This window comes from Strigops habroptila, chromosome 11 (genome assembly GCF_004027225.2).
Source record: "Strigops habroptila isolate Jane chromosome 11, bStrHab1.2.pri, whole genome shotgun sequence".
Classification (NCBI taxonomy): domain Eukaryota; kingdom Metazoa; phylum Chordata; class Aves; order Psittaciformes; family Psittacidae; genus Strigops; species Strigops habroptila.
In genome coordinates, this window is record NC_046360.1 from 23196709 (window position 1) to 23325665 (window position 128957).

Genomic DNA, 128957 nt, shown 5'->3' on the forward strand with positions numbered 1-128957 from the left:
GCTTTACGTGTTTGGCATAAACTGTACTGACCCCATGCTCCAGGCACTACCACGTACTGATAAAACTGCTTCAGGCCAGCATTTAAAGATTTGGGAACAAGGACTCCTCATATGCCCCAAGATCTGTCCTTGAACTGGAAAAGCTCCCTGCTCGCACACTAACCTTTCAAAGGGGTTATGAATACTTCTGCCAAGCAAGGGGAAAGGGTTTCCCTTGTTCAAACACACTGCAGCAAGCCTTTGTGTGGCATAAATCCTCCTCATGCCAGCAGGATCGATGCAAAGAATCCATCTATGGTACCCAGTGTCTGAGCTCCTGCTTCTCTCTCTCGCAGCGCAGTGTGAGGCAGGTTGGCTGCAGTTTGTGAGCTCTGTAACAAGGGAGACTATTTCAAAGGTGACAGAGGCCCAGCAGGTAGCTGAGAGCCCAGAACAACCCCTGAGCTCACCTTGTTAGAGTCCCACGTTACTGTTCTCTAACGATCTGTTCTAAGCCTTGACTAAGTTTGGAAACAGTGCTAAAAGGAGGCTTGCTGCTATGATGCCAATGAATGAAGAGCTTGTCAACGGAGGGAGATTCACCAGCAGCACAAGAAGGGAGCAGCACAAACCTTACTGTACAGTATTTCCTCTATAGAGTGGTTTATATCTAAACATGCGTCCTTCAAAATGCTGTAATAGAGCTTTAACGCTGCGTTAAGTGCTGGGAAATGGAAGGAGCAGAGGGGATTTCACTGTCTAGCTTCAGACTTCTGCAAATGGATGTGAATTCCCCACCCAAAACACAGATTCAACTAATAAGTCAGTTCCTAACACATTCTGACCCTTGAAAAATGTCCATATTCAGCTTTGGCTTACACTTATCTCTGGAAAAGCCTCAGTAATTTAGGCTTGCTCCAAGGGTGAAGCTCACCAGGCATTAACACAAGCCAAGGAATGACAAGCTATGTGCGGTTGCTGGAAGCACGGCAAACCCTTTGGGATGGAAAGCCAGGACGCAGTGATCACAGCCACCTCTCAACACTCTACCTCCAGGAAGTGACTCCTTTCATTCTCTCTTGCAAAAGCAGAAAGGGAAAGAAAGGAGCTGGTCCAGGAAGATGGACAAGTCAAAAAAGGAGAGGTGCTGCAGCTGCAGTGGGTTTGAGATGTGCTGCTTTGAGCTATCCTGAAGTGTAGGGGAAGCTGCTGCAGTATCTCAGGCATTCTCAGAAGAATCTATTTCCCACCACAAATCACCCAGCCCTGCATTTCTTGATCAGGTTTACTCCCTCTCGGAAAACAGACACATTCCTCTGCCTATGCCTTTCAGCACAATGCCAGGTCTGCAATGCACCTGGTAGATAAACCAAGTCCTGTCAAGAACAAAAGCATTCTTGTCTATCACTGTACCTTGACCCATTACAGGAGATCTTTTTTATCAACTCCTGGAGATGTGAGGAGCAGCTGGAACCCAGGATCTGTGGGAGGAAGGGACAGGATATCCAGTGTCTCAAAAATAGAAAGATCAGAAAGGTTAGGCTTGAATCAAGTGAGACAGACAAAGCCCATAACCCCTGCCAGGAAGATGAGCAATGCAAACAGTGGATGCCTGTATCTGAAGTAGAGATTTTTTCCCAGTCACAGCAGAGGAATGTGTTCTACGTAGCTGGCTTTTGGTCTTCTGATTTGTTTACACTTCCAAAGACAAAAACAAAAGTGACGCCATATCCCACTTTATTGAAGCACAGAAGGAAGCATCTGGGAAGGGGAGGCAGAACATGACGAAGTCTTGACCAGCTTAAAGAGAGACACAAACCCTCCTACTCAGCCTGCTGAATACAGAGATATTTAATCTACACAGCCTAATACCACAGCTGAATGGACACTACCTGCTGTGCTTTGGGGTGCTCCAAGCAGCCATGAGGAGAAAGGGGAAAATCACACTCTACTGCTCCTCAGGGGTTGCTTAGTTTCTTGAATATCCACCGCAGCACAGAAGGAACAGACCCTCAGCTGATGTGAGCAGGCTCCACAGCCTCCACCATAGCTGCATTTGTACTTACACCGGTTCCAAGAGCCACATGGCTGCTGCTCAGTTTTCAAGCTCGTGGTAACTTTTAGCCTGTGCAAGTAGAAGCAGGGGAGCAGAATAAGGAAGTGATGCACTGAAACTTGTCCTGTGTGAGGGACTTCCCTGAAGAACCAGCACGAGAAAGGCGCTGCCTGCCCAGAGAAGTGGCACACTGAACCAGGCATTGGAGAACGAGCACTGATTCAAGCTGGGCGCTTCATCCACAGAAGACAGTACCTCTGCAAAGTACAGACTTTGCAGTGGCTGAACGCTGTTCTAATGAGAGCTGAGATGCCAGGCCAGCTGTTTCCAACTCCCGTTATTTTTATTACACCTTTTTCAGTATTTTGTATTCACCTGAAGAGAGACTGTGTCTGATTTCAGGGGGTAGGAGAACTTCATGCTAAGAGCACCCAGTGTTTTGTTTCCCTCGTTAAGCAGGACAGTCCTCAACACAAACCAAGGTGCACCCAAAGGCTCGTAACTAGAAGGCAGAGGGGAAGGACCTCACTTGCTAAGTCAACTTCTTGGACAGTCCAGGTTGGCAGCATTTAGTTCTGGCAATTCCTCCAGAGGTAGTTTTTCTAATCAGCACAGGGAGGGATGGGCTGTTTCATCTGCAACTGCCCTGACCTTCAGAGAAAAAACCCTCCAGCATAATATAGTTGCCATAAATACTTACACCATGACAAAAGATGTCGGAAATGCAGGCTGTTGACATTACAGGATACTTAGCCAAAATGAAACCTTATGCTTTTCAAGCTGTGAGCTGTAAAGACTAGCAAGTTTTATGACAGTGTGATATGCTATCCTAAAGTTTAGAGGGCAGGCAAGTGCAGCTGACATTGAACAAACAATACTGATTTCTTGGAAGGAAGTTCATTGCCAAATGATACAGAACAGTCTACCTCATTGCCAAGTTCTGGATCTAAACCAAGCAAGTTCATAAATGCACAATGGGTTCACCAGCACTTTTATGTCCTGGGCTGTATCCTCTGGCTCAGGGGATTGCCAAGAACATAGCACACACCAGGATTTTCCCTTAGTGTCTGCTGCTAGCTGCATGGATGCTTGGTCTGACTTCTTGTCACATACAGTCAGCCAAGACTTGGGCATTTGAGGCTCAGTTTTGTTTGCACAAAACAAAGCCTCCTCACCTGGTGGTGTGGGGTTTTACAGGCTTGTTCCTCAAAGCATCTCATGTGTTTAGTTCTTCCTTCTGTCTCTTGTGAGCCTGAGCAGCAGAGAGGCCACCATCTCCAAAGAGGGCAGACACCTCCACACAAGGCTGCTCTGCTGCTTGTTTGTAATTACAACAAGTATTACAACACACTGTGCAAACAGTCTAACCTCGGATGAAACAGACGCCTCAGATAAATCCCATGCATGGCATTAGTCACACTGATGTTGCAATCATTGGTGTCATGGCGAAAAATGACCCAAAGAAGAGGAATCTGAGACTCTTCCCTCATGGGTTATTTATATTGATTATAAACAAAGACTCCCAGCTCTCTTGTGCTAGCCCAACAACCACTTATACCTCCCTGTTGTCTGTTATCTTAGCTCAGGACTATGCTAGAGCAAATTTTCTGCAACGCCTCTGGAGTGGGATACCTTGTTCTTCTAACTTCAATCAAACAGCAAAAGCATGATTTTACTGTAACTGCTTTATACAAGTTTCTTGCACAGTTACAGGAACGATTCCTTGCTGCTATGAAGATGTACCCTCATCTCATCTCCAGATGACATAATTACAAGCTAAAGGTTCCCAGTGCCAACCATACCATAAGCTCTTGCATAGGTGAACGTCCTTGGCCAGTGTGATACAGGACCAAACACTGCCCCTGGGCTGAGCTGTGGTTGCTGCTTTGCTGGTGATATAAGCACTCACAGGGGTTGCTCTGGGCTTAGACTGTAGGGAGGAGGCTTTAGCATAAAAAAAAAAAATCATTAGTAAACTCATTAAATTGGTTTAAGTTAAACATCTCTTTTATATTATCCCTTCCCAAGTGAAATACAGCCGTGCAGATGTGATGCTCTTACAGCTTTTGTCTTAATGCTTTTATGCAGTAGAGGAGGTGGAAAGATGATACCAAGGCCATGGATGCTAAACAACCTTTGCAGTAGGAAAATCAAATCCTCTACATAGTAAAAGCAAGTGAGGTCATTGGGCTAAAGCGATAGGTTAGGTGGACAGATTGAGATATCTGGTTTTCTTAGGAGCAGGTGACTACTTACACAGATTGTGCAACTACTCTGTCTCTGCGCTGCAAACACAGCCCGATGTCCAAACATCTGCGTGTAACAGCATTACTCAGTATTGATACCGTGTGTTTTGCGTGCGTTTGGTAAATAAATAAACGGTGACTCAGATTGATGGGCTTGGAGAAGCCCAGGGCCGGGGTTATAACACTGCCTGCGCCCTCATCTTCTCATCTGTCTGACACTGCCTGAGCCCTCATCATCTCATCTGTCTGAAGATACCATCGTACATAATGGCACTGACTGCAGCAGGGTAACTCCAGACAGGAAGCAGCTGTGGCTGCCAAGGCCAAATCCTCCTGCCCGTGCTTGCCACGAGTAGCGCCTTCCCTGAGGCAGTCCTGCAGCAGCACACGCTCAGTGGCATTGGCTCTAACTGGCAACAGCAGCCCTGGCCTGGCAGGATATCCCTCCACAAAGGTGGATGTTCACACTACATCCTCACCCTAAAGCACCTTTTCCCTCAGCGCTCTCTGTGCTGTCTCACCTTCTAGATAGTACATTGAACTAGCACTGGGCAGGTGAAAACAAGGACAGAAGATACTAGATAGAAATTAATGTTTAACCTTTGTCCACCTGACACTGCTGGCAAAATAGATGTGGGCAATCCAGAAATTGTTTTCACTCCCTTGGTTTCTAATTTGTGAGCAATTTTGTTTCCTATGCCATGCAGGGAACTCCATCAACAACAGACCTAAGGAAACCTGCTCCAACATGGATTTAGTATTTGGAGAATTAGTTTCTCCATGTTTGGGATAATTTTTTCCTCATGGCTACTATAGTTTGAGTCTGCTACAGCCTCCTCCTTGATCACTGTATTGTAAGGACTCTGTCTACTGGCTATGTGGTTTCAGAGATTCCCAGGGACCTTTAAAAGCTTTACTGTCCTTTGAGCTTTTCATTGAACTGAAGCATGGCCACCACATTCGAAGCCTCTGGCAGGCAACAGCACAACCAAAGCACAACTGTATGCCATCATGAAATTCATGATGGAACACAAAGAAATGGAACACAAAGCCAGCAGTCAATCATATAATAGCTTACCAAAAAATCCTTTACAAGGCAAGAGAATTGCAATACCAAATATGAAAAGGCACCAAATCAGGAAATTGTTATTTGTAGCCCAGTCTCCTCAATTCCCAGAGATATAGCCTGAACCTCCAAACCAAGAAACTTGAATAGCCATGATCTTCAGCCCTGAATGTCCACAGCAGGGAAGCTCTTCAGTCCAAATCTGGAGTCTTGTTCTTCTCTCACAAACAGCAGCCAGCCACAACTGCCCAGCATAAACCCTCCTGTCACAAGAGGAGAGTCAGTCCTTTATCCTTGCACCCATCACCCTGCAGGACTGCCTGGTACCACTGGAGAAGCTCTATATAAATGGATGGCTGATTCATGCTGGGACACTGGTCTATTTTCTTGTACCCCCAACATGATCTCACCCAGCACAAGAGAGCTGTAAACCCAGTTCCCTGCATGGTCCCACTCCAAGCTGCAGTGGCCACAACTGTGCTCCTCTCTCCTGCCCTGGGCAGCCCAGGTCTGGGCTGGGGCTGCTGCACCGTCCCAGGTGGAAGCCAGGACCCGAGCAGTGGCTTGGAGGGGTGCACGCAGGAAAGAGCAACCCCAAGTTGCAGTGAGCTATTTCTTGCCACCAATCGTGCTGGGAACAGCACTGTGCCCTGTGACACAGTGGATCCAATTTATAATAAAACCAAAGAGATACAAAATAGGGCAGCCTTGACAAGATGTGCCTGACTCATCCTTGCTGCTGTGTTTAAAATTGCTGCAGAATTGCTCCATGCAGGGAGAAATTTAGAAAAAGCTTGATGAGGAAAAACTTGTGATGAGCAGCTGTGTGCATGCCCAGGACACATGCACTTGGCACGTACATGGAGATGGCTCATACATACTGAAGGAGCAACTTATTAAATAACCACACATTTATGTGACAGCTTCTAATCAAACCCTTCCTCCAAGCAAAGAGGACAGGCTATCCTCGACCTTCTTACCACAAGTACATGACAGCTCCAGCACTCTGCTGTCTGCAGCACGCAGCAGCCTCATTGTGCAGGGATCCATCAAGCCAACGTGACAAGCCCAGCCTCAGGGCACTGTCCCCTGTCTAACACAGAAAATCTTGTGCTAGGAACTTACCCTAATCCTACATCTTGAACAAGACTTCGAAGCTGTCTGTGGTATGCTGGCAGATTGCATGGCAGTGCCTCCAGCTAAGATACATGCCTGCTTTCCTAACACTCTGCTCCATGTGGGTTCACAAAGCATGGGAGACATCTTTTTATTGTCAGTGAAAAAGTGTCATTCTGTTCAAAATGTCATTGCTGTATTGCTTCCTGCACTGCCTTCTCTCTAGACTGCTGTGGTGTGATGAGACAAGGACTGCTGACCCTGGGGATAGGCAGCAGGAGAACTGGGATCTGCAGACAGATCTTTATATATGAAATAGAAACCACCAAGACCAAGATGCTGAAGAGGGCAAACAGCCCAGTCACAGACAGTTGTGCTTTATCTAGACAGCACAGCAGATGCTGGTATAGGGTGAAGAGCAAAGGCTACAAGAGATGAGCACAAAGCAAGCAGCTCTGCAAGAACTGGGAAAATATTCTGGGAAAAGGCCAGATGCACCTTCAAGCACAAGAGTCTGTGCCACTAGCCTCCTGGAACTGGAGCAGCTTCAGACACTCAGCTTTAGCACAGGTGAATGCTGCAACGGCACAAGTGCCCAGCGAGAGGATGCTCCATTGAGCAGCAAAGTAGCTGTGATGGGGACCTAGGGAGGGGGCCCAGCAAACAGCAAGGCAGAGGGGGGCAGAGCCCTCTGCTCACTGCACAACACACCTCCCCATACACCTTTTCATCACTAAAAATGCAGCATATTGTAACCTCATTTTGTAAGGTAACAATTACAAGATCGTGTTGCCTCACCTCAAGAACAGCATTTCTGCATGTTTTGAAAGGAAAGAGAAACCCTTCAGTGAGCAGGTAGAGAGGGGAGCCACGTGCAAAGGAGAAGCTGCAGCTCTCTACCTGCCTGCTGGCTGGCCAGCAAACACACACACACACACATACACAACCCCAGGTGGGAAGTAGCCAGGACACAGGGTGCCTCTGTCCCAGCTGATATTTAGGGGATCTGGGAGAGAAGTGAGGATAGTGAGGGATATTAAGAGTTACTGCATGAGAGGCAAGTATGAGTGAAGTTGGACTTCACCCAGCCTCTTCTTCACAAGGCAATCTGTCCCTTGCTTAGGTTCCAGCCAGGAGTTTATGCTAAAGGCTTTCTCTTTCCTCAGTGGGTATCAGAAGGTATCAGCCCTGCTATGAGCAAAGTGGAACAGCCCCAGGGTAATGGCACTGGCACACCAGTGAGAGGAATTTCGGTTCAAGTCCCAGTTTTACTTTTGGCATCCAGAGGCATTTGCTTTGCTGTGTCCCCTTTTTACCCCTGGAGGGACAGTCTTGTCTCCCAGCAGGGACTGCTCCTCCAGCACACATGGCACAGGTCTCCACAGCCACACAACCAAGGCAAGCGCAGCAGAAACAACCTCCTAATTACCAAAACCAAGCCCAAGAAAGTCATTAAAGAACAAACAACCCCTGACGACTCAAGTTTCTATTGTCCACCTTAATGCACTGTTCCCCCATCACGGGGCACACTGCTCTGTTTGCTTTCAGGGTATCACACATCTCTCCAGCTGCAGAGTTTCCCCTCTCCAACAGCTCTGCCCAGGGTGGATGGAAGAGGAAAGGCCATGCTGCCTGCCACCTCCCCCAGGGCAGCTTCTCCTGTTTTTCCAGAAGGAGCTGCTCAGTGGAGGAACCCTGCGGATTTCTCCTACTTTTGAAATTGTTTTTTCTTTCCAGCTGATGATGACCTACATAATAAGCAGGTCACTGGAACACGAGAGATGTTTTCTGAGGCAGAGGAGAAAAGCCAAGCAGTTCCCCCACTGCGCGTGCTTCTGAGGACAGAGAGAAGTGCTGTTTCCCAGGAGTCCCACTCAACAGCCTCCTTTATGCTCTTCCTGTCTGAAATCAGCAGGAGCTGCTGGGATCCTGCTGGGGACATGATCAGACCCTGAGCAGAACATCAGGCTAGTTAAGGACCAGCTCCATGGAGGACCAAGGGGAGCTTTGGGAACACAAACCCTCCTCATGTGAGCAGCAAACACGCCACATGCACAACGCTGTGAGCCGGTGCAATGGCCCAGCTGTGTGAGATTCAATCCACCAGGCAAGGCGAGTTCTCATCAAACAAGCAGCAAAGGGAAGGAAGGAGAGAGCAGGAAGATGGGAAGGGGAGAAGTTCCCATCATGATCCCTGTGATGCAACCGCTCCCAGCCAAAGGATCTGCTTGTAGCAGGTCTGCAGACCACAGGAATACGACACTAAGTCGTGCCCATCTGGAACAGTGCTCTATCTGAAAACGTGGCAGGCAAGGAGCAGGGTTAGAAAAGCTTGAACTCAATTTCTTTCTCAAGCTCTAGTTATTTCTGCTCCTTTATGGGGAGCATTCCTAAAGGCTTGCTACAATAAAGTAGAAATTGGAAATGAGAAGGATTTGAGTAGCCAAGAGAAGTACTCTGGGATAGCTCCTCAGCATCAGTATGGTTTAAGGCATGGAGGCACAGAACTGGACTATCTCAAGATGTTGTCTCCAGCACCATCCTCTCTAATCTTGCAGCTGATCTCTCCCGATCTCCAGCCCCCTCTCCCAAGCAGGAGAGAACCCTGTGAAAGATGTATGCCAGCATACCTAATCCCCACAGCTCCTGGTGGGCTGCAAGAAGGAAGCAGCTAGCTGCCAACCCAGGGGTAAAGCAAGACTCTATTACCATCTGACGGTAACGCGATCCTGCCTGGGGCTCACAGTCAGTCCCAGAGGGATATACGGAGTGAGTAACCAGAGTAGACATGGGTAAGAAGCTCTCTCAAACAGCCTTGTGGCTCAGAGAGCTCCAGTAACAATAGTGCAAGCCTGGTAACTAGGTCACAGTTATGATCCTTACTTAATCCAGAAGAGACCCCATCTGCCATGGCAAACATGACAGATAAGGTAGCTCAGTAAGCCCAGAAGCAGGCCAGGGGTAATGCCAGATCCCAGCCTAGCCCAGCCTGCTCTCTGTCAAGCTTTTAGTCAGCAAACACACCAGTTTCTCCCCACCTTCTCCTCCGAGGTGTCCACAGCCTGTTGACTAGCCACTGCCCAGACTGACATAAACCATGAAACAGGAGAGAGCAACACCCCAAGGGTAGACAGACATGAGGCTCCAGCAGAGCAGTGGCACCAAATCCTGCTGGCAGCTGAGCCCCAGCTCCCTGCACTGTGCTTCACCTGCAACCCTGCTCTTCTGCCCCACAGCCCTCTGTGTTGGGGTGTGCTACCCAACTCACTTCTTCCCCTGACACCTCTGGGAGAAGCTACCAGCTCCTCCTCATGCACTGCCTCAGCTTGCACAGAGGGTACATTAACGTCCTGGGCTGACAGTCACAGCCCTGAGACACGGTGCTGCAAAGGGGCATCAAGGCCAGTGGAGAAAAGGGCCTGACACTGCAGCTGAAGTCAGGAGACGTTGTGTGCCAGCAGGACCAGGTTGGTCACTTGGCAAAGACCTGTCCCTGACCATGGCACCAGAGAGCCCATCTTGTCAGCAGGGTGGCAGAGACCGGCTGAGGGCAAGGATGCCTGGGAGAAGAGTCTAGGTGCATATGATCTGCCCTGGTCTTTACAGCTAGCTGTGGTTTGCATCTACACATGATCCCTATGAATGTCTTCAGCTGCTTAAATCCACTGGTGACAGGGAGATAAGCTGAGATAATGCTGATTGAGTTTTCTAGCCCCACTTCTGCCACCTGAGCAATTAAAAAGCAGCCACCATCAGCAAAGATGGCAAAACCTAACAGGGCTTCACGCAACAGGAGCATTAAAAATAGCTGTTTTGAAGGAGGGAGGTGTGACTAATAAGCCCTAAACTGACAATTCTTGGGAGATGGGGGCAGCTTTGTACTAAAGCCATGTCTCCAGGGACCCTGATTAAAATGTCACTTGTGCTCACTACCACCCCCAAAGGCATTGTGTTCAGCAACATGCACAACTGACAGCACACCAGGGAACAGACAAGACTCCACACAATTAAACCAGAATAAGTAGCAAGGAGAAAAGCTGCCAAGTAAACATAAACCAGTATTTCTACCTGAGGAAGCTTTGAATAGCAGAGCAATCAAATTCCAGGCACCATCAGCACACCCATCCAAGTGCAGCTGGGTGAGGAACTGCACTAGTACAAGATCACTCCATGAAAACTAGGTCACTGGCTATCAAGCCCAAGAGACAGGGCAAGGACTTTGGAAAGGATGTACTGAAATCACTTCTTCAAATCAAAACACAAGCTTAGGAAGCAGCTCTAGTTTATTTGCTCTTGTAACTGGAGCTTTAAATCTCAATTACTTGCTCAAAATCTCATTGTCCTTCATGGTAAATAATCTTGACAGGTTTTTTGCTGAGGAGGAGACATGAAGGTTTGGGAATCAAACTGAAGCAAACACAGGAGAAGTTATCACCTTCCTCAGACAGTAGTACAGAGAGCACAGGTAGTGCACAGCAATCTGTGGTCCCAAAGGCTCATGAGGGAAACCAGAGCTTCACTTGCCCACAGAAGAGCAGCACACTTGTTTGCTGTGCCAAGCACCAGCCTCCTCTCTCCCTCCTCCAACCAAAGTGCAAGACCAGGCACCACAAGCCATCAAGATCCTTCTGGATTTCAGCACGAGCTGGCACAAGGATCCAGAGGGTTTGCACACCTTCACATCCTAGAGTTGCTGGCTCCTGTTTTGTGGCTGACGAGGTGGTTCCTCCCCTCTCAGGTGTGCCACCCTCCACCACAGGCTCTTATTCTTGCTGCAGGTTGGACAGAATGAATATCTGCTTCCTATCTTAGAGCCTGGCCTGTAAGCTTGTGTTGCTCAGCATGACATCTCTTCCCAAAACTGCTTCTTCTAAGAGATTGCTCAGCACACTCTATGAGAGGCAGAAGAATTAACCTTTAAGCAGCCAGTGGGCTGGGGAAAAGGCTGAAGGGCAACCCAACCACCTCTCTACTTGTTAAACACTGAAATGATCCATGCCAGCTCTAAGTGCAGACTTCAAAGTGCCAAACAACTGAAACACAAAACTGCCATCAAGGCTTTTGGGGAAACAGTTCAGCCGTTGCTTGAACCTGAGCATCCCAGCAATAGCCTTGTGCAGTGGAGTTAATCTGGAAGCTTGCTGCTACTATTGATGGCTGGAGAGAAACAGTTCCACTTCACTCCAAATTACTTCTTTACCTCCCCATGTAGAGCCACCACCCCTCCACACCATATTCTCACACGGCTTGGTACTTTCTCCCTATGTGATCAATCATCCCTTACCAGTGCTAAGAGGGGTTGGCTCAGGAGAGGGCTCCTGTCCTAATGTTGATTTTTTAAGGGTTTTTTTAATGAACACATTATCAAATTTCACACTGGAAACAAGATGCAACTTTGGGAGAACAAGAAATATGAATTGCTTTTTCACATTAGAACTTTGAAGCAGAGACTTGTCATTAGAGGTCTTTAAAATCAATATTGGAAGTATTTAAAAGAACCCCAACCATCACAACTGCACTCTAGTTCTCCTCGGAGTTTGGGGGATGGCTGCAGGAAGTTTGGGGCAAGTCTGAAGAGACTAGATTTTCTAATGTATATAAATGTTCCATAACATGAGCAGAGCTCTACATAAAACCGCAACACACAGGTCAATCCCATGAGCCATCTCTAATACTAAGCCAGCAACAACCCTCTATTCCCCTTTGGTTTGCTCTTACAATCAATTCAGCATGAGAAACTAGGCACGGAAGAGGATGACTTGACCTCAAGTTTGTACTTTTGCCATTTCAGTCTTAATTTCTCAGCTGATCCCTTTCAACTTTTTTGTTATGCAATGTTTGCACTTTCATCTCTTTCTAGGACATTCCTTAGAATCAGCTTTTATCACCTTTGCCCTGGGCTGGGCCAATGCGCATTTCCAGAAGCAAGCACATGCATCTTGCCTCATTAAGTGGAGGAATTCCTGATTAAGTGGAGGAATTCCTGAAAAGAAGACTCCAGGTTAGAGACTCCAGGTTCTTTACCACATTTCCTGGTGATACAAGAGCAACACGTCTTCCAACCATTACCATCACCCCAAGACAGCACCTGATAAGACTAGGTTTGCTCAGCACACCCAGTCAGAGACAACTTGCTCCTTTGAGCCCCCTAACCCTGCAGTTCTCAGCTGGAATGGTGTTCAAAGCAGCTGCAGCACCACCAGATCAAATAAACTATGTGCAGAAAAGGGTGCCAGCGGGGTCACAGCACCCCAAGAAACCTCCCATCCCAGCTGCCCTGCCTGATACTCACTAGTTCTCCTCCTGGTACCGCCTGTGCTGCTTGGCAGGCAGAGTGGCCCAGGAGCCTTGAAAGTAGAGCCCAGAGCTTTGCGTGACTTGGGCTGTTTGTAAGGCAGAGCAAACAGAGCCCTTGCCAGGGTTTTGAAGAGTTCAGTACAAACGCAAACAGGGAATGGAAGCCCTGTACACTCCAATAACTATAACATGTCACAAAGTTTCTCTGGGCTGCAGCTCCCAAGTTCAGATTTGGAGATACGACGTGCTAATTTCCGCCCTTAATGTTTCAGCACTGGCCCCTTCTTCCCTATTGCTGACACTCTGACTTTAACACCTTATCACCACCCTCTAACTTTATCTATAATCTTTAGAGCATGGGCAGGAATAATACATCTTGCACCTCAAAGGTTAAGCAACAAGAACTATTGCAAAACAGCACAGCAACCCCCATGGGCAGAACACACCAACTTACACTGGGAGATGGAAAGATGTGTGGAGGAAGGAGCTGGACACCAAAGAGCTGTAGCTCATCCTTCCAGCTTTCTCCTGCGGCACACAGGCTGGGTGTTACACAGACTCTCCTCCCACAGACAGGAGTGGGTTTGGCTCTGTGATGTTTCATATCCCCTGTTACCACACGCTTTCCTGCTATTTTCATGCCTGGAACATCTCCACTTGCAACGTGAGGCATCCTTCTGCTCTCTACTGCTTGCCTGCTTCCCTCTCAACCCTTTGGATTGTTTCTTTCAAAGAGGTAATTCTAACTGACTGTACAACTATAGCAGCATAATATTAACTATAACAACTAATTCTTTAACTATAGTTTCCCTGACCATTGATGGAAACAATAAAAGGTGAAAACTGCTTTACACTTCCTTCTGTTGCTTGCTTTCTCCAAGAAAGTCCTTAAGACTGTCTCAAGAACAGCAATATCTAATACTATAGAATAGCTGGATAAGAAGAAAAGCCACTCAGGTAAAAGAAGAGTTCTGTTGCCTCACTGGGTACTCGTTCATGGGATAACACCCACACAGGAACTCCCAGCTTAGGTCTAGTCAGGAAGGGGATTTTCCTCCACCTTCTTATGTCATCAGCAGGTATTTCATTCTGAAATGCTTCTGCTTCTCCTTACTTCACTGGAACATCTTGCAATCCTTGCAGAGGAAATTAAAATACTGGATGCATAAAAGAATAAGCCTTTGCTGAAACAAACCACAACAACCAGCTTTGCTTGTAGGGGTACTGTACCTGTGACAGACATTTTAAGGTGACAGCCTTTTGAAATCCCATCATTTTCACCTGCCCAAAATAGATCAGAGACTATTAGGACTTCACAGGATGCCTTTATCCCTATCTCCAGGCTGAAAAGGCAATCTTATTTGTATTGCTACACCTGGGAAAAGAAAGGTAGCACGTACATCTGCAGGGAATACTGATTAAAAACCTGTCTAGTGAGGGAATGTCCATTTGACAAACAAAACTACATCAATTTATACAAAGGATTTAACTTACTGTGTCACATTGAGGCTGGGGTGACTGGGGAGGAGTGAGGGCACTTGAATATGCTACTGACTTGTACACTGTCTGAGATGGGCCACGTATTCCTGGCCCAAGGACAGGTATTCAAGTCAGAGAGACGATTTTTTTGTCATGGTTTAACCCCAGTAGGCAGCTAATCCCCACAGAGCCACTCTCTCGCTCCGCCCCAGTAGGATGGGGGAAAGAATCAGAAGGGTAAAAGTGAGAAAACTTGCGGCTTGAGATAGAGATATTTAATCATTTAAAAAAAGGGGGGGGGGAACACACAACAAAGAGATGAAAAACAAACCACCAAACCCAAGAAAAACAAGTGATGTAAAAGAAAACAATTGCTCACCACCAGCTGACAAATGCCCAACCAGTCCCTGAGTATCAGCAGCCCCAGCCAACTTCCACCCTCCAGTTTTGTCGCTGAGTTTGATGTCACTTGGTGGGGGATATCCCTTTCGTCACTCAGGGTTGTCCCCCCCCAAATTCTCATGCACCCCCTGCTTGCTGGCAGGGCAGTGTGAGAAACAGCAAAGCCCCTGACACTATGCAAGCACTGCTCAGCAATGACTAAAGCATCCCTGTGTCATCAACACTATTTTCATCCCAAATCCAAAACACAGCCCCATACAAGCGCCTCTGAAGAAAATTAACTCCACCTCAACCAAAACCAGAACATTTTTACAGTGTAAGAGGGAGAGAACATGGTGTGCCCTTAATTTCTGCTTGACATGTCCTAACATTGACATACCTTTAAAAGCCCATAGGAGCCCATAGGCTCCAGTTCAGCACTTTTCACCCCTGTGTGCCTATTTCTTGTTTTCAAGGACTTTTACAATCCTGCCTCTGCTCTGACTTCCACCTTCCTGCTAATGCCCATGCTAATGCAGCATTAAGTGCTCACTAGAGCTACCTTGTGTAGCAAAGATGCTTTACTATATGCATGTGACTTGGGTGTCTCTATCTGGGCCTGGAAGATTTACATTCAGATGAAGAAGAGACACCCACTTCTTTCTCTCCTCTGTCAGCTGTCTTGCCTATACAGAGAGGAGCAGGCTATCTATTTAATTCCTTTCTGGCAACTCCAGTTTACAGAGAGCTATAGAGAGCTTTGACCAGAGCTGCGTCCTTTCCTCACCCTCTCTCACCTTCATACAGGAAGTGCTCAGATTTACTTTTTCTAAGGTACTTCTGCTCTCTGCTGACTATGTAGAGAGTTTAAGCTCCTAAATTGGGCATAGAAGATGGTGTCTTTGCGTGAGTAGCTAATGAGAAGAAATGAAGGCTGACATACGCAAGCAAAATGACAGTCTGAAGCTCAGCAATAATCCTAACTAAAAATATACTGGTTCCAGTCTACTGGTTCTTTGTAAGAGGAGGAGGAGAACTGTGTGAGAGAGGAGCAAACAAGGGTGTGAATGCAAATCACTGCAAGTGCAGCAAAGCGCACAGTAGCTGGAAGGATTCGTGTATCATTTCCTGCCATGTGCTACACAAAGCAAAACAAACTCGAGGACGCAAGATGAAAAAAAGACTATTGTGTGATTTTCCACATCTGAAGCAACTGGAAGGATGTCAGGGAGATATTCTGGAATTAAGGTAAACCACTCCTGGATGTGTTAATCAGATGGGCTGTAAGACCACAGCAGCCCCAGTGTGGGACTGGTGCCTTTCAGCAGAAGGGCAGGGTACCTTGTATGAGGGTGGCAACAGCTTCTGCTGTCCGGACTAAGCATGAGTCATGCCCCTGTAATGGGACTTTGCCAAGAGACCAAATTCCTCTGCATCAACGAGCAGCACCTGAGGTCTTGCAGAGGGGCAAAAGTGTCCTGACCTAACACCCTTGTGGGGACCCCCACCAGCAGGTCTTGGATTTGAAAGGATATCCATTACACTGGGGAGAAAAAACAACTCGGTGCTTGTTTGTATGAGATGAGTAAGAAGCTTGCCTTGCCTGAGCCTGTGGAACAGGGGAGCTGCTCGGTCACTCTGCAGCAGGTCACCTATGCCTCAGCATTCAGCAGCTCTTCCAGATTGGTCAACTCTGTGTCGATTAGAGGGTCCTATAAAGAAATGAGATTTCCTGTTCTGTCATGTAAAGAGAACACTGGCTCCAAATGAGGAAAATCTGCTAAAGAAATTCAGCATGGGAAGAATTCTCACTATGCAGCTACTATCACATGCCTTGAATTTTGCCTTAAAAGGTAAACTAAGTTCTCTCTAAGAAGACCGGAGGTGGAAGTTCTCAGATCTAAGCCTGGAATTTGAGTCTGGATTAAATCCAGATGTCAGGATCACATCCACTCCCTTGGAAAATTCAGATCTCAATATAGACAATGGCTTGTGCATGGGGAGGGGGAACTGTTTTTCTGGCTCGTCCTCTCATGACATTGACTGTGTGTGGGAAAATACGTGCAGTTCTGACTTCAGAAGTGGGCAAAAGGGACTAAATATTGCTAATGGCATGGTTATATATGTTAATTTTTGACTCTTGCTTTTCTGCTGAAGAAAATGCTCTCTTAAAAGCATAAAATTCATTAAAATTCCATGAAAGGAGCTAACTGCTGATGGACATGAGGCTAAATAAAGGCTACAAACCTGTGAATCAAGTTCTGTTTCAAGGAATATTGGGCAAAACATTCTTGAAAGAAGAGGGATGAGAGGGAAGCATTAAAGGTAACTTACATCTGAGCCTATATGGTGAACTGGTAAAATGGGAAGAGACCATCTTCACCAGCAACCCTTCAGAGACATATGCAGAAATCAGTATGGCCCTGGGGCAGGACATTTTTTTCCCCCCTGTTTCCATTGCTATATGGCACTTTCTATGGCTTCTCATCCACCTCCCAAATGGCTGGAATGTAACCTTTTTTTCCCCTTTCTACTTACTTAGCAAAGACTTGGACAAATCTTCAGAATGGAATGGGCTTTAGAAAACTAAAATCAGCAGAGGCTCCCAGGGTAGTTGAGTCTTCCCTTCCCTTCAGTGGCCCTGAAAGGCCACCACAACACACAGGCCTTTCAGGCAGCTCAAGCTTCCTCTGCTGAGTCTATCTGGCACACAGCATCTCAGGTACCAGTCTCCAAACACTGTTCCAAAACACAGTGACAGTTAGGAACTACCCACCATCCAAGCTAAACTTGGATGATCCAGCTGAGTAAATCTGTTCTCACACAATGCTATCCCCTCAGCTTAAATCTTCTTTATTACATGCTACTCTGCCCTTACCATACTGCCAGGCAGTCATTGCTTCTCCGTTGCCCACTGTACCTGCCATCTCTCTCCAGACAAGGCAAGCCTGGTCTCTCTCAGGACAGGCTCCCTCCTCCCCCTTGGGCTGCTAAAGTGCTGTCCCTGGTCACAGTCTGAAGTCCTCCTTCTGCACAGTGTGGCAAACAGCATTTGCATGGCACTTCATGCCACTTTCTCCTGAGCCCTGCAGGATGATGGTAATACATTGCCACAATTAACATCCTTAAATACCATTTAATTAACCCACTGAAGCCCTAAGAAATTTTAATTAATGGCAGCTTTATTAGTATTTACTTCACCTTCAGCATGTAAACTGTGGCAGTATTTCCAAAGGGAGGAAAATGGCAGAGCAGACAAGACACCCTTTTCCCCTGACTTTTCCCCCGCTCTGTTGGTCCCAGAGCTCAGAGCTATCTCAGTGCACTGACAAGGACATGTTCCTCCGGCAGCATTCCAAGATGAGGGTCAAGTTAATGTCACTCCGTTGCTCTTTAGCTCTGCGCAATTCCTGTCTTGTACAAGGTTAAATAAATTCACCCAAATCAAGCTCTGAAGAAGTGTTACTGCAGTGTCCGATTGACAGCACAGATTGTAGGGAAGTCTGACAGGAAAGCTGAGAGTTAGCTCCACTTGGGAGATCTCCTTATCGTAGCCAAGGTCGCTGTGTCTCAGCTGCCAACCTTGAATGACGTTTGTGCAGAAAGCAGATGCTCCTCAGGCTTTAGACTCCACATGCACTTCTGAATACAGAACCAGGAGTTTCTGAATTCCAGCACCAGAGTAGACTAATGTACCTCATCCCTCACCCTTGCAATGTGGTGAAATGCTGATGTTATCAGGATAAAAAAGGATTATCAGATTTTTGTGGGATGGAACCTGCTGTGGCAGGTGTCAATGCAGATAAACTCTGCAGCTTGTTGCAGTGCAAATAATGCTGGCAGAGCACAGCAGCTTTCTCTGGTGCCTCTTGCCACAAAACATGTATTCCCTCTGTCTCTCTCCAGTTAAGTACCATGGCCAATTAATAGGAGAAGAACAGGAGAAAGAAAAAATACTATCAACATACTATAAATCAAACATACGAGACTTGATTTCTGTTGTTAAAACTGAGCTTAATCAGCACTGGAGTGATCTCTTAGGTTCAGACACATTAACTCTCTGCTCTAAGGACACTTGTCAGGTATCCGCATGGTAGAATGTCACAGTGTTTCCTCATTTTTTAAACTAACTGATGCGATACAAAGCTTCAGGGTAGGGAGTCAAATGCTGATAGTCAGGGGAAGAGGGACAGCAGTAACCTGAAGCATCATGGATTTTTTAACATCAAGTGCTAATTAAGCATTATATAAGTATGTAAATACTTGAGGCATGTAACACTAACTGAAAGCCAGTGGTAAAACCAGCACTTTTCCGGAGCTAACTGAACCAATAATTTGAAGCACTGCCCTGGTTTTGTCAAATGACCAAGACTCTTCCTATCCTAACTGCTCTACAGGCTCAGGGCAAATACCACAGCCTTAGTTTAATCATTTATTTACAGAACAAACTGAAATTTAGTGGAAGGTGTCCCTGCCTGTGGTAGGGGCTTGGAACTACATGATCTTTAAGATCCCTTCCAACCCAAACCACTCTGTGATTCTATATCCAGTTTAATGATGCCCACGGATGAAAGGCTGTTTCTTAATGGTAACTTCTGCATTACATTGCTGGAATAATGAGTTGAATTGTTTAAGATCTAAGCATCAAGACTTCTTATACAATGCTGTCTTTAATTCCTAATAAGCAAGTAGCAAACTGTGTTTAAAAACCACCTAGCCCTAGTAACCCCCAAATCCCACACCCTACCTTGTAAAGCTCTGCTACTTCTTCAGGGCCCCATGAGGAGTACGTGAGGGCAGAACTCTGTCCCATTTCCTACCTCAGAGCTTAGTAACACACCGGAGGTGACAGTGAGTCTGCCATGTGGCTCTGGTTTAAGATTGCCTCCTCTTGAGCTACTCAGATCACGAAGTTTACAAACTGCAACCAGCATTCTCAAAGTGAGCGATGGAGAAAGGAGGGTCAGGCAAACATCCTGCTAGTGTCACCCCTGCCCTCCCACAGAAGTAACCTAAAGATTAATTTGCAACATGTAAATACTGACCAACACTTTCAAAGTGGCTTTGATATCCAAGCTCAAGTTCAGCAGCCACAAACCTACGTAGGTTTTGTACTTCCCCACTCACTCATTCACCCTAGTGAGCACCTTCTAGTAACTACATGTTGTGACTATGTGCAAGACATGAGTCAAGCAAGAGCGAGCTGTAAAAGAGCTCTCCTCAAAACTCTGTACTTGTTACAAAAACCGCTCTTGCCATGAAGTGCCCAAGCTGGCTCTCGGCTGGCTGAGGGATGTGAGGCTGAGAGGCAGTACTCTGCCAAATCCTGTCTGCTGTGAAATCATTGTTTCGCAAGCTGAGGAAGAAAATGCGTTGTCATGTTTCTTCTCCTTTCTTTCCACACCTCAGCAGTTAGTATATGCTTACAGGAATTAGCACTCCTGCAGCTCGGATGGCCAGGTTCATAAGGAGCTCCTTTTATCATAACCCACCTGCAAATATTCCTTTAAACAAATTAACTGCCATGTCCATTGTAAGCCAGAGGATGCAGGATACAATTTTACTTGCTGCTGTTATTCACACAGGAGTCTTGTTTATCTTCAAAACCCAGGCAATGGCACCACGCTTCAAAAGCGCAGTGGTGAAAGTCTGAGCATCACCGACAGCGAAACTGTTACGTTCATAACAGCTGCAGGCAAAGTGAGAGGGGTTCAGGACCCCACCACCCCCAGTGAGACTAGCGCTGCTTTCTGAGCCCCTGTGTGGACTCCATGGGGAAGTAGAGGTGCACGTTTAGGAAGAAAATACACAAGATGTGTTTGAGCAGCACTGGGTTTCCCCACTCAGCTGACTCAGAGCTTTGTTATTTTCCCACAAACAGGCGCACCGGGGCCCCCCAAACCCACGGTCCTGGGGTACGGAACGCCAGTACTTCTGGGAAACAAGCATTGCATTGCCTGGGGCAAAGAGGGAACCCAGAGCAGGAAAACTACCGCCTCTTCTTCCCATGTGGGCCATGCCCCCCTTGTGGGATATCGCCTCGCAGCCCCTGGGCCGGCTGCCCCCTCTATCCACAGCAGCCGTTCGGGCTCCCTCACAGCACCTCTGTCTCCTCACATCTGCCCGGGAGCCGCCCGGAGACCCTCCATCTCCTCAGGGCGCTCCAAAAGCAGCCCAAGGCCCCACCATCTCCTCAGGGCGCCCCGAGGGCAGCCCAAGGCCCCTACGCCTCCTCACGGCGCCCCGAGGGCAGCCCAAGGCCCCTCCATCTCCTCACGGCGCGCCGGGGGCAGCCCCTTCCCCACGCACCCCCGCGGAGCGCCCCCCTCCCGTCCAGACCCGCCTGCGCTCCCTCACGGTCCGTCACGCGCCTGCGCCGTGCGGCGCCAGCACCGCGGCAATGCGCATGCGCGGCGCCGGGCGGGGCTATATAAGCGGCGGCGGCGCGGGCCGGCTCCAGGAGTGCTGACCGGGTTCGGTCTGTCCCTTACCGATAGCGGTTGACGTCACGTCCGGTGTCCCGTACAGCGGCAGCGATGGAGGCGGTGGTGCGGCGCTGCCCGTTCCTGGCCCGCGTCTCTCAGGCCTTCCTGCAGAAAGCCGGGCCCTCCCTGCTCCTGTACGCACAGCACTGCCCCCGCATGATGGAGGCGGCCCCCCGCGCCCTGGCCACGTCCGCCGCCCGCGGGCAGCAGGCGGAGGAGGAGACCCCCGCGGCCCGCAGGGGTGAGTATGGCTCCGGGACGGGGAGCAGCAGCGCCGGGAGCCGGGCCGCTCCTCAGGGCGCGCAGCGGGTCACCGGGCAGGGTCACGGTAGCTGTAGCAGGGAGCTCCCCAGGGGACACAGTAGTCACCTCTAAGGCAAAATAAATATAGACAGTGTGTGTCGTAGGAGAGAGGTTCTGGAATGGGCAGCTTCGGGATAAGGGCTGGTTAAGCCTGTGAATGACTGTGATAATTAAGCATGGACATGGTATAAATCGGAGACTTGCCCGTTAGTATGCCCTGTGGTGAGCTGTGGTTAGGGATCTGTGATCCTGGATCACTGAGCTGGGGTTTCTCATGCTCAAGCAGCTCTTTATCCCACCCGCTAACATTCCTTGTGGGATTCTTCCTCTAGCACTCGGAAGAAGCAGGGGCTTGCAGCAGAGGAAGGACTGGTGGCTGAAAATGGCTGAATTCCTCAAAAGAAGGTCTTCCTTCTGGGAAGGAAGGAGAGAGGATTTTTTCCCCTCAAAGGGTACAGTGCTACATCTAGCATCTTAACTCAGGTGCCCTCAGGTGTTACTGGGATTTTGTGCTTGTATAAATAAAATTACATGCTTGGTTAAGTAGTTCTGAATGGCTTGGGCCAAGTTAATTACAAAGGTAATGGGTAAAAAAGCTTAAGTCAGTGTATTAAAATGATGACACTAAACTGCTTTCCTTCCTCCACCCCACTTCAGAGGCCAAAAACACCAAAGAGGTGGCCCAGCAGAATACAGATGGAGCCCAGCCACCCACTGGCCACCCTGCTGCTGGTACTAGCCAGGGCTCTGCTACCAAATGCCCATTCCTGGCAGCTCAGATGAATCACAAGAACAGTAATGTTTTCTGCAAAGCCAGCCTCGAGCTCCAGGAGGATGTGCAGGACATGCAGGTGGACAGGAAAGGTATGTATTCTGTGCACCGAAGCATTGGTTCCTTGTGAGCTTTCTGCGCCTGACTTTACTCTGGGGTATGCCAAGTCTGACAGTCACCACTTAAATTATGCAGGTAGGATTATGGGAGACTGCACTGAAAAGCTGTTGGAGAATGTAGGTGTTAATGTCATACCTGCAACATTGTGCAGTGTTTCCCTGGGTGGTTTTGGTGCGGGAGTACCATATGCTGCATTTTGACATGCTGGCTCTAAATGTGTGAATCAAACTGTTACTCTTGCACCCAAAGCTCATGGCTTTGGAACTTACAATCTTGGGTTACAGCCTAATAGAAACAGAAGCATTCACCCAAAGCAGGTGCTTAGAACTGAAGAGAGCTTTACCAGTGTGCTGGTATAGACAAAGATGGTATATCCAGAGACAGAAGAAACTGGGTTGAGGTACTAGGCAAGCACCAGCACAGATCCAAGCTGGAGACTAAGTACATGGGTTGGGGTGTTTTGTTTATGGAACTAAAGGGTGTTGGCTGGCTTGCAGTCCTGACATGGAAGGGCTGTCCTTCAAAGGAAGGAACTTCTCACTGGTGTCTGTAAAGCCTTGCCATCTGTCTCAGGAAGCTTATTTTACTTTTCTGTTTGTTTTCTGTGGCATAGTTTTAAAAAAATCTGTGCTAATTGAATACTAGGAACAAAAAGGAAGACAAGAACTGTGCCTTTGGTTAGGTGTATACCAACTCTTTCAGATAAATGCTGTAGCTGTATAAAGTGGTTTTCTGAGTCATGATGATCCAAATGTGTTGGTTCAACACAAGGAAATTGCATCTTGTGTTGTCATTGATCAGCAAAGCTTTCCTTTTGTCTTGTACAATGCAAAATTGTAAGCAAATAAAATAGTTGATCCTAAGAAGGGCATGTGGATTCAAGCACATGCTTCCTAAAGAAATTAAGAGTTAGTTAAAATATTTGCTTTGCTGAACTCCCTTCACTTTGTTTCAAACTCAATAAGCTCACCAGAACTTATTATAATGTCTGTAGGTACAGAATTTGCCAAAATACCAACTGCTTCCACAGTGAGGAACACCAAGACTGAGGGAGAAGAGCAGAGTGGCTTGCTCAAGAAGTTTAAGGATATTGTCTTGAAACAAAGACCTGAAAGCGTGTCTCATCTGCTTCAGGATAACTTGCCAAAATGTAAGATTGTCTAGCAAAGCCCCCGCAGGCCTGGTCTCCTGTGATTATTTCCTGTGTGCTTAAGCCTCTGTCTTATTTCAGCCGTATCCACCTTCCAGTATGATCAGTTCTTTGAGAAAAAGATAGATGAAAAGAAGAAGGATCACACCTACCGAGTGTTCAAAACAGTGAACCGAAAGGCACAGATCTTTCCCATGGCAGATGACTACACTGATTCTCTGATCACCAAAAAAGAGGTGTCTGTCTGGTGCAGCAATGATTACCTGGGGATGAGTCGTCACCCTCGTGTGTGTGGCGCAGTTATGTGAGTAGTGCCGTGTTCCAAGAGGCAGTTTCAAGCTATGTTGTCCTGCAGAATTGATTAGTGTGCTACATAAGCTACTTCTGATAAAATTCTTGGTATAAAATTCAGCTTGCCCTCTTCTTTTGAGCTGGGGTAGGTAACTTGGTAACTAGCTCAAGGGCTGCAGTGTACCTGTCAGTCACCTAGCTCCGTGGATTTTCCTTAAAGCCCCCAAATGTTACCAGATACAGTGGGTGGTATATTGCAGTTGTATATCAATCAGTGGTAATTGGTTGCTTAGCTTATTGGATTGCTGAGTTGTGCAGGTTGCTCAAACCCAACAGCTGCTTTTTGCAATCAGTTCGTTTTAGAACAATACCTCATTACTAGAATGTTTTCAGCAATGATCCTTGATTCATCTGTGTGTCACACAGTAACACTAATGCCTTTCTTTGGGCCCTCTGCAGGGATACACTGAAACAACATGGTGCTGGAGCAGGAGGCACAAGAAATATTTCAGGAACGAGTAAATTTCATGTTGATTTGGAAAAAGAACTAGCTGATCTTCATGGAAAAGATGCAGCACTGTTATTCTCGTCATGCTTTGTAGCCAATGACTCCACTCTCTTCACTCTAGCTAAAATGCTGCCAGGTGAGATCTCAGACTGCACCCCCTATTTACCACAAACACAACCTTACCCTAAGCAGTTGGGAGTACATTTTAGAAAAGGCTACTCAAAGTAAGGGTTCATCCTACTTGATCAGCAAAGTTTTGTTTTTTTAATGCTATATTCAAATTGTTCAACTTCTGCAAATCGTAGTTGCAGCCTATTGAGACTGAGAGCTAGGAACTGCAGGAGGAATTAGACAAAAAGCAGGGGTTTCTGCTCTTACATTTAAAATCCACCTGAAAGTGAGGCACCAGGAACTTGGTGTCCTCACACCTGTGGGTGTGAACCTCCCTCTCTAACTTCAGAAGTTAGGAGAGTTAGGTAAAAATATTAAGAACTTGGAAAAACCCTTCTGTAATTACTTCAACTCAAGTTTGTGTTAGTTTAAATACCTAAAATAATATTCTTGCTTCATGATCTGTAACTTGCTTTCTTTATCAGGAGCATTACTTTCTAGAACATGCGACCCTTGCTGCCTGAACACTCCCCATACATAAAGCAATGCTGGGAATCAGATAATGCTTTCTATAGTTAAAGTGTAACTGGGCTGTTTCCTCAGGCTGTGAGATCTACTCTGATGCTGGAAACCATGCCTCCATGATCCAGGGGATCCGGAACAGCAGGGTGCCAAAACACATATTTCGCCATAATGATGTTGACCATCTCCAAGAACTATTGAAGAAGTCTGATCCATCTACCCCAAAAATTGTTGCATTCGAAACTGTTCACTCAATGGATGGTAAGTTGACATCAAACCCTTCTTTCCCCTTCCAGCGCAGTTAGTGCTCAAATCATCTGTATTCTATGTCTAAAAGTGTGTAGTGCTTTAAGGGTTTCCATGAAGATAGTCTTCTGAAATGCCTCATGTTTGGGGGTACTTCTGGTATTTATCCAAGCTGAGTACAGGGAATCCTAAACTGCCAGTCACTGCTTTGGCTCCTAGGTGCAGTCTGTCCTCTGGAAGAGCTGTGTGATGTGGCCCATGAGCATGGAGCAATCACTTTTGTGGATGAAGTGCATGCTGTGGGGTTGTATGGATCTCGAGGCGGTGGTATAGGAGACCGGGACGGAATCATGCACAAGATGGACATCATCTCTGGAACGCTTGGTATGGCACTTTTACAGAAGCTAAGGCAGCAAAGCTTCTGAGCAGCTAAATTAAGTGGATTAATTCAAAATCAGCCTATTCAAATCAACTTGCTAAGGGCTGTTGGGGGCTAGAATTTTTCAAGCCCAAAACGGATTTAAGTGTGCCCCGCAGTTTGAAAAGCTTGTGTTAAGCTACTTACACTGCCTTACAGATCAGTTAAGGTAGCATTGTCTTTTTTTTACTTCAAACTAGCAAAAAGTCCTTTGGTGGCATGTTATACAACTCAAGAATAAATTCAGGTGAGAATGCTAGTAGGGTAGTACTCTATATTTAGTAATACATAGTTCTTTTATGTGAAATGGAGTGCTCCTAATCTAGAAACCCGAGATGGGGAGTTATGTAAAGAGATTTGGCAGGAACTGAAGCAACTGCCATTATCCGAGTATAATGCAGGCTTAGGAGTAAGTTTACTGCTGCAAACAGGAAAGTTGTTGAAACAACTTTCAAAACACAAATAAAATTTACTAGGAAAGTTCAGGGCTTTAAAACCTACAGTCTTGGGTTACAGTCCAAAAGAAATGGAAGCACTGACCAGATACCCTAGTTCTATCTGTGGCTCTGTTCTGGTGTCTGAACATTTGGAAAAGGGGGCTGGTGTTGACCACACAATCACAGTAACAACCTTGAGTACTCCTTAGGAGCATAGGCTATTTCTAGGATCTCTGGAGCAGATTATTTTAAATCTGCTGAGAGACTTAGTGTTGATCACTTAGGGTCACTATTGAAGTCTACTCTTGATGATTTGGCTTATAAAGTCTTCCCCAAAATCAAAACTTGAGTATGAGAAAGTCTTGAACTCTCCTTGGTAATAACTAGATTTCTGTGTAATAACTAATCCCTGCGATCAGGATTGGCTTAAAACCAAAGCTGTAACATGTGCTAAGTAAATACAAGATTAGCAAGGGGGGGCTAGAATTGTGGCCTTCCATGACTACATTAAGTACATAGTCAACATAACTCTTCAAGTGAAAGGCTATAATACTTGAAGCTATTCTAATGGGTGGAAGGAATAAGCTTGGTTGCCCTCTTTTTTTTCCCCCTCAGGCAAAGCATTTGGTTGTGTAGGAGGCTACATCTCTAGTACAAGTTCTCTGATAGACACTGTTCGTTCATATGCTGCTGGCTTTATCTTCACAACGTCCCTGCCACCCATGCTCTTAGCTGGTGCCCTAGAATCTGTCCGAACCCTAAAGAGTGCAGAAGGACAAGTTCTGAGGCGCCAGCACCAACGCAACGTGAAGCTTATGAGGCAGATGCTGATGGATGCGGGGCTTCCTGTGGTGCACTGCCCCAGCCACATCATTCCAGTGAGGGTAAGTACTGTGGATGCTGTTGGCACAGGACTGTGCTGCCTGTTTTCCTGTCCATGATCACATTACCCTTTCAGGTATTAGTTACTATCATCACAAAGTTCAGACCTGTCCTAGTATTCAGCGGTGATGTGCTAGGAATCTGGCTTAAGTCGACCTCAGCCTGCTATAAATGTTGTAAAGCAGATAAAGTGTATGAAACCCACCATCAGACAGTATACAGAAAGCAAAGAAATGGGTAACAAGCTAGTAAAAATAAGCTAGTGAAAAGAAGACCATTTGATTCTTGTGGCTAGCTAAGTTGAGCTAACAGTTGTACTACCTTGTACATTTTTGGTTGATCTTGTAACCTAAAATTTCAAACTTTAGGTTGCAGATGCTGCTAAAAATACAGAGATCTGTGACAAGCTGATGAGCCAGCATAGCATCTATGTCCAAGCAATCAACTACCCGACAGTTCCCCGTGGAGAAGAGCTACTGCGTATTGCCCCTACGCCTCACCACACCCCTCAGATGATGAATTATTTTCTTGGTGAGTGGATTCGTGCTTTGCACTGCACAATGTCTTCCCACTGCTGTGGCATGCAAGTGCATACTTCTACACTTAGCCTACTTTGAGCATGATGTGTGAAGGGCAGTGCATTGCAACCTGGAGTAGAGTGTGTAAGGCCAGTGCCTGCCTGTACCCAGTTGGTTCTGTCACAGCTGCCTCTGCTGAGGCTCTGCTCATGTGTTCAAACCAACCTTTGTTTATTATGTGGGGTCTAAAGAAACCTGATGTCCTTGGCCAAGCCATGGAGCTGTCCAGGGAGAGTAGCTACTTGATCCTGTCAGAAGTGGTATGAGGATAGCTTGAGACTTATTTGCAGCCCAGTCACCTCAATTCAAGAGGTAAATTATGCCACAGTGAATTCCTGTTATCCCTCCTCACTTGCTAGGAGACTAAGTACAGACACTTCTCTTTTGCTGCTTCTCTATAAGAATTCACTGGCTTAAGCCTTGATCTTAATGAACATTTCTGTTCTGAACAGAAAAACTGCTGGCTACATGGAAAGACGTTGGTCTGGAGCTGAAGCCACATTCATCAGCTGAATGCAACTTCTGTAGAAGACCCCTACATTTTGAAGTGATGAGTGAACGGGAAAGATCCTATTTCAGTGGCATGAGCAAACTAGTATCTGTCAGTGCATGAGAGTAATGGTGTTAGTTGTACTCTTGTCTAGTTCTAGTACCCAGTCAGTAGCATTTTTTTATTTGCTTATAAGTATTTTAATCATAGTTGAAGCACTAAGCTCTGAAAATAAATTTCTAGAGCCATTATGCCAGCAGTTGTGGTTTTGTTTGCTTCTCTACTTCTGTAGGAGGAACTGAAGTGTAAATGGGTGGAAGGGCATCTGAGGAAATAAAACAGTCTACAGCTTAATGTCCTTCAGCTAAACTACTACCTTTTCAATGACTGTAAGCCAAAAGAACATCAGTAGTGTTTCCTGGTGTAATATAAGGCATGGGTTTACTTATAAAAAAAAAAAAAAAAAGAGAAAATGGGTAGTTATAGCCCCTCCTGAGCTTTTACCTGAAAGCTTTTGAAAACATGCAAGTGTAGTATTACATACACATTAAAACTTCAGCAAGGGTACGCTGCTCAAGAAATGCTGTACAGTAAGTTCACACCTATGTTTAAGAGACAGGCATTTAGAAATGGTTCCACTAGATGCATTCCCCTTTGGTGTTCAGCATGGTGCTCTCTCCTAGGAGGAAAAAATGGCTAATGTAATTTAATAAGTGGTATTTTGTGACTGCTTGAAAACTAAGGGTGGTATAGTGGCTGAGACAGGAAGGCATAGCTGCCACTGCACATGGTAGATGTACACTGCCTCTGACTGCCTGTCTCTTAATTCTGCCTGCTCTGCTCTCCAGTGCCCTTAGAGCTAAATTTCAGCGTAAAAACTGATTATCACTAAGCAGTTTAGTAATTCAGGTCTCTGATAGAAGTCATTGTAAGAGAATATCAGTAGTACTGATGGTCTGAAAACACAGGCCTCTTGCCTCATTACTGTGCTACTTAATGCGTCCAAGAACAGCAAGGGCCTGCTTTGGGCGGGGGGAGTTAATTTTGTGGGCATACATGTGTACTCAGAGGTCAGCATTAACATGAAGTCTAGAGCAAAGCTGCTTCCTTCACATACAGGCATGTCCAGTAACTGCTACAGTCTGGCTTCTACAAGTCACTCAGCTGCTACTTTTCAGGTGCTCTTGCTTTCTGGATGTAACAAGCCAACCTCCTGCCACTGCCTACTGCTGTGACACCCATGGGTATGCTGTGAAGCTCCCATTAGGGATCCATTATAGTACGACAAATAGCCACATGTTAGAGAGATAGAAACCCAAAAGTTAAAGCAAAATCAACTTTACCAAGCGAAAGCCACCAGTCATTTAAGCACAGACTGAAACATGCTGCTATACCAGGAAGACTTCTTAGAAAGGTATTTGACTTTACAAGCACTCAAACTACTCTTTAAAAGCCCTGTGCCAGTCAGTCATGTGGTTGCTGCCCCTGACACATGCAGGGGCTCTGTAGGAGGGAGGAAGCAACCCATTATCAGTCTATAGGATTAACATAAATTTAGCTCTGCTGCTAACATGGCAGTGTATGAACTGGTGTACCCAAACCCACCCCACCAGGTTATCATACGTGTGAGTAGCTGCATTGCTGAGGAGGTGGGTTAGCTTTCACATGCTGGAACATTATCCTGGTCTTACTGAGGCTAGTTCAGTGCTACTCAAGGAAAAGCACAAAGCCACACCTTGACTTCCTCGCCTTGCCACAGGCAGTTTGTGGCCTAAGACTGTGTTAATATGCATCTCTATTACAGAGCTTTTCTCATTATAGGTTATATTATTATATTATTTCTCATTATTTAGGTTACATTACTACATGAACTTGTGATATCAAGTAAAAAGCCACAGATCCTACATCAATCTCTCCTAGAACAGTGCCCCTAACACCATAATGCACCTTCAATGCCACTCCGAACTGCTGGCATAAGCAATCAATGCTGGGGGGGGACAGCACATGATATGTTGACTGTAACATATAGCCATAATCTGACAGTACAAGGTTACTTGCATTTCTAGTTTCTTCACTGGAAGCATTCAGAATTGGCCCAGTGCATTTTACATACCAGTTAATAAGCCAAAAGTTTCTTATTAGTCTTTACAGCAGCTAGTCTACATTCCGTACTGCAGAGAAGAAATAAGACACACAAAGGGTACCAGCTACCAGAAATCTCAAACATTATTCCAGATTAGTCTCAGGAGGCAACCAAATTGCAAGATTCAAAGCTAGCAACCTTTGAAATGACAGGAACACAGCTAACCTCAGCACATGGCAATCGGTACCTCCACACCCATTAACATTGAATGTGACAAGTTACCTTAAGCTCTGGTGCTGGCAAGCAAGGGTATGAAAGCAGAGCCAGCACACACCAAGAGACCAGGAGTCCATCACTTAACTGCAAAAGAAAGACAAATCCAATGACACATAGAAAGGATAATTTTTCCCTCATGAAAAGGACAAAGGATGAAAAACAAACACATATTGTCTCCCAGCGAACAAAACCTGAATGGTGGGTTGCATAACCACCATAGTTATGTAAGTTTTAGCTTGGTTTCTGGAAAAATAATACAGGATGTAATCAGGAAAAGATGTTTAAAGTCTGAGACAAATGGCCCATGGCAGTGGCAGAGTAAGCAAGAACACAGCTGTAAAGCCACTGCCAATATTTGTCTGGGGAAAAAGAATTCATCTAGTTGAACATTGTATAGCCCTAAACTCATACTCTTCTCCCTTCCTCAACCTATTGACATCAGGGAGAAACCCCAGACATAGAGCGGCAGAGAAAACATTCTAAGTGCAGACAGAGCATGTGTGCTCCATCGCTGGAAGGAGGCATCAGGAGGTGTTCTTTCTACCACGGCCAGGACTGGGTGCCAGGCTAGGAGGGCTGTGGTACCTTTCACCCCTTGCTCCCTCCTTCATGGCCAGGCAGAGATTCCTGACTTGAAGAGCTGCTAATGGTCATGAACCTTTTGGGGGCCTTGGTTTCCTGCCCAGGCAACAACTCCTCCCGCCAGCAGGACTTTGCTGCAGACAAGGGAGGATGCTGTCACTGCTGCACGCTACCTCTGCCCCATGCTACATGAGGTGTTCAGCTGCCTCATCCAGCCCCAGCTATCCCCTGCCTAAACACACTCCTGCAGGGAAATAAGTGCTCTGGAAAACATTCCAAGCACCGGCTCTTGCTGCTGCTGCTCTCACCCATTAAGTCTATACTGTTTCCTAGCCAGGAACAGTAGTAATAATAACAATCACAATAACAGGAGCATTATTGGCATCACCAGATTAATGGCTCTAGTATCTCTTGTGCCTTGCACCCACTTACTTTGGGGCACATCTTTCATGCTGCCCTGCTTGGTCTCCCAGCACCCATGTTTACCCAGCACAGAGAGGACCATACAGCTCATCTCTGCCCACCACACCAGAGCTCCCCAATATCTGCAGCTCAGGGGAGGGGCTCCAGCCTGGTAATGGGAATCTTATAGCACATGCTGGTGGCTCACAACATTAATTTCTCACAGGGTGTGTTCAGCCCCCAAAAGACCTTTCCTCTCCTGCTCCCATGCTTTACTCCTCTGAAAACTCCAGGCTAAAGCTTTGCTCCCTGTGGGACTCACTGCCTCCCGTAGGCTCCAGATGTATGCACACAGCAGGTCTCACTCTGAACACAAGCAGCACAACCAAATAACCACATCATAGGCCCAAATCTGCTTTTCTTTTATTCAAACAGGCCACCTAGCCACACACCAGTCTAGGATTATGCCTTGAACTGCTACTTGCTTTTAGATAATGTTTATCATTAGCTAAGCTTTAAATCATTAGAAACAACTGCTGATACCCCTGCCTGGAGGGACAGACGGCAATGGGACAGACAGGGTATTTTAGGCAGAAACAAGCTGTTAATGCAGGGAAACATCCAACGGGGGAGAGATCTTAAGCCCTGCCCTTCTCCCATGACTTTCACATGGAGCAGAAGGTTGTAACCAAGCCCCATTGCTTGGGGTTTTCCCCTGACCCCCAGCAGAGCCTGATGAGCTGCTGATGCTCCCCAGGGAGGTGCCAGGCGTTAAGGGATGAGGAAAAGCCACCGTTCCTGACAGCATCCCTTCTTCCTTCTCCAGGAAGAGCCATTGGCCTGGGTCTCCATCCCAGCAAGAGGTTGCAAAGGGATGCTGCAGCTACAGACCTCCCCCCCACCCAGCCCCAGCACAGCAGCCCTCCTCTCACCTGCGTGGTTTGGCCACCTCAGCACACAGAAGATCCAGCTTCTTGGCAGGCATGGGGTAAGGCATGCAGGGGGGAGAGAGGGAGCAATGCTCACACTTGCTGCTCCCCAGGGAACAGCAGCAGAGAGCTCCCTGCAAAGAGGGTTGTAAAAAGGTCTCCTGCCCTGCTGCCAGTGGCTGAGATGGGGGATGCATCTGAGGACTCGCTGCAAACTGCTGTAGTTTGGGCAGATAGCACCTGGGCCACAGCCAATGCTGGCATAGGGCACCAAAGCCTACTGCAAGGGTAGCCTCTGGCCCAGAACTACTAGCCCAGCATAGCTGGGCTTCCAGTTATTTCGGGTGCTCTGTGCTGCAGCCACCCTCCAGCCTGACCCTAAACCCTCATCATCTCCAGGCTGGGTCATGCTCCACCCACATCCCAAGCTTGAATAGTCCTGTGGGAGCTGTTCCTGGATAAACTTACCCCCTTGGGAAAACAGCCTTTCACTCCTTACTGCTCCTACATCCTCCTTCCTGACAGCCACCATCCCTCGATTAGGGCTTTGGGCAGGATGTGGAGCTTTTAAGAGTGCAAGGGCTCGTCTCCCTTTCCCACGGGCACCTGTGGCTCCATAGCCCAGATGCCAGGTGGCTCTTCCAATTCACACATTCAGCTTACAACCAGGTGTAACTCCTTTGCAGCTCCTCTGCTTCAGCTCCCAGGGGAGCAGAAACCAAAGGAGTTATCTCCTCTGAGATTTTGCACTTTTTCAACTGGGAATCCTGTAGGTAAAAGCACCCTGGATCCATCCATTTCCCTGTGGCTTGTTTGCCATAAAGCCCATGAACCCTCGTTTGCAAGTCCTAAAAGACCTGAGTGCTCTGGCTGGCTCTGGGGATGCTCAGCTCCATCCCCTTGCAGCTGCCTCCTCCTTCTGAAGCTGGCTGTGCCCTGCTGCTCCCTGCCCGCGGGGCAAACGCTGCTATGAGGTGGCCTTGTCTCATGGCACATGTGCTCCACAGTGGCACCAGTGGCTGCCAACCAAACACAGGCTTCCCAAGCATCACCTCAAACACCAGACCTTTTGGTACATAGCAGGGGAGGCTTTTTAAACTCAAACCTTAAAGACAGGGGTCAATGCTTGTGTGACCCCTCGTGTGTATGCTGGGTGGTGGGACACGGGGGCAAGAGGCAGCAGCCAGGTTTGTTAGTGCTTTAATTACTCCCGGGAATTACTCAGTGTTGACCTGGTGTTGGCTTTGTAACCCACTTTCCAAAGGGACCCCAGCACACACAATCCTCTGTGCTCTGCTGGTGAGTTATTCAGTACCCTCCTGTCCCACTCTGATTGTTCTATTCTACCAATTTTCAGCCAAAATTAACAGCGGGTGAGCTGCGAATCCATCTAAATCCGGATAAGCCTCACAAAAGGAAAGAGCCAGACAGCGTGTCCCTGCTAGGCTGTTCTGCAGGGGGGGCAGCAGTCTGGGACAGCATGGGGTAGGACAGTAGGGAGGGGAGGGAAATGACCAGGATGGGCTGGAGGATGGGCTAGAATAAGATGGGATTGGATGGGGTGTGCACCCAGATGGGGATCTGCAGCCCTTGGGCTGCTCCTGGCCATCCTTTGGCACGACGGGGCTTTCAGCTGGGAATAGCAGCACTGGCAGGGGGATGGGGGCAGTGGGGTGGGGACATGTGGTAAATGGGGACACCCCTCGCTTCCTGTCAGTATTTTGGCAAGTTCAAAAATCACCGAGCACAGGAGGGGAGCAGGATCTGAAGGAGAAGGTGAATGAGCTTGTGTCAAACAGCTCTGGCCGTGGCAGCCAAGGATTGTCAGTATTTGTGCGCAGAGGGAGCTCTTCTGTGCTGAGGCTACTCCATGCATAGCAGCATCTTCCCTCCTCATTCTACTCTGTGCCAAAGGGAAACTCATTCGGGGATGGTTCTTTATCTGCATTAAACCTTTGTTGTCGTTGTTTTAGTTTGGTTTTTTGTTGGTATTTTGGGGGGTTTTTTAAATGTTTTACAGCTGGCTTCCCAAATTCTCCAGCTCCTTATCCTGGGCACGGAGAGAAAAGACAAGATGTGGTGCAGCCCTGAGCTGGTGCAAACCCACCTGGTCTCATGGCAAGAGCTCATTCAAGGCCTGGGCTGTGCCAGCACAGCACACACGGAGAATTTCTGCTGGGAAAGCTGCTTGGGACACCTTAATAAATAATAATAATAAAGGTTATATCCCAATTGCAGCTGAGCTTCTCTGGGCAGAGCTGGGAAGCAGCAGCTTTTGGTGGCTACATGCTCCCCTGCTTCTCCATCAGGACCTGGTGTTGGGAATCTCAGACTCCCGCAGCCCAGCCAGTTACAGGACAGGCCCCATTGCCTTGCCAGCTCTTCTCTTGGCTCAGCATCTTCCCACTTTCCCTCCTACCTCCACCAGGCAGGAGTTCACCCCAGCCAAGAGAACAACAGCCCCAAGCACCAGCATTGCAGCCTGGCAAAATCATTACCATCCATTAAAAAAAGGAAAGCTGGGCTGAGCAGGGATGCCATCTCCCACAGCTGGCTCTAGCTCTGGCCATCGCTGGATGGGTCCAGCATTAAAACCTCTGCCAGACATTAAAGGGTTGTCCCAGATCCCTGGATTAAAGTGTAAATGTCCTTGGGGGTGGTGAGGGCTGGATGTGGCCACAGCAGGAAGGCTGCCATGGTTGCTGGCTCCCGGTTAGCTATGTCTGAGCAGTTTTCTTTGCAGCTCCAGCAGCTGCTCAATGCCGGGCCTGGGGAACCCAGGGGACCTCCAAAGAACATCAGACTGTTTTAAAAATACTTTATTCTTTAGAAAATACAGCGGTCAGTACAGCGTGCTCTGCTCCCCAGCTTCACCCCCACCGCCCGCCCCGCCGAGCTCAAGGCAACGTCGGCACGTTCAGCGCCGCAGCAGGAAAGCAGAGGGTTCCACCGACCCCGGATCCATCTTCCCAGGGAGGTGGGCGGCTCTCGAGCCCTCGCTGGTACCCAGCAGCAAGGTGCTCCCCCCCCAGCAAAGCCCAACTCACAGGCTCGACCCTTGGAGCCAACGATGGCCCCTGATGGCTGGGGATGTCCCCGGGGGGACACGCAGGGGCTGTCATGCTTCTCTGCACGAGGATTTGGGGTAACCCATGAGATATTTAAAACATAGGGCTGCCCCAGAGCAGAGAGCCAGCAGCAAACCCAGTGACAGTGGGAGCTGGGGCACATGGAGTGGGGGACCAGGGCTCGGAGTCCCCCTGGCTCCCATCCTGAACAGGGTTGGGGAGGAGTCAGGGCTGTAATGGCTCCCTCCGAGGGGAAGAGCCTTATCGGGGGGAGTCAAAAAGGGGATGCAAACATCACCCAAAGGCAGTGACCTTTCTTCTGTGCCAGGCAGAGCTCCAGCCTTGGGGGGGGGGACCTTCCACCTCCTGCTGGCTGGGTCCCCCCAGGACAAACTCCTGCCAGCAAAGCCCACCCCACGGGGAGGGGTCCTGCCTGCACCCTGAGGAGGTGCAGGATCGCTCCAGACCCGGGCAGAGGGGCTGTGCACACCAAGAGCAGGACAGGGGAGCAAAACCCGGGGGCTGGGGGAGCAGGGAAAGAAGCATTTTCTCTTTTCAAACAGGAATCCCCAACGCCACCCCCTTCCCTTTGCATAGAGCAGCTTGCAGGCAAGCATGTCCTTCCATCACCCATGGGACACCGAGAGCAGCGGCTGTGACCCCGGGGGGGACAGGAGCAAGGCTGGGGGACATGGCCCTGCTGCTCCCGTCCTCCGCTGGCAGCCCTGGGGCTTGATAAGGACATGGGGAAAAGAAACAGCAACACCCCTGAACCCTCCCCATCACTCTGCCCCCAGGTGCAACAAAGCCATCCTGATGTTTAAAAAAGGAATGAAATAGGAAAAAAGAAAGGGAAGAAAAACCCAGGCTGAGATGGAGGGAAAGATCCCCCGGTCAGCGGAGAGGAAGGTGGGCAGCGCTGCGGGGATGCTGTCCGTTCACCACCCGGTCCTGCGGGATCTAACTGTCCTCGCCGTTCTCACCCGGCCCCTTGATCAGCCGCTTCTGTCCCCGCTTCCCCACAGGCCCCTTGGGCTTGGCGAAGGCCTGCTTGAAGGCGTGCTGCTTGGGGTGCACCTCCTCATAGAGGAACTCTGCCGTCAGCTCGGCTCCATCGTCGATCTCAATCTGTGCCCAGGAGTGGGGGTTAGCAGCTCCCTGGGGTTTTGACACCCACTTTTGGGGCACCCAAAGCCCACCTGAGCCTGCCAGGGGGGCTGGACCAAGGCTGCAGCACAGTCCCTTGCAGATGTCCAGCACAGGGCTCTGCTCCATCACCTCTGGGTGGGCTCACACTTACCTTCTTGGCTATCTCCAGGCAAAACTCTTGCTCCACAGTGTCCAGCAACCGGCTCTTGCAGCTGGAGTAGAGCATGCGCTCCTTGATGCTGCATTTGTACCCAGGCATGGAGTAGATAAAGACTGCAAGAAGAGAGCAGGGCTCGTGGCACTGTCTGGGCTCATGGCTAGGGAGCACCAAGCAGCTGCATCCCACCCTGGTCATGGCTTTTCCAGTCCTGAGAGTCTCAATTTACTCAGTCACAGAAGGTGAGCCATCCCATCCATCAACCCTCCCCAGCGCCATGACCACAGCACCCAGAGTGCCCTGCAGCATGCACGGCAGAACCAAAGGGCTTGCCAGCACCCACCACGGGAGGATGGCAATTGGGAACTAACTCAAGGTCCCCTGCCACACCATCCCTATCCCCATCCCTGCTTGCTCCCCATGTGAGTGATGGTCCAGGGAGAGCAGGGCCCGGCACAGGCTCTAACCAGCCATTGCCAGTGCTGAGGCACTCACCGACAGACTCCAGGTAGTCTCCTTCGTGCGAGTGCTTGTACAGGAAGAAATGGTAGCGCGCTGAGTCCTGGGGGATCCTCTTGGGCAGGTCAGCGATCTCCGTGGGGCTTGTGTGCACCAGGTCGATGGTCTCCCGCTCCAGATCCAGCTTCTGATGGACAGAGGGGATGGGGGAGCGGTTGGGAGTGAGTGGTGGCAGCACGTGGCAGGGGAGTGGAGAAGCCGCATGAGGGACCTACCAGCTGGATGTAGTTGATTTTCTTCTGCTTGAGCGCCTGGATGGCTTGCTGAGCATCCAACTGCAGGGGGAAGGCCAGGCCCTGCAGGGTCTGGTGCTTGCTCTCCACGCTGATTTCAGTCTTCACCTGGGGATGGAGACCACGCCGAGCATCAGAGCAGAGAGCGGCAAAGGGTGCAGAAGGGACAGAAGGGAAAACCAGTCAGTGCTGCGGCAAAAGGCTTCTCATCCAAGGAGCTGCCTGACACCCAGCTCAAGGGCATTAAACTACCAAAAGTCAGCCAAGCTCAGTGTGGTGATGTTTCTCACTGTACTGTACCACTGCTCTGGGAGATCACCCATACCCAGCCATGCACCCCGTGCCTCATCACTTCACTGCAGCAAAAAACAGCTCAAAACCAACATTTCCCAGCAAGTCCCTGGTAGGGATGCTGTGACCAACACCGGCACGTGTCCACCTCTGATCATCTCTGACCATGACCTGCAGGTCATGGGGAAAGCCCTGAAATCACGGTGTTCAGCTGCATGGGTCCCTGACAAGGGGGAGGGCAAGCCTCTCCTCGGTGGGTTTAACTGCAGCAGACCGTCATTCCCTCCGATGCTGGAGCTGGGGAATTGTAGATCCACAGCTTGGAAAGATCCCAGCCACCATCCTCCCCGTTACCCCTGCCAGGCAGAGGCTGCTGCTCATACCCCTAACAAACACCCTAGTCCAGGAGACCAAACCCCACTTCAAAGAGGGAAGAGAAAGAGATTGTGAGATTGTGGAGACATCGCATCGCCCTGGGTGCCTCCATCCAGCTCCATCGGGGTCCCTGCCTGGGACTGGAGTGTGCCATGGGCCGGCAGTGGGGAAGGGGGGCAGGACGCGGCAGGCGCGGCATTACCTCCTCGGGGTCGGGGTACTCTACCAGCGATGGGCAGCAGCAGCAGCCCCCCACCATCTGCCACAGAATACAGGGAGACGGCGTCACCCCGACCGCGGAGGAGCCCGGCCCACCTCAAGACCCGCCCCCCAGGTAAACAGTCCAGCAGCGCTAACCCAGGTGCTCTGCAGTGAGCGTGGGTCCCTTTCCTTTGGGATCAGTTTGGGAGATTTTGGATAAAGACAGTCCAGCCTCTTCTATTATACTTTTTCTTCTTTTCCCTCCCCCTGATAGAGGAAAGGAAGAAAAAACAAGGCATGCCAAGAGAGAAACACAGGAGTTTCAGCTCACATCTCAAAACCAGCTCGGCAGTGCCAAAGCGGATTTTGCTACAAGGCTGCCCTTCGTTACGGCAGCCCTTTGTGGTACCCACACCCCGGGGAGATGATGGACCCAGGTGCTTGGAGCAGAACATGCAGAAAAACACCTCCAGGAGAAGGAAAAACCGGGCATCAAGCGGGCAGAGCAGCCTACCATCTCGGTGCTGGAGTCCTGGGAACAGGAATCCTGCGAGCGTGGGGAGAGGAGACACACCGTCAACAGCACCCCTCGCAGGGATGGGGAGGGGTCTCGTGTCGAACGAGAAGGGGTGGGGGACACACAGGCATGCCAGGAGGATGGAGGTGTACCATCGCTCTGCTGGAGGCCAGGGAAGGTGGGTCCTGGCAGAGCAGGCAGGGACAGCAGCAAAAAATTACAGGGCAGACACCAGCACTGGGCAGGAGCAGGACAGAGAGCCCCGGGCCCAGGCTCTGGCAGCCCTGCATGCAGCATCTCCAGTGACGTTCCCATGTCTGTGCCCCACCTCCTGATGGCTCCCCAACCAGGTGCTCCCCAACCACGGCCTGGAGGAGGTCCCGCAGTTGCGGCAATAAATTTTGGGCCATCTTCTGCTGAACAGCATATACTAAAGGTTTGGAGGGGGGAAAACGCCCAAGCCTCTATCCATGCCAAGCATCCTGGAGGATGAACAGGGTGTGATTGCACAGCTCTTGGGAAACAATTGCTCGATGGTTGTGTGGTGCCAGGCAGGCAGGAGGTCCGTCTGACCCCCAAGCTCTGCTGTCCTACCATCACCCCCAGCTGCCGTGGCACCAGTAAGGGTCTGAGGGTAAGCGTGCAGGGGTTCAGAGGACACAGGCAAGCTCTCCTGGTCCTACCCTGTGGAGAGGTGCAGTGCAAGGACATTACCACTGCCAACACCTCCAGAGCCTCATCTTTCTCCCCTAAAATAAAAATGAGGCTGGGAGGGTTATAGTGGGACTGGAGAGACTTCAAGCTGCAACATGAAACACGCGGAAGTCCAAAAATCCCAAGATGTGGAAACTTGTCCTAGCAACATCAACTGGCTCACTGAAACACAGGGCACAGCCCAGGCATGGGATTGCTGAGCACGTGCCTCATCCCAGCCCCGGCCCTGCTGGCAGCAGGCTCGGCTGGGGGGGTATTTTATCTCCTTTTCTTTAGCTTAAGTTTTGTCCCCCTCTTTCCTCATTGCTGGCATGGTGCTCACCTTGGCAAATGAGCATTTCTATCTTATGATGAAACCTTCATGGGGGGGTTCTGGCAACGCCTCTGTTCTACCCACCCACCAACACTGTGAAGCAGGTACGAATGACACCCCCTTACATGCTGCAATGGCGCGGCCACTTTTAGTTCCTCTTAATTCTTCTGCCTCACCCCCCAGCTCCAAAGCCACCTTCCTCTCCTCTGTTGGCTCCCGTCCGTGTTTCTGAGCCTGTGATGCTTCTAGAAAGACTTCCCACTCGTGGGTGTTAAGGGAGCTCAATGCCAAATTCAAAGCCATTTCTTAGCCCCCAGTCTGCTGACAACTTCCAGCTCAGTAAAGCTGGCGACGCATTCTCCAGCTATTTAAAATACATGCATACATACATACATATATTTTTAAAGCAAATGGCAAATTTTTATGAGCTCCCACCCAGTGATGAAGCAGGAGGGTAGCTCACGACATTGCCTCTGCCCATCCATCAAACCACAGGGTTTTGGCTCATGCAGCCTAAAACCTGCTTTACCAAAGGCTGAGCACCCTCCCAGGCAATGTGCAAACCTGAGTCCTTCCTATAGCAGTATAAAAGGCCTCTCTGCCAGCCCTGAAGCTGCTGCCATGCAGCCATCATCTCCCTGCTCCTGCTTTATTACTGCCCCTCCCCTCACACCCCTTCTCCCCACTCATCTGGTGGTTGAGGAGGATCCCAAGGGAGCTTCTGCCAGCCTAGAAACTCAGTCACCTTCATGGTGAAGGATGCAAACCTGGTCAGCATCTCAGAGGGTTGTGCATCAACAGCATTAGAGGAGAGCAGAGCTGCACGACCACCAGCAGCTCCAGGTGAGGGGCACAGCAAAGCACTGTGAGCTGGTGGCTTTTAAAGACACCATGTCCCTTGTGTCACTTCCCAAATCCTAACAGACTGGTTGAACCCAAGGGGATGCAAAGGGTCTGAACTGCCAGCGGGGACATGGGCAGATACATGGAAGTGCTGAGGTCAGGGCTTGCATGGGGGCTGCTTCCCAGGCCGCTGCCAGCCCTCACTGCTGGCTCCCACACCCTGGGTCTGCTCCTCCAAATGAAACTGCAACGTGCACACGCGCGCAAGGACCTCGCAGGCTGCGCACATTGTGGAAGGGCCTTGTAAGCCTGCAGGCAATCTGCAGGCTGAGGGCACTGCTGTACTGAGCAGGGTGCTCAGGGAGCTCCTCCCATATAGCCGCCCTGCATGGCTCCAGAAACTCACTCGAAGCTGCATTTACCCAAAGCCATGAGTTTCCCCCGGGGAGGTGAACATGTCACTGAGCTCCCATCGCCTCCTGCTCTGTGCTCAGGTGCTGCCCCTGCACCAACACGGAGACCCTTTAGCGCACCACTGCTCGGCTGCTTCCCACCTTTAAATCCACAGGCAAAAATCCATCCACTTTTCTCTCGGGTGGTGAGTGATCCCCGTGGCCCAATGAAACCAAACAGCAGCAGCACCTTCACCGGGAGCTGCACCTCGTCTCGCAAAGGCAAGAGTGGGAAGCAGAACATGGCAGATCAACCAAGAAACAAGCTTACCTGGGCCATATGACCCTGCAAGACACAGCCAAATAAACCCTCCAAAACTACTGAACCCTGCAGCAGTGGCCAGCCAAGGCGATGGCAGAGATGCCCAAAGATGCCAAACAAGCTGCAGAGCCACCATCTTCTCAAAACATGGGCACCGGATTGGATCCTCCAGCACAAATCAATCCCCTACAGGCTGGGAGCTGGGATATCTATGTTAAGACCCACTCAGTGGAGACCACCCCTTGGTAGCATCTCCCAAACACCCCTCAACTGACCACCCATGAGCCCCACAGCCCCAGCACAGGCGGAAGAGCGAGAGATGCTCCTCTAGAGAGGAAGGCTTTCCACAGCATCTAAGTGAAATCCCCCCACCACAACAAATACTGCTTCCAGCTGGTCTTCCCAACCAGCGAGCAGGATCCCTTTCCCTGCCTCACGTTTCACAGCACCACAGATGTCGGCACAAGTGCCATGAGATGCCACTGGGGAGGCAATGCTGTTACAGCCTTGTCTGCCCTGTGTCACTTCCACATCCTTTTCCGGTGCATAAGCCCCCAAATTTAGCCACGATCTGTATTTCTTGGGACAGCATCCCTCACTTTTGTAGCCATAGAGGAAGAGTACGGAAAAGGATGCTGTGCAGCTCAAAGATAAGCCTGAATTCTTCCTGCCTCCCCCACAACTTCAAACTCAGCTCTGGCTTTTGCCCCAGTACCTAGAGGTCAGAGATTGCTGACTGCTTTCAGCCTCAAACCATCTTCTGAGTGCCAATTACAGTGAGCAAGACAGAGCCCTGAGCTCATGCCCTAGCAAGTGGGAAAAAAATCAGTCTGTAAATTCCTCTTTATGCCACCAATTTGACTATGAGGATGCTCAGTCCACTCAGCAAGGGCAGGAATGGGTTAAACTGCAGAGGTACAAGAGAGCGCAGCACAAATGAGCCACCACGGGATGCTCAGATGCTTGCTCCCTGCATCGCACATCCCTGTGTGCTCTGAGAGTCTCAGGCTCCTTCTCCCTGGGCTGGCAGACACCCACCTCATTGATGCGGATCTGCTGGAGCTCCTGCTCGGCTGCGGTCAGCGGGGCTGGGGCAGAGCAGGATGACACGTGCTTTTGGTAACCGCTCAGGGACACGTCCTCCTGCAGGCAGAGGGACAGGGACGGGGGAGCGTCAGGGGCGGTTATTGCTGCAGGGCTGGATGCACCCCCAGCCTTGAGGCTGCATCTGAGCAACCCAGTGGGTCTTGGGCTCTCTCCTTACCAGGAGGATCAACCCGAGCAGTGCTCTTGGATGCTTCCATGCAAATCCCATGCCTTAAATTTAATTTAAACAGTGCCCACGACCACCCTGCCCCTTCCCAGACACCCATGGCTATGTCAGAAGAGAAGGAGAAAGCTTCCGCCAAGTCAGCTGAATAAAGCTCTTGCTGCTGGAGTGACACCGCCACCCCCTGGTGCTTCTTTTCCTACTCGGCATAAAGCTCGGGATCTCCTAGAAGCCCTCCTCCCACCGCTTCCATGGTCTCCATCATGGACTGCAGCCGTGCAGGCAGGAGAAAGTGGTAACAGCCACCCAGGAGACTAAAACAGTGCGGGACAAACCTTGGTGCTGTTCCCCTGCCAAAATGCTAGCATCCGCATCCCACCCGGCTTCAGCACCAAGCCTGGAGTAGGCTGCCAAAGCTCAACACTGAACCCAAAAGGCTGCCCAGGAACCACCACCATACCTTCACCGTTCCAAACATCTCATCCTTTATGTGCCCCCCGCCAAACTCCTTCTTCACCGTCGCTCTGGTGGCAGCGTACAGCATCTTCAGCCGGACCTGCGCAGGGAGGGAGGTGACAAGTGAGGTCAGAGGAGCATGAAGGGACCAGAAAGCAGCACCTCCCCACAGGACAGAGCTGTCCCACCACTGGCTCTGTAAACCTCAGCCCCTCCTGCGAACGACCACCTGGTTTCTAGCTCAGGCTGACTTCTAACTGCAGCACCTCCAGGCCAGGAGCAGTCAGGAAAACCCATCAGCGCGGTCTCTAACACTGCTGGTGCACAGCGCAGCCCTGCCAAGCACTGCCCAGAATCCACCAGTTTATTCTGTGCTTTGTTTCCCATCCCTGAGCTCCAGCACATTATTTCTTGCCTGCACCTGGGCAAATACCACCAGAGTCACCTAAAAGTGACTTTTGCCTTTTGGCACTTCTTTTGTATTGTTCTGTAAAACACAGGGAAGAATTCTGGCTCCTTGGTGCACCATTCTTTTGCAAATAAGACCCTCCACAGTTTGTTGAGAGATACATATTAAAAATATATATTATATACACACACATATGTACATGTGTGTACATACAGCTGTGTACACACATAAAATTATATTACTATAATTGTATATGTGTGTATATGTAATAATATATATATGTTAGATATATCCCAACAAACTGCAGAGGATCTTTTTTATATGTGTTATAGAAAATAATACATAACATTTATTTGTTATGTCTATAACAAATATATATTTATATATATGGCAAGTGCATGTATTAACTTGGGAATAAATCTATATAGATCATATAAAATACATACAAATACATGTACAGGTATGCGTGTATGTGTATATATATAAATACATATACATATATACATATAAATATGCGACAAGCACACGTTAATACAGCAGGAAATCTTGATCCCACTGAAAGCCCATTACAGAGGTGCACTCGAGAGGACAGTGTTTTCCAAGCCATACTGCTGGCATCCTCTAAACCAGCCCCCATCCAACCAGCCCTTTGGTGCCCGCTCTCCAACACCATCTCCAGCCCCACAGGGCACCCAGCAGCGGTCAATGCTGGCCCAGCCACATGCAGCTCCAAAGGAACCAGCCTGCCTGGCCCTTTTTAAGGCTGATTTTGGAGCCAAGCCCAGAGCTGGGCCTGCAGCCACTGTGTGTCAGCCCTCCTGCGGAGCGGGGCCAGGCTGGACACATGGCCAGGTGAGTCACTGCCAGCACCAGCTCTTCCCTGTGTTGCTTTTGGCCAGAGCCGTGGTGGGATGTCTCCATTCCAGCCTTGTGGTCCACATCACTTCTCCCTCCACATCCTAGTCCCTCCACCTCCTCACATAGCGCTGCAAAGGGGACAGAGACACAGTCCCAGTGTATTTTACTGCATCTTAAAGAATTCCCCCATCCCAAAGCAGTCTCCACTTCTTAACCTGGCACAGTGATGGAGAGTGTGAACAATCCTCCTAAGCCCCAGCGCAAAGTCAGCTTGGCCAGCACCTCCTTCACCCTCCACCCCCCAGAGCACACCCGTGTCCCCACGCTGCGGTGTCACAGTGCGGTGTGGTGCTCACCGGGGAGCTGTCGGGGGACCAGGAGATGAAGAGCCACTCGTAGCCCTGAGCATTCTGGCTGTCCAGGCGGTACAGCATGTAGCACGGCTGCTGCTCGTCCAGCAAGGGCAGCACAAAGGCGTCGTAGTCAGCATCCCAGCGCCGGGACAGCTCTTTGTGGGCTCCCAGCACAAGCTGTTCTGGAAAGAGATGGAAAAGGTGCTGTTAGATGAAAGCAAAGCTCACCTTGCAGAACCACGTGGTGGCTCGTCTAAGGGCTCGGTGCAACTCCAGCACAGACAATGATGCCGTCCTGCAGAAAACCAAATGATTATCTCAAGCCACGTGCAGGAGTGCACATCCCCAAGGGTGATCCCCAGGAGATGCCACTGGGGCTGTGGCTGCTGTGGAGGGGCTGGTTTTCTGCCAGTATCCCACTGCCTCCTGTCAACCGTCTCCTCCCCTCTCCTGCTCCTCCCTCCACTGCTGAGGTCTCCTCTCTGGTGACCATCCATAGCCTCCTCCTGCCCTGCTCCCTCCATCCATGTAGTCCCCAATCATTGCTCCTTGCTCACGGGGGAACACGAGACCTCCATCTCACCTGCACAAGCTCTGGGGGCACTAGAATACCTCATCAGGGACATGAGGAACCACCTAGATTTGGGGTGTTAAGAAAAATAAAGGTTCCATAGCAAAAGCCAGGACAATGAGCCAAAGCTGCTCTCACTGAATTCCCCATAAACTCAGAGGGGTGAAAATCAGAGCTGACACCCAAAGCCCATGTCTGCAAGGACCAGGGATGTCCCAGAGACCCCAGTCTGGAGAGGGACCATGCTGCCAGGAGAGCCCCAGCCTCTGCAAGTGACCTACATCTTTCACACACGTGGTAGCAGCTCAAGTACCTGGAGGGGTTTTTTTCAGCAGCTACGCAAGTGCTGGTGGGGCTGGGAGCCCCATGAGCCAGGCAATGCTCAGCTGGGATTGAAACCCTGGTGCTGGCATCCTATGAACATGCAAACCCCCCTTGCGAGGGTCAAACCATGCTTTGGGATGGCTGGATGAAAAGTGATGGCGCTGGAAATGATCAGCGCAGGCTGCTGGAAAACAGCCTGTATTTTTATTCCATTTTTAGACGCAGAAAGGTCTTGGGGGGGAGATGCTTGGAATCAGAACAAGATGTATAAAAATCCGGAGGTGCCAAAGCAAAGCAAACTGGGGCCTTGGACAGTTGGCACCCGAGGGGATGCTCAGCCTGGCACGCACCCTGCCTGGACCTCTGCCCCGCTGCCCATTGGGAGCCAGGGAACCCCTGCCCGGGGACTCTCCCTCCCAACCCACCCAGCTCAGCAGCTCCAAATCCCATGGCAGGAAAGCTTTTAAGAAAAATAGTTGAAGAATAAAGAGTTTGGGATGAATTACTCTTTCTATCCAAGCAGGGCATTCCCCTGCCAACAGCAGTATAGCCCTTCCCTGCCCAGCGCTGTGGAATCTGCCATCACACACTGAACTCATAATTATTTGAACACAAAAGCACATGCTACGAGTAGAGTAACAAGGACAGCAGAGAAAAAGGTGCTGAAAACACTCTACCTTCAGCAAAATTATCTGTTTTGAGAAAGAAAAGTGTAAAACCCTCAATGTACCCCTAAAATAAAGCCTTGTAAACAGATCTGTGCATTGCAAAGACCTGGAATCCCAAAAAGACTGCAAGGAATTTCATCTGGCCAAACTCATGGGTAGTTCATGGGTATCTCCATCTGCCAAACATCCCAACACCTCACCCACAAGGCAATCATGCCGAGTCACTCCAGGCTATTCCCAGGCTGCTTTCCCCTGGGCTGGAGGAGCCACTTATTCCCCTGCCTGCCGCTGGGCTCTCTGCAGTTCAGCTCAGCCCATTTAGGGCCAAATTTTCCCCCCTGGGAAGCTCTGGGAAAGGGAAATCCAGAGCAGCCGCCCTTGGGCAAAGCATCACAGTCAGCACAGGCTGTTTCAGGCTCCATTTCTGCAGGGCATTGGTGCTGGACAAAGCACAGCTGGGAGCATGTTTCTGGCCTTGAGGTGCCCCACACTCACTGCAGGCAGATTGCCTGGCTCTGAAATGCCCCTACACCTAAAACCATGTTGGACCACAAGCTACTTTCACACCAGGAAACCACTGCTGACCCTTGGTGCACATCCTGCTCCCCACCACTCCTTCTCCTTCCAACCTCAGCAGGTCTGCAAAGGCAACAGCAAAGAGTTCCCAAAGCGTTGCTCAGCCATAGCTGCTGCCCTGGGGACCCCGGACACAGAGCATCTGCCATAAGGCTCCTTGCACCGTCTTCCTCTCCTTCCACCAACCAATACCTGCTCCAAAATGCCCCAAGACAAATAGGGCAGAAGGTCCTCTGTAAGCCATCGAGCAGAGCTAGAGGTTCCTCTTCCACATCCCTTGTGCATGCAGGGCAGCTGACACATCCTCCCCACACAGCCTGGGACACATCCCATCCAGGGTCTGCTTGCTCAAGTCTGTCCATCTGGCTCTGACATCTGCCTGGCCACTTATTACTGCTCAAAGGTCCTTCTGTGGTGGGTAGCAGCAGGCTGATGGCCCCTGTGTTACAGAATGGTGGTGGCCCAGAGGCCAAGCACCTTGTTCCAAGTCATGTGGGCAGGCAGACGGGAGGTCCCTGTGCCAGGCTGGTGGGACCACCACCACCTTGTCCCCAGCAGGACAAGCCCTTCAGCACAGAGGTGCTCCCAGCTCTCCTCCTTCCACCAGCTGCCTCAGGCTCTGCTGCATCTCAGAAGCTCCTGTAGACACCCAAGCTCCTCCAGCACTGCCCATGGCTGGCCCAGGCCAGAGGAAAGGAGCCGGAAGGGTGGGAGAGGCCAACTGTGAAGCACAAAGCACTGTCAAGTGAGGTTGGTCCATGAAGCATGATGATGACACATTGGACAGATAAATACATCCCATTGAGCCTGAGTGGAGATGGTGGGATGTGGTTTCAACTGAAAGTAAGAAGTCTCCCTTGCTGGCATCACTGGCCACAACCCAAAGTCAGCAGCAAAAGCTCTAGGACCTTAAGTCCAGGCTTAGAGCACCTGTGACTTACCTTAACGCAAACCCAATTCCCACTTTTTAAAAGAAAAAGGAGCCAAGAAAGCAAAAATGTTGTCAAAGATACTCCAGAGAAACAACGTAGACATCCCATCCTAACACATGGGGACCTGCCAGGGGCAAAGCCAACACCACTGAACTCTGCACTGGCCCTGCTGATGTGCCCCACACATTTCAAGCTATGCTACTCTTCGAAATGGGCCTTTGCAGCCTCTCCAAAGGCCAGCACGGGCTCCTTATGACCATGTCCACCTCGATGTCCTGATGGCCGACCTGAGGGAGGTGATGACAGCAGCTTGGCAGGACATTAACATCCCTGCTGTCTTGAGAAACAAGTCATTCATATGCAATTGTATGAGGCTGAGGTGATGGAAAACCTACACCACGGAGGCTCCCCGCTGGGATGTTCAATCAGTGCTTTGCTCCACTTGTTTGTTTGATAGATGTAGAGGCCACCCAAAGGCATGGGACAAATGTGGGCAGGTTGGTGCCAGCAAACTGGGCTAGGGGCAGCCCCATGCATGGGAGCAGAGGCTGGGACAGGATGGGTTTCAGAGCATAGCATCCCTTGTGGGATGCAATCCGTGTTCTGTGCTGAGCCCCACACCAAGGAGCACCCCCTGCCCATCCCTGCCCTGAGCATCGGCTTGCCTGGCAAGGGATGCCACGTCCAAGGAGGACGATGCTGCACATCACCCCTGATCAAGGTCCCATGCCACCCACCATTCTTGCAGGGCTCCCGTAATACAATTTGGCACAGCAGCAGCAAAAGTCCCCCAGAGCCCAGCACTGATCCCAGACACCAGCAAAGTTGCTGCTCCCCTCCTGGAGCTGCCCCAGGGCTCCAATAGCTGCTGCTCGCCAGCACACCCAAGTTTTGGGCTTGTATTTCAGGTCTGGGCTGCCATGTGCTGCGGAGCCCCGGCAGCAATTTCCTTGGGGTTTCCAAAAACACAAGCCGGCAGCGCAGTGGCAAAGGGGAAAGGAGGAGAGGTGAAACAGAACTGAGATGGTGTAAATCAAAGCACTTAAAAACTGCACTTACCGTCCTCAATGATGACCTTGATGAGCCGAACTGAACCGTTTCGGGCTTTGGCAAAAAAGTCCCTTAATTCCGTGGTGGCTGAAAGAACCAGAAACATGGTGATGAGATGTGGCAGTGGAAGCAGGTGCTGGCTGCTCGGCACTGGCCGGGGGGAGCACCTTGGCAGGAGAGAGATTTAAAAATAGTTACAAAAAAAATCTGTCTTTGCCCAAAAAATGGTAATAAAAATAATAACACAAAACCCAAACAGCTGGGAGCAAAAGTGCTGCGTCTCACCGAGGCGTCAGAGTTAAACAGCAGCTGGGAGCACATGTGATCCAGAGAACTTGATACTTGGCCTGCGTGAACATAATCACCCAAATTTAGACGATGGCTTGGCCGGCGCAGGCGGGGAGAGCTCAAGTGACAAGTTCGTTCACTTCATGAAGCGGCAGGGTTTGGACATGGAGGGTGGCTGGAAGATGTCCTGACAGGTTGTGACATGTCGGGCTTGTGACATGTGTCAGGGATGCTGTTCCTGAGGTGGCTGGGGACCAGCATGACTCCAGACTGGAGGCACTGGTTTGAAACTGAGCCCCTGCAGAAGGGAAAGGCAATGGTCCCAGGATTTTGCTCCAGAGCTGGCAGGACTTTGGTTGCAGAAGGCTTTTGGGGAGTCACCTTCCTCCTCATACCCCCTCCCTGTGCACCAGCCACCAGCAACAGGTCTTTGGCATCCTACCAAGGGGCAACAGTGGGCAGTGGATGTTGAAGGGGCAGCCCACAGCCAGTGTTGGAGCCTTAATCTGCCCATCCTGAATGCATCACTGGTGCAGAGCTCCCATCCCACCTGGGACATGCTACACGGGAAGGAAATGCCTGAGAGATGCAGCTTGGAGGGGCAGAGCCCCCCAGCGAGGAGCATCTCCCAGCCTGGCAGAGCCCGAAAGCCCTGTTACATGCCTGAGCTCTTTCCTGGACGTGGCCGCACAGCCAAGGCGTCCTGTGAGTTCAAGGCCACAGGCAGCTCTGTGCTTGTTAGAAACACTGAAGAAACCAGCACTGCAAAGATTAGAGATCTGGGCAGAGGCCCCGTAGTCCATGCCAGAATCTGCACTTGGAGTTGCCGCCAGCAGCTCCCTGCTCCCAGCACTCTGCTGTGCTGCCTGCCCATTACCGACCACCGTGCTGGAGCTGCCCGCAGCAGGAAGGAGCCCTGCATTGGTCCCTGGAGCCTGAGAGCACCCACAATCAAGGCACTTTGCAAAGAAAGCCATCCCTACATCAGCTGAAGGTGCTGGACAAGCCACCTCCTGCCAGCAAGGGCTGTACCCATTCCGCCTCAGCCCCACCAGCAGTGGGTACCACCCTTTGGCACAGCTCCCCAGCATCACATTGAGGGGAGCTTCGACGTTACCCATCACCTGTCCAAGGGACACCGGGTGTGCTCTCCATCCCCTGGAGGCAGCTCCCCAGCCCCCAGGGAGAAGGAGTGGGCATGGATTTGTCCCCATGCACAAACACAGATGATGATGCAGGCAGAGAGGTGGACAGGGATGTCCTGGGGAGCCCCCCAGGGAACCTCTGCCTGTCCCCCCACTGACACACCTGAGATACATCTGCCCCATCGCCAGCTCAAAGCCTGCCTTCAGCAGAAAGATGTCCAATGGCTTCCCCTCCCATGGAGAGAAGAGGCACAAATGAGAAAGAGCTGCCAGCTGATACCCTGCGAACAGCAGTGCTCCCATCCAAACCCAGAGATGCCGCCCCAGGGGGAACGGGCACACAGACACCCAGTGAAGGCACATCAGTCATTAACAGCATTTTAGGGGACACACAGAAGGTTTGCTGGCATAACCCCACCGCAAGCAAACCATCCTTCTCCCTCCACCAGCATTGAGGCACATGGCTCTCCCCGTTCCCAGAACAGACCTTCATCCTCTCCCAGTGCTGGCTGGGAGCTCAGCCTGCTCCTGCTCTTGCCACCCAAGGATGCTCTGATATTTTTAGCCCCTTTCCCTCTTGAGAGTGGCTGTCTCCTTCTGGCAGCATCTGTGGTTATTGCAAACACGAGGCGGAAAAGGAGGGGAAAAAGAGGCATTTATACACCCAGGAAACCTCATGCAGGAGACAAAAGCTGCTAATAAGCATTAAGCTTCACTGATTGCTATTACACTACCAAAATAGGAGAGAATAACATCAGTCTTGCATGTTTCTATAGCACAAGCTTCAGAGGAGAAAGAGGAACGTCCTGCAGCGCTAAGTGGCTGCAAATCCCTCTGGCCTGACCCCATCCTTCCCAGAACCCAAGGGCACATGGGGGTCTGGAAAATCAGGAGTCTGGGCAAGTACAACCCCCCAGCCCACCTGAAAATACTAGGAATGCCCAGAAGCACTGGGTTGACAGCTGGGATAACTGACAGTTGAGTGATTGACAAGTGACAGCCAAGCACAGGGACCTGTGTAGGTACAAAGGGGCTTAAGGGGATGGGGAAAAGCACAGCTGCTGCCGGAGAAGCTGAGCGCAGGATGGGAACAGTGCAAGGTCTGCCAAGGAGGGAGATGCTTTCCAGAGGAGGCAGCAGCAAAGGTTTCAACAAAACCTCAGAGCAGGCTTTCAAGCTTTAATTCTGCTGAAATAAAGAAATAATAATGATAAAAGAAAGCATTCTGCTGAAATTAAAAACCAAAATTGAAAAAAAAAAAAAAAAGGGCAATTTTCATTTAAATAAAAAACATCACTGAGGTGTTTTCGACGTCCCCTTCCATCTCCTGTGACACAGAGCCAAGAGCCAGTGAGCCAGCAAGGAGGGAGCGGAATAAGCTAGCAAAGGTTTTCAGCACAAGCTCAGCAACTGCTTCATTAGGGCATGATTATGACTTAACTGGCACAGCAGACGTGATGAGCTGGCTCGCATGCCTGAAATACTAATATAAAAGTCCATGGCCAGCACTGGAAGACACGCAGGGAAAAGACCTTACCCTGCAGATGGAGGCAGAGATACCAGCGGTATCTCGCTGCCAAGAAGTCTCCAGGACCCAACTCAAGGGCTGAAAAAGCCATGTGTGGGGAAACCATAACAATCAGGGAAAGGGAGGAGTGATGGGGCAGAGGACTGGAGGGGAACCCACATGTCCAACTCACCCTCTAGACATGGGTTCTTGGAAAATCCAGGAACAAACAAGCCAGCAACAAACCCAACTTGGGCTATAGCCAGCAGGGATCTACTGAGGCCAAGTTGCATGAGATCAACCCAACTTCCTCCAGAAGACCCACAGACCTGTGGGCTTCAGGGGTCTCAGCTCAGCTTTTAAATATGTCTCCATGTGTCAGAAGCCAGTCTGGGAAACACGCTGGTGGTGAACCTTTATGGCACGGGCACAAAACTGCACAGATCTCTCACTGTGGGAGGTGTCAGAGGTGCGATCAAGCAAAGTCTCCTGGGGAGACCCAGGTGGTGGCTCCAGGTTTAGTCCACATTTCATTGAACACTTCTGGCACTGCAGTAGCACTTCCTGCAGCTGCGAGGTGGGAAGCTAGAGGAGATGGAAGCGCGCGCTGGAGAATTCACCGTTCTCTCGGTAGGCTGGAGAAATGGGCTGGGAAAAAAAGAGATAGCATGAAACTCAATAGGAAGTTAAGTACTGTAACTAGGAGAAGGACCAGCTGCACAGACGCAGGGCAGGGTCCAGCAGCTCCAGAGAAGAGAGGTGGGTCGCAAGCCAAGTTCAGGTTAATCGCTTCATGTTATTGCAGGCAAAGTCATTTGTGAAGGCACAAACAAGAGCATGACCACGTTATCGGGTCCTGACAAGGCTGTAGGCACAGCGCAATCAGCATGTCAAAGCTCAGCATCGTGCAAGGAGCAAGGCACGTATGCCACAAGGCGCAGTGTGCAGGAGCAACTGAAGGAACCAGGGCTGGTCAGCCCAGAGGAGAGCATAAACAACTTGTGGTTTTCCAGCCGGAAACGTCAGGTCCCAAATTGACATTTGGGAAATCTCCTGATGGGGGTGACCAAATCCCGGGAAGGACAACATGCCTCCATCCCTGCCCTGAAAAACTTCCAGGGATGCTGCTGCTTGGAGGCAGGGTGAGCTCAGTGGCATCTTGAGGAACCTTCTGGCCTTCCTACAAGGCACCCTAGTCATCAACCCTCCTGGCAGGCATGGTGGGCATCCATGACTCCTCAAACACCCTCCCATGACAGCCCCAAAACCACCTCCAGCAGAGTCGTGCAGCACCTCCCTCTCCCACCTTTTGTAGGCTGAAGATGAGTTGTCCCCTATTCGTGAGCCACCTGCCTTTAGCAGCCCACTAACAGCGTGTCCCAGGTCCCCTTGTACCACAAAACCTCCCAGCCCAGCAGCTCCTGCCACCCATTTGGGATGGAGAGCTGAGCAGAGCTGGCACCAGGGCATCCAGGGAGATGGTGGTTTGCCCAGTGACGGCCTTTAGGTGGCCCTGACCACACAGGCAAGCTGCTGGAGAAGAGGAGCTCATGGTGAGAAGGTATACGCTTGCCTTAAAATGCTGTGAGACGGAACAGCTTGTGGGTACCACCCTGCCACAAAAGCTGTTCCCAAAGCTGAGCCTTTTTTCTGATGTTCACAGCCCTGATAAGCTTATCTGAGCAGAGCTGGGCTGGAAGGAGGCTGGGGGGAGACAGAGGCACCACACAGTGATGACAGCCGTAGCCACAGCAACGGGCTGGTCTCTCCGTAGGGATGCCAGGGTGCCAGCGGAGGCGCCTGCACAACCCAGGCAACCACAGGAGATGGAGGCGACAGCCACACACCCCTCCCCTGCACCTTTCCCTCCTCCCTCCTCTCACTCACTTGTTGAGGGAACAACAGGTTTTTGGCTTATCTGACCCTTCCCAATCCCCCCCATCCCAATGACAGTACCCAGCTCCCAGATCAATAATACATGCTCCCTGAAACAGATGCCTCTCAATACATCGAGCCACCTTGCCCTCCCGATGGGAAACCCGAGCCTCTGGCCATCAATCTTTCATTCCCTGGACATAATCTTCAAGTTGATGCGACTCCAAGCGGCTGCTTCCCTTTCACTGTCCGGGGCATAGCGTGCCTGGGATGCAACAGGGAAACTCGGCCAAAAATCTAGCCACAAACCTGGGCAAAACTTGTCCAAGCTCCAGGGATGCTTGGCCAGACAGCAGTCAAGATGTTGATGGGTAAAACAGAGTTACACCTGCACCTACAACTCTTTCCCTGTACAGGCAGCTCTGCCCAGCTCATTCCAGAGCATCCAGGAAAGGGCACAACTACAACAGGCAGAAAATAGCTGTTGCTGCTGCTAAAATTCCTCTTTTTCTATCCTGGTGTAACTCTGTCACGCAGCGCCTGCTCAACATGCCCGCTGCACAGAGCTTTTCTGCTGACGGCTGTGGCTGGCTGGTTTAAGCACTAAGAGGATTTTATTCCTCACCATGGGAAAAAGAAAAAAATATGTCCTTGCAGAAAATCCTTTCTCTGGGAAAAAGCTGCAGATGTCAGAGGAAAATAGAAAAAGGAGGGAAGTAAAAAATGGCAAGAGAGGACACAGCAAAGCTGTTCTCCCAATTTTCCGTAGGGCTGAGTGGTATCCTGTAGGATTTCATGTGGAAGACTCCTGGTGTGTATGGAAAACCCTGCCCAGAGACTTTCAGCCACCTGCCTGACACCAGCCTCTTGCCTCTCAATACCACGTTTTCCACACACATACCTGGGACCTGCCTCGTCTCCACTTCACCATCTCACATCGGAGCTACTCAGCCCTTCCATTGCTCCAGGATGGGCAGCATCCACCCTGCAGGCAGCATCAGTTGGATCCAGCTCGCAAGACGGCACCTCGGAGCAAAGCAGGGTGCCAGCACACATGGTCCTGCCTTGCCTGCAGGTTGCTGTTCCTTTTCTCTGCCCAGTAAAAGCACCACTGGCTGCACTGATTTGAGTGTCAGGAAGGACAGGGGCACAGGGACAGACCCTGGCAGTGATTTTGTTGCATTTACAGCCTCTCCATGCTCACTTTCAGAGGGAAGCCCTGGCCCAGTATCGCCTTCCTAAGGTTTTAAACTCAAACAGTGAAAGCTGTCCTCATCTAATGCAAAAATTCCCACTGAATCCTCCCAGCTGTAGTCAAGAAGCAGGTTTCCAGCCCCAAGAGGCCCACAGCAACCCTCGATAGCTTCCAACTACCTCCCCAGCCCAGCAGTCTCCATGGCAGCCCTGTTTTCTCACCAGAATCTTCAAGGAAGCTGCCACAGATACCTAAAAAGATAATAATTAACCTCTTGCTTCCGTCTAAAAGGCTCAGCCCTGATTAAACACCCTGACTCTGTGGCTGTTCACTGCCATTACTCCTCCTCTCCGGGGACAACCTGCCAAGATGACTCAGTAGCATCGCAGCAGGGGGGTGCTCCGGGGGCTCCCCATGACCCCGTCACCCTGTTCTCACTGATCTAGCACAGGGCCAACCAAAATCTCTTGCCAGGTTGCTCACAACCCCCCCTAAGCCAGCCATCAGGTCCGATCACAATTCACCAGTAGCAAATGCCTTCCTGCAAATGTGGAGAAATGGGAATGAAAAAACACAAAGTGATGCACAAACACAAAAATAACAAGGCCCCAGAAACCAGGAAGATGCAGAATATCCTTCCTCCTCCTCAGCGTCTCAGCAGAGGGGATGAAAGTAGCAGCGGGATTTCTGTTCCTCACCCGGTATCGAATCTGCTCTCTGCTGAGCAGAGGAATTTAATTTGATCACCGTGCCAGGGTGGGGAGGACTGAAATACTTCACCCCCACCCCCAGGGTGGTTGCCTTAAAACCCAGAGCACCTCAGTTCAGCATTGCAGGTGTCAGAGGGGCAGATTTGCATTCAGAGAGGAAACAGCCACTTCCTGGAAGAGGGACCACGCAGCAGGAGGTGGAGAGAACCCCAGAGCTCAGCCACCCAGAGATGTCCAAGACGCTGCAAGAACCACCACACAACAGAAGTTGTTTTTCATAACCACGGGAGGGTTTTACGCCACCCCTTGGTGGGATCTTCGGGGATCTGCTGCCTGGGCAGACCCGTTGGGTCTGTCTCCACCTTGCACTGGCCACAGCTCCCCAGGGGAAGTCAAAGTCTCTTCCCCTTTCCAGCAGAGCTGCTGATGGGGCACGTCACCTCCTCGGCAATGACAACTCACTGCGACTCCCAGCGCCCATCCCAGCGGGGTTTGCTGGGGTTGGTGGGCAACCAAGGTCGGTGAAGGTTGGTGCTCTCAGAGAGCGGCTCGTTGGCTTCACCAAGCCAGAGCATCCCCAGCAGTCGTGGGGGTGCCAAGGAGGGTGGCAACAGCCCAGCACAGAGGGGAGCAACAGGCAGCAGCCTCCTGGGGCATGGGCAGTGAAACAGGCCTTGCCTGCACCAAACCCCACCAGAGAGCTCTGCAGAGGGGGCTGGCACACCGAGAGCCCAGGTGGGTGCTGGGGTCCATCCTGCTGGGCTCGTTTAATTATAGATTTTTTATAGTGGAGAGAACATTCAACTAGAGCCTGAACTTCAGGGTCTCAGCTTAAACCAGAAGCAGCAAATCTGAGCCCAAAAGTTGTCAGCTACCAGCACTCCCAGGCAAAGCAGGAGAAACATCTAAGTGCCATCACTAACCACTTCTCAACTACAGCTCCTTCAGGAGCACCTGGAAGGGGAAGGATGCTTTCAACCATGCACTCAAGGAACAAGGATGCTCGTGCCATGTAGGAACAGCAGCCACAAATCCCCCACCCTTGTGTGAAGGTGCTGGCTGTAAGGAAGGGAGCTGCGAGGCCACTGTCCCAGCTCCCCTCCTGGGGCACACAGCAGTGCTAGACTTGCACCCGACTGGCACAGAGCAGGGCTTCAGGGCCAGCTGCTCTCACATCCCTGCTCGCATATTGATTCGGTTACATAAATTATGCAGCACCTCTACTCCTGATTAATATTGTTAATTGAGTTGGCAGCGGGGAGCAGGAGGGAAATACCGTGAGGGCACAGTCACACACCAAATGCACCCATAAATGCAAAAGCTGTTGTTTCAGGGTGCTGGCCGGGTCCTGTCGGGAGCAAGCAGAGAGAGTGGGGAGCTTCCCCCCAAACACCACAGCAACAGTCAAGCAGGAATTTCCCGAGGCTCTCTGCATCCCCGCCGGGAGCAGGCGCAGGGCCGGGGCCGAGCATCACCCCAGGGAGGGCAGATGTGGCCGGGGGCTGCGGCGAAGCAGCTCTGCGGGGTTAGGGTGCTGCCGCAGCAGAAGCCGCCTGTACCAGCGGTGTCACAGCGGTGTACTGAGCATCAGCCCAGACAAAGAATGAGCAGAGCCCCTCACCGGCAGCATCCCCGGAGGCAGGCCCCCTCCTTCACCTCCTACCAGCACCCAAACGCTCTAAGCCTGGCTCTATACCTCCCCCACCCCCTCCGGCTACTTGCAGGGAAACCTGCCAGCTCCTTCGGGAAGGTTCATCTTATCGCCCCCATCATCGGTACCGCGACACCGCCCGGCAGCCCGCCGCGGCGGGCCGGGGGATGGTCAAGTTGCCTCCCGATGGGGGTGCAGAGGAGCAGCCCAGCCCGTGGGGAGCGGTCCGAGCCCTGCCGAGCCCACCCCGCGGGAAGAGGCGGGGGGAGCCCAGCGGCTCGACGGGCGCCGCTTACCGTGGATGCCGGTCTGGTGAGTCATGGCTCCGCTCCGCTCCGCTCGGCTCGGCTCCGTTCCGCTCCGGCTCCGCCGCGTCCCGGGCAGGAAACGGCTCCGCGGGCAGCACGGCCGCTTCCGGAGCCTGGAGCCGCCGCCCGCACCGCACCGCGCCGCGCCGCCCGCACCGCCCCGGGGAGGAGCCGCAGCCGCGCCGGGGCGGAGCCGGGGCCGCACTGCGGCGCCCCCTGGCGGAGTTCGAAGGCACCGCTCCAGCCCGGGGCGGGCCCCGCCATGGCCGCCGAGTGGCTGCGGCGGCTGCGGCGGGGCGGCCCCGCGGAGCAGCCCGGCGGGACACAGGGGCCTGGCCCGGGCCCGCCGCCCGCCGCCCTCCGCTACCGCCGGCCCAAGTTCCTGCGTGGTGGCACCGAGGAGAGCCCGCGGGACAGGCGGGTCGTGCGGGGCACCGGGCCCGAGCGGCCCCTGCCCTGGGGTACGGGCTACGCTGAGTGAGTGCGGGCCGGCAGCGGGGCCGCCCCGGGAAGGGGGCTCCGGGAGACCCCCGGGGTGGGGGGCGAGGGCTTAGAGGGCCTCTCAGGGTGCTTATAGAGTTCTTGGGGGGACGCCCAGGGTCTGCGTGGGGTTAGGGGGCCCTTGCGGGGCGTACGGATGAGTGGGATTTAGGGGAGTCCTGGGAGGTGCCACGGGAGGTGGTCGCACCCCACCTCTGCCCCGCGCCGCTCCCCTCGGCTGCAGCCCCAGCCCGAGCGCGGGAATTTGGCCTGCCCCTGCTCGCAGGCAGAAACCAACCCCTGCCCGCAGGAGCGGGGCAGCTTCCTCCTCCGGGCACAGCAGCGGTGCGGGGGGTGATGTGCTGCGGGTTTTCCCCGGCTCTTCTCCCTCCGTGCCGGCGGCTGGCAGCAGCTGGGGCAGACCTGCCCACCCCCTGCGTGCGGGCGGCTGCCTGCGCCCTGCCAGCCTCAGACCGGTCACCGCTGCCGGTGGCAAGCGGCAGGGGCAGCCCAGAAAGCAGAAGCAGCTCAGTTCAAGTATCTCACCCTCTAATGCAGTGGTGTTTACACCGTAACTTTACCGCTGGGCTGTCACCCGTCCCCTGCCCTGCCCTGGTTGCAGGGAGCTGGCTCTTCCATGGGGCTGCTGTGTTGGGCAGGCAGGCAGGAAGCTCTCCCTTGCATGGGGGATATTTGGGGCAGGGGATGTTTTTGTGAGGTTAGCAGCACCAGGCGTCTATCCCCTCGCTCCCAGCAAAGTGTCTTTAAAACAAAGGAATGGGGAGGATCAAATTTTTAGGGGGTGGATCAGACAGAAGAACTCCATCCAGGAGCTGTCCCCATATCCTGGCCAGACCACGTCACCGTGGGATGGCGTAGCATGGAGAGAGGAGCTCTGCAAGGAGAGCAAAGTTCCAACCAGGGACAAATATTAGTAAGGCTGGAAGAAAAAACAATGATGGTGGTTTTGCAATTCACTGTGTCATCAAGAAAATAGCACAACGTGGGCTGCTGGCAAGGGCTGCCTGAGGCCAGGGTGCTCCATAACTACTCACTTGTCCCTGTGTATATGGCCAAGCCTTCCCCCCACATAAAGGACTTTTTATTTAGGTCCCCAGCGAAGAGATCCTTGAGTTTGAAAAGGGAGCGTGGGGCTGGGAGGGGCAAGGTGCAGTTGTTTGCTGTGGCTGCAGAGCTCCTGGCACTGTGGCTGGGAGCAGGTGAGGTGCAATGTGTCCTCACACCTTACCTGGAGCGTTTGCACCCCCAGGGTTATCAATGCCGAGAAGTCAGAGTTCAATGAGGACCAGGCAGCCTGCTGCCAGATCACTGTCCGGAGGAGAGAGCCAGGCCTAGAGGAGGACGAGGAATGGCTGATCCTGTGCTCCACGCAGGTATAGCCCTCAGGAAGGCTGTGCTCACCCTGCTGCCAGCCCTGGTCTGCTCCCAAGGGCCCAGCTACAGGAAACACAGGGTTGCCCCGTCAGTCCTACATGCCCACATGCTGAAACCCTTCTTTGGACACATTTAGGGGACACATGTACCCAATGTCTGGCCACCAAACACCCAGCTCTGCCCATAGATGCCATTTCTACTTGCATGGCCCATGACTTGAAGCATTTGAGGTTGTCCAAGCCCTTTACTTGGTGCCCTCACCTTTTCTGTACTGTCATCACTCTGCTTTCAAGGGCCATTGTGCGTTTGTCACCTCTCAGGGACAGCAGCATGAGCCAGACACATGGGATGCTCTTACCTAGGATTGACTCTGCCTCGCCTCTTGTAACATGGTCCCATCTTCCCTAAAACACAGAGAAATAGAGCACGTGGGTGGGTGGTTGTGAATCCAGCCGCTAGAGCTCAGATGACGAGTCTGGCAGAGCACCACATGGCATCACATGAGTTTGAGCTGTGCAGGAGATAAGTGTTGGCAGAGAAGGGTGGCTTGGGTGGGAAAGCTGGGCAGAACACATGCAGTGATTTCCTGGCTGCAAGCCTGCCATCTGTACCGTCTCTTCAGCCGCTGTCTTCTCCCTGTTTACTGTCTTGTCCCTCTTCCTCACTGCAGTTTCTGACTGGTTACTACTGGGCACTGTTTGATGGCCACGGTGGCCCAGAAGCTGCCATCATCGCCTCCAACTATTTGCACTACTGCATCAAGCAGAAGCTGGAGGAGGTTGTGGGAGGCATCACAGAGGCTCGTCCCCCCATGCATCTCAGCGGGCGCTGCGTTTGTGACAGTGACCCCCAGTTTGTGGAGGAGAAGCACATCCACGCACAAGACCTGGTGGTGGGAGCCCTGGAGAACGCCTTCCAGGAGTGCGTGAGTACCCTGTGCAGGGCACCGGTCCTGCTGCCCCAGGCAGTCAGTCTGTTCCTCCCCAATGCCTGGGGTGGGTGAGGTCTGGAGTTCTGCAGCTCATGGAGCAGGCAGGAACATTGAGCCAGATCTTTAAGCGTGCTGAGATCGCGCTGGGTCAGCTGCCCAAGGTCTGCCTCAGATCCACTGCACATCAGCCATACTGACCCATCTCTCCATCTGCTAACCCAAAGCTACCGCATCTCTGCTAATCTGCACCATGGGGATACATTTCTTTAGGGCTAGACCATGGCTAATGTCACACTCGTACAGCACATACAAGTCTGAGGTTTCCCCATCACGCTCCTAAAGCGGTCCTTTGTCCAGTAGTAAGAGCTTTGTTAGCTGTACCAAAGCAACATTGTCATTCACCTTGCTGGTTTCCCACGGCCCATCTGCAGTCAGTTTTGCTTCTGGATCTCTGCTGGGAGGCATGAGGCAGCTGCAGAAATCAGCAGCTCCACTGATTCACTTTCCAAACTTGTTTAAACCAACAGGATGAAGTCATCGGCCAGGAGATGGAAGCTACGAACCAGATGGGAGGCTGCACTGCTCTGGCTGCCCTTTATTTGCAAGGAAAGCTGTATGTGGCTAACGCTGGGGACAGCAGGTGAGCCGTAATAAAAGAGGGAAGTTGCTGGGGGATGAGAGCAGGGAGATAAGCAGAGTTTCCAGCACCTTGTTCTGGTTTCAGCTGGGATAGAGTTAATTTGCTTCCCAGGAGCTGGCACAGTGCTGTGTTTTGGATTTAGCATGAGAGTAATGTCGATAACACACGATGTTTTAGTTGTTGCTGAGCAGTGCTTACACTAAGGTCAAGGACTTCCCAGTTTCTCACCCCACCCCACCAGCGAGCAGGCTGGGGGTGCAAGAGGCTGGGAGAGGACATGGGCAGGACAGCTCATCTGAAGTGTCAGAGCGAGCCGCAGTGTGGTGTGTAGCTACCTGCTGGGTTAAACCATGACACTTGTGTATCCTAGGGAAGGTAAATGTGCAGCCCAGCCATTCCCTCCTGCCTGCCATGGGACCTGTTGGAAGGATGGGTGCTCTTGATGCCTCCCAGAAGGGTTTTCAGATTTCAGGGGACTAATGCTGCCCAGCCACAGCGCATTGGGGTGTGGTGCAGCAGTAAGCTCAGCTTAGTTAAGGGATCCTCAAGAGCTTCCTCATTAGGCCATAGCCCACCATTCCTCTAGCAGTGAGCTCTGTCATTGTCAAACCAGGCAAGCTCAGGTCTCTGCTGCAGCAGGGCAATTGCAATGGAATTAAAATACACCAACACTTATGAACGTTTCTGGGTGCAGAGCTATTCTCTGGCCTTGCTCTGCTGCTGGTTACCCTCAGCCCCATATCTGACTAACACTGGGGTTAGCCACAGTAAGAGGAAGTCTGCAAGGACAGACACAGCTCAGCTCTTTGCCTCTTCCCCCTTGTAGGGCAATTCTTGTTCTGAAGGACAACATTGTGCCCATGAGCTGCGAGTTCACACCTGAGACAGAGAGGCAGCGAATCCAGCACTTGGTGAGTGACTCCTTCCACGCATCAGAGAGTCCAGCTGCGAGCTTCCCACTGGGGGCTTGTAGCAAGGAGGACCACCAGCTTTCCTCAAAGGCCAGTGTGTGGCCAGAATGTCATCCGGCACTGGGAACAAGATTCAGCCAATGGCCTTTAATATGGGAGATGCTCATGTCCTCCTTGGAATGTGCTTTCCCAATTCTGTTCTCCATTCTGCTGCTGGGAGTGCCAGTCCCAAAGAAGAAGTTTTGGCACCCTACTGTGCTGAAGCAGAACCTGTCCATCCTCACATCTTCTTTCCCTCCTCCAGGCTTTTCTTTTCCCCAAGCTTCTGGGTGGCGAGTTCACACGCTTTGAGTTTCCACGGAGGTTGAAGGGAGACGACGTGGGGCAGAAAGTCCTGTACCGGGATTACTTCATGGAGGGCTGGTGAGTCCTTTCTGCCTCAGGCAGAGACTGCAGCACAGGGCAGCTTTACCTGCTCAGAGTGAGGGGAGGTGAAGGGAAAAGGGCCATGCCCCACTGGTGAGAGCAGTGGGCTTGATGGTACAAAGTTGTGCCAGATGAAACGAAGGATGTTGTGAGCAGCCTCCCCCATGACTGAAGGGCTGAGGCCCTGGTGGAGCAGTTAGGGAACAACCAAGATGGTCCTTCTGGGATCATGCAAGGTGGGGCTGGTGCAGGGAGTCCCAGCCTGGTGCAGGTACAAGCTGGGGAAGAAGGGGAGAGGGGAAGAACAGCTGGGTATTCAGCAAAGGGTCATCTTGCCCCTTCCTCGGTCAGCTGCCTGTGCATGGGGACAGCACAAAGGTTGAATCACAGCCCTGGCTGGATTGTACCATCAAGTCAGAGAAATCCCAAATAAATAGTGACTTCTCTGTTCTAGGGGATACAAGACAGTGGAGAAAGCTGACCTCAAGTATCCTCTTGTCCATGGTCACGGGAAACAGGTAGCTTAATGCTTTACATAGTGGGAAGGCAGAGGCAAGTCTGCTGGGGGTCCTCAGTGTCCCTGTCACTCACTGTCACACTCTGGGGCTCTCCAGCATGGTGCAGTCCCACAGCCCCGATACTGCAGCTCCCTTTGCTAGAACCATGCTGCCTGTTAGTGTAAACCAGAGTCCTCCAGAGCAGACGGGTTGCACACGCCTCCAGAATACTTGCTAGCAGAGCAGATAGCCTTGAGTGGGACTGCCCTTTCCTCATCTCCCCTTGCACACAAGAACTCGTTTCAGATGAGAACTTATTTCAGCATATGCACTTTGGACTGTCTCCTTCAGCTCTAACTAGCACCTTTCCCACAAGCCCTTTTCCTCAAGGAGAGCCTGAGAAAAGGAAGGAAAAGACAGGGAGAACCAATGACTGCACACATCCAGTGTCTGGGGTAGAGCAGAAAGCCCTGTCACCTACTCCAGCACAACCCGCATGCCACCCCTTTCACAAGGAGAAAGGACACCCCCCCTAGTTTTCTTCCTCACCACCCCAAATCAAGAGCAGATGCCACCATAAGCTTCCTGAGGTCTGTAGCATTACTCAGAGTACCTGTAACTCCAGAGCACACCATGGGCCATCAGGAGCCATCCACATGCAGGCTCTCTCCACACTCACACCATGATGGCCATCGCTTCTTATCACTCCTCCATCTCTGATGTCTCATGGGGCTGTTCTTGACTTGGTGATGCTTGGGAGAAGGGTCCTAAAGGCAACACAGGATCAGTCAGGACCAGCCACACGTCAGCCTTTAAAGGTGTCATGTTCTTATGTTTCAATACTGTTTTGCTCTGTTTGGGGCCAGGCTCGCTTGCTGGGGACTCTGGCTGTCTCTCGAGGTCTGGGGGATCACCAGCTCAAAGTCATCGACACCAACATTGAAGTCAAGCCTTTCCTCTCCTGCATTCCCAAGGTCAGTCACAGCAAATGGGAACTGCAGTGTGGAATTAAACGTGTTGCTCATCCTCTGTAGCACCCACCTTTTACAGACCTGGCAGGTCTTGCCGTGTCCTTTTTCCACCCCCATCCATCTCTCAGCATGCTGCCAGAGAATCCTTCAGACAGACGAATCTAGAAGCATAACAGCAAGGGGATATAAAAGATCCAAAGCACCCTGGTCCCACTTTGTCATCTCCGGGACAAGTCATCTCCTACCGCTCTCGTACATTGCAGGAACTGTCACTGATTTACTCCTGTGCTTTCCAGGTGAACGTATTTGACTTTGCTCTGCATGACATTAAGGAAGATGATGTCCTCATCATGGCAACTGATGGTCTTTGGGATGTTCTGTGCAACAAAGAGGTGGCCCATATGGTCAGGAGCTTCCTTGAAGAAAACAGGACAGATCCTCACAGGTAATGACAGCTTTGCCATTGTTTTCCCTTCCAAAGAACCTGGTCAGACCAAAACCAGGCTGAGATCACTCTGTTTCTAGGTCAGCTCCAGCATCACCAAACACTCTGGAAACTGCATCCTAGTCTTTCCCCATCCTGAAGAAACAAAAATAAAGCTGGTGTCTTAAAAAAAACCCTTCTATTTTGACAACAAAGCCACATCTCGATGTTCTTAAGGGAACAGTGAGGTGTTAACTGAAACATTGCATTTTTTCCACCTACAGATTTTCAAAACTGGCCAAGTGTTTGGTGTGCAGAGCAAGGGGAAAGAAGAGAGGCCACCAGTGGATGCTGGATGATAGCCATGAGGCATCCTACGATGACATCTCTGTGTTTGTCATCCCACTGCACAACAGGGATGAGGACTGACTGTTAGCATGAGGCACAGGTTCTCTCTGCCCCCTGCTGTGGTGCTGTTCTGCATGAACCAGGACTGAGGGATTTCTGCTGTGCATGTACACTCTCTTCCAGTAAAACCATCTGCAGCGGAACCTGAAAATGCACAGCCAGAGCTTAGCAGAAGATCAACAAGAACATTAGCTCCTTACGAACATGCAAGAGAGGAACATTGTGCAACAAAGCATTCCCCTTACTCCTTTCTCATTGTTAGGCCAAGGAGAAATTGCAAAGGGGGCCACGCAAGCTGAATGGTACTACTTCCACAATCCTCGCAGCACAGTGAGACTCAAATCTCTACTGACCGTTCTCCCTTTTTGATATTGAAGAACGAAGATCAACTGAGATCCATACAGTCTCCAGAGCTGCCTTTTAATCAGATTTGAACTACAGTGTGTAAAACTGGATGCATCAGCATCGTAGCCATTTGCTGTAAAACAAGATGTACTGAAAACCCAGGAGCTGCTGCTGAGACAGCGTTGGGCACGGCCGTGCCTGCGCAATGCCAACGCTGAGGCAGAGCCCAGACCTCTTGGGAAACCTGCCATCTGTAGGCAGCACCACCTCAAAACACAGGATGTTAGCAGATGAAGCCACACACTGGCTACAGGAGCCTCCTGTGTAAAGATATGTGCCTTAATGTTATTTAAGAGCATTTAAGTGTATTGGTACATAATGCAATGTACAGATTTCTAACAACTCTTAGTTCACAACACTTGCTTTCACTTTCTCTATTCATTCAGGTCATTTCCGACAGCAAAGCTGGTTTTGTAGCATTACCTCCGATGAGAACCAAAGTATTTTAAGTTCATCATGTAGTAGAAGAGCTCCGAGTAAAATAAAACCGGTTTGTTCAAATGTGTCTGCAGTGCTGCATCTTGAGTGCTTGCACTCATTACAGCAGGAACAGCAGAACAGGAACATGCCAGAGTTGTGCCTGGAACTCCGAGGATCTCCTTCTCAACCCATTCATTAGGCAGGCAAATTCAGGTCTGGACAAGCTTCCCATCTCCCCGAGCCCTCACTCTGGTTTTCATTATTTATTACGCAAGATTCCCTGGTGAAGCAGACAAATCCCAGTGCATGTTTCAGTTCCACAAGGATGAAAAGTCCAAATAAAACCACTTCCCTCCCCCGTGCATCTTAGTGCAGTTTTATTCCTGTCAGAGGTTTTACAGACCTGAGAGGGAGAAAAACAGCCTTAGAAAACTGCAGGGAATTTTTGCTTTGGATTTGTCTTTGCCAAAACCCAGCTGGTCACTAGAAGTGTTCCCTCAGCAGGACTACCCCAAGGACTAGGTGTCAATAGATGATTTCCTGCAGTGGGAGGCCAGAACCCAGGAATGAGGAGGCCTTTCAGCTGCCTGCTCATGGTTCAAGGGATAGAACAAAACCCATTTCTCTCCAATTTTGCTTTTCCCCCTGAAAGTTTAACCTGAAAACAATGCACAGGGTTTTACCCGTGTTATGTTGGTGCTGGCTGCTGACCCCCTTAACTGCTGCTGTAATTATACATACACACACACACATTGACTTTAGTGATCCAGGTCTCCTGTTACTCCAAACCAAGCAGCTATTTCCCCACCTTCCTGCTGAGAAAGGGCTCTGCTCTTCCCTCCAGACCACTGTCTTCCCTATCTTGAAACATTCCTAGGCAAGAAAAACCTCTTTAAATGGACAATTTATGTTGGAATAGCTCACAAGTTCCACTACAGAGCTTCTGACTCTCCAAAATGAAGGAGCCTTTAAAAAACAAGTATGATTTTCCCATTCCCCCATTACAACAACCAGCAAGTTGTATCACAGTGAACAAATGTGGAATTTACAGCACTCAAGGGATGTCTCTACAAAATATTTATTAACAGCCACAACACTGAATTCTCCACATATGTAGTTATTTTGTGACAAAGCATAATTTGACTTTATGTATTTACACCCATCTGGCAGATACCACCCAGGAGTCAAACTCCCCATAACCAGCTCATGACCAAAGAGACCAGTTTCCAAAAGGCTCACCAGGATCCTCGCCCCTGACCCAAAACCAAGGTGAAGTCTCTAAAAGTGCAAAGGTAGTCAAGAGGCATTGGAAAGGATACACTGCTGCTTCCAAATTTGTTCACTCAGTTGTTGCTGTGTCCCCCCAGAGCAGGGGCTGGGACATGAACTGAGGACATGGGAGCCTCAATTAAAGAGAAATCTCTCAAAGATTAACTTTTGAGAAGAGAATTACACCCAAGAGCTCCTGCAGCCCAAGCACATGTGGCTCAGCCACCACCGCAACTTATTTAGAGGTGGTCTCTTCTGTCACAATTCCACCTTGTTCTGAAAAAAGGTCTTTAGAGAAGCACATGGAAGCTAAAAGCTTTATTCACCTTTCCCATCTAATCTCCTAGCAACACGTGATACTCCAGTTACCCGACAATACTTGGCACATTTCCCTCTTTTAAAGGCAGGTGGAAAACACTCAGTGCTACATCAACCAAGCAAGATGCCTCTGCAGGCAGCAATCAGCCCTGGGAAGGCTTTAATGCTGAACCAGGCATTAGTGCTGTGTTGTACACAAACCTGCAAATTTATTTTCACTCCCAAAAGCACTGATGTTCTTAATGTACGTGTCCTCCTAGATCAGTCCTTTGCTCCTCCTTTTCTTTAAGATTCCATGCTGCAATGCACAATGTTTTACACGATGGCAAGTGGAAGAGAGCTGAAGCACAGTCTTTAGACAAGTGCTCAAACCACATCAGCAAAGAGCATTTTTAGAATAAGACTTCCAAATGCTTCCCTGTCTGCTCACTTCCTCAAGCAACAGACCTGGTAAAACCCTGAAAGATGATTTGCTACTGAAAGTTTAAACTCTTAAAATGCAATAGAAACCCCAAATACCTGTAATGATACAAACCACTGCAAAATACAGCTGCTTACAGAAACACCAACAAAGGTAAAATAGCACCAAGCAGCCTGAAATGCAACAATACTGAGTTGAAGAGGCGGCTGTGGGAAGTAGTCAACCGGGAGGACAGAGATAACCATCTCCCTTCCTGCTGGGCATTTAGAGGTGGCAGTGGGACAGCATGAATCTCATCTGCATCTCCAACAGCACGCCTATTTGGCAAGATGGAAAACATCCGTCCACTGTTCCCTTCCCTCCTTTAGTCTGGAGAATGGCAAACTCACACTGCAGAACTGTGCCATTAGGAATGGCTCTCAAATCATGTGGCAGCATCAGCAGAGGCAAGCCACAGAGCCTACGGAGGAGCTTCAACCACAGGAGTGATCCAAACGTGAGGTTTATGGGAGTGCCCAGTGCCAGTCCTCCTGCCCACTGTCACAGAGGAACGCTGCAGCTCAGCACCCGCTGCTGCTTTAGAGGAACCAGCAGTGGAGAAACGCTCACTCCCCATCCCCAGCTCTTAGCACAGCACATTCCCACTGACAAGGGCTGTGGAGAAAAAATAAAAGAGAAGCAGCCCTCCTACAAGCTGATTGACTTTTTCCAGGGAGACATGGTCTGATTATATACAGGGCTCCACAGCCGAGATGAACTTTACTGCAATAGGAAACATCCAGACAACCGACCCAAGGTAAAATGCTTGCGCATGGCTCTCCAGTACAGACTGGCACTTGAGAGCAGGGAGAACATGCCCATTCCTGTGCCTGTCAACTTACCAGCATATTACATTTAGGAATGGGGAAAGCACACATGACTGGACGAGGGAAAGAATCAACTCTCCAAGCTGCGGCACAGCACATAAACCCAAGTCTGTTTGGAAAGGCGAGAACACAATGAATACCACATTTATGCCGAGCCTGTCCCAGCCTGCTGGCGGATGCATTTATCACTGCAGTGTTGCAGGAAAAAGAAACTGGAACCAGGCATGAAGACCAGCTTGCCAACCATTCCATGCCACTTGCCCACAAGCCCCTCTGGAGCAGGCGAGCATGTCTCTTCCAGCTCTGTGCAGAGGTGTTCCTTGGAGCAGGGCTACAGTAAAGCAGAGTCAGCACAGTCACAGGTAAAATTTGTAAAACTCAATTCTGAAGACACCATCTGCCAAAGGAAGCATTGCTCTTTCAGAGCTATCGCCCAAAACCTGCAGGACCTGTAACAAAATGCATGAACTAACTGTATGTCAGTTTTATAAATGGGATGCAGGTCTATGCCAGGTGTGGGAAAAATTTAATGGGGCTTATTTACAAACCAGGTGGGGAAAACTGTACTGGTGGAGGTAAACAGCCTGGGCACCTCACAATACTGGCCCACATCATTTTCTTTAATATCTAAAAGTAAAAAAATATGGCCCATTCCCACTGCCCTCCCCTCCCCCAGGTATTTACAAATAAGATCAGGCAAGATGATACATAAGGAAGATGCACAGCCAGTCTGTGCTTTCAGTCTCTGTTTGGTTTCTCCACCTTCCTGCTGACAGACTCCTTTATTGCTTGGGACACTGGCCGGACCTCACCAGCACTGTCTGTGCCCTCCAGGATGCTGGCACAACAAACAGCAAGGAGGCTTTGGCAAGCTCTGGCAGTGGATAAAACCTGTATGGTTTGTTGCACACTAAATCACCAAATGAAAGGATGACAGGTTGTATCATGTATATTTACAGTCACCCGCTCTTCTGGTGCATGTTCCACTGCAAGAGAATCCCGCATCTGCTGTGTAAGTTGAAAACTGTCAGTGTTTGCATTTGGCACGGAATTAACTTCCCATCTGTGGACTGAAGTGAAACCAGAGATCCCAGATGTGAAAAACTTGCACTTATGGGAAGGAACTGCACGTTCCACCTTGGAACATCAAGAGCCTTGTGCACTTACAGAAGGAAAACACACAATTACAGCTTAAAAAAATGCCACAAACATTTTGGAAATAAAACAGACTTCATTGCTCTTAGAAATAATACTGTGTCAGTTCCAACTTCAGCTGAAGCCTGCTGGGCACGGACTGGAAGGTAAGGTCGTGTAGCATGCTGCTTTTGAACATGCTAGGAGGCCGAGTGGAGGAGTCCTCGCAAAGGAATGCGGCACATAAAGGTAAGACATATGGAAACATACTCAGGAACAGGAATGCAGTCTAGGAGACTCAGGCAATTCCAATATTATGCTTGCAATGATGTGCTGCTGTTAGCAGTATGGAAGTCATCTGCCAGCAGCTGCAGTGTAGGAATTAGTCGTCGATAGTTGGCAACCAGAAGGCCTACAGAAAAGGAAAGAAAGAACATCTCTTACAGAACAGAAATCGTTCCTACAGCACGCTCCAGGAGCTGATCTCTGCTACCTTCTATAAGCATACAAGGAGACTACCAAAGAGGCAGCAACACTCTCCCAGCAGCTTAAGGTTAAAATCTTTGCTTTGGTTTGCAATGCATGTTCTCCAGAGCAAACCAGTCTTACACAAATTGAAAACACCAGCCATGTGCAGTGACCTAAAGAACTCGGTACTTCTGCGTGTGCTTTCACTCACTGTTCTGCTTTCACGTGTATGTTCAAACACTGCCTTGCCAGGTCTGCTGCCCCATGTACCTACTTGACAGGTAAGGTGCAATCAAAGCATAACTGGCAGGGAACAGGGGCCTGGCTCTCATCAAAGCCCAAGGAAATACCCATCAGTGGCACTGGGCATTATCACATCCATTTCTAAAAAGGTCAGCACCTCACTGAGTTAGGAGGAACTTAAAACACTTTCCTTACCATATTGGAACATGCACTAGCAAAAGTCATGAATTTTGGATTGAACTGCAGACAGGTTATAGGGCCTGTGTGTTTCCCGTCCAGCACAGCCACCTTCATCCCACTCTCCCCATTCCAAACATGAATCTTCCCATCCTCTGAACCTGCAGGCAGGAGTGGAAAACAAGATATTGAAGATACATGGGAGAGGCCAGCAGTGAAACTGAAGAACATGTTCTTTTCTGTCAGAGAACTGCAGGAACAAGCATGCCTCATCTTCATAGCTTAAGCTTAAAAACTATCACTAGGGCATTTACTAAATGTCACTTGCATTTACACACCTGTTTCCAAACGGCAGTTTATATCTTTGCACTGCAGACACTCAACTACACACCCCAGTGCAATGCTCTTCTGGTGAAGGGGTTAACAGCTACAGTCACCCAGAGGATAAGGAGAACTGACAGCATCCAGCTGAGGGGGAAAGACCCTTGCAAATGTGCATCAGTGTGCAAGAGGCCAAAACCTGGTGTGAGAGTCATTGTTCACCCAAGTTCTCAGTTCAGACACAGAAGGAGGTAAGTATTGCACTTGGCAGGCACAGAATCAAATCAAAAGCTTTACTGTTGAGGGTAATCACATTGCAATGCACTAGATCAAATACCAGAAGCTTCACTGGAGATGTCAACTCTCCACATTGCTACAACAAGACAGGGTTTTTTCCTTTAAAATGGCATTTTGCAAACTCTGAAGCTGGGAACTTAACATTTTTATAACTCGATTCTGCTTTAGCCTCATTTTAAATAATATTCCTAATAAAAAAATGCAAAGAATTTTCGTCTGCTTCTGTAGTTAGAGCCTTTTAGGGAGGAAAAATTAAAAAGCACAAGTTATAACTTAACCACATGTAAAAACTGAACAGAAATAAGTGTTCTGGAACTTCTTCCACTACAGTTTTCATGTGGAAGGGCACAACAGGAAGGTAAATATGTGCTACAAAGTGCTCTCCAGAGACAGACCCAACAAAGGACCCCACCCTTCTCTGCAATCAGGAAGTTCTCAGCTAGAACAAGAAAAAGAAGTTTTGCCAAGACCATCACTCATCCAGGAAAAATGAGGATCCAGATACCAGTTACCACAGTTAAACACATTTGATGTACCAGCCATATAAATAAGAACCAAAAAGAAGTGCTAGGAGAGGGCAGCACTACACAGATGCATCTGACTCGTGTTCACGGGTCCTGCAGGGTAGCAGTGTGCCTGAAATGCTTACCCTGGGGTGACCCACCTGCAGCATCAGGCTTTACAGCAGCTGCAACTGCTTTTTTCCACCCACTTCACTCAGGAGTCCCTCTCCCTGAGTGAGGAGGGGGCCTGGGTCAGAGGAATCACACACTGAGAGCCATCAGGCTGATGCCTACTGCTTCTATCAAGGGTTAAGCAGAGCTTGTTCTACGGACAGGGCTTTACAAAAGCCACATGAACAAAATGCAGCTGCCCCACATGTCACTGGTGCAGGACTATCCCCAAGAGCTGTACAAACACACCAGGCTACGAGACCCATCACCCAAGCACTGCGCATCAGGCGGTGGAGGCCGGACCACAACAGACAGCCCTGAAATGCTTTGAGGCAGCCCATGAGTGCATCCTGGCCACAGGATGAGGGTCACTGACATAATTTATATGACAGGTCCCTACATATTACAACAGTTTGTTGGTTTCTTATCTTTTTTGGAATAGTATTCCTATATAAAGGAAAAACTAAAAGTCTTTTTGCAGGCCCACCTACATTCAGCCTAGAAAATGCTGAGTGAACTAACAAAACAAAACTGCCAATGTAAGGAAAGTTGACAGCTGCGTTGTATTATTTAAATACATTCTGCTTCCCACAGACAACTTTTGTCCTATGTAATACACCTAATATCAGAGCACTGAAATTCTTTCCAAGAGGAATTATCTTACCTATCATGATGAACTGAGAGTCTGGTGTGAATGATGCCTCCAGCGTGACAGCCTTACTATTGTTATAACCCTGTGGCACAGAATAGGAGAAGATGTAGTAAAGAGTATGTCCACAGTCATCCCACAACCAAAGGGCACCTGCTCCCAAAACTGACACCAGGTTTCAAGCAGGTAGCCCAGGCAGCATGCTCACCCCAAATGTATGCAGGACAGCTCCTTTAAAGGCATCAATCAGCCGAATGAACCCTCCATTAGTTGATATGAGGATGAGTTTGCCATCGTTACTGAACTTCAGGCCTGTCCACTCACATGTTCGATCATACTGCATCTTAAATGTAGCAAATGGCCCCTTCAAAGGAAAAATGGGAAATATAATGTAGACTCTGCATGCTTTGCTGGTAAGGGGCTGATTTTAGCCTTTAGCAGAGGAAACAGTCGGATTTTTCAATTATTTAGTATTTACATATATTTAGTATTTAGTTCTAAGATACCAAAGGAAAGTGTCATGGCAAAAAGATGTCACTGCATGTGTAATATTCAAAGTATGAATCCACAGTTTCCATAGCAAAAGAGAGCCACGGTGGGGCGTTTCAACACCCAACAATCCCATACTCTACCACATTCAACAGCAGAAATTAATTTAAAGTAGGATGTTTTCACAGGAGGGTGCTAAGTGAGGTTAGAGAAAGAGCTTAAGCCAGTGCTATTGTCATCCGACTTTTTGAAACCCATGGAACTAACTAAGCTTAGTGCTCAGCCAGTTCAGCTGCCACCCAATTACAGCTTCCTTTGAAATTTCCATTCTTTCTGCCAATTCTCCCTCCATCTTTGCTAGTGTTCTTCCAGAAAAAGCAGCAAGGAAAACAAAACAAATTCCAAATCACAACAACTACAACAAAAAGCCTAAACAGGAGTCTGGAGCAGGTTAAAGAGTTAGCAGAAGTAAACTTTAACATTGGTTCAAGAATGGGTTTCAGGATTCGGTGACGGCATGTATCCTTTTCTGTCTGGGAGACATGTACTGTCAAGCAGGTACCCCAGATATGAAGTAAGAAATGGGTAAAGAAATCCAGCCTCTGTGCACTGAGTTTAGACTACTTCTTGCAAGCTAAAAAGTGTAAGAAGTCAAGTTAGTGTAGCTCACCTTGTCAAAAGAACGGAGATCATAAAGCTTCACCATTTCAGAATTGACTCCAGCAGCAAAAATCAACCCTTCTGGGTCAAAAGAACACACAGGCTTCCCCTGGAGATGCATTAAACCCTAGAAACCAAAAGTAGTCCAAATTATTTTGTGAAACTGATACATTTCTATCGTCACCCTTCAAGCCCACTGCGAGCAGGAGAGCAGCCTGTGGGTTGAACAACTGGATTTCAATTGTAAATACTGAGGTTTTACAAAGGTTCAGAATTCAGCTTCTCAAAAGCAAGTGACTACTTCAGGCCACCATATGGAGCTCCTAGTTTGCTGCAATGATAAAGTTTACATTAGAACAAATCGAGACCTCATTTGAGCTCACATCCACCCAAAAAGTACCCAGAGAAGGGAGGATGATGTGGCTGTATCAATAACCACACCAGACAGCACCACAAAACACTGCTGCTGGGACTGACAGCAATGATGGTTGTGAAGGAGGAGAAAACAAGATAATTTGAAAGCAAGTACAAACAGCTCCAGTGAGCACCACTGCTGAACTCTTCCTGCCTGTTTAATGCAAACTCAAGGCTGCTGGAAGCCAACACACCTTACATATTAAAATTGACAGATTACTATCAGTGCTTATTTTTAATTTTTCCTTAACTCACAAGTCTTTTCTACTATGAGAAGATTTGGTAAAGGCAACAAGATATGTGATTTTGTATCCTGAGTGGCAGGTCTGTGTGTATTAGCCAAATGTCTTTCTGTAACTGTATGCACATATTGTTGATTTACACAAAGATCTGATCTTATTTAAGAAGCTTCTGCATTTCCGAAGTACCATGCTTCTCTAGAGACATTACGACTACTCTCTTCCCAACTGAAGCCAGTTTTCCCTGTGATGTCTGAGGGCTGCGCAGTAAGCTAGCCAGTACTCGGGGCCCTTGCAGTGGGACATCTCTGGATTGCCGATGACGTTTCCAGGCAGTACGGCTGCCATCTCATGGGCAAACTGAAAATTACAAGTGACACTTCCTCAACCGGTTTCCCAAACTTTGCAGGATGCAGCTGCCAGTCACAAATCCTAGTTGTACCACTCTTACAACTACAAGCATTAGCATAAATCACAGAACTGCTACTGAATTTACAACCCTGTCTCATCTCTAGCAACTCTGAGACTGAGGTTCATCTTAAGGGAAACTTTCACACTGGTGTTAAAGGCATAGTCCCAGAGAAAGGCAAAATTAACATTTCTTGTCAGAAAGACCTTGGTGTGGTTTTAAAAAAGATAAAACCATTTTGTAAGAAATACAACCTTTTCTTCCTGTTGCATTTACGGTTACATCATCTGAAATAAGTAAATAGTCCTCTTTCATTAGCAAAATGGTCCTAATGAGATAGGAAAATGAGAGCGCAACACTACATAGAATAGTTAGGGTTGGAAAGGACCTTAAGATCATCTAGTTCCAACCCCCCCGCCATGGGCAGGGACACCTCACACTAGACCATGTCAAGGCTCTGTCCAACCTGGCCTTGAACACTGACAGGGATGGAGCATTTATCATTTCTCAGGGCAACCTGTTCCAGTGCCTCACCACCCTCACAGTAAAGAACTTCTTCCTTGTACCTAACCTAAACTTCCCCTGTCTAAGTTTGAACCCGTTACCTCTTGTTCTAGCACTACAGTCCCCCTCCAGCATCCTTGTAGCCCCCTTCAGATACTGGAAGGCTGCTATGTTGTCTCCACGCAGCTTCTCTTCTCCAGGCTGAACAGCCCCAACCTTCTCAGCCTGTCTTCACATGGGAGGTGCTCCAGCCCTCTTATCCTCATGGCCCTCCTCTGGACTTGCTCCAACAGCTCCATGTCCTTTTCATGTTGAGGACACCAGAACTGCACACAATACTCCAAGTGGGGTCTCACAAGAGCAGAGGGGCAGGATCACCTCCTTCGACCTGCTGGTCACACTTCTTTTGATGCAGCCCAGGATACGGTTGGCTTTCTGGGCTCCAAGCACACATAGCTTATCACCAATAAAAGGCAAAGATTCTAATCCTCGTCTTTCACTCCTGCCCCTGCTGCTAGCTCTGGTACTTTCCTCAGCCCACACAAGCCTGCTTCCACTTAACAATGTAAAGTATTCCAGCAAAATAAGGAAATAAAAACTAAAGGTAGTTTTGCCTTGCCAGAAAGTTCAATCTGCTCACAAACAGGTCTGACGAACAGCAAAGGTGATGCAAGGAGGAACAGACCACCTGGCTGCTGTGTTACCTTAGATTAGTTTCTTCACATTTCATTGCATCAAGGCATCAATTTTAAACACAGACCATAAACACCCAGGTAAGATGCATTCCTAACCCAGGAGACATGCTGATGAAGAGAGAACACCCTCTGCACGGGGCAGCAGCCTGACAACACCCAGTTCTCCTCTTATTTCATGAGCTGTGGGTGTTATTTCCTGTTCTTCCCAGCACCTCTCCAGCAGAGTCATAGGTGAAAGCAAGTGGTGTTACACAATGCAACATGCAGATTTCTGATCCAGGCTCCCTCAGCATTCCAGGAAGGTGTCAACACTAAACCAGCAGCAGATATTTCTGGCAGCATTTCTGTTTTATAAGAAGCACATGTCCATTTTTCAACCTTCTAACTGAAAATGCAACATGCTATGTACATGAATTTGATATCCTACCTGGCAATTCGGAGAGCGGAGATCCCAAAGTCGAATAGTTTTATCAAGGGATCCAGAAATAAAAGTGTCATCCACTGGAGACATTGAAAGAGCAACAACTCTGCAACACAGAAGACCACATGCATCAGAGACACACAAAAAAAGTAAACAGAACACCACCTACCCCAACAGCTGTGTACAAGCTTGTAATTGCCATGAATGCAAAGCAAAAACCGGAGTGAACTGAATGTAACATAACTCAAGCTCATTACAATCACTATTTCAACATCTCCTGCACTGCCTCCAAGCCACATCTTACCTTTTTGTATGCCCCGGGAAATAGCGAATGTATTTGTTGTCATGCAGGGAGAGGTATCGGATTGTATCTGAAACCAGAAACAAGCCATAAACTTCATTACACCACAAATTCAATGTTATCTCGAAGTGGTCACACAGTAAACTTGCTTCCCACACAGTAATCTTGCCACAGTGAGTAAGTCTGGTCATTTGATTTCAAGTCAGACTTTCAAACAGAATCAAGTTAGAAACAGACATAAAACAACTTGTTTTTCAAGGCAGAAATGGAAATCAGGCACCAGGAAAAGATACTTTCCACAGTCTAAAGTCATAATACATCTTAAACGTAAACTGTCAGGTGATTTATGCAAGTTAATTTCAAAGTTGCTAAAGTTTAAGTACCAGGATATTTCATTCCATCATTCTCACAAAATTGGGAGTATCAAATTATTAAGTTGATACTACCACCATTTTTTTTGTTTTGGCACACAGCATGAACCTTGCCGTCTCATTTATGTACACATCCAGCAAAGAAGTCTCCAACTAACAGTAAGCCCAGGTAATATGTGAATGTGCTTTTAGCCAAAGAGAAGATAAAACACGAACTTCAAAGCCAGGACAAGACTCACAACCAACAGCTTCACACATTCTCTGCACCCAGAGCAGCTAAGCTTTAAGAGGAGGACAGAAGAGTAATCTAAAGCTTAGACCACTTAAAGCAATCTTAAAAACATACTGAGTAAATCAGAGCAGCACCACATTTCTCAAGGTATAATTTTACTGAGTACAGATGAACATACCAAGAGTAGCCCACAATTTTAGAAGATGCTGTTGAGACCTTCTCCCAAAATTAAAAGAAAGGAAACAACTATTAAAGCCCAGAAGCCACTTTTTAATCTTTATGTGCAGATGCCTCTGAGTGATGAAACGTGAAGAGCACAACTGAAAGCTCAAAGCAGCACCAGCAAAACCCCTTCTCACACTAGTTGGAGGACACTGGTTTAAGCAGTTGCTGGATGGAAGAAATTGGTATTTTGCACCTGCACTAGACAGTGACAAGAGACTCCATACTGCTGGAACAAGCCCTGCTGAGGCTCCATAGATAAGATGAGGGAAAAGGACACTTTTACTTTTGACTTGGAAGAACAAGAGCCAACAGGATGCAGTATGCTCAGAGCACTCTCATACAGGCTCCTGTGTTTAGAAGTTTTTGAAAGGCTCATTCAGCGTATTTAGTTTCTGTGAAAAAAAGATCAAGTTGGTTTTTTGCCTGAGGTTTCACATGAAGCTGACAGCACAGTTCTAGGCCACCCTCCTGTATCTGACAAGAAAACTAAAGTTGACTGATCAAACTGGAAACATGATGCTGGTGACACACCATCCTGAAAGGCTCTAAGTGACCCGAGGTGACTGTCCAAACCACAACCCCCCAACACAGCATCACATCCCATCACGGCCGGATCTGACATGCTTCAAGCCTGTTGTTAAAACACATCTCTAGTTTTTCCTGCAAGAACTGTCATTACCTGGAGTATCCATGCAGGACTTCGTCTTCCTTGCTAAAGAGGAAGCACTGGGGGGCTGTGATCCTTTGTCAGCCTGTTTGTTGGCAGTGCTCTGTCCCAGGCAAGGCAGTGGCCTGTACAGTTATCTCCTGTACCGGGTGGTATCATAGACCCTCAAACTGTACAAACTACTACCTCAGCCTGGAATCAGGCAAGAGGAACTGGGTTCAAAGATCTTGAGGAAATCTTCAGAAGTAAAACTCCAACACATGAAATGCTTGCAGCAAGCACCAACATTCCTGTAACACGCTCCTGGGTTAATTTTCCCTCCTGATAACTCTGTAACATGTTGAATGCAACGCGTCTTGCCCAAGACTGCATGCGTTAGGGACCACAGAGTATGTGGACCCCTACAGAACACACTGTTGTTTTATTAGGCTTATGGTTCATAACAGCAACAAATACTTTCACATCCTATCTTTTTCTTTTCTTCTAATCAAGTATTTATCATAATGCAACCCTGCAGGATGAAGCCTCTTAAGTTTTAGATCCTGAAAGGCTTACCAGTGCTTATAAACAAAAATTAAGAACTCAAAATGGCATTAAAAATGCTTCATTAAATGGTTGTTATTTAATTGTAAATTAAAGCCAAGTCAGAAATGTGGCATAAAAGTAATGAATTATAAAAATGATAGTAAGTAGGCTGTGAAATGGACTAAAAAGGTGTTTCCTGTCATACTTTTAATCCTTTCACACCATTAAATCCAATTCCATTGGAAACTCCTTTGTTCCTCTAGTTTCAGGCCCAGCTTGTTCTAGTTTCGCCTGACTTCCTAACTCTTAACTTCCATCTGCTCTAAACTCGTATTTCTTTAACTTTCCCAAGTAACCTAGCACACACCACAAGGCATCAGTATCTTGACTGTCAAGATCCATCTCTGCAAAGGAAAAGCCAAAACCAAACCACTATTACAGAAATGATTGAGAGTTTACAAATACAGTGTTAAAACCCATTTGTAAAGTGCTGTGCTAAGAGACTTGTTCACTGGAAAACTCTCAAAGACAGACTACAGCAAACAAAACTGAGGCAGAATTTGAAATGAACACGAGGTGTTTCCAACCTTAGGAAGAATTAATGTAGCTATTATTGTGAACTGTGCCAGTTCTTAAATTTGAATTTTAGATTAAACTGAAATAGGTTAATAGAGCGCCTGTCACAAGCTCTACAAGCTCTTCAATGTCACCAATTTACAGAGCGACACAGTCACCGACTGGGTAGAAACAGCATGAAAATGGGTGTTCTGTCTATTACATGCAAGAAACAGATTAACAGAAGCAAAGGCAATCTGAGAAGAGCTCTGTGACCTCGTTCCTCCAGGTTTGGCAGTGACCTGAGTTACCTGAACTTCCTCCTCTCCCTTCCTCTGCAGTTGACTTGTGTGTGCACCAAAGCTACACCGTGTAGCCCACCTTCTGCCACATGCCCCTTTTGCCTCATTTCACATGTAAGAAATTAAGGCTGCTGGCACTGCTATCAAACAGCAAAGTGAACAACAGAATATCACACTAATAATGTTTAATCCCTTAGTTATTGCAGCAATGAACAAAACTCACAGCATGCTCGAGGGAACATCACAGAGCTGTGCATTATGGTTGAACGTTAATTCCTCTGTTTCTGACAGCGCATTTATCAGTGATAAGTTGTTATATTTTTTTTCCCCAGCTTTTTAGAGCTATTTATCCAGGCATGTAGTTTCAAGTGTAAGGAGATTAAAAACACTTAACTCCAGTGGATCACTTACCATCTATTTTGTTGGAGCTGTACACGACAGTGTTGGCAGCATGTGTGTACCTGATGAGGTCCACTCCATACTTCTTACTGTACAGTGTTCTCTTTGGTCTGACAGAAGGAAGCAGAAATAATTGTGTTCACTGTAACAAAAAGCTCAAACTCACCACATTAACAAGGCCTGTTTTCACTGAGCTATTACCAGATTGTTTCAAGTAGTCAGATATTTTTATACAAAAAAAGAAAAGCTTTTGTATTTGATTCTCAAACAAGGACCTCGGTGCTTTCTCTAAGACTATCCCTAGGCTTGAGGTTCCCTCTAACACCTGCAAAACACACTTATGCGTCTCCTCCAAAAATTCTTTTTCCCGTGATGTCTACTGCAAAAAGAACACAAGGAGGTAGCATGTCAAGCAGCACTGCCTCATCATTCCCTTGCCCACCCAAATCTCTCATTCATCTGCTACTTATTTTAGATGAGAATAATTTTTCTGTTTGTTCTACATTACTTCAAAACCTAGAACAGTAGGTCTCATTGAGGATAGGGCTTCTCAGTATTAACACAAACACATATATATACCAGTAGTCTACAAAAGCAATGGTAACACAGGGATTCTCAGACTGCTGGAGAATTATACTCATATCCAACCTTAATTAAAGCATGAAACTGGTATGTAACATTTTGCAACAGCATGAAAGACATTCTAGTGAGAGTGAAGACAACACAGAGCTGGATTTTTAGGGGTCTGGTAAACAAGTGATGCACTCATACTAGAAATTTAAACTGCAAATAAACTTAGAGGCAGCTGGTTAATAAGAGTATCCTGCAGCAGCAGCAGAGCCTGTTTAAGCAGTGCAAGGTCTCTACCGGCCTCCTTTCCCTTTCTTCTCAACTCAGGTAAGCACAGAGGTTTCAAAGCTGGGCAGTGAACCAAGAGGAGTACTCATCACACCAGAAAGCATACAATCTCTTCTGGGAGTTATTTTTCATCCAGAAATTCATAACTCTGGTTATTACACCAGCCCACAGACTATTTTACCAACACAAACCAAAGACAACAGCACCGGAATGGCAACAAACAGCAGGAGCAGTTTAAACCAATACTGCTGCCAAGAGAACAGTTTATCAGACTACACCCTCAGACAAGGTATTTCTAAAATGCTCAACTTTTTCTTGTTTTCATTAGCCTCAAACTGACACACCCAAACAAGAGCATGAGTTGGAGACTTCGCAGCTCAGAACAGAAAAAGGCATTCATTCTTAAAGATTAATTCTCAACCAGCAGAAGCCACAGGGCTTTGACTTCAAACGAACTTGCTGGGGACAAGCTTCCATTAGCTGAAAGCCAACACAGCACATGTAATAAAACCTCGTACACCACCTGTACCACTCAGACCCAATCTCCCCAGATTCTTCTCCAGTTCTTCCAGTAGATTCTTAAATCAATTTTCAGATGCAAACATGCTACAAACTGAAAACAACATATCAAATGTAAATGTAGACACCAAAGTTCTGTAACATTACGCCTGACACACTTCCCAATGCTGCTCTCTGCAGTTACCTCAACTATGCTGTTGACCAAATGGCAGAAAAAACCCCAAACAAGGAAACCCCACCAACCTCAAAACATCGTAAGACTCTCATGCCTAGTCTGGCTCTTCCTTATCCATGAGAAATTTATAGCTGAGAAGCTCAGAAAACACAGACTGACAGACAAAAGCACATTTACCAAACAGAAGGAAAGAAAGAACTTCTGTGTTTTAAGAAAGGCGAACTTTTCATGTAAGCTGATACAAGCAGAAGCATGTTACTTCACACACGACTGACCGCCTGTTTCCAATCCACTACTTAAAAACACACACAAGAAAACCAAGCTTCACGTATTTTTAAGCAAATCACAAAACATAACTCCAACTTTAAGGTTAATGCAGCCAGCACACCTGAAACCAAACAATATTGCCAAAAAGTCCTTCATAAGATCACAGACAGAAATGCTTATAGACGAAACAAAACACAGGAGAGGTTTGTAATATTATCAGTGCCTTGGTTTGAATCACTACTACTGCAGGTAAAAACGCATCATCCAAAACCAGGCTTGCTGGTATGTCTAGTAAACACCACAGCTTGGTAGGAGTCCAGATCCACCATCTCTCTGTTTGTATAATACACTAAATATAGAGAGAGATATATATAAAAAACTATATAAATGATATACTAAAATACAAGCTAAGCCTTTGCCAGACCACCATTACACCATTCCAGGGTGGCAAATTTGCAGCAAGGAGCCTCCTGCCCCCAGCCTCAAGGACTGCTGTACATCCCAGCACACAACTCCATTCTAAAAGCTTTCAGAGTTCATTCCTGAGCACAACAGTCCCAAGTAAGCCTCTTCATTATGCTTTAGAGCCAGGCTACTGCAGAGGTAGTCAATGAAGCAGAATGGGTTAAAAATGAGAACAATTTAGTTGTTTACACATTTGGAACTAGACATGGAATCTCCAAAACTAACGAATGCTCGTGGAGCAGCAGGACTAATTTTTCAAGCTTGTTGCCCAACCTCAGAATATACATGATAAGAGAATCTGTGTTTCAAGGAGATAATCTTGTCCTGTCAGCCCTTGGCTATGCGTCACTGTTTAAACTGTTCTGACACTTTAGGAAACTGAAGTTCACCGAGATGGGGCTTGGCCATACTGGTAATGACTTTTGTAGCTGTATGGCTCACTTTGGTACAGCAAAGCAAAGCCAACTAGATGAGGGTGTACCTAAAGCATAACCAAACAGTTGCATTTTAATCCTACTTGCAGAGTTGCTCATTAACAGGAAAACAAACAAAACGAGGAAATCTTGCCACTTTCACATGGGGAAAGTGTTAACATTCAGGCCGTTTGATGAAGAAGGGCATCTTCTACTGAGATCCAGCAAGCAGGATATTTCCTCCTGGCCGTTATGTTCATTAGCAAATTGCACACTGAAAGTGAGTTTCAGGCCCTTGAAATGGTGATTTAAGGGAAAAAAAACCCAAACACCCCATAACCATAAACTATAGGCCTGGAACTGCCAAACTCAACCATATCACAAAGCTCATTCACATATTTGATTTTTTGTCTCTACACGAATCTCCAGTGACAAAATAATTCACACCTAAAACTTTCCAGGTCCTGCATCCCAAATACCTCTAAAAATCACAGCTACGCTTTTAAGTCAATTGACAGTACGTGAGAAACTTTCAAATTAATTTTATAACCACTAGAGAAATGCCTCTTGCAGCAGGGGTTACCTTGATGAAACTACTCTTGTTGCCCTGTAGCACTGCAGCATCGACCATCGATCTTCTGCATTTAACTTAATTAAAGCAAACCCTCTGCCTGCAAAGCATAGAGCAGGTCTAGACAGAGATAGGGATGAAAGCAGCAAATGCCTCCCTACCCATCAAACTGTTCTTTAAGAGTTTGAAAGGGGAAAAGCAATCAATACCGTCTGCATTAACATCACTCTGCCCTTCTACTACCATATACAATTAGGATCTAGAATACAATCCATTGCAGACACCACATGTATAAAGTTACCTGGTCTTACATAAAGAAAAATTGAATCATTTCAAGTGAGTTCACTCTACCAGATGGGGAACACAAACAACTTTAATGTGTAAAGCAAGCAAACCAAAGAGAAATGTAAAATAACATATAATAAGTGGTCTATAAAATTAGAAGAGCATGCAGGACGCAATCTTTCAAACACAGCAAGCGTGATGCCTTGGCCTGCTTGAGAAAGCAGGAGGATTAGGAATACCTGCTTTACTAGAAAATATAGTGACACTGACACATCTACCACCTGGCACTGCCAAGCCATTTCTTTTTCATTCCTGCATTGCCCTGTCCACTCTATTCTCTCTCCTGCAATACACATGCTTGGTTTTCTTTCACTTTCTGTATGTGTGCGATCTAGTCTTTCAAAAAAATCACCTCAGAATTACATCTCTTGACCAAGCACATGAAAATTAAAACTTAAAAGCAGCCAAATGCATACCTGTACCAACTGAGAAAGATTTTAATAGAATAATGACATCATTTGGCTCAGTTTGTTCCAACTCTCATAGATTACAAATGCCTCTCACGTACTTTCCAAGACATCAACTGCAAGTGTTACTTGTGGCTTTATTTGCACGTTTTTGTCCTCTGAACAAGAGCACCATATCTCAAGTGCTGTGCAAGTTTCTGAGGGTTTATCTGTAGAGCAGGATGAGCATCATGTGATCAAAGAAGAAAGATAAACTGGGCAACTCTGCTCAGTGAGAAACACACACACCTTAATTCATTGCCCTTAAATAACAGAAACCAATAAACGCCTTAATGGATTACATGTAAGTTAAGACAACCTTTAAAGACACATGTAAATCACACATGTATTTTAGATGTGCTTTACGATCAAAATACAACTAGAGAAAAGGATTTAAAGCACAGAGGACCACCTTTATCTGCAACGTTCCCAGACAGCACTTAGGAACTAGGGTTGAACACCATCGAGTTTTTCTAAGTTACACCAAACACACACCACACCATCTTCACCTTTTGGCTTAAAGCATTTATCCAAGAAATTACAGCCTAATTAGGTTGTTTAAAATGGCACATCTGTAGACTGCTCCGAGAAACTGCTTCAACTTTAATTAGTGAGGCTTAAGCCCAGAGAAGCTGGGATGTCAGTTTGCCTATCTCTAACCCCCCCGAAGCCTGGAATTGTGACCATTTAGCCCCTTCAGCTAAACCACTAGTTAGTTCTCACGGCAGTGAACTCTTGGGAAATTACCATCGCCGGCTCCAGCCTTCCAGAGGTAACAGGCACAGAAAGCCGCAGCGCACACAAAACCATGCTGCTCCCATCCTTGCGCCCCAATTTAACCGTTTATACCACCCTCCTCCCGCCCCGTCAGACGTCGCTGCAGTTCCACTTAGAAACCCACACTAAAAATCACAAGCAGAAAAAGCAGCAACTCACACCGCTCACCGCCCCGCTCACCGGCCGGAACCGCCACCGCGGAGCCGGGCAGCGGTTCTCCCCGAACGCCGCAACGGGCGGCAGCCGAACGCAACCGGCGGCCCCCACCGCCCCGCCCTGCCCCAGGAGCTCCCCCGGGCACCCCTCCCGCGGCGGCGGAGCGGGCCAGGCCGGGCCCCCGCCACTCACTTGCCCTCCTGGCAGTCGTAGAGAACGATGGAGTCGTCGTCGCTGCTGGAGATGACGGTCTCGCCGTTGGGGCTGAAGTCGAAGCAATTGATCTTATCCGAGTTCTCGCGGAACACCTTGGCCACACGGAAGCTCCGCAGCACGTTGTCCGTCAGCTTCATCCCGCCGCCGGGCCGGGCCGCGCCGCGCCGAGGGCGGCGGCGCTGAGGAGGAGCCGGGCGGGGCTCCTAGTGGCGGCGGCGGGCGGGCAGGGCCTCGCGGGGCGGCGGGGATCAGGCAGCGGGGATCAGGCAGCGGGCAGCAGAAGGAGGCAGCGGGCGGCGGGCCGGGGCGGGCGGCACCGTCCGGCTGGGCTCGGCCCGCTCAGGCCGCGGGGAGGCGGCTGCTCCTCATTGTGTCCGCCATCTTGCTGCTCGGGGAACGGCAGCGGGCGGCGCGCGGAGCACCATGGGAAGGTGAGGGGGGCGCGCGGGCGGCGCGCACTGCCTGCCGGGATAGGGGAGAACGCAGCGGACGCGGTGGCCCGCGCCCGGCCGCCATGTTGAGTGTGGCGGGAAGGTCCCCCCGGCCCGGGGACCGGGGGCTGCCGGTGTCCCCGCCTCTCCTGTGGCCCGGGGCGGGAAGGGGCAGCCCAGGGCAGGGCTGCGGCGGGGCTGGGCTGCACCAACCCGGCCGTGCGGGGCGGGGGGGGAGTCGGGTTGAGGGCGTGACATCATCCCCTAGAGCGGGCACCGGCTTCGCGCCGCTGGGCTGCGCGGGACGGCGTCACTTCCGGTGCTGGGCAGGGCCGGAGTCGCGCCGCTCGAGCACGTGAGGTGCGGGCGCGCTCCTGCCGCCGGGACCGCGCGGGGCCGATCCAACGCCGGGGGAACGGGGGGGGGCGGAACGCGGCGTGCGCCGGCCCCCGCGGGTCAGGGGGCACCGGGGCGGGGCGGAGTGTCCGCAGGGTCCTGCCCCGGGGGCGCGTCTCGCAGGTGTCTGTGCCCGGTCCCCGCCTTCAGGCCACAGTCGGGGCTCCCGTGCTTTGTGCCCCCGCCTTCAGAGTCACACCAGTGTTGGGCTTGGGAAAGACCTTTGGGATCATCAAGACCAGGCGCTACCCCAGGGCTGCCAAGTGTCCACCGCTAAACCGTGTCCCCAGGGGCCACATCTACACGTATTTTGAATGCCCCCAGGGACGGTGACTTCACCACTTCCCTGGGAAGACTCTTGTTCCAATGCTTAACGACCCTTTTGGGGAAGGCGTTTTTCCTAATATCTCACCTAAACCTCCCCCAGTCCAATTATCACACATTTTTATTTCTCAGTATTATTTATTCTTCCAAACCCTGCGCCCCGAGCAGTGCTGCAGGAACACCACGGCTTGCATCCTGTAAGATGTCAGATACAGATGAGCAGCATGCAGCCTGTGAGAAAGGCACCTTGGCGTTTGAGCTGGTGCTCCAGCACAGACATGTTGGAACTGCTACTTTCTTCTATCATGAATCCCGATGTCAGGCTCTGTATTCGTGGTTTTGTACATCTCTTACCTTAGAAAGTGATTCCTGGGGTATAGCAGCACCTGTGAGAATCTCCCCGCCCCCAAAGATTGCCAGTGCCCCACTAGTTTCATTTTAGAACATCAGATCTTCTGTAATTTCAGCCTCTCAGAAATCCAGAATCAAAAAACCCAACCCAACAAAACACAGATGCCTTCATAAATGTTAATGGCATTTTCCGTTCAGTCTCCAAAAGAGAGTTTGATTTTGCTTTTAGAATAATATTGCCCTCCTGTGGTCAAATAACAGTAACTCCGCAAACTATTGCCAAAGGTCTGCGTGCTCGTCCTTCAAACAGGCTGAATTATTTTATGTGCAGATACGATTTAGTGAAACAAAAGCCTTTTCTCGGATTACTAGCTCTTAGTGTTCACCGTTACAGGTTTAGCCATCTAACCTGATTCACCCCTTCATGCTGTGGTGGGATCGGCTCATCGGAATGATTCACCGATGTTACTTTGATACGGAGACAGGATTTTCACACTGGAGTCTGGGGACTCTCAACACAAGACACCTTTGTTACTTCTGAGGTCTCGAGGTCAGCTGCCCGATTGCAGGTCAGTTCAAAACCCACAACTGAGCTCTGTGTGATGGGAGGTTTTAGAGAAGCACAGAACTCTTGCACGCTGTAACTGGCATGATCAAAGCCTGGATTATCTGATGTGGGCCCTGAAGGTGACTCACTGATACCATCATAAGACAATTTACTTCAAAACACCTACAATACTTAGCTAAGTTTTAGAGTTGTATAACACCGTGGGTTGTTGATTTGATATTTTGTCACTCCCTTTTTATTCTTTCTTCTGCCTTTGTTCCTAATGGTTGGAACTTCGTTTGTCAGTTTATACCAAGCTGGAATTTATCTGGCAGGATAATTGGATCTCCTACAAAATGTCATATTAAGTAGGAATTATGGATAATGCCCCTGCAAAACTAGTTAATGGAAAAAGTGCTTAATTGCTGCTTGAGTAATATTGATCAAATGCAGTCATTCTACCTGTGCATTTCCATATTAGATACCACCGTAACCTGCACAATACAGACAGACCTGTGCTTGCTCCGATGGGTGCTCGTGAATTTTAGAGAGATGCTTCTGGAAACAACACTGCTCAGGTGAATATATTTCTGTTGAACTCCACTGGGGGTGATGATTCTCTGTGGGTAACAGTTATGACTTAATGCTTGAGTGGAGGGGGGCTTGTATCCTACAACTTGGCTTCTCCTTTTGGGCTCTTGAAACTAAGCATGATGCTCAGGACCATCGAACTCTGTCCCTGCTGTTGCCACATGGAATTGCAGAAGTGTGGGGAGAAAGGACCCCTGGAACTACCTGCTCCATGCTCTGCTCAGTGCAGGATGGTCACCAGCACTAGATCAGCTTGGCCACAGCTCTGTCTAGCCAAATCCTGAAAATTACCTAGCATGGACACCACAGCTTCTCTGAGTGGCCTGATCCAGTGCTGCGTGACCCTCCCTGTAGAGAACTCTTCACTCATGTCTAACGTGAATGTCCTGACTTGCAAATTGTGGCCATTGCTCCTTACATATACTTTCTGCCACTACTAGGAAGGGTTCATAGCTGCTATGTTTTTATAACCACCCTTCAAGTAGTTGTAGCTGCTATTAAGTTGCTCCATAGCTGGTTGCACCACTTGGTTCCCAGATTGCCCTGATGTACAGGGGGATCTGGCCCCAGCAGCAAAACTTCATACTTTTGCTTGTTGAGCGACACCAGGTTTCTGTTGGCCCTGACCTTGAGTTTATCACCGTTCCTCTGGAAGGTAGCTCCAGCAGCACTTCTCCCAAATCAAGCACTTTGTGCTACCCTCCATAATGAAGCTGTAGGGTGACATGAACCCCAGCAGAGTCCTTGTTGATTACCAGCTGTCAACTGGGCTCTGAGTCACTGATTTCGACCGTCTGAGCCCAGTGCTCCAGCTGTTTTTCAATGAACCCAACAGTTGTGTATGCCCAGCCCACACTTCTTCAGTGCGCTCATGAAAATGGTGTCTAAAACCTCACTAGAATCAAGGTAGATTACATCTGCTGCTTTCCGCTTTTCCCATAGCCTCTTGTCTCAGCCTAGAGGGCAGCTGTAATTGTCATCCTGTGACTGATTAATATTCCTGGCTCTTCCTCCTCTTATGTTATTTCCAACTGAGAAGCTTATAATTTTTTGCTATTAATCCCAAAGAGCATGACCTTGTATTTTGCAGTACTGAATTTCGACCCTTTTCTATCATTCCAGTCCTCAAGGCTGGCATCTTTTCATCTTCTCTAGGATACTCTGATCCTTCCCAGTACTTTAAATGACTCTCAACTTTGATTGCAAGTTGACTCAGAATAGGGAGTTCGAGAAATTACAGCATGAAAGGAAGGAGATTTGGCAAGGACTTGGTTTCAGCGTAGTGCTGGTCTGCACTGAGCTACAGAATGATTTTTTTAGTGAAAAATATTTCTTCCCTGCAATCCCCAGTGCTTGGGAAAATCATTTCCAAAAGGTATATAGGGAGTGAAGGGAGTGTGACCTAGAAAAACTAGTAAGATGCATATGTCAAATCCAGTTAATGTTTTTTACTAATGATACTGATCTATATATATAAAATGCTGAACAGAACACTTATCATCCCTGTGTTTGGCCTTAGGCTACATTCCCCATCAAAGGCAAAGAGACCCTGTTGACACTTTCCTGGTGAGTAAATCAGTCATGAGAGCAACATATTTCTTTTCCAAGAAACATATAGAAGGCCATGTATTGGAAATTAGGACTCCTGGGTTTCCCAGAGCTCAGCATGTTCTTGAAACAAAGGTATTCAGACTCCATCCTACTTTCTCCCTTGCCTGCCTGCAAGGGCAGTTCTCCAGTCTCATCATATTGCTACTGTCCACCCTCATCTTCTTTCCCAGTTATGGAGGCAGGAGCACCACAGGGAGCGGGAGCAAAAGGACCTTTCAATCTGTCCCTGCGCACCCACTTGCATGCTGGACCCTTCCTAGCTGACCAGTCCATCCTGGCTGCAGACATTTTCTCTTTTACACGATGAATGAGGCAGTGCAATAATTTTATGCAAATCCATGTGGAGATTAAAAAATTAATCAAATTCTGAAATTTTCATTTAAAGAGATTAGTCTTGAAAAATCCCCCGTCTAATCCTCCCAGAATAGTCACTTGGAACAAACCTTCGCTGCTTTGTTTTCCTCCTGGGTTCAGTGCATCTCCTCGAAAATTTTCTCGTAATGCTTTTGGGACCATCTGGAGCAGCAAGTTTGAGTTTGAGCAGGGCTCACCAGGCAAATTAAAGTTGATATATCAAATGATAGAAAAGATGTGACAGTAAGTGGGAACAGGGGAGTTTAAGGCAGTACAATCTCTGCTCTGTTGTACTGCATAGGTAAATTCCCATGGTGAGGCATGAAAAATGGAAGCAGTGAGCCTTGGTGAGCCTAATGGTAATTTACGTACCAAGAGGCCAGAAGAAAGTCATGCAGCAAGAAAAACGAGTAGCAAGAGACACTGCTAAAACTTGCCGTGTCTGGTAGTTTACTACTGTAACAAAGATGTAATCTGTCTTTAAAGCTTGAGCTCAAAATTATCCTGGAACACTTGGGGTTTAATCCTGTGCCATCACAAATATTTTCCAAGCCCCTCAGGGATTTTGGAGTTGACCGTGTAAGCGGTGGGCCAGCCACCAACCACTGCCACACTGGAGAGAATCCAGAGAAGTCCTGATGGCATTAAAAATAAGCTAACTTAGGCCCCTGAAGATCTCAGTTCAATTAGACATCCTGGAGCATTAATGTACAGCATCCTCTGATCTTGCAGCACCTGAAACGCTCAGGATGTGTGATTGGGTCGGCCTGCAGCAAGCCCAATTGCCCCAGCTTCAAGAAAACCACAAGCCCATGACGCAAACCCTTGAACAAACCTCTAACCACAGCACCTGGAATAGCTCAGCTCTGCCCAGCGGTGGCAGGCTGGCTCCTAGAAGGGAATATTTTTCTGGCTTTTGAATACGTGCCATGGAGCGAGGTGCTGGTTCATTTTTCTCACTGCATGGGCATGGCCAGCTCATTTGTTCACTGTTTTCCTCCCCAGTGTGACTCCAAGTTTATGGCTCAGACTACACCCCCCTATGTCCATGCTTTTGGTCTCATGCCACCATCCAATTTACCTGGCAGCTTACCATATTTCTGCCCCCAGTGCTGATTGTTTCTGTCTCCTTCTGACTTTGGCTCCTTGCCTGCAGAATTGCTTTAATTAAAAAGTTAATGAAAGGTAATGCAAACGAGCACTTTTCCTGTATTTTATCACAGTCCAGCTCCTTTCCCTCCCTCTTTCCCAGAGAAAGGGAAAATGAGGAGCTGGGGGTTTGCTGCTTTTTGTGGTGAGAGTTAACAGTGGACATATCTGCAGGCTTAGGAGGAGCCCTATGAAGAAAGAATTTCTGATGGTAATGCATGCAAACAAGTATGTAGATGGGAGAACATTATTCATCAATGAAAGCTGAAGAAGTTTTCATTTAAAGGGGATTAACCTAAACCCCTTATAGTATTCCTGCTCTCTTTGGAACAGGAAATTTTCAGCATCATTTTTCTCCCAGGCTTAGAGCAAACTTCTAGAAAACTTTTCGAAAGACTGTCTATACCTGAACTCCAAATTATTCTGAGCAAGGACAAAGGGAAGGTGTAAAACCTGAGCCTCACTGGTGCCTATAGCATGCCACCTTATATCCATATAGAAGAGGGCTCCTTCATCCCTATGTGATTTCCCTGAGAAACCGGCAAACAAAGATTAGTGCGCGAAGCAACACGAGGCACATCATCAGCCCCTTCTCCCAGCCCAGATTCCTCCCATCCAGCAATGGGAAGAGGAAAATGCGGGGATGTGAGGATGTAATTTCCCCGTGTGCAATACACAGCAGCTAACTGGCAATAACATCATTTCCAGACCCACCATCCTGGAGGTAGCTCAAGAGCTGCCATTTGGATTATCTTTCTTTCCAAGGCCGCCTGTGCTTTGGTGTGGGGTGATGCTCAGTTCTCTTGATTTTGTTTTTAAAGCCCTAGTAAAATGAGTAGGAGTTTTAATTTTTGTTAATATCTACAGTGGATTTCATAGCGCTGATTTATAGCTGGTCCCTGATGATGTTTAGTACCCAGTGCCTAAGACTGTATAAATAAATTACATAAAAATGGATTTGTGGCATCATTAGCAGCACCCCCATTCCGAGGGGAGCCTCCAGTGAGCCTGCGTGTCTAATCAGAGCTGACAAGGAGCAGAGTTACACACTGAGACCTCCAAAGCTAATGGGCCTGCTCCAGATTCAGCTCCCTGTTGTGCTGGTGTAAAGTTGGATAGCCTCTGACTGCAAGGGGGTTTTATACCAGATTTACTCTGTGTTTACACCTGTGCACCGAGATCAGCATCAGGCAGCATGCCCTAAAATCCTTAGAAGCAACGGAAAGACGTGTGCTGACTTCAACAGGCTCTGGATCAGGCCTTGATCGTTAAAATATAATCTGAGTTCAGAGTGCAGAAAAGAAATTACGTGCCTGCTATTGTAGTGAAATGCTTTCCGAAGCAAGCATTAGCAGTATGAACACGAGTGCCAGATGAATTAAGCTGGCATTTCTTTTTTTCAGCTCCAGTAGGAGAGGATTGCTTCTAAACAACTCACGCCTGCTGTGTCGTGTCTGGAGTCGGAGCTGAGCGGAGCCGCCGGCAGGGCACGTGTGACAGGAGCCGCAGTTGCAGGTCTGGTTGTGCTCAATTCCCCTGGTCTTCAGGGTCAGCCATGCACAGAAATATCAAGGCAGAGACAGAGCCTGTTAAAAGCTTTGGGGATTATTTTTTTTAAACTCCCCTGGCTCCATTTAAGCCTTTTTCTCCAACCACTTCTGCAAACCCTGTCTCGCAGCTCAGACGAGGCAACCTGGGGTGTGATGCACCTCTGTTTTGTAACACCTTCCTCTGATTGCACTGTGCTGCCAGGTGAATCAGAGACCTGCTGGGAATGGAGATGCTAATCTCAGTTCCTGAGAGGTGCACAGCTGAATTCACTGGGGTTAGCACAGTTATTCTGGCCCTTATTGTAAGAGGGCTGAGGATCTGTGATTTAACCTGCTGGCAGCAGCAGCTGCCATGAAGTCTTAAGAGTCTAGTCACAGAAGTGGTCAGGAACTCTGCCTTTTATTCCTTCTGATTGAAAAACCAGTCCTTCTGGCCAGTACCTAAAGGAAGTATAGTCAGGTAGTTTATATGCTTTGGGGTTTTACCTTTAAAATCTCCTGAGCATTGAATCATTTACAATTAGACTTGATCTTAAGGGTCTTTTACAACTTAAACAATTCTTGGATTTTTTTTCCCTGGCAAACCTATGCTTCTCCATATAGTTTTACCTGCAAGTCCTTTGTCTATTAGATTTCAGAGTGTGTCCAAATTTTATTGCCTAAGAAGGTGCTTGCATAGAGGTTTTCACAGAGCCTTTGGGTCCTTGCAGCAAAATAAGGCAGATTTAGACCCAGAGGAGCTGTTGGGAAGCTTGCCTGGCTTAATGATTAACACCTTGCAGTGCTGCGAGAGTACGAGGACAAAGAGACCTCTGGACTCCTGAGCTCTCCCAGAAGAAGACAGCCACTGGCCTTGCACTGAAACACATCCATTTACTAGAGGGAGGATTAACTCTCTCAGGTAATTTGAATGGGTCTGTGATCGAGTGTGTTGCTAAGCTGCTTCAGCCTCCTGGCACCCTGTCTTAATTGCCAGCACCATAATTACCATGAGCAGAAGAGATGCAGATCACAAGGATCTTTGATCCTGAGAAAGCAGCACTGAACTTGCTGCCAGTTAACAGAAAGAAGGAGAAATGCTGGGAGGGAATAGATGCATGTGTGCTGGCAGGGGCTGCCTTTCCTCTGTCAAGACAAGTGCCTGCCCTTGAGCAGTTGAGATCTTTCTGTCCACATGCAGATCTGTTGCATATAATGCTAATACTCAGTGGAGACTAGCTCAAATATAGGCTTTTGCAGACATGGCTGGCAACTTTGCCTGATCTGAGGTCTTATTTGGGCTTTAAATGTGATTTTAATGGATAATAGAGGACTGAAAAATAAAGGCACATGAAGCCTTGTGTTAATTTGTTGTTTGGTTGGGAAACCTCATTCCTTGTTTCTCTGTGGCCACCAGCAGTAAGGGATCAGGCAGCCAGCAAGCCTGTTGTTTCTCCTAAGTCCATGCCTGATGCTGCAGGGACACATGGGGCAATGTGCAGCCAGAGAATGACATCAGCATTTGGCTGGCATGAGGAGGGGAATTAGCGTAGCGAAAAGCTGTTCCACCCAGACGCCCTGCTCTCTCCAGGACAGAGAACATCTTCCATAGTTTGGAAAGGCATCAAACACTGAGCAAATAGAAATGGTGGCTTGCCAGTGGCAAATGTACAGTGATGGAGAAGCTGGCTGGCAGGGCTCACCTTCCCTGTGGGAGGTGATGGGATTGCAGGGAACCACGAGCTGACAAGTAGTTCGAATGTGACACTGCCTTTGCCTCCCACCTGACTGGGGAGAGGTTTGAAAGTGCTATTGATATAGCACCTTAACCTAGGGGAAACAGGAGCTAGAGCTCCATGGTTGATGTTTTGCCCTCCCTGCGCTCTCTGTGTCAGCCCTATCTATTCTGCTAGCAAAAATGCTCACTTTCTTTTGCAGGTTGGAGGGTGCCAGTGGCTCCAGCTCTTGAGGCCTTGCCAGTGTTGGCAGAACGTGTCCAAGCCCACCCCACCGAGCCGATTGACTCAGCCTGGCCACCCTGTGCAGCATGTCCCTCCGCGAGCACGCACTGTCCCTCTTCCGCAGTGCAGTGGGCACTGTCCGGCCAGCTTCAATGCTGAAGAGGGCTTTGAAGCTCCAGGAAGATGGGTGCCCTCAGCTGCTGGTGGAGGGCAGGGCCTTCCCAGTGAAGAGGAACCTGTACCTGGTAGGTTTTGGCAAAGCTGTGCTGGGGATGGCCGCGGCAGCAGAAGAGATCCTGGGAGACCACCTCGTTCAGGGGATCATCAATGTGCCACTGGGCATCCAGGAGAGCCTGCAGCGAGCAGGAATGAAGTAAGGGGGACCGTGCCTGGACATTTTTTGGGGGGAGGCTGACAGATTTATCCTCTGGAACGTTGCTGTGACCCCTTCAGTCCGTTCCAGCTGCTCTTGCTCTGGTGCCCACCCCATCCACTCCACTACACTGGTTTTCAACCATCATCACATCCCATTGGCACCAATGACACAGCCCATCTCTTGTGCTGGATGTGCTGCCTCCCCAGCCCTGGGGAGGAGACATTCAGCAAAGGCTACCTCCTGTCCTGGTCACTCACTGTGCACCTCGGGTGCACAGGCCTGTTTCCCTGCTGAGTGAGAGCCTGGCTGCCTGTGTAGGTGCACATGTCAGTGGTGTGATTGCCTCTCTTACCTCACCAGGGAGATGCTGCTGAAGCCACACAGCAAAATCCAGGTCATCGAAGGTGCAAAGAACAACCTCCCGGATGCAGAGGCTCTGAAGGGAGCAGTTGCCATCCAGGAACTGGCAGAGGGTCTGACTGCAGATGACCTGCTCCTTGTGCTCATCTCAGGTAGTGTGGGGATCCCAGGAAATGGGCTCTGCTGGCGGCCATCCAGCTGCCTGCCCACATGGCAGCACTGTGCTGTGCCAGCTTTTTCAGCACTGACAGTTGCACCTCTGTCATTTCTGCTCTCCCTTCTCCTGCCAGCCTTTCTCTAGGGATGCAGCAGGGGAGCGCATGGAGCTGCCTGCTGCTGCAGTGAACATGCTGCCTCCCAGCACTGTCTGCACAGGCTGGGTCCTGAGGTCACATCACCACTGTGAGATGACACTTCTGGGCACAGCCTGCCAGCTGCTCTCACTCCTTGGCAAGAAGATGCTTTCTTCCTGCCCCTTCCTTATATCTGGGGATACAGACTTGGAGAAACAAGCACTTGGTGGACTTGCATGCTCCAAATTTGTACACGGGTGCAAGTCTGTAAGCTGAGATGTGGGACTTACCCTTCCCAGGCCTTTGCTACTTCCTGGCCAGTGGAAATGAGCCCCCCAGGTTCCAACACAATGAGCTACACACCTTGCAGGGTTAGCCCTGAACACCTCCAGGCCCTGGCTGCTGGGTCCAGGGCTGTGTGAGGAAGGCAGATATTGTGCATCAGAGGGATGCAGTGACATCACCCCAGCCTGAGCTCAGCTGAGTGAGTGGGTGCCACAGGTCAAAAGCATGCAGGGGCTTGGAGCAGCTCTGGAGAAACCCCTTGGTCTCTGCTCAGTGACTGTTCCTCTGTGGATGCTGGAGCCTGATCTGGTGCAGAGAGAGTAGTGGCATTAGGCAAACACCCAAGTGGCTGGAATCTAGCTGCACTTGCTGGCTTCCTCCTGTTCTTTGGCTGCAGGAATCTCCAAGAGACTCCTCAACCCTCCAGGGAGCCTGTACAGGATCTCCCCGTGGCTGCGACTCCCTATGCATGTGCACTCCCACACAGCAGCCGGTCCCCAACTGCTCCTGCCTCTCAGCTAGATCCCTGGCTATTGACTGAAACACAGGCATTTGCATTTGTTTTTCTTGCTCATCATGTTTTATTGATGCTGGTTTGTCTCAAACCTCTGAGCAGGCTTTGCCTTTTGACAGTAGCTTTCAGCTGTACTTCTGTGCATGCTCATTCTCTGCTCAGATCTTACTCCTTTATACTCTGTATTTCCATCCATTCCACTTTTCCTTTGGAACCTACCTTCTTTCTGCATTTCCAGTGCCTGCTTGTGTCAGATGACTCACTAGTAGCTCGATGTAGAGGGGATAGTAATTGGTGGCCCTTCTTTGTTGTCCCCTCGCCACTGCAGGCATGCAGCGAGGTTTACACTGCCCAGATGAAATGTAGCTGACTGCAGGCAGTGCAGGACAACTGTGATTAAAACCCATCAGTGAAGACTGACTTCCCCAGAGATGTTAGCACAGTCCCCACTGACTTTTGCCTTCTCTCTATGCACTCATGAGGGAAGAGGAAAAGCCCAAGCGTCGAATAGCCTTGCTTTCGTTCTGTCCTGTTCCTGCTATCCTGATGTCCTTGCCATCTCTTCTGCATCCTAGGAGGTGGATCAGCCCTACTGCCTGCTCCCATTCCTCCCATCCTCCTCAAAGAGAAGGAGAAACTCACAAAGATGCTGGCTTCCCAAGGAGCTGCCATACAGGAGCTGAACATTGTCCGGAAGACTCTGTCCTTGCTGAAGGGTGGAGGGCTGGCCCAACTCTCATATCCTGCACAGGTAATGGAGGAGAAGCCCCTGCTTGCACAGAGATCACCCATCAGCCCCTGAAATAGGGCTTTAATCAACTGACCTAAGCACTTGGAGGTTTTTCTCCTCACTGAGCTAACAGCCTTTACACACTGTTTTGGTACTCTGGCTCAGATTTCACCAAGGACCCAAACTCTCAAGGAGACGGAGATGAAAGAGTCAAATGTCAGACTTGGCATATGTTGGCTGTCCCATCACACCACTCTGAGCGGACCCCAGCCCTCATGCTGCAGGCGCTTCCAATGTGCTGCTGCTCCACCACAGTCTTTTTCAGGCAGAGTCCAACCTGTGGCTCCCCAGGGGCTGTTCCCAGCACATGCCATTGCTGAACCCACACTAGGTTATAAATGCACTGACAAGTGCAGTGTCACGGGTTACATCTTCCAATGTGATGGTCCAGCATCAAAGGATATTGTAGATTTGTGGGTTCAAGGGCAAGGTGACACTCACAGGACCATAAACCAAAAGATCTACCCATTTCCATCTACTTTGACGTGAGGGTGGCACAAATGTAACTCAAAGCAGCACTTATGCCAGGGCTCTTGCATGCTCTGCCTCCCACAATAATCTGTGGGCATTTCTTTTTGTAGGTAGTGAGCCTCATCCTTTCTGATGTGATTGGTGACCCCCTGGACATCATAGCGAGCGGCCCCACTGCTGCCAGCACCCACACTGTCCAAGACTGCCTTCAGATACTCACCAAATACAACCTGCTGTGCAATCTGCCCAAGTCAGTGGAAACAGTCCTGTCCAGCTCTCCCACCAAGCCCACTGCTCCAGAAGACTTCTCCCACGTTTGCAACATCGTCATCGGCTCAAACAGCCTGGCTCTAGACAAGGCCAAACGCCAAGCTGAGGGCCTGGGCTACACCACGCTGGTTCTGAGCGCGGCAATCTGCGGGGACGTTGGCCGTGTTGCCACGCTGTACTGCCAGCTCATCCGGCTGCTCTGCCTGGGCTTTGCTGGCCTTGGAGAAGGGCCCCAGAGTGACGAGGTGAGGCAGAATCTCCTGCAGCTGGTGGCAGAGCTACAGATCCCAGGTTTGGACCTTGCCGAATTTCTACAGGCCCTGCGAGGATTAGCGTCTAAAACACCAGTGTGCATCCTGGCCGGCGGAGAAACCACAGTCCAGCTCCAAGGAACTGGTAAGGGAGGGAGGAACCAGGAGCTGGTCCTGCATGTGGGGCTGCAGCTGCACAGGGCACAGGCCATGCAAGCCAGCAGCTCCCCAGGGAGGTGTGAGATCATCTTCCTCAGCGCTGGAACAGACGGGCAGGATGGGCCGACGGAGGCAGCAGGAGCCTTCTGCAGCCCAGAGCTGGTGACTGAGGCACTGCAGGAGGGCCTTGATGTGGAGGCTTTCCTCAGCAACAACGACTCCTATACCTTCTTCAGCCAGTTCCAACGTGGGCGTCACCTCCTGGTGACAGGCTTGACAGGCACCAATGTCATGGACATCCAGGCCATTTTAATTAGAGCCACGGAGAGATCCTAAGAGCTCCCTCTGCAGATATCCAGATGCATTTAATTAGGACCAGGGGTAAAGGAAGGCATCAACACTGCAGACAAATGTAAACTTAAATTAGGGCTCGCTTTTGAGGGTGCTACTATCTTTGACAGAAATAGTCCACTAATTAGGCACAGGAGTGGATGTCCACCGCAAAAGCAAGCACTTGTAATTGGGATCAGAGGGAGATAAGAGGTCACATTACGGACATGGAGGCCGGATTTAACACTACTGCTGAGAACCACCACTCTTGTGACTGCTTCAACTGTAGTTAAATGATGTGAGGAAATCCAGGCCATGGTAGGGCTGCCAGGGAGAGCCCTCACTGCGGCTGTTGCACCTCAAGAGCAGCTCAGCAGTGGGCTTGTGCAGGTTCACAGAAGTGCACTACAGCAACCAAAGGATGTAAAAGCAATGGCAAAGCCTGCCCAGCTCAAGGCAAGGAGGTGCTGGGGGAACATGGTGGGAAGAGGACACCCAGCACCCACTCCAGTGCCCTGCAGCTCCTCCCGCACCAGCATACCTCACAGAGACCTCAAACCCAGCATGATGCATGCCAAGCAGTGTAGCTAAGGGGCACGTTGGCAGAGAAGTGTTTGGTACTGGACACATGGCAAAAGCAGCGACAGAGGGTGGTGTACCTTCACTGGGCAGCATAAGGATGGGGATGGCCGAGGTGCAGCGGTGAAGCCAGCTGAGTGGGGTCCTCCTTCTCCAGCCTCCTTCCCTCCGCAAGGACATCTTCCCTGCTGATCCCTGTTGGGAGAGCCTCCGTGCCAGCAGCATGTGTGCTGTGAGCTTCCACGGTCTTGTTTTCCAACTGCCTAGAAAATAGTCATGCATCCAGCCTGAGCCACTGACCTTTCTTCTGCGCTGAGGCAGAAGTCGCTGTCACTCTGATTAACTCTGCTAATTCCACAGAACAAAAGGCAAGGAAACCTTCACGCTCAGCTCTCCTGACCCATGCTGCTGAGCTGATCAAAGGGCAAAGCTGCTGGAGCTGTGCTCTGACAGGGAGCCGCTCCCCCGCATGTATAAGGATGAGGTGGTTATCACAGTTTCATCACCTACTGCAGCACATATGTGGGAGAGCAGAGATGAGCTGGGTTTCCCAGGACATGGAGCCCACAGTGGGGCTGGATTTCAGAAGGGTTCTGCCTGTAGCAACAGGCACAGTGATGGTTTTGGCTGGATATTCAAAGGACTTCAGCTCAGCAGCCAGTATGACCCAACACGTCCGACTCTGAATGTCTGCCTGATTGTTACAGAGCCTAAGCGGGAGCTGAGCTCCTTTGAAAATCCAGCCCTAATTTAATAGGACACGCTTGACTCAGACTCTTTGCAGACTCTGTGTGGCTGATCTCATCTCGTGACATAAATACACTGTCGCGCCAACACTGTGAGTCGTGGTGTCTCACTGCAGTCGTTCTGCGCCCTGCTCCAAGATGGATCGGAGGGTGGATTTGAGGAGGATGCAACACCTCCTGCTTTGGTTTCGAAGCCAATCTCTAACAAGTAGGGATATCAGCAGGACCATCATGGGGCCTGGTATCGATGCCAGGCTGGCAGCTGGACTGTCTGGGCCACAGCCCAGGCGCAGTGTCAAGGCACAGGCCTGGGGATTTCAAAACCCTGGTCTTATCCCGGTGAGTTAAACTCATCCACACATCTCATTTGTCCTGTGAGTCTGAAGGTCTTCTGTAGCATGCCTGAACTTGCTCATGCTGGCAAACAGCTCTGAGATCTGCTGGGGAAAACCTGCCAAGTGTGATAGAACTCGCTGTGCCCCTGTGATGTCAGGTGGTGGTTGCGCAGGAGAAACTGCTTTGTGCTGTGTGTTTTTCTCCAGAGGTTGCTGGCAGGTCACCTCCTCCATGCCCAGCATGCCAGCACCGTGGGGCACTAACATGTGCACTGATACAGCCAAAAAATACGGGCTGCGGCCAGGATAACAGGCTAAAGCTGGCTCCAAAATATTGTTAATGCTTCCTGTCCAGTTCTGCTCCAGTGAAATCCAGTGTGACTCCAGTTTTGGGCTGGCATGCCTGGCACAAGGGTCACTGGCATCTCCAGCCAGCCTGTGCATGCTGTCACAGGGCCACCATACCCTGTGCTCTGTGCCCTGCCTCACTGCTGAGCACTGTGCTGGTCCTTGGAGCTGCTGCTTGTGCTGCATCGCTTGTCAAGTCCAGAAGACCTTGGGTGCCCGTTTTCTGGCTTCTCCTGGGAAATGCCTACCACATGTACCCTGTCCTTCCCTTCAGAACAGTGGCTTTTCTCTAATGATTAAAAAGAGTTTGTGCTGGGGAGGAAAAAAGGCTAATGAAAGGTTTGTTGAAAGGATGGAGCTGTTTGAAGTGCACTTCACATCTACATTTGCTTGGGTTTTTGTTCTTGTCCCCTCTTCTAGCAAGGGGATAACAGGACAAGGGGAGATTGACCAAGAACACCCAGGTTACCAAAACACTTTTCCTCTTCTGATGCTTCTGCCTGGATAGATTGAAACTCCATTTCTGAGGGATTCCTTGCGTGAACCCTGTGCATCTTCTACCTAGGGAGGAAAGGAGCTTTGGACTGCGTGCACCCCTCATAAGCAAGGCACATGTTTATTCCTATGGTCAATGCGCAGCACAGAATTGCCCGTTACTGCTCCAGCCGAGAGCCAGCTCCCTCTGCCCTGCAGTCCCTTTGCTGACAGCAAAACACCCCATGCATGACCCAGAACACATTTGGGCTGCACTGGTCAGGATTTGCAAGGATTAGAGATAACAGTTGCCTCTAAAGACACAACAGCATCGCTTACCTGCCAAGTAACAATGCACCTCTGGGCTGTCGGAGCCTGCCAGCAGTGATGAGTTTCCCATTGGGAACTTGAGTGAGTCACAGCAGCTGAGCAGGGCTTTGGGCTTGCTGCGCTGTCCTGGATGGGATATTGGCATCATGTGAGTGTACCCAGGCAAATGAAGAAACCCAGAGTGCAACCGTGGTCACTCACACCGAGAGGTTCCAACGTACAGGCCGCGCTGGAACCAGCTCCATGCCATCCCGGCTCCAACGTGCTTGTGCCTGGGGAGGCAAGTCACAGACAGAGTGAGGACAGTAAGAGCTGCTTGCTTTGGATGCTCTCAGTCTCTTCCCTCTTTAATGGAAGGGCAATATTCTACACCAGCCAGCCTCCAGGAAGGAGGGAGATGGGTGGAGATGGCCAACAGCTCCCTGGCAGGGGACACAGGGGCTACCACTGGGGAAAAGCACACCCTGCTGCTGGGCAGGGAGCAGGGGAGTAAACCCTGGATGTGTTTGAGGTTGATTTGCGCTCCTAAGCACACTGCTTACAGCCAAACAGTGCTAATGGCCAGGAGAAGTAACAGCGTTATTAACAGCACAGGCTTTTGGCAGTAAATTAAAAATCCTGGCTGCCGCCCTTGGCTCTGCTCTTGCCTCTTAGGAGACATTAATATCACAGCTCCCCAGCATTCCCATTATCACTTCATTAAGGATCCAATAATGATAGATGTGGATGGTTTTATTTTCACGGAGCCTGATTAATGGCTAATATTTCACTAGGTGTTAAGGGGGTCCTTCCTTTATGGAGGGCTGGAAGGGGGCTGCCTTTCATCTCCACAAGCCACAATTCTCACTACTTTCGCTAATGTGACAGATTTAACACAAACCTTGAAAGAGCGGCTGGAGCCTCTTGAGAAACTTTGAAGAGCATCGTGCTTGGGGCAACACTTGCTGCTGTGGCCATTCCCAAGCTCCTTTCTCCTCCTTTTCTTCCTTCTCCTCTTCCCATGTCCTGCTGGCAGCACCTGCTTCCAGTGTCTGCACCCAGATGCTGTCACCCATCTCCTGGGATAGTTCTGGTGCAGAATCAGGCCTGCCCTTGCAAGGTGGTGCAATGCAAGGAGTGGGCTTGTACTGGCCTCACCCCAAAGCAGCTTGGGACCCCTTACCTGCCCCCAGTGAGGGCTGCAGTACAGGACAGAGCCTGGGCTGAGGCCAGCGGCCCTACTCCAGCACCCCAGAATATAGCTTTGGTGGCTTCCCCGGGGCTGGCTCCATGGCACAGGGGCTGTTCTCCGCCGTAGGACCCTGGCGTATTGCACGGCTTCAATCCCTATATGAAGTGGGATGTATAATCACATAGGAATAAAAAGCCATACAAGACAGCAGGCTGTGAGTTGCTCTGTGCTGGCCAGCCCCTCTGCAGTGCCTGCCACAGACCCTGCTGGGATGGGGCTGGGCCCTGGGAAGCCCCCCCCAGTCCCTGTGCAGGGTCCATGGGGAGACAGAGGAGCCCTGCATCAAACAGAGAAGAGAGGCAATATTTCAGCTAGGAGGAAGCATGGGAGGCCCCAGAGCCACTGGAGAGGGAGCCCTGTGGGTGTCAGCACTTGCTGCCAGCTAACGGGGGCCTCCCACCCCAGTCCCCCCCCTTGGAGCCGAGACAAGACTTACCCTGTGGTACACCCACACCTCTCCCTTCTGCCCATCCCCATCCTGAAGCATCACCCTCCAGGGGCTCCTCCAGCTTGGGGACTCTCTGCTTGCCAACACCATTGTCTCCAGGGCTTTATCAGCTCAGGCAACCCCCAGCACCATCAGAAACGCCTGCCCCCTCCCCGTGGTGGTCAGAGCATCCTCTGCTGTCTGACCAAAGATTGCCCAGCGGGTTGCAGGGAGCTGTCAGCGACCGGCTGTCAGAGCACAACCCCCCTGGCAGCCCATTAGAGCAGCTCCCGCCTGCCTGCAGGAGCTCTTGACAGGGGCCAGGCAATGGTGTGAGCACGGATCCTCTGCTGGCAAGGTGGATGTGGGTGGAATAGAGGCAGGGAGCTATTGCCCCCAAGAACATTTACTGAGCAGCCTTTTCCCAGTGCAAAACCTGGAGGGTTTGGCTGTCCACATCAGCATTTCCTAAGCTCTCACCCCCCTGCTCCAAGAGCTGTGAAGAGGCGAGTGTCGAGCCATGCCACTGCCATGGTTTGGGAGGATGGAGGGGTCATCCCTAGCCTGGAGGGGGCAGCCCCGGCTCTCCCTTGGCCGGGTTGTGCCACAGCCATTGCCAGATGAAACACTGGCTCTTCAAACACCACAAATCCTGCAGCTCCAGGGGCTGGAGCCAACCAAAATCCCAAGCAAACCCATGCAGGAGGTGAGCGGCAGTGACCACACAGAGTGAACTGGGCTCAGTGATGGTGCCACCGGGTCCTTGATCACTTCTGAACTGGTTCCAAACCGGATCAGACATCAAGGGATCATCATCTGATGAACTGTGCGAAAAGACCTGTTTGTGAATCACTGTGCCCAGGCTGGGTAAGAACACTGCCAGTGCTGTATTTGGGACTAATTACTCTCCACGTGCATGTGAATCATTAGGTATAATTACCCTAATAAATAAAAGGAAGATAACTCCAGTCTCTCACCTAATCTAGCACAAGCAATTTTCGGGGCGAGCTGTGTGAAGTAAAACCAGGAGCGCAAAGTGGAGAGCTTCAAAACCTGGTCATGCTGTTCATTGCTCTTGCAGCAATCGAAGCTGTAAAGCAGAGGTGGAGGCTTTCCCACAGGTCCCCACTGGAGTTCAGTGGCAGAGGATTAGCCATAGAGAGCTCAAGTTCGGCTACAACAGGGTTGTCCCTTCCCAAGGCAGCATCCCACCGGAGCACAACTTCTCCTGACAAAAGTTTCCCTGATACAAAAATGCCACCAGGTTAAAAAAAGGATTTATTTTAGGGGGGACAAAGGGGCAACAGTTACAAAACCAGTCTGACTTTCCCCTGGGAAACACTGGAATAAGAAAAGAAAAAACAAATGCACCCCACTCAAAGTTGACATTTTGAAAGGAAGCAGCAATTTTCTTCTCCACTTAAAATGTCATCACAGACTTTTGCATCAAAAAAAAGCCTTCCCTGAGTGATATTTTAGGAGGAAATGTTGACTTGAAACCAGAAGGAAACCCCCAACCCATGCAATGAAATGCTTTGTGCTGCAATGAGACTCCTTGCAGAGAAATTGGTATTTTTTGCAGTAAAAAAGCCCAAAATGGCAAGCGATTACAGAACTTCTGCATATTGAATTTCCCATGGGACAAACCTGTCCTTGAGGAAGCAACGCTTTGGGCCACTCCTTGCCAGACCTGCACAGAAAAGGATGGAGCAGCATCACTGCCCTGCCTGGAGGAAACAGCATCCCCAGTATGGGGCATGTTTTCTCAAAAGCCCTGCAAAGCAAAGCAAAAACCCAGGAGCAGAGACTGGTTGTGTCCTGGCGCTGGCAGGTGAGTGGTGCTGGCTCTGCGCTGTCCCCACAAGATGCCAGCACAGGAGCTGCCCCTGCCCAGTCCCAGTGGTGGGGAAGATGCAGAGGCCAGGGGATGCTGCGGCCAGGGCACTGGGCCCCGGTGAGTGAGAGCAGGGTTTATCCCACCTCCTCCAGGGCTCCCCACAGCCTCCACAGGGAGAAACAGGATTTATTGTGACTCATGGGAATCCCCAGTCGCTCCTCAGGGAGCAAGAGGATTGTGGCTTGTCCCTCTTCTGCCTGCAAGAAGGGCTGGGCTCTGCCTAGAGGTGCTCCATGAGATCCGGCTGTGCTGTGCCATGCCATGCCGGCGGCTCTTCTGCTGGGTGGGATTTAACCAGGAGCAATCTGTGCTTGGGCTCTCCCAGGCCACAGTTATTGCTGCCTGGGTTTGGGGTTTTTTAATAAGCTACAATATGAGAAGCCTGCACGGGAGAACAGAGGGATTATTGGCAAATATCACTTCCCATTTGACAGGCTTCGAGGGGCTTTAGCCATGTGGGTTGACTGGGAGCGCAGAGAGGGACACAAACCACCAGGCTGGGACAGAGCAGGGCTGAATTCTTTTAACAGAGGGCTAAGCAAAATCCCACAGACAACAAGTATCCTCCAGCCTCCAAAGGGGTGGGAAGGGCTGCGGAATCCTAATTAGCTTTTTGATATTAATGAATTGGCACAGAAGGAAACAAGCCGGCAACAGCAGCTGGCACAACTCCTGCTGCCACCTCCCAGTCCCAGCACAGGGCTGCCCACACAAGGGCTTGGTAGCACACCCCCTGGGGGGGGACAGCCTGAGACATGGGGGCTCAAAGGAACAGACGGACACACACCACCATGGGAGAAGAGCTGCTTAGGCTCAGTGGCACAGAGAGGATGCAAAGCACCCAGGATGCTAGGACACATGGCAGGGCATGCCACTGTCCTGGTCCCCATCACCACAGCTCTCCTTGGGAGATGCCACTGCCTGCACAGGGACACCCACCTTGCCAGTGGCAAGAGCAAGGCTGAGTCACTTCATCCTCAGGTGAAGCCAGCAGCTCAGGGATGGGGCACCCCATCACTAGCGTTGCTGATGGATGCCCACTGGATTGGAAACCTAAAACCCAGCAGCTGGAGGCACAAGGTGTCAAGTCCTTACACTGGACATCTCTGCCTAGTTAAGGTCTCCAAAATCCTCTGGGGAATCCAGCAAGCACACCAAGAGCAGCCATGGGTGCAGAGCCAGGGTCCCATGCCAGGGATGCTGGGAACATCCTGCAATATTAATTAGCACTGTTAGTTATTAGCTGCTGCTGGGGAGGGAGGGAGGGAAAGGAGCCTCCCTCTTGCTCAGGGAGGGCCAGTGACTGACAGTTCCTTTCTTGTCTCCAAGCAAACACCTACTAAGGGAGGGGTGAAGGGACTCCCCACACATGACCCACAGCACCCTACGAGCCACCCACCAGCAGCTGCTGCTGGATGTACAGCCCATCCACAACCCCATCACTAGCAGAGAGCACCCAGAGTGTGGCAGTCCTGGCCCAGCACCAGCTATAGGAATAAGCCTTGTGGAAAGCCACCCCCAAGCGCAGGGTGATGCCAAAACCAAGGAACAGAGACAATTCCATGTAGAGGCACAACTCAGGGTCCAGCTCACCTCTGCCTGTACCAGCATCTCCAGCAACAAGCCCAGTCTGGGAGGACATGTGAGCCTTGTCCCAGTGCCCAGCTAACTGAGCTCTACTTGCCAACACAACCCCACTCAGCCTGCAGACTACATCCCAGCCCTCCTCAGCCACTTTAACCTCTTATAAACCCTCCTGGAAAGGCAGGAATCGCTGTGTGCTGTGCTGAGCCACCAGAAGTTGATTAAGCCCTAATTAATTGCATTAAGGTCAGCCAATGTACTCTGTTAAGGAAGAAAGCCAATAATTAAACTCCACGTGGGGCATGCTTCTGCCATTAGCTCCCCAGGCTGCAGCAGTGGAGCCGGGCTTGCCGGGGTCACAGCCAGCGCCGCTCGCCAGCACATGGTGGTGGCAATCGGGGGAATAATTAAGTGCCAGGCATAAAACCATCAGCGCTTCAGCAGCCGGTTGACAAAGCCCACCCAGCCCTATGGCTGTCAGCAGTGCGGCTGCCCAGGAAGGGGCTGCAGGGAGAGCATCCTCTGCAGGGAGCCCTGGGGAGTTGGTCAGGCTAAGCCATTTCCCTGGCTGTGCTGGCGTAAGGGGAGCAGCATGGGCTGGCAGGGGGGTCCCTGCCTTGGGGAGGGAGACCCTGAGAGTGCTGACAATAAGGTTTTGTATAGCCCAGCCGAGAGCACCTGCCCCGGTGCTGGGAGCCGGCCAGGGGCACCATATGGAGGGGACCTGCCCCTGGCTGTGGTGGTGCGTCTCAGTGTGTGGCCAGCCTGGAAACAGCCCCTGGCACAGCCAGGAGTCTGGTGCTGAGCTGTGCAGGATGGGCCATGCAAGCCCTGCCTCTGCCCATTGCCAGTCCAGCCTGGAAATGCAACCACCAGGCACAGAGGTGATGGTGTAAGATGGGTACAAGCATCAGGTTGTTCCTGGCCACCCCAACCCTTGCTGCTACTTGCCATGAGAAGACAAGGGTGCTGCAGGGGAGCCTGCAGCCTGAGCCAAAACCTCGCCTGGCCTTGGGGCTTTGCAGTGGAGCAGGGAGCAACGGGGCAACAGAAGCTGTTACTGGGATGAGGGATGGGGTCCTGTGGCTTCTGGGGAAAGGAAGGAGCACAAGGGTGAGCTGGGGCTCTGCCAGTTCAATCCTTCCCCAGCAGCAAGCTCATTTAAGGCTTTTCTTTGCTCCCAGATGTAAAAATAAAGGCCAAGGTAATCTGCCTGCCTGTCCCTCTTTGTCTCAGGGATAATAGCACACAGCACAGTGCAGAGCCCCCCCAGGGCTTTGCAGATTACAGCTGTCAGAGATGTCTACAGTGCCTGGACAAAAATGAGAGGTGGTGGAGCAGAGCGGGACACCAGGGACGTCACAAGGTCACCCACTCCATGCCTGCCTAACTGCATCTCCCCTCTCCTTGCCCTGCCACTGGCTGGGTGGGCAATGGGATGGTGGCCGGGCAATGGGACAGCGGCAGCTCCCCAGCTCCGAAGGCTGACCCTTCACTGAGGGCAGAGTTATGAATATTTTACATGTTCATAATTCACACTTCGCTGATTCTGATAATTACACATCTGATCCAAGGCGGGGGGGGTGGGGGGGATAGAGACAAAACCGTGTCACCCACCACAGGAACAACGACATTACGAGCTGCCTCTCCCGTACTCACAGTGACTTCTTTGCAAGCCACCTTCAGACCTGAAATGACTGGCTGGAGACACGTGGGAATCGCTGTACGGGGCTGAGCTGCAGCTGGCTTTTCAATAACTCAGAGGGTCAAGACATGGGAGAGAAAAAAAAAAACCCAAACCAATTCCCCCACTTCCCATTAGTTCTGTCTGGCAGGAGGCATCCCAGCCCCGGCAACGAATATCCGCTCAGGAATGTCTCATGGCTAACACCACAAAAAGAAGAAGAGGGGAGGTGGGAGGAAACCCTGTGCCCGGCCTTCTTTCCCCATGGCCGAGTTCAAATGGTTCGAGAGGGCAAGCAGGGGCAGTCAGGGGCTCGCAGCACCATGTGCTGGTTCTCAGCAGGCAGAGGGGCTGATCGGAGGGAGACGCCGTCCCTTGTGCATCCCTGTCCCCGGCTCTCCATCCCCTCTGTGGCTGCCCACGCCAGCCCCAGGTCACGGCCAGGCTCCAGCTCCTGCTCGTCCCCTCCCTCTCATCACCACACACGTCATTCCTCCAAACACAGCCCACGTAGCCAGCGCTGCCGACACCAGGGAGCTGGAGGGGGCCCAGCAACTGCACCCCATGGTGCGAGGCTCAGTGCCTTCATGCTCTGCTCCCACACTGCCCAGGTTTATTTAGTTGATCAAAAGCATCAGGGGCCCAACACCACAAGAGCATCCTGCAGAGAAACTTCTGGGGCTGAGGCATCTCTGTGGGCATTTTATAGACCCCTGTGTGTGTTCATACCCCTCGAAACACCCTGCATGGCCTCTGTGTGCCACCCACGCTGAGCATCACCTCTTTGCTGCCTTTTAGAGCCAGCCCTGTGATGGAGAAGGAACCAGACAGAGCAGAGGGGACACAGAGACACCAGACAATAAAACCCAAGGTCCTCAACAGCCCAGCTCTGAGCTCAGACCTCCTCACTCCTCTGCCCCACGTGGGGTGCCCACACCTTCCCCCGGGCTCTCACACTGGGTGCCACCCAGGGCAATCAACAGCATCCCGTTGAAATTCTAGCTCCATGCTCTGTAGTGGATGGAGATAAGGACAAAACTACTCCCCTGCTTATAAACAAGCGGTCAGATTCTCTTGCCAGCATCCGGCAGGCGATACCAGAGCCAGCGAGGCCAAACCTGGCCACAAAGCAGCTCCGCGCCGGGATCGCAACCAGGATCCGGCAGCCCGCGGTATGGGGAGCGGGAAGCGCGGATCAGTTCCGGCTTCTCCTTTTACCTGGGGCCAGCGTGAATCCCAGCGACGCAGGAGGAGCGACGCGAAGTGGGGGCGGCTTGGGGAAACAGGATCCCCTCCTGGGGACAGTATCAAAGACACATGCAAAAGGGAAAATAAAAGACCAACCCTCCCGTCCCCCATCCCCGTCCCTGCTCCAGACAAAGGCAAACCTGGGCACACGTGAAACACAAACCACACCACGACCCCAGGCTGGCCCAGCCCCCCCCCCAGCCCCATGGGACCCCCGGGGACCAGCCCCACGCACAGACCTGAGCGGCAGCGATGCCCAGACCGAGACACGGGGCCCATGATGAAAATCATGCAGGGAGAAAATCCCACCCTGCGGAAAGCAGCTCCGGGAGGTACCTGTGCGATCCCCAGCCAGACCGACAGTGCCCCCCGACCGCGGGGCACCCCAGCGCCGCTGCCCTGGGAGGTGACAGGTATTTATTGGGGTGAGCGGCTATCCCCCCGCCCTGGGGACCGCGGCTGCCATTGGCTCCCGCGCCACCCGGGCAGCATCGCTCTCCAGGGGCTCGCTCTGCCAGGGCCAACTTTACAAGGGAAGCAATTATTTCTTCTTTTTTTTTCCTCCCCAGCTGAAACAAAGACGAGGGCTACAGCGAGTGAGAGCACGGATGAGAAAACAGGCGGGGAGGGGGGGGACTGGAAGAAAACCCACACAAACCCACGGCTCTTGAAACAAGAGGGAAGGATAAAAAAGAAACGGGAGGCTGCAGAGGTAGACGTGGAGATGGGAGGGTAAAAAATTGCAGAGAGAAGAGGCGGCAGCCGGGAGCTGCGCGGGAGCTCGGCCGTGTCACACGTATCGCACCTCCGCGGAACCAACGGCCACCCCTCCGAGGCCACCCGGGGGGATGCCGTGACCCACGGGGAGTCAGTTCCTCGTGGCGGCTGAGGGGACACGAGGGCTCGGCCCCCGCCAGGGCTCGGCTCCTGCGTCCCCAGGGTGCTCCCACCCGGGTGGGCTCTCCACCAGGCCCCCACGTCCCCACCGCGGCGGACAGAGCAGTGACCGCTGAAGCCGAGGGGACAAGGCGAGCGGCCGGGGATCCCACCGCGCTCCCCCGCGGATCCACCTGCCACCAGGCAGCCGGCGACCAAGCCCACGCCCGTGCCAGACCGCGGCATCCCAGGACCCCGCTTTCCGTGGGCCCCCCCAACATCCCGAAGGGTCCCCGGGACCACCAGCCCTCCTCTCCGTCCGGCCAGGCAACCGCCTTCTTGCCCCCGCCTCCAGCACCCTCCGGCAGCAGGATCCGTTCCCGGCTCCTGCCCAGCGCCACCGGCCAGCGCCAGCCGGGGCGGGGAGCAGCGGGGCGCCGGGCTCCTCTACTCCCCATTTCTGGGGATGGTCCCGCCAGGGCCGGTCCCAGCGGGCAGGAACTGGCCCCGCTCGCCGCCCTTCCCTGCACCCGCCCCGCGTTGCGCTCCTGCCCCGCAGCCAGGTCCGCACCGCCCGGCCGCGCTGCTGGTGCCGGTCCTACCTGCGCGGCGCCGCCGCCGTCCCCGTCTGCAGCCGCCGCCGCCGAGCCGCGCTGCCGCGGGGGCGGGCAGCGGGAAGGGGGGGCAGCGCCCCCTCCCCGCCCCCGGCCTCCCCCCGGCCCCGCCGGTCCGCCCGGCCCGCCCCGGCCCCGGCCCCCAGCCCCGGCAGCTCCGGCCGCAGCTCCCGCCCCTCCGCAGCTCCCCCGGCCCGGCCCTGCCCTGCGCCCCCCCGGGACCCCCCACCCGGGGACCGCACTGGGGCCGGGCACAGGGAGGCACAGCCCAGACTGGGGGCAAAGAAGGGTGCAGCCCGGGATGAGGGCACAGGGGGGCACAGCCTGGGATGGGGGGCACAGCCCAGGATAGGGGAGCACAGCCTGGGATAGGGATGCCCACCCTGGGAGAAAGACCAAAACCATCTCAGCCAGGACCCAGCATTGTCACCGGCCTTGGTTTGCACTGAGCCACGGCAGGTCCAGGGAAGGGGCTGCAACTGCCCTCAGACACATGGCATTGGGGTGCCGCGGGTGCATCCCGCACCGGTGCCACAGCCCGGGGTGCTGGGGCGCACACAGGTCCCCAAAACCACACATGCATGAGCACCCCCCCTGTGTCGTCAAGCCAGATATCACCACCTCTGCTAGATGCTCTTGGGCAAGGTGGCTGCCACCTAACTCCTGGGTAATGCCAGCTCAGAGGGAGCTGGTGGTGTAATCCATCCACATGCACACTTCTCCCTTTGATGTCTCACAACCAATTCGTGTCCCACTTCACCTCCAAGGACCAAGCCAGCAGAAAAATGAAAGGGAAAGTGCAGACGGCATCCAGGCTCGGTCCCTTTCACAGTGTCCTTTCTGCTCCCAGCACCACATCACTGCTGGCTGGAGCATGTCACCCCTGCTGGGCTCTGAGCCACAGTGGCAGAGGTGGCCCTGGAGAAGGCTGGGGATGGGAATGTGTGGGAGCTGCATCCCACCAGTGCCAACCCCCGAAGGACAGCTCCAGGCTTTGCCTTTACACACAGGGTTACCCAAGCTCCCCAGCCCCTTGTGTCCAGAGCACCAGGGCACAACCCATGCCATTCCTCTAGCATTAATAAAGCCATTAATTAACTAATAGATTGCCACTAATTAACTAATAGAAATGCCACTTTGCAAGTGCCTCAGTTTGGATCACAACAATAAGAGGGCTCAAGGAGGCAGAAGACATTTTAACACCAGGGCAGCTGTTTAATACAGGCAAATCCTCCCCAGGTCGGTTCTGAAGCCCTGTGCACACCGAGCACAGGCCTGCAAAGAAGAAACAACATGACAGATGAGCTGGGTTTCCCAGGAGAAAAGCCCAAACAGGAGCAGAGGAGCCCGGCCGCGCACTGCACAGAGCTGCCTTTCATTACAAAGGGCCAGGAAGCGTCTCGGAGTTGCCAGCAACACCGACACCATGCAAGAGGGAATTTTTCAGGCTGATGCAGCAACAAAGGCAGTTAAATCTAGCCAGGTAAGAGGCTTTTAAGGTTAGCTGGCCATTCCCACAGCGCAGGCTTCTTTATTCTTTTTCTTTCTTTCTTTCTTTTGTTGGTTTTTTTTCCTCTTTCTTTTTTCCCCCTTCTTTTCTAGGGGGAATTATTTTGGGTAATCCGTGCGTTGCTGCTCGTTGGGCGCTGGAGCAGAAGTAAGCAGGTAAGCGGCACTTTCATCCCCAGCCCAGCTTCCCACCACGGCCGGGACTCCAGCGAGAGGCTTTGAGCCTCAAAGGGAAGCGGCAAGGCTGGGCCGAGAGAGCTGGAACGGCGCTAAGCCCGTGGCAGCTGGGAATAGCTTGGGGTTTTTGATTGAAGGGGTGGCAGCAGAAAGCTACCTGGGGATGAGCAGCTTCCACACCAAACCTCTGCAGCACCAGCGGAGGCTGGGTGCCATAAGGCATCGCTGGGTGGTTGGGGTGCTGGCACCCACCTGGAGGTAGGGAGCAGGGTGCATCCACCACCTTCTCCTACCTGGAAAGGTTTGGGGGACTGGGGCATCCTCAGCATCAGGGCAGGCAGAGATGTGACCCTGTGGTGTAAGCAGGGCCGGGGTGCTGCTTTGGGTAGCACTCACTGTCTGGCCTCGCCTGGCAGGGCAGAGAGGTGCTGGGAGTGGGAAAGCCACCCATGACACCGATATCCCTCACCCGGCATGGGGAAAGGCAGGTGCTGTGGTCAGGAAGAGACCACAGACAGGAAGATGCTCCCATTACTGAGTGATTCGGGCATCTTGGTGGGATATTTTGGGGATGGACCAGGATGGAGCCCAGACCTTGAAGCCTGTTGGCAGCCAGGAGGGTGTCTCTGAAGGGATCTGTGTCCCTGGAGGCCTGCACACCAGCTCCAGTCCTTCCCGGTGAAACATCCTGGGCCAGGATGGGCTTTGCCCTGGGCAGCTGCCTTCCCACGGTCTGGCTGTGTGGAGGATGTGCCAGCAGCCCGTGACTCAACACCTTCTCCTGCTGCTTCGCATCAGCAGGTGGGATGTGAAATGAACCCAAAGGCTGTAATGAGCCGTGCTGGCGGAGGCAGTGCCGGCTCAGTGAGCTGTGCTGTTCAGGGACCCATGGCCCCTCGCAATCCCCGGGGTCGTGGCTGTGTCAGGGGGGTGGCCACAACTCATCTCCCTGGTGGAGCCCATCATCTTGTTCCTCTGCTGAAATCTCCTCAGGCATCGCCCCACTGAACCCAGAAGACCCTGCGTTGATCCAACTGCTGTTGCACAGACTCCAACCATCCTCTTGTGGTGACTTTTGCATCACCCCAGGCCACATGCTGTGCCGGTGCCATGCAGTGCTGGTGCATGGAGCATCCCACCACGCTGAGCTGCCCAGCACCCTGCACAAGGACTCCGTGCCCTGCCTCAGCACAGGCAAAGGCAATGCTGGATCCCTCTTCCTCCCCGTCCTCTTCCTCCTCCTCTCCCCCCGCCCCCCCAGCCAGCATCTGAGGCTGCAACAAGATTAAACCAATTGCTCCGTTATTTGTTTCATATTTAATAAGGGCTTGAGGAGCAGATCTCCCAGCAAGCCCCTGCTATCAATCAAACCCGCACTGAATCCCCCTTTGCGTCTGCCTTTCTAAGAAGAAAGAAAACAAAATTGGACTAATTTATTATTCATTCGTTCATTAAGTCCGTATTAACCAGATATATTATAAAGGAAAACAGGATTGCGCCTTTTGATCAGCGAACTCTCTGCTCATGAATATCCATGAGTTCCCCCCACCCTGGCACCTCTCCCGTGTGCGGAGCGAGCCGATGTTGGGTGCCGACAGCGGGTGCCAGCTCTGGGCTGGGTCCTGGCACACGGCAGGGCTGGGAAGCTGCCCTCAGCTCTCTGCTCACATGGCACCGGGAAGCGGCTGTGCTGTTCTGTGAGGCCCCAGAGCTCAGGCCACCCAGGAGTTGGCTGGAAGCGGGTGGAGAAGCCCCGCTGGGGGCAGAGGGCTGGTGGGGACATCCCAGGGGGCACGGGGGTGATGGGCTCCCCTCGCGCCTGCCTGGGGCTGAGCAGGAAGCCGAGCAGGTGTTGTTTCTGCGGTGTGAACAAGCAGCATATGTCCCCAGTTCCGCAGCGCGCAGCGGCGATGCCCAGGGCTCCCCTGGTGCTGCAGGGAGGCAGAGCAGCACCCCGAGGTGCCAGCAGTGCCCTGTGGGACTGGCACAGGGGCAGCGTGTCCCCCGGAGCACTGGGGCACCCTCCATGAACCCCTTGGTCCAGCCCAGGGAGGATGGGCTGGGGCAGGGTTGTGGCACCGGGATGCTGATGTAGCGACCGGCTGGCACCAGGTCATAAGCTTACAGTGATGCATGCCCGAGTGAGCCATCAGCACCGGGAGAGCCACATCCCAGCCCAAGTCCTTTCCGTGCCCACAAGATGCTGCATCCTGTGGCAGCAACAGGCGCCCACAGAGAGGAGAGATGCCGGGCGGCACATCCACACGGATGTCTGTGCACCCATGCAGTCCAGCCTGACCCGAAAAAGGGCTGGTTTAAAAAATGCATCACTTTGAAGTTATGTAAATGAAAGGCAGTGGCAAACAGAGCATGCTGGCAAAAGGTTTCCAATTTTTCCTTTTCCCCTCCTCACCAGCTTCCTCTGGTTAAAATTGGGTTGCAATTCATTAATAAAGGAACAGTTGTACTGAAAAAGCTCCCGTGCTTAAATCAGGACAGAGAAGCGTAATTAACCCAGCTCCAGTCTGATGTGATGGAAGAGGAAAATGCTCTTCTGTTTTGGTCCCTTCTCTTAAAAGCCCGCTGCGTTTTCCCGGCCTCTTGGGAACGGAGTCAAGCTTCTTATTTAAAAATGAAGCTCGCAGCCTGGCGGAGTGGGTTCATGTATATATATAAAAGCTGTCATGATGATATTTTATTCATACCCTTCTTCCCCTTCCCTTTGCCTGGAAAATCCAGGAGCAGGCAGCAGGCAGCATGGAGAGAGAGAAAGCAAGAATCCCCTTTTAAAAATAAATTACAGATGCAAGTCACATTAGTTGAAGCCCCACGAGGCGGCGGATTCCCGAGCACCAGGGCTGGCATCAGTGGCTTGGTCAGCCTGGACTGGGCACAGCGGCCTCCCACCCCAAATGCCACCCCTGGGGAGCAGGAGGGGACAGGCAGGGTGGCTTCAGCTCCGGGGTTACGCAGCTGATTTATGCGAGCCGAGGATGTGGCCTTGCTTGTCTAATTGGAGCTAGCGCCTAAATTATAGCCTAATTACAGATGGGGACATAAGGAGCTCCTGCCAGCAGGTCCCATGGAGGGATTCAGCCTGCTGTCCCTGGCTCGAGGTGAGCGAGCTCTTTCTCCACTGTTATTTTTGGGGCTGAATTTGCCACCCTTCTCTGTGGTGTTTGTCTGGGTGAGCTAGACGCTGTCCGGCACCGTCGAGCTGGCATGTCGCTCCGCATGTTGATGCTGCATGTTGATGCTGCTCTGCCCGGCCCCGCTCCCCGCTTCCTCCGCCGCCGCTTTCTCACCTGCTGTAAAAATAGCTGGCTGGTTGCATGGCAAACCATATTTTGTGTGGTCTTGGGGTGGGGAAGAGCTGCCCACAATGAGGGGTTTGGATCTGCTGTGTGCGGCAGGGCCAGGCAGCATGGTCCATTGAAAGTGGGAGTGCTGCAGTAGGGTCCTGGCATGCTGTGAGAGACAGGGACTGCTGAAGTCCCCACTGGACTGGCCACAGCCCCATCAGCATCTCCTCTGCCCTGCTAGAGCCACACTGGTCCCCATGTCACCTGGGGTGAGCTGGGGCAAGCGCCTGGAGGGATGTGGCCAGCCAGAGCCATTGCTGTGCAGAAGCATCCCCATGATGAGGGGGTGCAGGAGCAGCCGTGCGATGGGGACATGCAGCAGCATCTCTGGATGGGGACATCTCTGCAATGGGAATGTGCAAGCGCATCCCTGTGACAGGGACATGCAGCAGTATCTCTGTGCCATGGGATGCCATGTGCCTGTCCGGGTTCCCACTGCAGCCTGCCTGTAGGGCTCTGCCCTGAGCATGGAGCAGAGCAGGGGTGGCACTGCCCCATGGCACTGCTGCCCGCAGCCCCATCAGTGACCTCCCTGGACAACTTCTCCATATTTCACAGAATTATAGACTGATTTGGGTTGGAAGGAACCTTAAAGATCATCTAGTTCCAGCCCCCCTGCCATGGGGGCAGGACACCTTCCACTAGACCAGGTTGCTCCAAGCCCCATCCGACCTGGCCTTGAACACTGCCAGGGATGGGGCAGCCACAGCTTCTCTGGGCACCCTGTGCCAGTGCCTCACCACCCTCATTGTAAAATCCTCCCTAATATCAAGTGTGAATCTTCCCTCTTTCAGTTTAAAGCCATTATCCCTCATCCTATCACTATTTGCCCTTGTTTCTTCTGCTTCACTCCATGTCCTGCTCCTGTTTCCCCTCTACTGTAGCCCTACCCCAGCGGATTTTGAGGCTGCAGTAGTTTTACTACCCAGGTTGATTCCTGGAGCATGGGGGATGCTGGACCCTGCCATGAACCCATCACGTGCCCTGCGAGTGGCTGGGCTGGCATGGCTGGATACTGGCATGGAGGAGCAGGAGCATCAGTGGGGCTCATCCTCCCCTGCCACACACCAGCGAGGCTGGAAATCTTTGGCAGGGCAAGCTGGGACCGCAGGGCAGGAGGGGGTGTGGGGCAATGCTGGCCAGCTCTGTTGTAGCAGAAATGCTTCTGGTGAGGAGGGAAAAAAAAGAGAAATGAGTGTTTGTTTCTTTTGGAGAAGATTGCTCTCTGCACACTCCTTGTATTTAGTTATTATTAAAGGGTTGTTTTGCTGTCAGTGAAAGCCTGCAATTACAGGCTCTCTCTTTTTTTTTCTGGCTGTCACTACTATTCCCCATGAATGCATTGCCCACAATGTTAGAGTTTCTGCATTTCGATATAAAGGAAAAAATAATTTTGAGACTTGGGCTGACACTTCTCACATGCACATGGCTGGTTTTAAACTCCTCCGATTATTTCCCCCGCCAAAATGCACCATTGTGGTGGTTCCTGGAGCAGTATGTAGCTGCGCACTAGCAGGTGCTCATTTCTCCCTCTCGCTTGCTGAACCTGTATACCTACAGGCAAAAAGCTTGCAGGAATCCCACCAATGCCAACACTGCATCTGGGAAGCCACCACCACCTTGTGCCCTGCTCCCATCAGTGTTGCTGGGGGAAAAAAAAATATGCTATTTTCATTAGAGAGCCTTATAAATTTCCCTTGGTCAACTAAATAGCAGCTGATGGCTGGAAACATTGCTTTGTGCCCCACATCTCTCCACAGCAGCTCCGCATCATGTCTCCCATTGCCCTGCATCCCCTCCCTGGCCCTGTGTGGTGTGGGACATCCCCATTTGGAACCAGCACCTCTGTGGAGCCAGGGATGCAGCAGATGCAACAGACCTGGCTCTGCCAGACCCCAAATCCTCGATGTGCTCAGAGGAATCCCCCCAAAGTTCATGGGGATGCAGCCTCTCTCTCCAAAACCCTCCTCCCCAGCTGTATCACCGCTAAGCTAATGTGGCTAATTTTAAATGAAGCTGCCCTCCCTTGACATGCGTCTCCCCGTGGCATTGAAATTAAATGTAGGCTGTAATTTGGCATTTGAGAAGCGAAAGGCATGGTGGCCCTAAGGGAAAAGATAACAGCTTGGCTGTTTGTGTTAAATAGCTGTCTGCGAGCTTCAAACTGCAGCCGGAGATTCAGCTCGCGGCGGGCAGGCTGCCAGCCGCCGGTCCGCTTTTTGGCTACAGCTCCTCTGCAGCAGGAAGCTCGGCAGGGGGGATCTCAGCCCCGACCCCCCCCCCGGCCCTCCCGCATCTCACAGGGCATCTGCTTTTTCCACACCCTCCGTGCCTTCTGCTGAAACTGTCTGACAGGCTCCTTGATCCAGCAAAAGTGGATGTCCAGGGGCACAGCCACTGGGCAAGCACCAGGGATGGATGCACAGCCCTGGGGAAGGAGGACCAGACTCCTCCAGGGCATCCAGAAACTTGGCATGGGGCAGCACAGCCTGGCAGGGACATCCCCATTGTATGCTGCAGGTTGCATGGTGAGGGCAGCCCACCAGGGATGTCCCCATTGCACTTTGCATGTTTCACACAGCACCTTGCGTGTGGCATGGTGGGGCCACCCCTGTTGCACGTCACATGTTCCCATTGCATGTTGTACAGTGGGTCTGTGCAGCTGGGAAAGAGGGACACACCACAGAGTGGGAGCACCTTGGGTGACGCTGTCCCTTGTGCCAGGCCTGGGGACAGCACTACGCAAAGGTAAAGGCTGATACCGCCCTAAGCAGGGAGAAGCTGCCACCAACCTAAGCAAGGTTGAACCCTGCTATCAAGCATAACCTTGGCCACCACCAAATGCTGCACCATCGCGGACTTGCAGGGATTTGGCCTGGGCATGGCACAGAGGTGTCTAGAGGAGGTCCAGCCCCTGGTACTCCTCATGCAGAAAAGCTGCCTGGCACCTGAGGACTTTGCGTTAAATAAAACTTTGCTTTGCTCAAACCAAATGTTTCTCTTGGCCTGAATCAAAAATTAATTCTAATTTTAAGCTCACTTTTTCTCTTTTTTTTTTTTAATTTTAATTTTAATGGATGTTGTTAATAAAAGGGAGACTTTGATAGCCATTCCAGCAGCAGAACATGCCTGTTTTGGGGGTAGTTTGTTTTAAACCAGAGAAATTTGCCAAGCCAGTGAGAATTTGCCTGTGCTCCCTTTGCACAAGGTACTCCCCTGACTGAGAGGTGCCTGCCTGTGACAGGGACCCCCAGCCCCATTGCAGGGGCTGCTGTGGCGTTGGGGGTTGGCAGTGGATGGGTACAAGGCAGACGTCTCCATGGCCAGAGCCCGCTGCAGCCCAGGGATGGGACTTTGCAATGAGCTGGGTTCCCTGATGCACCCCACAGCCCCTCCACTCCCACAGGAGACCCAGCCCACCCCACCACCCATCTGCATCCCTCTGCCCTCCTCTTCCTCACCCGCACCCAGTTGCCATTTCCTGGGAGCCACTTGTCCCTCCCAACCCTTTGTCCCGCTCGCCTCCATCCTCCTCTTTGTTTAGCATTTTAATTATTTTAATTACCTTGTTTGCCAGCTTATCGCGGCGCTCAAACCCATCTGTGTGCACGCAGCAGACACACAGACTTTTATCTTCAGCCTGCCGTCAGCCCCATTAGCATTTTTCGCTCTGGGTCTGGTGGAGGAAAGGAGAAATTAGCATTTCTGCCTCGGCCTTTGGGGCCAGCATCGCCACCATCCCTCGCCTCACAGGGTCACTTCATTCTTCGCAGAAGAATGGGACTAATTTATCTCCCCCTCCCCGCCTTGTATCCATTACAGATGAGAGATTTCAAAAATAACAACTATAAAGCCCAAGTGGGGGGTGATGCCTGTGCCCCACCGTGAGGTTTTCCCTCCTTGGGGAGACAGTGCCCAGGTGAGATGGGTGCCGTCCCCGGGGAGCACCTTTGGGCCACCAGGAGCAAGGTGTCTTTGGGAAAAAGCTTCTTTCTGTTGAATTTAGATGCCAAAACGCTGTTTGGGGGGGGAGGTGGCGGTCAAAGGCAGGGATGGTGGACCTGACAACCTGACAGTGAGCAGGAGGGGACGGGAGCGTGGTTGGGGGCTTCATTCCACAGTTAGAACAGCCACCTTGGGCACTTTTCAGGCGGGCTGCATGGCTGGAGCCCCCCTCTCATTTAGAGGCAAATGACAGATTTCACTGCTGGAAACGCTTTTCCAGCATCCTCTTAGAGCTACTTAAATGTGTCTCCCAAAGAGACTTGGTCACCAATAAATCTGTATCAGCTCACCTTCAAACGCACTTCAGTGCCCTATTTTCTCTCCACAACAACAAAATAACAGCCCTGGTTTTGGAAACAGCTGCCAGCCCCCCAGCTGGGCTCCTCTGAGCGACCTGAGACCCCCTTTTCCTTCAGCAAAGCGTTGTTACAAGCATGCTGGGAGGTGTTGCGAGGGGCAAGGCTGGGTCCCTCAGGGGAGGCTAGGGTGCCCATCGGTGCCCAGTTGTGCTATGGTGTGTGCTATGGAAAACACCCAGTGGAGTGGGGTTGAGGAGCCAGGAGCCCTCTCTGCTCCCGTCACCTGCTTCTAAACCCTCCTTTAAACACCCAACACACTTTAATGTGTGAATAAAGGGCCTCACGCTTCTGATTTGAGTCATCAGGGGGAACAGAGTGAATTAACCAAATCCGGATCAGGAGAAACCTCCCAAAAAGCCTGTGCACCTTCCTCATATCCAGCAAAATCCTCCAAGACCCAGAAAGGGTAGTAAAGACCAATTTGTTAGTCTGAAACCTGTTAAACAAACAATCCAGAGGCACAAAAGCATCTATCAGCCCAGAGAGGACTGAGGGAGGTGGGCAGGAGGTCCTGTGGGATGGGGAGCAGGGAGAGCAGCCCCAGCAGCCAGGGACCTACCACGGCTCCACACTGCAGCCTGCAATGGGAAAGCAACAGGCGAGAGTTTTGCTGAGGTTTGGGCTGTGATAACTTGGCAAGGAAGAAATCAGAAACTTCATTAAAACAGCATTAGGACATCATCCCACCAAAGTGATGGGATGAGAAGCAATAGAACGTGCAGGGACAAAACCCAAGATAAGGTAATATCTGACACGGCACCATTCATTGAACCTGCTTGGGCGAAGAGGAGGAGAGTGAGGAGGAAGGGCTGCCCGACTGCCCTGGTGCAGCCCGGTGCCACTTGCTGGTGAGGACAGGCTTGGCTGTGTGGTGACAGTAGCAGCAGGGCAGGTGAGAGAGGAGCACAAGCCTGAGGTGTCCAGCCGTGCTGTGCCGTGCTGTGGGGAACAGCCGCTCCATTCACACGCACGTCACGAGCTCGGCTGCTGCTGGGAAGCACAGCGAATTTGATCTATAATTTACAGACACGTCTGTCTGGGGAGCGGCTCCAGCAGCCTGGGAGAGCAGCGCTGCCCTCTCTACTCTCACTCTACTTTTCATTTAAAACATCTTTACATGGAAGGATGGAATGAATAAGGGAGGTGTCAGGTGCCATCACCTCCCTCCCCTGCCACTGCCACCCCCCTTGGCTTGCCACAGCAGGTCCTCACATCCCGCTTTTTGCCTCCCTGGGCACAGCTTGGAGGTGCTGGTTGCTCCATCTTTAACTCAGGCCATCAGGACATGTTTTCTCAGGAAGCCCCCAGAGAGACGCCACATCTAGCAGGGCTGGGCTGGATGATGCTGGTTGCTGTGGCAACAGCAGGGCCAGATCCAGGGACCGCAGCATCCTCCCTGCACCCGGGACCAGCTCCTCTCACCCAGTTTGTGGCTGAAGAGCATAGGATACAGGAGAGTGATTCTGGTGGCATTGGGCTGTCCCTGTCCCCAGCCTGCTCCAGTCCCACTTTCCCCAGGAACCAGCAGGGTCACCCTGTCCCACCTCACCTGTGCTATGTACAGGGTGTTTCCTCACACAGGGCTCCATTCTATGGGATACGATGTGCTGGACCTTAGCCACCGCCTCTCTTCTCAGCCACCTGGGGTGCTGGATCCAGGCACTACATGGTACAACCTCCAGGCCATCATGTCCCCAGGAAAGCCTTTTGCACTGACACCAAGACTACATCCACCTGGTACACTGCCACTGGCCCTCCTAAATGTCACCCAGACCTGGGGGAGGTGAGAGGCACAGTCCCCCATGACCACAGCCAAATTTGCCAGGCAGATGCCCACTGGGTACCAGGCTCCCACCCATCCCAGGCTCATCCCGCTCCACTCCTGGGCAGCTCAGCTCGTTAGGGATGCCAGGATGATGGAGTATCCTGCCAGAGCAGAGGAAGCCAGGTAAACCTCTCCATCCATCAGGGCCCACACTTTCTGCCAAGCACATTAGGGGATAATTAAGTAAAAATAGGCCTTCCGACCAGTGTAGCTCATTAAGGGCTAATTAAGTTAATTAGTGCCAGGTGTGGATTGCAGCGCTTGCGCGTGTGGCTGTTGTTTGCTGTAATTGCATTTTCTCAGCAGCTTCCTCCGCCAGGCTGGAGCGCAGCCAACAAGGAAGGTATTCAGTGCCTTGTGTTGGTGCAACACAGCCCTGATGGGCACCAAATGATGGCACCACACCGTGGGCAATTAACCCTTCTCTCCCCGTCTCCCCCCGGTGGGTCTCCCACCCAAAAACCAAGGCTTGGCTATGGGGCAGCATGTGCAGCTCCTGCCTGTCCCTCTCAGTGTGATCCTCCTGCCTGCATGCAGGGAGGTATGACAGCGTTTGCCATAGCAGTCCCCAAAAGCAGACAGGAAGGCCGGGGACAGCAGCAGACAACATCTCCCTAGGGCCCAGCAGGGTCACCAGGACCGAGATCTCTGAAGGTATTTGAAGGCAAATACAGGCAGGGATGAAGCAGTGGAGACAGCTGAATGCATTGGTCATATAGGTGCCAGCAAATGAAAGAGGGATGGCAGAGAAAAGGGTGGAGAGGATGAGAGAAAGGCGACAAGAAAGCATGAGATGGTGAGGAGAGAGCTGCCAGGCTCTGATCTCCGCTCTCCACAGCCGGGAGCAATTAGAGCTACTCTGCCTGTGCCCTGCAGAGACACTGGAGGGATGAAGATGTGACAAAGACCAGGCTATTTTTTGCTAAGGTTACTGTCACTAATAAATGGAGACTGTCCCTTGCCACGTGTCCCTGTTCCTTCCAGCATCTGGCCATTTGGCATCATCCTCCGAGCGCAGCCCCGCTGGTAACAGCCTCGCTCGGAGCTGACCTGTGCTCCCTCTGGAGCGGCGAGACTCATAAACAATCCCAGGAAATACAGCGGAGAGGGGACAGAGAGGCTGCACAGGCACCAGCAGGTCTCCCCCGTCCCTCTCCCCACGCCATGACTCAGCCCCCGATGAGGCAGGAGCAGGGCAGAGAGCCCCATCCATAACATGGGATGGATGCCGTGGAGCACAGCCGGCATCCCGGGGGGCTGCTTTGCCTGCGCCCTCCAGCCGGCAGCAAGTGACTGCTGCCTGTGCTGCTATGGCAAGCACGATGGGGAAAAGGGGGCTGAAGGGGAGGCAGGAGGAGAGCTGGGTCCTTGCAGCCCCGTCGCGGTCTCTCAGCACCGAGATAATTGCCTGCCGGTGACAGCTGAGGTCAGGCATGACGGATACCTTGGGAAGAGCTCCCAGCTCTGAGGCCTCCTTGTAGCAAGTCAGTTCAATACTGTGGTTGAGAGGCAATTTTCCTGATCTCCCCAGTGCAGGCTCTCCTGACGTATCAGGTCTAGGCAGAGATCCTTTGGGCGTCCCTGCCTTCAAACTGCATGCAGCTTCATCCAACAGCCCTACACACAAGCTGTGGCCCCCAGGGAAGGATGGGGAGTAACAGGGTATCAAGCTTGAAGCTCTGGAGCTCTCATGGGGTGCAGTGAGCGCACCCAGGCAGAAGCTGTGCCCACATGGGCATCAGTGGGGCACATATGGACCTCCTCCTGCCCTTTATCCCTCCATGACAAAAGGAGACTTTTCCACCTTCCTCCTCCCACTCCCTGCCACCCCATCCTAACGCACCAGGGATGCAAGGAGCATCAGGCAGCCCCACTTCATCTGCCATAGGGAAGGGGCTGGGGAGGGAGTTTCCTGCAGCCCCTTTAGATGGCTGGGAGGCTGGCAGGCACATCCTGGGGCTGGCAAGGACTTCATCCCTCCCTCTGCAGTGAAGCTTTGCTCACTCGTCCCCCTGGGAGAGCTGCACGTTGGGTACAGAGAGGCCAGGATGAGACATGGTGCGTGATGCCACCAACCTGGCACCTGTGGGAGCGAGCATGTGCCCGCGCAGGAGGGAGCAGGCAAGGAAGCAGCAGGCAGCACGCTCAGAGGCAGCTCAGGCTGCCCTCTTCCCGGAGCTGGGCGCAGAGGCTGACAGGATCATTACAGCTACTATCTGGGCCCACTGGCTCGTCCCTCTCCCCTTTGCCTTTTGCATAATGGATAGGCTGTGAGTAATGGGAAATGGCAGCCCAGCCGCGCTTGCTGGCAGCCCCTTAATGAAGAATATGGAAATCTCATCAGTCCAATCAGGCCAGCAAATGAAACTGCTTTCCCCCGCCGATGTGAGCAGAAGGCTAACGACCTACTCTCCCCAGCTCCATCCCTCTCCCAGGAAGCCCCCCCTTCCCCTATCTGCATTGACAAGCGAGCTGTGAACTTCATTTTTCTGGCAAGCAGAGCCCCAGCTCATCTCCCTCACCCCCTTCCCAAGCCTTAGGCCAGCAGATATTCATGCCCTGAGCCTTCCTCTTCCTCCTGCAAGGACTTCACTCCACCATGGAACTGTAAAATGCTGTCCTTCAACTTGGCTACCATCATGGCCTAGTAGTTTGGCTTGTGTACCCTGGTAGGATGTTTGGCTGAAGAAGCCTGGCTTAGCCCATAGTGGGACACAAGATGAGGTCAGAAAAGGGATCTCAGTCCACCTCAGGATCTGTAGAAGGGTGGTCGCCCTGGATAAGGACCTGAGGGATGCAGGCTCGGTTCTGCTGTGGACTCCCTGCACTCCTGTTTGCCCAAAATCTGCATCAAGACTTCAAAGCCACACCTATTAGGTCCAAAACGTGGCTAAAAATAGGTGTTTGTGCATCACCCCACACCAATGGGTCCTGAGCTCCACGGCAGCATCCTCTGGCCTTTGCAATGCTTCAGGCTGGGAAGAGCAGTGACATCCTTCCCTGCATCTGCCTGCTCCATAGGCAAGGGCAGGAGGCTGGCAGGGAAATGGCTGCTCGCTGGTTTGGGGGAATGTTTAATTGCTGGCTTTCACAGCCAGCATGTAGCTCCTAAACTGATGGTGCACTTCAACTGTGAATTTGCCCACAAGCACCGATGTGGGTATATGTTTTAATAAAATCCCAAGCTATGTATACACCCAGGGCATTCATCCACGCATAAATATAGCCGTAGCATGCGCTTTTTGTACAGCAGAGGATGCTAGCTCAAGGCTGGAGGAAATAATTCGTTTTCATGAGTTAAGATCATATCTGGAAACACCTCTAACAAGCCAAAATCAGTGCGGTGGCTGAGCTGGCGCTGGTTCCCAGTGCAAGCTGTTTGCACACACCAGTAATGATGTGAACGGGTTCCGTTCAACGGGCTGATCAACATCAAACCATTGAAATTAAAGGCTGAGGAGAAGCAGAGTCATAAACATTTATTGCAACACTCTGCGTATCATCAGCTGCTGATTTGGAGGCAGTGGAAATGCGCAGCTGAAATAATAGGATTTATCGGATGCTGAGATGAACTGTCCTTGATGGATGGTTAGAAGGGAAACAATGTTCCATCTCCAGCACCAGGCCATCCCTAACATAAAGCAAGGGGGTGGGGGGATGTTGCCTTTATTAACACTAATCCCTCATGATTTTAGAGCCCACACCAGCCGTCAGACTCAACCACGGCTGAACAAGGAAGCCAGCTTGAAGATGATGCATTGAAATATCCCAGAGGACTGGAAATCAAAGTTGTGGTCTCTAAACGCCAACTGTGTAATTTGCTGGAAAGTTGACACTGTTTCTACTTCGTCTTGACGTGTTTTCCATTTGTTTGAGCCCCTTTATATTTTTATCTCCTTTCTTCAGACAGAAAAAGCAAATCTAGGAATTTATTCAGCTGGTCTCTCTTTTCTTCTCTATTTTTCCTGTTGCTGCAGTGACACAACTCCATTAATAATGACACAGACAATTTGCCTTTTACTCCAGAAGCACCTCCATCTCCTGACACCCACCAAAACAATGCATGTCCACCTTTGGGGGGGGACACACAGCTGCTGTGCAGGTTGAGGCAGGAACCAACGGCGCTCGGAGCTCAGCTCTGCTGTAATCAAATTGTCTCCTGTCACCTTGGAGCACCTTGTACTGCTCCTCCAGCTAACGGGCTGGGAGGAGGAGAGTGCTGAGAAAAGCATTGTCAGAAGAAAGCAGGAAGAAAATCATTTGAAAGATTTTTTAACTTTTTTTTTTTTTAACATTGATCTGAAAATTGAGGTTATGGATTGTTTTTTAAAAGGGAGCTTCAGATAAAAGATCTCTATCTTTCTCTGCTAGAAATGATCCCAAGGAAATATTTCCATACAAAAGTCTCTTACTTACAGATAATCCAAGGTGTTTTATGTGCATCAAAGTACCTAATATTCAAAATAGGAGATAAAACCCCATTTGACTTCATCAGATTTACAAAAGCTTTGGTGGCACTGAACATCTGCCACAGGCCCCATGGAGAAGAACTATCTTGTACCTCTGAACCTAAGCCTCTCCTGGTGACCCCTGGGCATGGCTGGATGCAGAAAGGCTGCTGCTGTGGCAAACCAGCCCTCATTTGCCTCTAAAAAGGGGAGCTGCATTACAGCTAACACCTTGTCAACCCTCCATGGCACTGACAGGACAAACCCACCCGCACTGAGGCAAGAGGGAATGCAGTGACATTCCTGTCCCATCTGAGACATCCCTGACAGACCAAAATTTAATGCAACATTTATGCCTTATTGGTCTCTTTTCTACCTCCTTGACACCAGCATCTCTGATAAAAGAAGCCTCCCCAGGAGCCTCTACTGTATCTCATTCTTCTTGCTCAAATGGGTTCAGAAGGGACATGCTTTTGTTTCCACCAACACACAGTTGAAAACAAAAAAACCCCCAAGGCTACATCAGTATGGGTCGTGGGTGGTTGGAGAAAAATGGGTTTCCTGCTGATTTGTATGTCCTAACGCCTATTAACTGGTACTCTGTCTCTACCACTTCTTGCTTTGCTTGACAGGTTAAGCCTGCATGGCTTGACAAGACATTAGCGGCAGAACCTCTCTTGTGCCAGCCTGCCACGATTCCCACTCCTACAATTCAGATGTCCAGTGACCAGCTGCTGTTAAATGCAGCATTTGAAGTCACTGCACCACATCTCCTCACTGAGCAGTGCTCTGGAGGTTGTGAACTATGTGGAAATAAAATTGATTTCTTTGAGATGAGGCTGGGTGTAGTGAGTGACTAAGGTAGCATGTGTGGGGGATGCAGGGTCATCTAAGCAGAGATTTGCTGCCCAAATCCCTCCATGCACAGAGGTCCCTGCAGCATCCCCTCCTCCCTGGGGCATCCCTACTTCACAGACCTTCTTTGTGAAGGTGAGAAGCAGCCCACAAGATACCTGAAAGGGCTGGGATGGGGTCTGGAGGGAGTATTTTCTATAGGGCTGTGATGGTCTTGCCTTGATGCTGCAAGTCCCAAGAGCAGCTACCACATAGTGTCCTTTCCCAAAGTGGCCCGGGGCTGTAAGCTGGTCTGGAAGACCTAGGATCAACCCCTCTGCTGTATTTCCAGGTATAGGAGCAAGTAACTTTTGACCAGTAACTTTGGGTTAAATCAATTTCTGCTGTTTAAAGGATTAGGAGCTTAGTGCTGAACTCATCAGTTAGGCTCTTCATATCATCAGAGGGAAGAGAGAGGCTGCTACAGAAGATGAGTCTCCCCTTGCTCTAACATGTCTTCCATTTCAGAGAAAGCCTCAGATGAGACAGCCCACATTTCTGAAGAGGAAACATGTCTCTGGTTGTCTCTAGATGATTACCGGAGAGCCTTCCTGCTGGGCTGTGTGGCACATGGAAGAAAAGGGGTAACTGGAAGTTGACATCCTTCTCTCTATCATCATCCTGGCCCCTGTGCTATTACTGGGTGAATAGTCAGAGGGAAGCTAGCAGGGCCACTTACAAGATTGCACACTATGTCAGCTCTTCCTGTGCCTTAAAACCTTCCCTAACAGAACTGCTTTTTTTCTCTCCCTCTTGCGCTTTAAGGATCCCTGTCTCAGCATCTGCTCTTCCTCCTCCCAGCCTTCCAAGAACTCTGTTCCCATCAGCGGTGAGAACTTCAGTTCTCATTCCTTCTTCTTGTCCAGAAGCAGCTTGCTTCTGCTGCACTTCCTAATAGAAATCTATTTGTGAGCACACCTGAGCCTGCTTCCTCCTACCTGCCCTGAGCCCTACTCAGTCCCACAAGGAGGAAACATAAGAAACATGAATGCTAACGCTTTAAAATGCAGGAGAACAGACCTCTTCAGTGTGGCTTCATGTCTCAGGGGTTGCTCAGAAGCCATTTTCAAGCACTTCAAATCACATGATGAAATTTGCAGCTCTGCGCCTTTTGAAAAAGTAAATAAATGCTCAGGTAACCTGTCCAAAACTGAGGGGTCTTCAGGCTGGTGTGAAGGAGGCGCAGGTGATGTAGGAGCCATGCAAAAGTGCCTCCAGGCATGTGCATGATCCCTCACTGCAGCAGAATCGTTAACTCCTGAAACACGCATGCCAAACCCAGCTCAGGGATTACGCCTGTGGGCATACTCTGATCCAGGAGGACTTGCCTTAGCAGCAGCTTTTGGAAAGACCTTGCCAAGAATGGATGACGGGAAGGAAGGGCTGCTGTGTGTTTCTGTTTGCATTGACACATTTGTCCCATTATTCATGGCTGGTGTGCATTTTGCTTCCACTTGGTTCCCAGCTTACTTTATAGCTGGGGTTTCATTCCTGCGAGGCAAGCCATATTGAAATGGTGCCAGTGCAAATCCTTTGCCAAGAGCCAACTGGGCATGCCCTGGGCTTTGGTTTTGTTGGCACTAGTCCCAGGAGAAGGTGTCTGTGGTCTTCCATTGTCTGTGTTGCCTCTCCTCTCCCCTGCCCAGCTCACTAATCACTTTTTAGCTCTACTAGCTGATTCATTTTATTCAACTAGACGTGATGGAAGAGTAGGAGGCTCAAAGACAAGTGTTATGAAAACAGATGTCCAGGTATTTTTCCTCCAACTTCTTGCTTTCCTTCAACTGAAGTGAAAGGCTACAATGCCTGAGCTCACCTTTAGTTAGACTTCAGATAATCCAACTAGGTGAAAGCAA

General features: G+C 50.7%; 5 protein-coding genes and 1 long non-coding RNA gene across 11 annotated transcripts; 3 read left to right on the forward strand and 3 right to left on the reverse strand.

Annotated features, from left to right (window-relative positions):
- Nucleotides 1-21019: 21019 nt before the first annotated feature.
- Nucleotides 21020-28618, forward strand: ALAS1 (5'-aminolevulinate synthase 1). 2 transcript variants are annotated; one of them, XM_030502339.1, is made up of 11 exons: nucleotides 21062-21346; nucleotides 21741-21860; nucleotides 22066-22272; nucleotides 23295-23450; nucleotides 23532-23754; nucleotides 24201-24385; nucleotides 24964-25143; nucleotides 25348-25512; nucleotides 26599-26867; nucleotides 27234-27396; nucleotides 27896-28618. In XM_030502339.1, the coding sequence occupies exons 1-11, from the start codon at nucleotides 21157-21159 to the stop codon at nucleotides 28054-28056; spliced, it is 2019 nt and encodes a 672-aa protein (XP_030358199.1). In that variant the 5' UTR covers nucleotides 21062-21156; the 3' UTR covers nucleotides 28057-28618. The 2 variants fall into 2 exon arrangements, with proteins under 2 accessions (XP_030358200.1, XP_030358199.1); XM_030502340.1 differs by lacking the exon at nucleotides 21741-21860 and having other exon boundaries at nucleotides 21020-21346.
- A 6390-nt stretch (nucleotides 28619-35008) lies between these two features.
- TWF2 (twinfilin actin binding protein 2) lies at nucleotides 35009-57613 on the reverse strand. Of its 4 annotated transcripts, XM_030500466.1 has the most exons (11): nucleotides 57434-57589; nucleotides 48776-48853; nucleotides 44649-44827; nucleotides 43030-43125; nucleotides 42338-42442; nucleotides 38713-38745; nucleotides 38200-38256; nucleotides 37314-37439; nucleotides 37075-37225; nucleotides 36574-36695; nucleotides 35009-36401 (listed from the first exon to the last, which is right to left on the reverse strand). In XM_030500466.1, exons 1-11 carry the CDS (start codon nucleotides 57456-57458, stop codon nucleotides 36234-36236), a joined length of 1140 nt encoding a protein of 379 aa, XP_030356326.1. In that variant the 5' UTR covers nucleotides 57459-57589; the 3' UTR covers nucleotides 35009-36233. The 4 variants fall into 4 exon arrangements, with proteins under 4 accessions (XP_030356326.1, XP_030356322.1, XP_030356323.1 ...); XM_030500462.1 differs by lacking the exon at nucleotides 38200-38256; XM_030500463.1 differs by lacking the exons at nucleotides 38200-38256; nucleotides 38713-38745 and having other exon boundaries at nucleotides 57434-57613.
- Nucleotides 57614-57688: 75 nt separating this feature from the next.
- On the forward strand, nucleotides 57689-65438 carry PPM1M (protein phosphatase, Mg2+/Mn2+ dependent 1M). Its single transcript, XM_030500461.1, has 10 exons — nucleotides 57689-57922; nucleotides 59196-59319; nucleotides 59991-60245; nucleotides 60779-60891; nucleotides 61718-61802; nucleotides 62107-62225; nucleotides 62683-62746; nucleotides 63592-63699; nucleotides 63993-64141; nucleotides 64405-65438. Exons 1-10 carry the CDS (start codon nucleotides 57708-57710, stop codon nucleotides 64547-64549), a joined length of 1377 nt encoding a protein of 458 aa, XP_030356321.1. The 5' UTR covers nucleotides 57689-57707; the 3' UTR covers nucleotides 64550-65438.
- A 977-nt stretch (nucleotides 65439-66415) lies between these two features.
- On the reverse strand, nucleotides 66416-85231 carry WDR82 (WD repeat domain 82). The gene is made up of 9 exons (XM_030500467.1): nucleotides 84783-85231; nucleotides 79611-79708; nucleotides 76326-76392; nucleotides 76028-76127; nucleotides 73350-73466; nucleotides 72399-72554; nucleotides 72206-72275; nucleotides 70268-70410; nucleotides 66416-69773 (listed from the first exon to the last, which is right to left on the reverse strand). The coding sequence occupies exons 1-9, from the start codon at nucleotides 84941-84943 to the stop codon at nucleotides 69744-69746; spliced, it is 942 nt and encodes a 313-aa protein (XP_030356327.1). The 5' UTR covers nucleotides 84944-85231; the 3' UTR covers nucleotides 66416-69743.
- GLYCTK (glycerate kinase) lies at nucleotides 85147-100507 on the forward strand. Of its 2 annotated transcripts, XM_030500460.1 has the most exons (9): nucleotides 85147-85597; nucleotides 86703-86877; nucleotides 87337-87433; nucleotides 91964-92075; nucleotides 92893-93011; nucleotides 94028-94423; nucleotides 94787-94938; nucleotides 96454-96629; nucleotides 97250-100507. In XM_030500460.1, the coding sequence occupies exons 6-9, from the start codon at nucleotides 94137-94139 to the stop codon at nucleotides 98153-98155; spliced, it is 1521 nt and encodes a 506-aa protein (XP_030356320.1). In that variant the 5' UTR covers nucleotides 85147-85597; nucleotides 86703-86877; nucleotides 87337-87433; nucleotides 91964-92075; nucleotides 92893-93011; nucleotides 94028-94136; the 3' UTR covers nucleotides 98156-100507. The 2 variants fall into 2 exon arrangements, with proteins under 2 accessions (XP_030356320.1, XP_030356319.1); XM_030500459.1 differs by lacking the exon at nucleotides 85147-85597 and having other exon boundaries at nucleotides 86038-86877.
- On the reverse strand, nucleotides 98136-102336 carry LOC115614125. The gene is made up of 3 exons (XR_003993635.1): nucleotides 100971-102336; nucleotides 98809-98991; nucleotides 98136-98219 (listed from the first exon to the last, which is right to left on the reverse strand). It is a non-coding gene; the product is annotated as an uncharacterized LOC115614125 (long non-coding RNA).
- Nucleotides 102337-128957: the final 26621 nt, after the last annotated feature.

Bases quoted from the DNA above. Each gene is read 5' to 3' on its own strand.
- TWF2 (XM_030500466.1), bottom strand. From the start codon at position 57,458: ATGACTCACCAGACCGGCATCCACG. The intron at 37,440-38,199 runs GTAATGCCGCGC...CTCCATCCCCAG, and splicing joins AGTACCCCGACCCCGAGGAG to GTGAAGACTGAAATCAGCGT. The intron at 36,402-36,573 runs GTAAGTGTGAGC...TCCTGGGCACAG, and splicing joins GCCTGGAGATAGCCAAGAAG to ATTGAGATCGACGATGGAGC.
- PPM1M (XM_030500461.1), top strand. From the start codon at position 57,708: ATGGCCGCCGAGTGGCTGCGGCGGCTGCGGCGGGGCGGCCCCGCGGAG. The intron at 60,246-60,778 runs GTGAGTACCCTG...TTAAACCAACAG, and splicing joins AGAACGCCTTCCAGGAGTGC to GATGAAGTCATCGGCCAGGA. The intron at 63,700-63,992 runs GTCAGTCACAGC...TGTGCTTTCCAG, and splicing joins TCCTCTCCTGCATTCCCAAG to GTGAACGTATTTGACTTTGC.
- GLYCTK (XM_030500460.1), top strand. From the start codon at position 94,137: ATGTCCCTCCGCGAGCACGCACTGTCCCTCTTCCGCAGTGCAGTGGGC. The intron at 94,424-94,786 runs GTAAGGGGGACC...TTACCTCACCAG, and splicing joins CTGCAGCGAGCAGGAATGAA to GGAGATGCTGCTGAAGCCAC. The intron at 94,939-96,453 runs GTAGTGTGGGGA...TCTGCATCCTAG, and splicing joins GCTCCTTGTGCTCATCTCAG to GAGGTGGATCAGCCCTACTG.
- WDR82 (XM_030500467.1), bottom strand. From the start codon at position 84,943: ATGAAGCTGACGGACAACGTGCTGCGGAGCTTCCGTGTGGCCAAGGTG. The intron at 76,128-76,325 runs GTAAGATGTGGC...TCTGTGTTGCAG, and splicing joins TTCCCGGGGCATACAAAAAG to AGTTGTTGCTCTTTCAATGT. The intron at 73,467-76,027 runs GTAGGATATCAA...TTTGGTTTCTAG, and splicing joins TCCGCTCTCCGAATTGCCAG to GGTTTAATGCATCTCCAGGG.
- ALAS1 (XM_030502339.1), top strand. From the start codon at position 21,157: ATGGAGGCGGTGGTGCGGCGCTGCCCGTTCCTGGCCCGCGTCTCTCAG. The intron at 23,451-23,531 runs GTAAGATTGTCT...GTCTTATTTCAG, and splicing joins TCAGGATAACTTGCCAAAAT to CCGTATCCACCTTCCAGTAT. The intron at 24,386-24,963 runs GTGAGATCTCAG...CTGTTTCCTCAG, and splicing joins TCTAGCTAAAATGCTGCCAG to GCTGTGAGATCTACTCTGAT.